The following is a 108,570-nucleotide window of genomic DNA, read 5'->3' as shown; positions in this document are numbered from 1 at the left end:
GTTCCTCAATGTTCCCTTGCTGTTGTTGTGAATCTGACAAGTGGTTAGCAGTAAGGGCTCTTTTGAACTTATTTCAAGATCAAATGTTTTTACCCCCTTCTGTTTTAAATGAGAATCAGGGAACTGTTTGATGTTTGTGAGACATGGGCTTCAGATAGGGATGCCAACCTCCAGGTGGGACCTTGGGATCCCCTGGAATTACAGCTCATCTCCAGACTACAGAGATCAGTTCCCCTGGAAAAAATAGATGCTTTGGAGGGTGGACTCGGTGGCACTGTACCTAGGGTTGCCAACCTCCAGGTGGTGGCTGGAGATCTCCTGCTTTTACTACTGAACTCCAGGTGATATAAAGCAGTTCCCCTGGAGATAGGGTTGCCAACCTCCAAGCACTAGCAAGAGATCTCTGGCTATTACAGCTGACCTCCAGCCGATAGAGATAATTTCCCCTGGAGAAAATGGCCACTTTTGCAATTGAATTCTATGGCGGGTCCCTCCCCTCCTCAAACCCTGCCCTCCCCAGGCTCCGCCCCAAAATCTTCAGGTATTTCCCAACCTGGAGCTAGCAACCCTACCTGCCATCCCCTGCCGGTGGCCAGCAGGGACCTGCCGACCCTAGCTTCAGATAATGTAGCAGTAACCAACTAAAGCTGCGATCCTAAGCGCACATCTGGGTGAATATGTCCCACTGTACCTGGAGGTTGGCAACCCTACACTGGAGCAAAGAGACCTCGGGGCCCAAAGCGAAGCATAGGTGCTTGTCAGATGCATTATACATAAGCGCATTCCCCACGCACTGCTTTTCGCACATTTCTACCCTTGCACATTTCTACCCTTGCATGCAGCAGCCGATGAAGCCATCTCCACACACGAGGTTACATCCTTGCATTCTGTTTCCATAAATCCTCTAAAATGAGTTCTTCATGGTCAGGGACAGCATTTCAGAGTTCAGTGGGGCCAAGGAGGGAGATTTTCAACAAGGCCTGTTACGAAGCGGCAGTTCTGTAAAGTTGCAATTAGTAAATCCCTTTGCACTCAGTGGGGCTTACCTCTAAATTAATGTGCATAAGATCGGCCTCCCACATCGCACAAAAACAATGTATCTTTAGGAGGATTTACTCTGGTTATAATCTGACAATGATATTGTTTTGAGCAACCTCTTTTTATTAAGTGAAATGATTTGTGTCTTGACATGCCTAAATAGTACATCAGCTTGTTGAATTGTTTTATAGCAGTAGTTGCCCTGTGTGTTATTCAAGGGTCTACATGCTATGGCGAATGGGCTACCGAATCAGGGTTGCCACCCTCCAGGCGGTGGCTGGAGATCTTCAGGAATTACAACTGATCTCCAGGCTACAGAGAGAATGGTTGCTTTGGAAGGTGAACCATTATACCCTATTGAAGTCCCTCCCCTCCCCAAACCCTGCCTTCCTCAGGCTCTACCCTTAAATCCCTAGGTATTTCCCAACCTGGAGCTGGCAACCATAGCAGCCCTGCTACTCCTTCTTCACTGTAATGCTATAAAATGTGTGACGTGACATTAGCGTTGCCAAACTCCAGGTACTAGCTGGAGATCTGCTATTACAACTGATCTCCAGGTGATAGTGAGCAGTTTGCCTGGAGAAAATTGATGCTTCATGGCATTGAAGCCCCTCCCCTCCCCAAACCCCACCCTCTTCAGGCTCCGCCCCAAAAGCCTTCCGCAAAGAGGGACCTGGCAGCCTATGTGACATTACTGCTCATCAGGTGTTCCCCTAGGGTTAGGGCTGTCAGGACCAGGTTGGGAAATACCTGGAGATTTTTGGGGCAGAGCCTGAGGAGGGTGGGGCTTGGGGAGGGGAGGGGCTTCAATGCCATAGAGTCCAATTGCCAAAGCAGCCATTTTCTCCAGGTGAACTCATCTCTATCGGCTGGAGATCAGTTGTAATAACAGGAGATCTCCAGCTAGTACCTGGCGGTTGGCAGCCCTACAAATAACCCTCCTGCCAGTTGTCAGGCATTGGCTTGCCCTCCCCCCCCCCCATTTCTACCCTGGCATGCAGCAGCCGATGAAGCAAAAATATGGGGAGGAGGGGGAACACCTGAAGCAAGATGCCATCTCCTGCTTTGTAGCATCGTGAAGAGAGGGAGAAAGAGCTGCTGTTTTGGGGAGAGCCTGTGCGGTCTTTGTAATGCATGAGTCTGGCCTTAGTAAAAGAAAGTGGTGTTTTTGAAGACCATCAGTTTGCATAGTTTGAAATCTTTGTCTATGTATCTGTGTGTGTGTGTGTGTGTGTGTGTGTGTGTGTGGGCGGGGGGGCATCCTTGAATATAGCCCCTGCATGTGATTTTGGCTCCACATATGTGACAGTGGACCAAACCACAGGTATGGAAAGAATGAGGTAGGAATGAGGCTATGCTGGTTAGGCCTGCCGTGAGCCGCTTTGGGTCCGCAGACAAAGATTTCTGATCTCCCTCCCTCCCTCTCCCACACGCATTTGAGCCCCTGCCGGATTACGACAGGGATGCTGGATCTATATGATTTATAATGAATTAAGGTTGATACTACAACAAAACATCCCAAAAACACCGGAGATGATGCTATTAAGTATAATACCGGATACCATAGTGACTCAGAGATCGTTTTTGATGTATGCCACTGCAGCCGCTAGATTGGTTTACGCTAAGAAATGGGAAATGATACCAAATAAGACTGAGTGGATAGATAAAATGATGGAACTAGCTGAAATGGCAAAACTTACAGCATTAATAAATCAAAAAGAAGACATTGAATTTGTGGCAGAATGGGAGGCATGGACAAAATACTGAATGAATGAATTTAATAGTGATATTAAGGGATATATTTTGATCTAATTCAGATATGTTGAAATAATTAAGAAAAGATATGAATTCATTATATCTATAAGTAAATGATATGGGTGATTTATTACTAAGAATTAGACAATAGATACAAAGAGAGCAACAATGATAATAAAGAGAGAGGAGGGGAGAGGGGAAGTTAAAGATATACATGTTAGTTATGATAAGAAAAAGTTTGTTATATTGTATAATTTGTTAATGGATATTTGTAATCGAATATGAACAAATTTGGAAAAATAATAACAAAAATATTTTTAAAAAAGGATGCTGGATCTATGTGGCACCTTATCTGGTTGCTAGGGTTGCCAACCTCCAGGTAACAGCTGGAGATCTTCTGCTATTACAACTTATCTGCAGTCGAGAGAGAACAGCTCACCTGGAGAAAATGGTCGCTTTGGCAATTGGACTCTCTGGCATTGAAGTCGCTCCCCTCCCCAAACCATGCCCTTCTCGGGCTCTGCCCCAAAAACCTTTCGCTGGTGACGAAGACGAACCTGGCAACCCTATAGGGCTTAGAGATCTCCCAGAATTACAGCTGCATCATGTGTATCATATTCCCATCAGTCGTCCATCAGCTCTCTGCTCAGTGAATTAAGTCAGGGGAGATGGCTAGATAAGGATACAGGAAAAATTCCGGCTTCCCGTTCTCTGTAACACTGTTCTTTAATTCTCCCATCATTTTGGAAAATGGCCACTTTGGCAATTGGACTCTATGGCATTGAAGTCCCTCCCCTCCCCAAACCCCGCCCTCCTCAGGCTCTGCCCCAAAAACCTCCCGTCGGTGGCAAAGAGGGACCTGGCAACCCAAATTACACCTGATCTCCACCCGATAGAGATCAGTTCACCTGGAGGAAATGGCTGCTTGGGCAATTGGACTCTATGGCATTGAAGTCCCTCCCCAAACCCCGGAAGCTAAGCAGGGTTGGCCCTGGCTAGTATTTGGATGGGAGACCCTCAAGGAATACCAGGCTCATGACACGGAGGCAGGCAATGGCAAACCACTAGGGTTATCAGGTCCCTCTTCACCACCAGTGGGAGGTTTTGGGGGCGGAGCCCGAGGAGGACGAGGTTTAGGGAGGGGAGGAACTTCAATGCCATAGAGTCCAATGGCCAAAGCGGCCATTTTCTCCTGGTGAACTGATCTCTATCAGGTGGAGGTCAGGTGTAAAAATCCCGACGTTTACTACCTGGAGGTTGGCAACCCTCCAAACCACCTCTGAACCTCTCTTACCTTGAAAACCCTACGGGCTCGCCATAAGTTGGTCATGACCTGGATGGCAAAAAAAACAAAACAAACCGTTTTCTTGAGGGCATTTGCATGTAAAACACAGCAAGCCTATCTTCTGATCTGTGCGCCCGCGAACAGTGCGTTAGATGTGAATCTGGGTTCAAATCCCTGCTCAGCCACGAAGCCTTCGAGCTAAACGAGATGCAATAGTGGGTACATCTACACATTACGATCACCTCTGGGTCAGCTGCGGGGATTTTCAGCCAGTCGTTGTGTGAATTCCTGCTGAGAATGCAGCTCTGAGACACGTGGGGCCTAATTCAGATGGGGATCACAAAGTGCTGGGAGCAGAGGGCTTCAGCCCTATCTCCTGTTCGGATTTCCTGATCTGAAGGCCCTTGGGAGGGAGCAAATATTTGCCCTGGCCGTGCCTGCTTGAGTGCTGGTGGCATGCACATAGAGTTGCCAGCCTCCAGGTGGGGCCTGGAGATCTCCCAGTATTACAACTGATTTCCAGAGACAGCGGTCTTTAGAGGGTGGACTCTATGGCTGCTTTAGAGGGTGGACTCTATGGCGTTCTACCCTTCTGAGGTCCCTCCCCTCCCTAGATCTCACCCTCCCAATGCTCCACCCCTTAATCTACAGGAATTCTCCAGCCTGGAGCTCTAGGGACACATGCAGCCCCAAATGGGGTAAGTAGAGAGCCCCTCGGGCTGTTTCAGATTGAGACAAATGGCACAGTGGTGAATAGCTTGCTCCCCCCCTCTCCTCACATGCCATGGTCTCAGTATATACACATTCATACATATATATGTGTATATATGTGTGTGTGTGTGTGTATAAAAAGCGTAAAGGTCCCCTGTGCAAGAACCGGGTCATTCCTGAGGTGACGTCATGGGGTGACGTCACATCCCGATGTTTACTAGGCAGACTGTGTTTACGGGGCGGTTATTCATCTTCCCTTTACCCCCAGCAAGCCGGGTACTCATTTGACCAACCTCGGAAGGATGGGAGGCTGAGTCAACCTTGAGCCGGCTACCTGAAACCGACTTACGTCGTGATCGAACTCAGGTTGTGAGCAGAGCTTTTGACTGCAGTACTGCAGCTTAACACTCTGCGCAACGGCGCTCCTGTGTGTGTGTGTGTGTGTGTGTGTATACACAGTATGTATATATATATATATACTGCGTATACACATACACACACACACACACAGGAGCGCCGTTGCGCAGAGTGGTAAGCTGCATATATATATATATATATATATATATATATATATATATATATATATATATATATATATATACACACACACACACACACACACACAGTATATATTTATATATATATACACACATTATACACACACACACACATATATATATACACACACACAGACACATATACACACAGTATATATATATATATACCCACACACACAGTGTATTTATATATATATATATACACACACACAGTGTATGTGTGTGTGTGTGTGTGTATATATATATATAAAGTGGGCACTGTATTAATTGGAGAGCATCTGTTTTAATAATCTGTGAGCTTGTATTTATGGTTTTAGATGTTTTATTATATGGCTATTTGTGGTTTTAATGTTGTTACCTGCCCTGAGCCTGGCCCTGGCTGGGGAAAGCGGGTTAGAAATTTTAATAAATGATATGATATGATATGATATGATATGATATATGATATATACATAAAAGATATTGACAAACTTTCAACCCAGATTTTGAGCAGGATAGGAAATGGAAGGGAGACACCCCCCCTTAAACTCAAATGTCCCTCCTTAATTGGGTCACGGCTGTCAAAAACGCAGCACCACGAGGGCCCAATTGAGTTTGGCTCAGAACACCCCCGTGCGTGTGCCTGCGGAGGTAAAGCTCTCTGCAGGCCATCGGCGAAGGAGCCGCAGCAGAGCTTCGCCCTCGGCTTTGAACTCCTCCAGACTTGCTCGACCAGAAACGTGGCCGCCTGCTGCATTACCAGCCTCCGGGGGGTGTGGTGCTCCCAGCCTCTGAAGAGTGCCTTTTCCAGCTGAGAGGTTCTGGGCATGTGGCCAAATGCTCTCCTGGCTGCAGCCTCGGTGGCGCTTTCCCTGCTGCTCCCAAGTCTCCAGAAGTGGGAAGGTGCAGGAGCTCAGGATACACACACACGCTCGATCTCTCCTTCTCTCCTTCTCCTTGGGACTGCGTGTCTGACCAGGAAGCCAGCGGCAAGATCCTGGTGGCTCCCGCCGTGTGCCAACGGGCGTGTGTCCTTGTGCCAACACATGGGTTTGCTTAGAGAATGGGCCGGGTGTTAACGGCGATCCAAATGGAGTCGGCGGTGTCGTATGCTTTGGGGCTTCTGCCTGGGGATTCTCCTGCCTGGTTGTGATCCTGAAAGAATCCAAACGGAGGATTACGCTCTCCTGCTCTCTGCGTGGACTTCCCGATGTGGACCATACGCAGGACATGGAGGTGAGCCGGGCTACCTGTTGAGCGGTCTGATTTAGGCTTTTGTGATCCTTCTTGGATATCTGGTTCCCCAGGTGAGTGCTAACTTCTCACCACATTTGGTCTGTTGTTGCAAAAAATGACAGAGCCTTGGGGCCACTGTGGGAATCGATGTGACCATCGTGTCCTGGGTTTCCCCAGATCTGAATCCACTCTGTCAGATTTGCATAGCCTAAATGGGCTATGGAGGAAGACAAATGTTGTCTAGCAAAGGAGGAAATCCCCCAGTGACCTTAGATGGCCCTAGATGGGGAGCAAGCGTGATGTGGTGGTTAAGAGCGGTGATTTGGAGCGGTGGACTATAATCTGGTGAACTGGGTTTGATTCCCTACTCCTCCACATGAGCAGCGGACACTAATCTGGTGAACCGGGTTGGTTTCCCTACTCCTACACAAGCTGGGTGATCTTGGGCTAGTCACAGTTCTCTTAGAGTTCACTCAGCTCCACCTACCTCACAGGGTGTCTGTTGTGGGGAGGAGAAGAGAAGGTGATTGTAAGCCGGTTTGATTCTTCCTTAAGCGGTAGAGAAAGCCGGCGCAAACAAACCAACTCTTCTTCTTCTTCTTCTTCTTCTTCTTCTTCTTCTTCTCCTTCTCCTCCTCCTCCTCCTCCTCCTCCTCTCAGCCTCGCTCCCTGCAAGCTGCATTACAGAGATCACAATGCTGACCTACCTTAAAGGGTTGTCGTAAGGATTATTGGAATAGCGTAAGCAAAAGACTTTGGAGATGTCGAAACACATTCTATGCCCATCGTGGGCTTCCTCTTGCAGCATGTTATAAGGTTGACCCTGCCATGGCACCAGCCAAATGCAGAGCAAGAAATAAGAGAAGAGTTGGATTCGATTCCAGTACCACAACAACAGGAAAAGGCTCCACGCTGTTTTTGTTTGTTTCCCCAAAGGTGGCCTTGAACGGGCAGGGAAGGTGGCATGTCAAGTTTCCACTTGGTGACTTCACCCACTCACCCCAGCTCTCTGGGGGGCTCACGGGGACCGGGACTGAAGGAAAGCTGCTCGACGTGATTTGGAGAAAGATGCACTTGTTCCGCAGCTGTAGCTACCAGATCCAGCTGGAGGGGCAGGCGGGGGACGCCCCGAGGATCCAGGGTATCCGATGGGTACGTACCAATGTTCTTGCACTGGGGTTTTGGGGGGGGCGGGGGGAGGGAAGGAGTTGGGGACGGATAGTGATTGGTGTGCTATCTTCTGTCAGATAAGAACCACCAAATGTCCCGATTGGTTGCCTGGTTTTGCACCAGGGTCTGTAATCACAGAAAAATTGGGAAGGGCCTTTAACCCTGAAGAGTGGCAGAGATTTTAGCTCCTGAAATGACTTAATCTCTAGTATTTTCAAGTACTTCTTCAAGTTCTTGAAGGCCTGTCGTATAGAGGAAAGTGCCGAGTTGTTTTCTGTTGCCCCAGAAGGTCGGACCAGAACTAACGGATTGAAATTAAATCAAAAGAGTTTCAGTCTAGACATTAGGAAGAATTTTCTAACAGAGTGGTTCCTCAGTAGAACAGGCTTCCTCGGGAGGTGGTGAGCGCTCCTTCGCTGGAGGTTTTTAAGCAGAGGCTAGATGGCCATCTGTCAGCAATGCTGACTCTATGACCTTAGGCAGATCATGAGAGGGAGGGCATCTTGGCCATCTTCTGGGCATGGAGTCGGGGGTCACTGGGGGTGTGGGGGGAGGTGACGTAGTTGTGAATTTCCTGCATTGTGTAGGAGGTTGAACTAGATGGCCCCGGTGGTCCCTTCCAACCTTATGATTTTCTCCAGGAGAACGTCAAAGTGTTAAATTGCTGACAGATCCATGTAGTTTTAGCTGGTATCCGTTAGGACTATCCTGTGTTTATCAAGACCATTTGGATATAAATTTTATTCTTCTGTAATTAATGTTTCCTTTACTTACCGGTCGTGGGCTGTACTAATAAAGAACTGAACTGATTGGTGTGGTGGTGAAAACAGATCGGTTTCCCCTGAGCGCAGGCATCCTGGCCGATGTGGCCGCAAACAGAAGTTTGTTATTGTGCCCAGAGCTGGTTTGGCAGCCTGCTGTGAGTCAGCCTGATAGTCAATCACTTGAGATTGGTGTGATCTCGGTCCCAGAAAGGACATGGGGCAGGGTTGTTGTTTCCCCCCACAATTGGAATCTATGTGCATGGTCGCTTTTAGCACTCGGGGGCTACCGAAACCTCTCGGTTAGTCCTGTAGCGTGCTCCGCAGTATCTCTTTTCGATCCCAGTCCCTTCTGCTCTGCGTTATTTCCCCCTGCCTAATCCAGTTAGTGTGACTAATGGCGAGAGCAGTTGGGCTAGTATTTGTTCAAATACATTTATTTGTGTCTGTCTGTCTCCCAAGTAGCTCACGGGACTCATAGAATCATAGAGTTGGAAGGGACCATACAGGCCATCTAGTCCAACCCTCTGCTTAAGGCAGGATCAGCCTAGAGCAGGGGTGGAAAACCTTTTTCCCCGCCAAGGGCCATTTGGATATTTATAACGTCATTCGTGGGCCATACAAAATTATCAACTTAAAAATTAGTCAACCAAGCCCCAAGCAGGCAGCTGCCCCAGATGTTCTCCTCGGCGCGGACAAGCAGGCAGGCATCCAACCGGTGGTGCACTCGCCCACCTGGTGGCACAGGATGGTCTGTTGCACTAGCCGGGCGTAGCCATCCAGCCGCATGCTGGAGTTGCTCCATGGTCAGGGGCCGGATTCTACAGCCGGCTCCTGCTACCTCCGCCTGCCGGGATGAAATGAGGACACACTGGCTAAGAACTCCCCCCACCGCATTCTGGCCCTGCCCCCTTTAAATCCTCTATTGCCGCCACTTCCGCCCCCTGCCCTCTTGTAGTACAGAGGGAATACGTTTCTCCATGGCCCGGGTGGGAAAGGGTTAACACAGTTTCTTGGGCGGTCCTAGCAGCTCCATAGCTAAAGACTCTTCTGCAAGGGGGGAAAAGGTTCCTTTTCTCGACAAAACAAACTCACATCCGCCTTGAATAGAGGCTATTCCTGTCCACGGGAGGGGGTGGATCACCAGTGTTAGATCCTTCTGAGCTAGAGATCTGCCAGGACCTAGAAGGGCCAGACAAATGATTTCGCGAGCCTTAAACGGCCCCTGGGTCTGAAGTTCCCCACCCCTGGCCTAGAGCATCCCTGACAAGTGTTTGTCCAGCCTCTGCTTAAAGACTGCCAGTGAGGGGGAGCTCACCACCTCCCCAGGTAGCCGATTCCACTGTCAAACAACTCTTACTGTAAAACTTTTCCCCCTAATATCCAGCTGGTATCTCACCTCCCGCAATTTAAACCCTTTATTGTGAGTCCTATCCTCTGCTGCCAACAGGAACAGCTCCTCTAAGGGACAGCCCTTCAGATATGTACTTAAAGAGAGCAATCATGTCCCCCCAGCCTCCTCTTCTCCAGACTAAACATTCCCAACTCCCTCAGCCTTTCCTCCTAGGGCTTGGTCTCCAGGCCCCTGATCATCCTCGTTGCTCTCCTCTGCACCCTCTCCATTCTGTCCACATCCTCATAACAACCTTGTAAAGTAGGCCAACCTGAAAGCGCAGGGGTGTTGTTGACTAGTGAGCTTCATGGTTTCCCTGGGATTCATAGACAGATGTCCCTGATCCAGCTCAATCTAGTACATTTGAATCCTCACCTTCCTCCAGGAGCTCAGAGAGGCACGTTTGGTTCTTTCCTTCCCTTTTTTTTACCCTCAAAACAACCCCGCGAGGTAGGCTGAGCTGAGAGGGGTTGGCCCAAGGTTACCCAGCAAGCTTCATAGCAGAGCGGGGATTTGAACCTGGATCTCCCAGATCTTTGTCTGACACTCTTAGTTGGCTCTCAGCTTTTCTTTACACCCTACTGGCTTAATTACAAAATTCCTACCTGGGACGCCTTAAATAATACCTTGCATTCATCCAGAGCTTTTAGACCGTGCAAATGATTTCACATATTATTTCAGTAATCTTTACAACGCCTCTGCAAGGTAGGTCAGTACAATTGTCCCTATATTACACCGGTGAAGAATTCATTGTGTTATGCATATGTGTCAAGAGCCATCTGTAATATACAATTAACGCCGTATATATCTCTTAACAGTGCGTTGGGTGCATCCAGCTTGTTGCACATTTCCCTTACTATACTTTCCGCTGCACATGGTATTTGCCCATGCAGGCCCTGTGACCCCTAGGGTAGCCTTTTTGGGAGGTCAAAAGGGACCACCACCACCCCCCTCTCTTCTCCGCAGCGGAAAAGCTGTTTGGACCCAACCCAACGAGCAGATAGTAACAAGTGACAATCGTACACAGGTGTGAGTGGCTGTGTGTACACAAACCGTGAATCAACAAATGCTGCAGGCGTCGATGTGTCCTTTGGGCTATTGAACTCCAGATCCTGTAGCTGGCACATGATCAGAGCGAAATAATTGCGCGAGTCTCTTCTCCTATCTCACAGAGAAACAATTACTTTCTAGGCAAACTAAGAAAGCTCAAGATTGTTCTTCCTTCCCTTACGAGAAGATTGAGCAATAACCCTTTTTTCTCACCTGCTATTTCCCTGCTCGCCCTGACCTGGGTGGCCCAGGCTAGCCTGATCTCGTCAGATCTCAGAAGCTAAGCAGGGTCGGCCCTGGTTAGTATTTGGATGGGAGACCACCAAGGAATACCAGGGTTGCTGTGCAGAGGAAGGCACTGGCAAACCACCTCTGTTAGTCTCTTGCCATGAAAACCCCAAAAGGGGTCGCCGTAAGTCGGCTGCGACTTGACAGCACTTTACACACATTTCCCTGCTCGGGAGGGAAGGGAGCGTGGTATAGCCCGAGCTCCAGGAGTTTCCCAACTTGGATCTGGCAACCATACTCCCCCATCCCTTGCCGGTGATTGAGGGGGGGACCTGGCAACCCTAACTGCAGGTAGGGTTGCCAATAGGGTTGCCAGGTCCCCCCTGGGCACCTGCAGGGGAAGGGGGGGGTAGAGTTGCCAGATCCAGGTTGGAAAACTCTTGGAGATTTGGGGATGGAGCCTGGGGAGGACAGGGACCTCAGTGGGGTACAATGCCATAGAGTCCTGCCTAGGGTTGCCAGGTCCCTCTTTGCCACCAGCAGGAGGTTTTTGGGGTGGCGCCTGAGGAGGGCAGGGTTTGGGGAAGGGACGGACTTCAATGCCATAGAGTCCAATGGCCAAAGCGGCCATTTTCTCCAGGGGAACTGATCTATATCAGTTGTAATAGCAGGAGATCTCCAGCTACTACCTGGAGGTTGGCAACCCTTGGAAAATGGGAACTGGGGCTTATAACAACGGTTTGTGTGAGCGTGTGCGTTTTGATGGATCCCTGTGGAAGGGTTAAATCCTTCCTTCATTACAGCCCTGATAGCTCTGCATGGCAGTTACCGACCTTTTGAAATCTGCCAAAAGACTGATTGTGGATCTCCCGTGTTCTTTCTGTTCTGGCCCTCAGCGATGAATCAGAAAATCCTTGTTTGGATTTCAGCTTTGCCATTAATTGTGAGGAACCAGTCTGGTCCGTTATGAAATGATACCTATTAGGTGCATTCTATTTCCTCTTTTTTTGATTGCATAGCTGATGAAGCCCATAGCGAAACGTGGTCACATGATCTAGACAACATGTCCTATCAATGACGCTATGGATTAATTCTTGATGTTTGTTCCCAAGCCTTCTGTCTACTTCTTCCTGCAAAAGAGAAATGCAAGATTATATAGAACTAGCATTTTCAAGCTCTGTGATCTGAATAACTTACCTTTGAACTTGTTATATTATATCAGTTTCTGACAATTGTTTGAATTGTCTAGGCTGGGAATTTTTTGTTGTATATATTTGTGCATTTTGTTCTGTTTGTATTTTTGCTTATTTCACCTTTTCACTTGTCACTTTAATATATTTGTATTTATATCATATTGTTCTTGCATGCTGTTTCTGGTTTGCTTTGCCATTCATTCATCCCGTGGCTTTCGGCACGCTTCTCTTTCTCTCTCTGGGTTGCTAATTTCCAGGTGAGGCCTGGAGATCTCCCAGAATTACAACTGATCTCCTGACTACAGAGAACAGTTCCCTTGGAGAACAAGGCTGCATGGGAAGATGGACTCTATGGCATTGCGCCCTGCTGAGGTCCCCTGCCCTCCCCAATCCTTGCTCTCCCTAGGTTCCATACCCCAAATCTCCAGGAATTTCTCAACCCAGAGTTGGCAACCCTCTCTGAGGCTCCCCACCAGCAATACTGGGATAATAATACGAATCTACTTGACAGGGTTGTTCGGAGGATTATAGCTAGGGTTGCCAGGTCCCTCTTCACCATCGGTGGGAGTTTTTTTTTGGGGGGGGGAGCCTGAGGAGGGCGGGGTTTGGGAAGGAGAGGGACTTCAATGCCGTAGAGTCCAATTGCCAAAATGGCCATTTTCTCCAGGTGAACTGATCTCTATCAGCTGGAAATAAGTTGTAATGGCAGATGATCTCCAGCTAGTACCTGGAGGTTGGCAACCCTAATTATAGCAAAGCGGCCTTATACGACACACTGGGTTTGAAAGCGCTGTACAAATGCTAAGCATTTTTTTTTAAAAAAAATTGTACAAACAAAAGAAAGGAGGGCCGCACCAAACCAAACAGAGAGAAGAAAACACACTTGGTGCAAGGGAAAAATATTTACTAAATTAATTGTCTCTACGGGTTTCACATATGCTCCTTCAGAGGGCTCTTTCTTAACTTTGTGATTGTTTCATTGCTTGCTTGGGACGTTTGACTTAAGAAAGATCCCCCTGAGGAAGCATATGTGAAATGCATAGGGGGAATATTATTATTATTGTTGTTGTTCTTGTTGTTAGAGTTGGTTTTTATATGCCAACTTTCTCTACCACTTAAGGCAGAATCAAAACTGGCTTGCAATCACCTTCCCTCCCCCTCCCCACAACAGCCACCCTGCGAGGTAGGTGGGTCTGAGAGAGCTCTAAGACAGCTGTGACTAGCCCAAGGTCACCCAGCTGGCTTCGAGTGTAGGAGTGGCGAAACCAACCCAGTTCACCAGATGAGCCTCCGCCGCTCATGTGGAGGAGTGGGGAATCGAACCCGGTTCTCCGGATCAGAGTCCACCGCTCCAAACCACCGCTCTTAACCACTGCACCAAGCTGGCTCTATTTTTCCCTTGCGCCAATCGCTGTTTTTTTGTCTCCGTTTTAAAAAAAAACTGGGCCAGGGTTCAAATTGACATCAAATGTGTGGCCGGGCAGATGCTGAGGGCCCGGAGCTCTAGAGAATTGTTCCAAGCTGACAGCCCCCTTCCATTGCCTTTGCCAGCAGTTCAATTCTCTTTACTCAACAAAACAAAACAACAACCCAAAAAAAATTCAAGAGAAAGAAGGCTCCCCGGGGGCATTCCTGGCTGTTCTCTTTGGTCTCAGGAAGGGCGATGGCCTCTGGGAACAGCGGTAGCCCGAAAGAGTCAGGAGGAAAACGGCAAGCCCCGGGTCTTGGACAGCTGCCCAGGTCAACCGGATTTCTGGCGACAGGCAGACTCTCCGGCCCCTGGGTCTGTAGGCAGGAAAACGTGGAAGTGACAACCCTGCTTCGGAAGCGGCTGGCGTTTTGACAGCTGAAACACGGAGAAGGCGACTGGAATAGCAATTCCGAAACCGAGAGGGCGCGACGTGAGGCAGATAAGGGAAGGATGGGGAATCCCAACGAGAATGCTGGGACTGGACCTATTGAACTGAACCTGTCAATATTATGAAATCAAAGTTGAATGGTTAGAGCCAAGGAGAAGAAGAGTTGGTTTTATATGCTGACTTTCTCTACCTTTCTCTACCTGACTGGGAGCCAGCGTGGTGCAGTGGTTAACAGCAGTGGTTTGGAGCAGTGGACTCTAATCTGGAGAACCGGGTTTGATTCCTCACTCCTCCACATGAGCAGCGGTCGCTAATCTGGTGAACGAGGTTGGTTTCCCCACTCCTACATATGAAGCCAGCTGGGTGACCTTGGGCTAGTCTCAGCTGTCTTAGAGCTCTGTCAGCCCCACCTACCTCACAGGGTGTCTGTTGTGGGGAAGGGAGTGGAAGGTGATTGTTAGCCGGTTTGATTCTTCCTTAAGTGGTAGAGAAAGTCGGCATATAAAAACCAACTCTAGGTGCCTCTAGGAAGCCCACAAACAAAACGACTGCAGCAGCATTGTCCTGCGTGTGCTCCAAAGCACCTAATATAACAGGCACACTCCTCTGATCTTGGAGAGAATAGGTATGCATCATGACTAGTATCCATTTTGACTAGTAGCCATGAATACCCCTCTCCTCAGTGAACATGTCCACTCCCCTCTTCAAGGCTTCCAAGTTGGCAGCCATCACCACATCCTGGGGCAGGGAGTTCCAAATTTAACTACTGTTAGGCAGTTTATGCTTGGTAATTAGCAGCACATTCCAGGCTGAAGTGCCGCTCATATTTTTTTGAATTCTTCATGCTGAACCGTCATTCCAGAAGTCACTGCGAAACTGGCTCATATCTGCTTCGCATTTCTTAAGTGCCCCTTTAACGGGGCCTTTTTAAATTTGCCCAGTCCCCGCCTCAAAGCATCCACCCAAGGAAGCACGAAGAATCACAGCCGCAAGTTAGCTATGCAAATAACGATTGCTAATGGATATGCAAATGAAGGAACGAAGGAGCAGGCAAGTGTGGGTGGAATTTGTTTGACTTTCCCCTCTTGCACCAGGACTGTGAATAGGCATTTTAAAGGTTGGTTTTTAAAAAGGAGCTTTGAGCAAGCATCAAAATCGACCCTGCATAAATGGCCGTGGAGATCCTTTTAGCTGGAGAGGCTGGGGATAGAATCGAGACCCTTCTGCTCGCGAAGCACGTGCTCCACAACCAAGGCTGTGGTTCCTCCTGCCGAAGTCAGCAGCCAGACAAATTTGGCCACAACTAACCACTTGCCTGGAAAACAAATGTCACCTCTTTGGGGACAGTCCTGAATGAATAAACTGTTGACCATCTTGCCAGCCTTTTATAACAGTCTGGTTCGGAAATGAGCTAGACTGGTCTCCTTCAGGCCAGAGTCCCCCTGCCCTTCGCCCTATCAGGGTATCTTGCGTTCCTGACTGCAGATTAAATCTTATATATCTTTCTAGAGTGCGGCAGCAAGGAGGGAACTTCTGACGCTTCCCGAAATAGCCCGGTTTTCAGTCTTTTTTTTTATGGGGCGTAGCCTGATATTTGAAACATAAGAACATCAGAAAGGCCCTGCTGGATCAGACCAAGGTCCATCAAGTCCAGCAGTCTGTTCACACAGTGGCCAACCAGGTGCCTCTAGGAAGCTCACAAACAAGACGACTGCAGCAGCATTTATCCTGTCTGTGTTCCTCATAGGGCTGTCAAAAAAAAATCAATCGGTACAGTTCGGATTCGGCCGAATTTGGCCCTTGTGAGTTCGGTACGTGCCGAAGTCCGAACTCCCCCACTTCGGATCCATTCAATTCGGCGGGAATTCAAAGTTCGGAAAAAAAATTCGGCCGAATAAAGCCATTAAAAACACAATCGCGCTTTTCCACGGCTCTGGGGGGGGCATTTTTGGGCTTAGAGGTCCCAAACTTTCAGCAGAGCTTCAAAGGACGTATATTGAAAGACTCCCCAAGTTTTGTAAAGATTGGGTCAGGGGGGGCTGAGATATGGGCCCTGAAAGGGGTCCCCCCCACCCTTAATGTGCATCTCTCAGCAGAGCTTGCCGCCCACGCACAAAGCTCCCAGCCCCGACAAACAGCTGATGAGAGCAAGGGCGGGGCAGGTGCTAAGAACTCTGCAAAGCAACACAACTGAAAAGCAACACCTTTGCAAACATGCAAAGGGCGGGGCAGGTTGAAGAATTTTGCAAAACAATACAACTGCAAAGCAACACAAGCACGCAACAGTGCAAAGCAACACCTGACACCTGGGAGTTTGCATACCATGGAAAGGGACAGAGGCAGCTAGCTATGCATAATGAGCAGGTGGGGGTGGAATTTCTCCTTTTGCATTGGACTTGGGACCAGGCAGATGCATTCTTTAAGTCACCATTTGAAAACCAGTTTTGAGCAAGCATCAAAATAACCTAACTGATCTTATGAATGAGGAAAAACCTGAAGAATAAAAATGAAGCCCCCCCTCAAACCAGGGAGAGAGAGACTGGAGAGGGAACACACACCCCAGGCAGAACCGGCAAAAGCCCCCTTTGGCTTCCCCCCCCCCACAGAAACTGCTCCCTCCCCACACACACACACACAGACTCTGCTTTCCCCCCCCACACACACACAGAAAAGAAAAATTATAGATTAAAGCCCCCAAAGGGGTCTTACTGTGGCTGTCTTCTGTTCCAGCAGGAGGGGCTGGGAGGCTGGGTAATCCAATATGATTCCATTTATATCCAATATGAGATCCATATGTATGCATCTCTCGAGGGTGATCCATTCATCCCAATAGGGAAAAGGGGAAAGCCCATATCTCGGGGGCCCCTGACCCAATGTTTACAAAACTTGGGTGGTCTCTTAAAAAGCCTTGTCTGAAGCTCCGCTGAAAGTTTGGGGTCGGCACACCCAAAAATGCGCCCCCTGCAGCCACGGAAAGAGAAAAGGGGGGGAGCCGATATTTCAGCCCCCACTGAACCCATCTTTACAAAACTTGGGTGGTCTCTTAAGAGGGATTGTCTGAAGCTATGATAAAAGTTTGGGGGCTGCACCCCCAAAAAAGCGCCCCCTGCAGCCATGAAAATGGAAAAGGGGGGAGAGGAAAAAGGGGTGGAGCCCATATCTCGGGACCCCCTGACCCAATGTTTACAAAACTTGGGGGGTATCTTAAGAAGCCTTGTCTGATGCTCCGCTGAAAGTTTGGGGTTGGCACACCCACAAATGCGCCCTCTGCAGCCATGGAAAGAAAAAGGGGGGGAGCCCATATCTCGGGACCCCCTGACCCAATGTTTACAAAACTTGGGTGGTCTCTTAAGAAATCTTGTCTGAATATCCCCTGAAAGTTTGGGGTCTGTACCCCCAAAAATGCACCCCCTGCAGCCACGGAAAGGAGCGAATGTGCACAAGCACCCCCTCACACACACATGAGGATTTCCCTCTCTCTATCTCTTTCCCCGGCCGGCCGCACATCAGCTGATTCCTCCAGTACTCAATCCTGACTGATTGGCCAGAAGAAGACCCAGCTTGGCCACCGATTGGCCGGGGGAGGAGAATGCTGCTTACTGAAGGTTATGCTGCTTACTGATGGCCCCGAATTGGCCGAATGTATTCGCGAACTCCCGAACTTGCTGAATTTGCCCCCCCCGGTTGCCCGCCAGTTTTGAGTTCGGTTCCTCCCGAACTAAAAACCGCCGAATCAAGGGAAATTCGGCTGATTTTCAGTTCGGGCCGAACCGAATTGACAGCCCTAGTTCCTCAGCACCTAATATAATGGGCATGCTTCTCTGATCCTGGAGAGAAGAGGTATGCATCATGACTAGTATTCATTTTGACTAGTAGCCATAGATAGCCCTCTCCTCCATGAACGTGTCCAGTCCACTCTTCAAGCCTTCCAAGTTGGCAGCTATCACCACATCCTGGGGCAGGGAGTTCCACAATTTAACTATGAGTTGTGTGAAGAAATACTTCCTTTTATCTGTTTTGAAACTGTCACCCTCCAGCTCCAGCAGATGATCCCACATTCTGGTATTATGAGAGAGGGAGAAAAGCTCTCTCCATACCATGCATAATTTTATAGACCTCTACCATGTCTCCCCTTAAAAAAAGATAAAGGTCCCCTGTGCAAGCACCGGGTCATTCCTGACCCATGGGGTGACGTCACATCCCTACGTTTCCTAGGCAGACGTTGTTTACGGGGTGGTTTGCCAGTGCCTTCCCCAGTCATCTTCCCTTTACCCCCAGAAAGTTGGGTACTCATTTTACCGACCTCGGAAGGATGGAAGGCTGAGTCAACCTTGAGCCGGCTACCTGAAACCGACTTCTGTCGGGATCGAACTCAGGTCGTGAGCAGAAGCTTGGACAGCAGTACTGCAGCTTACCACTCTGTGCCACGGGGCTCCTACGTCTCCCCTTAACTGCCTTTTTTCCAAGCTAAACAGCCCTGAACCACTGCCACTGCCGGAGACATACTCTTGTCTTATATTGTGGTGGTGGTAGTGGTGGAAAGTGTGGTCAAGTTGCAGTCAGCTTACAGCGACCCCGTAGGTTTTTCAAGGCAAGGGGTGAGCAAAGGTGGTTTGCCATTGCCTGCCTCTGTGTGGCGACCCTGGACTTCCTTGGTGATCCTCTCCTCCAAGTTCTAACCAGGGCTAGGGTTGCCAACCTCCAGGTACTAGCTGGAGATCTCCTGCTATTACAACTGATCTCCAGTCAATAGGGATCAGTTCACCTGGCCGCTTGGGCCATTGGACTCTATGACATTGAAGTCCCTCCCCTCCCCAAACCTCTCCCTTCTCAGGCTCCGCCCCAAAAAGCTCCCGCCGGCGGCGAAGAGGGACCTGGCAACCCTAACCAGGGCTGACCCTGCTTAGCTTCTGATATCTGATGAGATTGGGCTAGCCTGGGCCATACCAAACTTTGGAAAAAAAATGGTTTCCATCTCCATTGGAATCTCTCTTTTTCATATTGGGTCACTTTCTTGGATGGCAAGATTTCTGGATGGATTGGCCTCCTGAAGCCTGCAAGAGACAGCTGGAAAGCAGAAAACCGGAAGTACAATGATCCTAAGTAGAGTTGAACCCTTCTAAATCCGTTGAAGTCAATGGGTTAGAAGAGTGTAACTCTGTCGAGGATTTCACTCTCAGTAGATGAGTGTAGTTTACCGGTGCTTTACTGCTAGAATCTTTGAGACGTCCTCCAGCTACTGTAAGGGTCATACCTGGCCAACACCAGTTTGATATTAAAATAGTTAATTACTCTTTTCACAGTGTGTTTGTGGGTGACAATGGGGAAGGTTTTAGAACGGGACAAATCTTGGCATATAGTAGGCTGTTTTCCAAGGAGACACAACACAAAGATCGTGCACCTGTCTTGTAGCTTCCTTTTCCTCAGGGCCTCCTCCTAACCCTATATTAAGAGCCAGTGTGGTGTAGTGGTTAAGAGAGATGGACTCTAATCTGGTGAACGGGGTTGGTTTCCCCCACTCCTCCACATGCACCCTGTTGGGTGTCCTTGGGCCAGTCACAGTTCTCTCTGAACTCTCTCAGCCCCACCTACCTAACAAGGTCACTGTGTGGGGAGGGGAAGGAGATTGTAAGCGGCTTGATTCACCTTAAAAGATAAAGTCGGCATATAAAAACCAACTCTTCTTCTTTATTTTATTTATTTTACTTCATTTATACCCTGTCTTTCTCCCCAAGGGGTTTCAAAGTGCTTTATCATCATTCTCCTCCCTTTTATCCTCACAACAACCCTGTGAAGTAGGTTAGGCTTAGAGCAGGGGACTGGCTCAAAGTCACCCAGCAAGCTTCCTTGGCAGAGTGCAGATTCGAACCTGCGTCTCCCAGAGGGCAGTCCAACACTCTAACCACTACACCACAGGGGCTCTCTCTAGCTTTTACTCAGTTTTACTAATTGAAACAGGACTCCCGTCTTTGTTATTAGCAGTTTAAGGGAGGGGGAGATGTTTGTGTAAAAGAGATGTATTTTTTTTGCAACTGTAAAATACTAGTAGCAAAGGGGGGGATTTAGTTTTGATTACTGAAACCAAGCAGTGGCTGAAGGGTTAAACCTCTTTTCAATCCCACATGGACCTGAGGTGAATTGAGGCTTACAGACCCACAATTTGCATTCAGTGGAGGGACAGACACACAGCACCTTTCAGGCGCCCTTATTCAATGCTAAATATTATGGAAGAGAGGCTGATTTTTCTCCCAGAATGTCTGACTTGACTGTCATGGTCCTTTTTCAAACTGTGTTTTTATTGTGTCCCTGGGTTGTTTTTGAACTAGCTTTAGGTTGTTTTAAAAAATTGTTACGAGCTGCCTTGGGTGGGGATGTGGGGGGGAATCTTGGCTGGAAGGCAGTGTGTAAAGCAATTAAATGAGTCACAATAAATCGGCAATTTTGACTCTGCCGAAGTGGTAGCAAACAATAACAGAAGTGAAATGCTTGCTAATGCGGACTTACGCTACTGCTATTTGGAAAAGGTGGGACTGATCCCAAGAATATGAGCTTGTAAGATCGTTGTCAACAAGGAAAGAAGAGCGGCACGCTTGCAGGTTGGTTCAGGCCAGGGGATGTTATGTATGTACACACGGACTTAACAGGGGGAATAATATCCTTCCTGGGACTGGACTTTCCCTGGTCTCCCTAAACCAGTGACCTAAATCTTCTACAAGTATAAAGGTCTCCACACCATTGCTCTGGTAATGCCCCCCACCTCCCGATTCGATTCCCCACTCCTCCACATGAGCGGCGGACCCTAATCTGGAGAACCGGGTTCGATTCCCCACTCCTCCACATGAGCGGCGGACTCTAATCTGGAGAACCGGGTTCGATTCCCCACTCCTCCACATGAACGACAGACTCTAATCTGGTGAACTGGGTTGGTTTCCCCACTCCTACACATGAGGTCAGCTGGGTGACCTTGGGCCAGTCACAGTTCTCTCCGAACTCTCTCAGCCCCACCTACCTCACAAGGTGTCTGTTGTGGGGAGTGGAAGGGAAGGCAATTGTAAGCCCGTTTGAGACCCCTTTCGGTAGAGAAAATTGGGGAATAAAAACCAATTCTTCTTCTTCAAATACCCGGCAGCAACTGTGTTGTAACTAATGCAACTCGTCTCCGTCTCAAACAGGAGCAGGCTCATCCGCAGTGCAAATATCAGTCCCTAAATTATGTGCTCCGATTACAATGTGAATGGCTTAGTCTAACTATACTCGATCTTAGCCAAAAGGCCGAGAAGCTTAGTCTAACGTAGGTGGGGGATACTTTTTCTACAAGATATTTGTTTTTGAAAATAGGTTTGCAATGGGGGTGCAAGTTGTTTGCCTTGCCAAGGGCGCAAAAAAGCCTGGCATCAGCCCTGGGCACAGGGCAGCATCAAAGTGCTCAAATGCTTTGGAAAGGGCTGGTCGGAGGGTGCCTCGGTTTAGAGAGTTTGACTCACCTATGCTCCTGGGCTAATCCGCTTACCTTTTCAGCATTATCTCGGCAAAGCAGGAGGTGGCAGAAGGTCCCTGGCACGAAGGCCTGGCACTCCTGCCCAGCTGACGTAATACCTTCTGATAGTGCAGATTAGGCAGCTTTTAGTTCTTTTCCAGGACTCTGTTGCATGGTTTGGGGCAGTGGACTGAAAAGGTTGCAGCGGCCTGATTATTATCTGGTTTTAGCTTTGACCGTATATTTTGTTCCTTTCCGTTGCATGGCCTCTGACAGTGAGCCACAACACAAGGTATTCCCACTGCATCAGCGGCCTTTTTATGCATGGTCTGTTTCCACTGGATCTGCTGTTCTCTAACTGCACAGTATTTGCAGACAAATTCTCAAACAGTATAATACAGGGGCTTTTTGCCCCGAAGAAATTCCAGGAGTACCTTGAGATCAATTAAGCGTCTCCAGCGAAAATGCGGAGCTTCTGAACCCCGTGTGAGCCCCCGAAAACTCTGAAAACTCTGCTTTGTAATTGGCTGGGGTGTATTTTTTTGAAATGTGTCACCAGCCCCCGCCAGCCCTGCAGCGAGATTCTTTCGTTTGATCTGAACCGAGTGGCCATTTTACAGCCAAAATAGAGAATGGTCTGGACAACCCCATTATGCCAGCTGACAACTCTTTTCTCCCGTCTGTTCCCATTGCTTAAATGTGAAGGTGGAGGGCAGATAGGGGAGAACCCTGAATGGCTCAAAGGCTTTGGGGGAGGGGAGGGGAGGAAGGAACCTAGGAACTACTTGACGCATTTGGAGTCACCGGACATTCGCAGAGCTTTCATGCTCACTAGACTTAACATTCTTCCCTCAGCTATCCTACAAGGAAGATACAAAGGAATCCCTTTTATTGATAGGTATTGTCCATGTAAGACTGGGGATCCTGAACACTTAACTCATGTGCTGTTGTACTGCCAGCTTTACATGAGGCCGAGGAATACTTATATTAAACCCCTACTGCCTAGTGAACAGAATCTTTCAGATCAGCAGTCAGTGATGTACATTTTATCTGATAGAAACCCTACCGTTACCCAACAAGTAGCTAGTTTTCTCCTGTCTGCACAAAGGATTTGTGAGCAGTTTGTACGTACTTCTAAGTAGTGTCTTTTTAATGTAATCTGTTTTAACCGATTTTGTAATTCTGTTTATTGTATACTGATATAAATTCCTAATACAGGTAATGATGATGATGATGACCATAGGAACGGAGGGGCTCAATTCCTTGTATTTTGCTTTGGTTTGCAATTCTCTGCATCTAGCCACCACGGATTTGTTTTATAACTTGGGTTGCCAGTTCTGGGTTGGGAAATACAGGGAGATTTGTGGGGAGGAGCCTAAAGAGGGTGGGGTTTGGGGCGGGGAGGGACTTCAGTGGGATATAATGCCATAGAGTCCACCTTTCATTCAGCTGCATAGGGCATTTGTGATTATTTCAGCGTTCTCTCAATTGTTCTACCTGAAACTGACCCACACGCCCTATGAAACTGACCAAATGAGTAGCCTGGTGGTATTCCAGCATTATTATCTTGCTAGTGCACTGGCAAATAGCTTCAAGGGGAGGGGTGAACTGATCTCTGAGATCAATTCTAATAGCGGGAGATCTCCGGCCACCACCTTAGTGTTGCCAGTTCCAGGTTGGGAAATACCTGGAGATTTGGGGGGTGGAGCCTGGGGAGGGTGAGGTTTGGGGAGGAGAGGGACTTCAATGGGGTATCATATCATAGACCCCACCTTCCAAGGCAGCCCTTTTCTCCAGGTGAACTGATCTCTATTGCCTGGAGATGAGATGTAATAGCGGGAGATCTCCAGCCACTACCTGGAGGTGAACAAAGACAAAAATCATGCTGACCTTGGCTATGCAAAAACAAAAACAGCACTGGGGCCAACCAGAATACAATGCAAGCAATGTCTAAATCCTCTGTAGTACTGTCATAAAAAACACTCATAAGGACTCAGATATAGCTATAATGAAAATTATACACATATACAAAGATACAACCCCTCATTCAATATATCCAATAAATCCAATAGTCTCAAAAGACATGTGCAATTACTTCACACTCCTAAGGAATAACCAGTTCTCAAAGGCATAAAATAAATATCAGCATAATACAAAGAATACCACAAACATAGAGTAGATAATGCACTCATTCAAACATCAAATAAGCCAATAGTGAAGATGTTGGGACTTTAGTTAGAAGTAGATAAAGAAATAAGATGTTAATATAATGGTTAAGTTTTTACTGATTATGATATAGAATACTGATTAAAGAAGATCTAGAATGGTAGATATTAGATTGTGGGAGACAATGAAGTATGATTATAATGATTATAATGAAATGATGAAAATGGTGTGGACCCGTTCCTAATATTAACCTTGTATAACATTACAATTGTCCCTGAACCCTCTTTTCTTTCCCACTTTGTATATAAAAAAACTAATAATTTTTTTTTTTAAAAGCCAATAGTGATCAATTTCAGCAACTTTAACGTGGTGAGACTATTGGATTTATTGAATATGTTGTATGAGGGATTGTGTCTTTGTATATGTATATAATTTTCATTATACCTACATTTGTAGGGTTGCCAACCACAAGGTACTAACTGGAGATCTCCTGCTATTACAACTGATCTCCAGCCAATAGAGATCAGTTCACCTGGAGAAAAATGGTCGTTTTGGCAATTGGTCTTTATGACATTGAAGTCCTTCCCCAAACCCCGCCCTCCTCAGGCTCCGCCCTGAAAACCTCTAGCTGGTGGCGAAAAGGGACCTGGCAACCCTATATATTTGTCCTTATGAGTGTCTTTTATGACAGTAATACAGAGGGTTTAGACATTGCTTGCATTGCATTTGGATTGGCCACAGTGCTGTTTTTGCACTACCTGGAGGTTGGCAACCCAACTTATGGATCCTGTGGACCGGGGGGGGGGGGTGTTAATTTGCAGGATTGGAGGCTGAGCCATTTAGCTTCTGCAATCCAAGAACGTTGCCATGGGGAAGGGCTGGGGTGCTCTATGCCCCACCTAGGCTTAGCATGTGCTAATCTGATCTCTGGACGGCAAGCCAGTCGACATGACCAGGCCTGTGTCAAATCTGGGGCACACCTGTCTAGTCCCCGGCTAACCCTGAGGCCCTTTCACTTATGAACCGAGCCCGGGCCCGAGGCGGTTTTGATTGCTTCTGGCAGCAGGCCGCGTTAGTGATGTTTGCCGTGCAAACACACCACAGGGGCAGGGAAGCTGTTTGCGCTCCTCGGCTGGGGAAGAGAGACGCCTCCTCGGCAAGCTGGCAAGGGACCTTGGGAGGGAGAGGAGAGCGTCCGGAGAGGACATTTCTGGGAAGAACACAGCCTGTGGCCTGCCGCTTCCTGTCCTTTCCGGCCTATAAAGGCTGGCTTCGGCTTTCAGCTCTGGCCAGCTAAGGGTTGATTATTCCTGAAAACCTATTTTCAGCGTCTGGACTCGAGCCTAGAATAACTGCAGTAAACATTGAGATGGGCATCTGAAAAGATGTTGCCGACACAGGCGTGAGAAGTTCCTGGCAAGTTGAAAGTAGGGTTGCCAACCTCCAGGTACTAACTGGTGAAGAGGGACCTGGCAACCCAAGTTGGAAGGCAGCTCCTGGTTGGGAAATACTTGGGGCGTTTCTTTTTTTTTTTGGCGGGGGGAAGCTCGAGGAGGGTGGGGTTTGGAGAGGGGGGGAACTCTCTGCCATAGAGAAGGGGTCGGCAAACTCATTAGTCAAAAGAGCCAAATATCAACAGTACAACGATTGAGATTTCTTTTGAGAGCCAAATTTCTTAAACTTAAACTATATAGGTAGGTACACTGTTTATTAACTTAATAAACTTTAATTAAAGTTTTAAGTCTTAATTAAACTATAGGTACACTGAATAAAACTTGATATCATACTTAATAGTGATCTTATTTATTGATAAAAATTAAATTGTAAGTCCCTGCCATTTCCCCCTCCCCATCTGGAGTCCTCGTCTGGAGGTCTGGTCTACCGCCATAAAAGCCTATTGGTAGACCTGGCCTCCGGCTGAGTCCCATTGGGAGGCCAGGTCTACCCACTGGCTTTCTTGGCAGTAGACCTGGCCTCCGGAGACCCATAGAAGCCAATTGGTAGACCTGGCCTCTGAAGGGGGACTTTTCCCCCCTCCTTGGAGTCCAGGTCTACCGCCAAGAAAGCCAGTGGGTAGACATGGCCTCCCAATGGGACTCAGCCGGAGGCCAGGTCTACCAAAGGAAGCCCGCCCCGCCCAACAGCTGATAGGCGGGCGATGGGGGCAGGAACCGCCGAGCCGTCCGCCCAGCAATCGCGCAGCTAGAGGGGAGGGGGAGAGACAGCGCGTTCGCTTGCCTGCTCTCTCTCTCTCTCTCTCTCTCTCTTTCTCTCAGGCGCGCCAGCTCCACAGCCCGGCTGCCGGCGCGAGCGGGCGCGAGAGCAGGGGCTCCGAGAGCAGAGCCGCACTCAACGGGCCAAAGAGCCGCATGCGGCTCGGGAGCCACAGTTTGCAGACCCCTGCCATAGAATCCTGTTGCCAAAGCTGCCATTTTCTCCAGGTGAACTGAACCGTGTCAGCTGGAGATCAGTTGTAATAGCAGGAGATCTCTAGCTCGTACCTGGAGGCTGGCAACCCTACCAGTAAAACCAGCAGAAGGCTGGGGAGGCTTGATTCCTCAGCCGCCACAAAGCTCCCCAGAGCTACATGCAGCTGGAGCCCTTTAATCTGAGGGGAATTGAAAACAATGAACCATTAAGACGGGCCTGGAAAAGTTCCCCTTCGACAATTGGCAGGCAGACTGGGCACTAGGGTAATTTGGATTTCGGTTTAAATTATAGTAATTACGGGTCCTGCAAAACATTTCCACCGACAGATGGTAATTCCGTCAGCAGAGGGGACCTTCCTTGCTTTCCCCCTCATGCTGCTGTCTCAAATCCCTCCCCAAATGCTACTTCTGTGAAAATGGAGATCTCTTTACTGGAATAGTATGAGGGGTGAATGGGGGCATGCACCATCCCCCCCCCCCCGGTATCTGTTGGGTTTATCAAACCCGGAAATTTTTTGGAAATCCAGAAAGCTCAGATTTTCCAAAAAGTTACGAATTCATAAACCCGAACCTGAAAAATACTGATAAAACTAGAATCTTTCAGATCCATCCCACCAGCCTTCTCTGGGGTTCAGAGAAGGCTGGGGGAGCAAATCTGAAAGCAATCCACCCACTACCATGGATCGACTCTATGAAGGAAGCCACACACACCCCCAATTTGCAAGACCTAATCAAGTCTGTTAAGGATAGGACTTTCTGGAAGTCATTAATTCATAAAGATAAAGATCCCCTGTGCAAGTACCGGGTCATTCCTGACCCATAGGGTGACGTCACCTCCTGACATTTACTAGGCAGACTTTGTTTACGGGGTGGTTTGCCAGTGCCTTCCCCAGTCATCTTCCCTTTACCCCCAGCAAGCTGGGTCCTCGTTTTACCGACCTTGGAAGGACGGAAGGCTGAGTCCACCTTGAGCCGGCTTCCTGAAACTGACTTCCGTCGGGATCGAACTCAGGTCATGAGCAGAGCTTTTGACTGCAGTACTGCAGCTTACCACTCTGAGCCACAGGGCTAATATAATTCATTATGGCTGATCTCTCTCTCTCTCTCTCTCTCTCTCTCTCTCTTTCTCTTTCTGTTTTTACTAAACCACTCAAAGGTGAAAAAACTTCCATGGGACCTCTTGTGATAGCCCTTGAAATACCATAACAGTCCACTCAAGGACATGCTTAGCAGTGCTGAACTGGGATGTGAGTTGGGTGGGGTGGGGCAGAGAGACTGGCAGTTTCCTAGAAGGTTATTTGTAGTAAATCTGGTTCCACTCTAGGAAAGGGCTTCTGGCCTCAGGCGATACTGGTATCTGCCTGTCCAGTATGTTTTATTCCACCCGTCCTCCAAAGAGTTCAGAGTTCTCCATTCTCAGATTTCCTCACAACAGCCCTGTGAGGCAGGTTAGGTTGAGAGAAAGTGACTAGCTCAAAGGAGGAAGAGGAAGAAGAAGAAGAGTTGGTTTTGAATGCCGACTTTCTGTACCACTTAAGGGAGAATCAAACTGTCTTACAATCACCTTCCCTCCCTCTCCCCACAACAGACACCCTGTGAGGTAGGTGGGGCTGAGAGTGTGACTAGCCCAAGGTCACCCAGCTGACTTTATTGTAGGAGTGGGGAAACAAATCGGGTTCACCAGATTAGCCTCCGCCACTCATGTGGAGGAGTGGGGAATCGAACCCGGTTCTCCAGATTAGAGTCCACCGCTCCAAACCATTGTTCTTAAGCATTGCACCACGCTGGTTCTCTACCCAACAAATTTCAGGGTAATTTCGTGCAGGAAATCCAAGTAGCCCTCCCCCCTTGCCATCCATCATCCAGGATGGCTGCCTCACTTTACCTCATGGTAGGGCTGGTTCTGTGTTTATAAACTGCCCTGTTTTCTTCTCAAGAAGTATGATCATCATTGGCCAAATCTGAGGATGCTTAAATCCAGTGACTGGAACTGTGAACGAGCAAGACAGATTTTTATACAAACCTGCAAATCACCCCAGGTTTGCAGAAAAATCTGAAATCTAAAAAAAAAAAAAAAAAATTAGGGGTTTAAAAAAACCCCAAAATGATAAAAGGAGCACCTGTAGCTTTAAGAAGCAGTGTTACTCAGTGGCTGCTGCTAGGAGCACCTGTAGCTTTAAGAAACAGTGTTCCTCATTAGCAGCTGCTAGGCAACCACAGCATTTGAGGCTTAATTTTTGTCAGTAAAGGCAAAAGAAGGGGGCAGGGCCATTTCTAGGGTTGTTCTCTCAGAGGACTCATTGGGGCCAGGCCTGGTAGGAACAACTGGGTGACTTGATACCACTCGACTGCATAACTCACCTAGGCAATGCAAGAGGTATGGCATAGCTGTCACAGTATTGTCAGGACTCAAAAGAGCTGTGTTCAAATCTGTGGTCATGACGCTCACTGGGTGACCTTGAGCTAGTCATTCTCTCTCTCAACTAACCTGTCTCGCAGGGGTGTTGTGAAGATAAAATGACAAAGGGGGGGGGACCCTGTATGGTACCTTGAGCTCCTTGGAGGAAGGGTGGAATAAAAATAGATGTCTGATCAGACAGTGTTGGCGTTTGGTCTCACTTATACCATCCGGTCAGTCTGATGCCTCTAGATCCCCAAACTTAACTGCAGATCCTTTCTTCACAGAGCCGTTTCCTTTGCCTGACGGATGCTGTTGTGGTGCTGTATTGCGCTGGGTGAATGCAAAAGACAGTTCCTTCCTCATTTTGTAAACCAACTAAAGGGGTTTTCTTGTTCTTTTCTCTTCCAGACCCCTCTTCCGGACAGCGAATCAGCCTTGGTGTCCAGCCATGACCTGAAGCAGGTAAACATACCTCGGGGTTCTTCTTTGTACTCCCAGTGGGGTTCAAATTGAATAAATAAATAAATAAATAAATAAATAAATAGATAAATAAATGAAATATAAAGCCATCGATGCAATGCCTCCAAATCTGCATAATTTACGTAGTTAACCACAGTCGGGTTACTCTGCTGCCAAATGCATAGTTATTTATCTAGCACGACAGAGTAGGGGCGAAAACGCATGGTCGCTTTATCCTCTTTTAATCCCTGTTTCAGCCAGGATTCAACCAGGATTGAACGCATGCGTTTCGCCTAATGTGCGTTCGAACCCGGCTAAAACCGGGATTAAAGGAGAATAAAGCGACCGTGCGTTTTCGCCCTAGGTTCCACAAAGGGAGTCGCCGCACTGCTTTGCCACAATTCTAAGAAAGCTTACCTGGGAGTAAGCCCCCTTTGCTAAAATGGAGGTTACTTCTGTGTAGTGCTGCTTAGGATTGCTCCCTTTGTCTTTCTGGTGCTACGGACTAAGTTAGACTGATCTGCAAATTGGGAAATGCCCAGTTCCTTTCTTCTCATTACTAGAGTGAATTTACCAGGAGGGCTTATGCAAGACATCAGCCATTTATGCTGGGCTGTTTCCCCATGGTCTCCCCCACCAACTGCACCAGCGCTTCGTTTTGATTATGCATCCCTTTCCCGAGCGTCAGAGGTCGCCTCACTCTCTCCACATGTTTCTCGCTAAAACAGCATCTGGAAAACACGGCAAAACACACGAAAATGTGCAGGGAAAGCGAGGCGACATAGAATCATAGAGTTGGAAGGGACCACCAGGGTCATCTAGTCCAACCCCCTGTACAATGCAGGAAATTCACAAGTACCTCCCCCCCACACCCCTAGCGACCCCTGCTCCATGCCCAGAAGATGGCCAAGATGCCCTCCCTCTCACAAACTGCCTAAGGTCATAGAATCAGTATTGCTGACAGATGGCCATCTAACCGCTTCTTCTCCAGGGAAGGAGCACTTACCACAACTTGAGGAAGCCTGTTCCACTGAGGAACCGCTCTGTTAGAAAAATCTTCCTAATGTCTAGATGGAAACTCTTTTGATTTAATTTCAATCCGTTAATTAACTCTATCGGGCAAGGCATGCATAATCAAAATGAAGCGCCGGAGCAGTCGTTGGGGTCACCGCGTGGGAAACAACCCCGCATAAATAGTTCTAGTCTTGCTGCCTTCTGCAGTATGATCACAGTGACCCACCCGTGGTTGTGAGGATAACAAGGTATCTATCGAGTGTAACAGTAAAGCTGTTCTTTCATTCCTGTTTCCCAGGTGTCATCGAACAAAATTCAGAAGGCGGGGAGGCTCCTTGGTGCACACTTAGTCATCACGTTCCCAGACCTGGTCCGTGATCATAAGCACCACCTCAGGCTTTACAGGTGCGTATCGGCCTCGCCTGGCCTCTGTAGTGAGAGATTAGTGTCGGCGAGCTACAAGCAATCTGTGTGGGCCCATTTTCTTTTCTTTGCTGTTTGGCTGGCGATGCAGCTGAAGTTGCCGCGGAAATTTTGCCCCACTCAAAATAACATGTTCCTCCACAAATGGACCGTCTAAAGCGGCGGTTCCCAAACTGTGCTCCAACATTCCCTAGTGCTCTGTGAAGAGATTGGAAAGACAAATACTACTGTTATTCGGTTAGTATATAGGTGCTAGGTGAAAATTAGTGCTCCGTGACGAATTTCTCTCTTGAAAAGTGCTCCGTGACTCAAAAGGTTTGGGAACCGCCGGTCTAAAGGATTTCAAGGGAAGCCAAAAATTTCTAGAAAGCTGGTAAGGTTTCTCCATCTTCAGGCTTTCCCTAAATTGAAATTCAAAGGGAGAAAAGCAGTTCTTCCTCAGAAAAATGATGGAGGGATTTCAAGAGGTTCCATTTCTATGCAGCTTGTGAACTTTGTGGGGTCAATGTAGGTCTCTGTCTTATAGAGTTGCATCTTTAATCCATCCACTGAGGATGGCTTTTCAGGGTCTCGGGCAGAGAAGAGCCATTCTTAACACCCGAGATCCTGGAACTGACAGAGAAGCTAGCAAGAGTACCTTCTGTATGCACAGCAGGTGTTCAATTACTCCCCCCTTTGCACATTGCTAGAAATAACTCTTTTTGGAAGAATATTATGCTTTTCCTGGGCTTTAGTAAAAAAAAAATCTGTCTCTAACTTGACTATGGCCATACCACCCTAAACACACCTGATATTGTCTGATCTCAGAAGCTAAGTAGGGTAAGGTCTGGTTAGTACTTGGATGGGAGACCATATGGGAATACAGGGTTCTGTAGGCATTTGCATTGGGATGGGGCTGTGACTCAGTGGCAGAGCATCTGCTTGGCATGCAGTCCTAGGTTCAATCCCCGGCATCTCCAGTTAAAGGCCTTTTATGCACGGCTGTTTCCCTTGCCATCACCCCTCTGATGACTTTGAGCCTTTGTGGTGATTATGCATGTCGTTTCCGATTGTCAGGGGTCGCCTCGCTCTCCCCTTGCATTTCCCCGCGTTTTGCCCGCATTATCAAATTCAGGATAAAACAGGCCCCTGAAAAGGCAGGCAAAATGCGGGGAAATGCAGGGGGACAGCGAGGCGACCCCTGATGGTTGGAAACGGTATGCATAATCAAAACAAAGACATGAAGTCGTGGGAGGGGTGACCCCGAGGGAAACAGTAGGCACAAAAGACCAAAAAATCTAGCAGCAGGTGACATGAAAGACTTCTGCCGGAGAACCTGGCGAGCTTTTGGCAGTCTTAGTAGACAACCCAAACTGTGATGAACTGATGGCCTAATTAAGTATAAGAAAGCTTCATATGTATTCATGTGTATGTGTTCACTTGGCCTCATTCGTTCTGGTGCCACAGGTAGGGGACACTTTTATTAGTCCAGGAGTCAACAGAATCATCAGGTTTGCACCTTGTGAAACAGCCTCTTGGATGCACCAAGAGAGGTATACATTAACCTGCATTCTTCATCTTGCACATAGTTAGACATCGATCACGATGGGTAGCCGTGTTAGTCTGCCACTAGCAGTAGAAAAGAGAAAGAGTCCAGTAGCACCGTAAAGACTTACATTTCTGGCAGGGTATGAGCTTTCGTGAGCCACAGCTCACTTCTTCAGACACTTCTTCTGATAGTTAGACATGTGCATATCAAATTCACTCCCAGATGAATACCGCCCTTTCTGCACAAGCAGACACACACAAGAGGCACATATGCGAAGAGGGTCATTGCGCATGTCTTTTCTCAGCAGCTAGCAATAGAACACAGAGTGTCTTTCTTTGTCCTTTGAAAAACCTCCTGAACTTCTCAGTTAAATGGGCAGGCAAGCCTGCAATCTGGCCTGCCGGATCAGGTGTCTTAAGAAGAGCAAATCCCACACCGTTACTGTGCTCTAAGTGGTTTAAAGGTTCATCTAAAAAGCCGGGGAAATAGTCTTTTGAAAGACGAGGGCTTTTTAGTTCCTCTCTATTGTATTTTCTGGTAGTCACTCGCCTTTGAAATTCGGAATTGACTCACCCAGGTCTCAACCCTTCCTCTTCTCTCTCGTTTCTCCCAGGCAGTGCTGTTCTGGGAAGGAGCTGGTGGACGCGCTGCTCAGCGCGGGACTCTCGGTGCAGACGCGCAGCCAGGCCCTTGGCCTCTGCCAGGTGCTGATGGACGAAGGAGTCCTGGCTCATGGTGAGATTACATGTCTGGTGGTGTGGGACGGGGTCTTTTCTGCACAGGGCCCTCAAACGGGGTCTCATAATTCTCCAGCCAAGGCTCCCTTATGCTGAGTGGATCTAGTGAAGCCTGGCTTCAGGCTGAATGGATAGCTTGCCTTGTGCATAGCTTGCCCCGCCTCCCAGCTGTGAGGTCACAAGAGACTGCTGACATGTGCTTGATGATGTCATAAATAATCTTTCCCTTGCTGAGGCTAAGCTTCAGAGTGATCCTGGCAGTCAACCCTGAAGGCAGCTTGAACTGCTCTGTGTAAAGTAGGGTTGCCCATCCTCCAGATAGGGGGAGGGGCTCCAGATAGGGGAGGGGCTGTGGCACAATGGTAGAGCATCTGCTTGGCATGCAGAAGGTCCCAGGTACAATCCCCGGCATCTCCAGTTAAAAGGACTAGGCAAGCAGGTGATGTGAAAGACCTCCGCCTGAGACCCTGGAGAGCCGCTGCCGGTCTGAGTAGACAAGGCTGACTTTGATGGACCGAGGGTCTGATTCAGTATAAGGTAGCTTCATGTGTTCATGTGTTCATAGTAGCTGGAGATCTATTACTACTGCTATTACTGCCACTATTACTACTGATATCCAGCTGATAGAGATCAGTTCCCTGGAGAAAATGGCTGCTTGGGCAATTGGACTCAATGGCAACCCTGGAGCTGGCAACCGTAATCTCTTCCCCTATTACTCCAGAATCATGCTTTCTCCTACTTCATTCCTTCCTTTACTATCAAAACAGCTGTCTAGTTCAGGAGTAAAGCTAGCCTTTAACAGATGACAGGGTTGTTGGAATATCTATCATGCTGATATTCCAGTATTTAGCGGAGTGCATTAAGCTTAGCAAACAGCAGAAGCTTACTCATGCGTGCATGTGTGAAAATAAAGAGAGCATCAGTCGTTTGCTCTAATTAAACTAAAGTACATTTATTGTAGAAATACACTTTGGATAGGAAAGGACAAACAGGGTCCCCTATCCTAATCTACCTTGCTAATTCTCTAGATATAAAAAGGTATCTGCCTTCCACTCCATCTTGGGGTGAGAAGGCCTGAGCGCGGAGCGCTCGGCTCTAGGGCTTGCTTGGATAGAGGATAAAGGGAAGAGAGAGAGAAGGGAAGTTTCCTGACAATATATCTCTAAACATCAAAGGGGACAGGAAATGAGGGTGAGGTGTAACAGGAGACAACCCCTTTCAATCTATTTGACTCTCTGGTCAATTCCCCCTCTCTGAATGTGGAGGCAAGTGACACCGTTAGGAAGGGCAGATTTTCCAACAAGGATTGCCAGCTCTGGGTTGCCAGACCCCCATTTTGCTAGCTTCTTCCTTTCGTTCTGCATTCCCCTGTGTCCCCTTTGCAGTACGGCAGGAGAGCTATTTCCAAGACCGCGAAGCCCAGTTTTTCCGTTTTGTCGCTCTGGAGCCGAGTGCCAGGGACCATGATGGAGAGGAGCTACTGGAGGCGCTGGCGTTGCTCTCCCAACTGGGCCCTACTGCCTTGCTTACTACCATCCTGCGCAAACCGTGAGTGTTAGGGTTCGACCAGGGGGCGGGCAGGGAAGAAGCGGCGAGTCGCAAGGCCCGGCTGGCAGGGGCAGAGTCTCGTGTCCGCTGAAATCATCGTTTTCCTTCTGTTTCTAAAAATTGTCTTTCTAGTCCTGGTGAATCCGGATAGGGTTGCCAGGTCCCCCCTCTCCTTTGGTGGGAGATTTTTGGGGCGAAGATGGCACACACGAGTGATGCCATCCCGTCACTTCCTGTTTACTTCCGGAAGTGCCGCAGCACAATGGGATGATTTACTACTCAAGCCCCCATTTGAGTAGTAAATCATCCCGTTGCACTGCGGGGCTTCTGGAAGTAAACCAGAAACAACAAAATCGGGGTATAAAAACTAACCACCACCACCACCACCTCCTCCTCCTCCTCCTCCTCCTCCTCCTCCTCCTCCTCCTCCTCCTCTTCTTCTTCTTCTTCTTCTTCTTCTTCTTCTTCTTCCTCTCCCATAGCAGGGAGAATTTGTAATTTGTACAATTTATTGAAATAACAGTCTGGATATCAGTGGGCTCGCACCGCATAAGTCTTGGGGATGAAGATGGAGAATGGAACCAGCAAAGTGGCGGGAGAGATAGGGGGAGAGGGGTATGTGTGCATACTTTAACCCCGGTCTTTCTCCTCCAGCCCTGGCCACCGCACCGACGAGGAGCTTGCACTGATTTTCGAGGAGCTCCTGCACATCAAAGCTGTCGCCCATCTCTCCAATTCGGTAAGTGATGAACGGCTCCTTTGGCCTTTCAGTGCCTCTTGCCCCGTCCGTTGGGCAGCACTGCACATGTCCGATTTGCTCCTACAAGTTCCCCCATTCTGCCAGTTGCTCCGAGCCTGCCGGTGGGTGTAAAGTGCTGTCATATGGAGTCGTGACCCACAGTTTAAGAAGCTTTGGACTACATGACCCTGATGGTCCCTTCCAACTCTATGGCCATTTATCTATGGTCAATTTTGATGCTCACTCAAAGCTCTTTTTTTAAATGCGACTTTAAAAATGCCTATTCATGGTCCCGACGCAAAAGGAGAAATTTCACCCCCCCACTTGCCTGTTTCTTCATTCTTGTTTGCACAGCATGTGCATAGCTAACGCACCACTGTTATTTTTCATGGTTCGTTGAGGGGATTCTTCCGGCGGCGGAGCAAACACAAAGGGTCGCGTTAAAGGGGCTCTTAAGTAATGCGAAGCAGGTATGCACCAGCTTCGCAGTCACTTCCGGAATGACGTTTCTGCGTGAAATTTTTTTTAAAAAAATATGCGGGGCAATTCAGCCTGGAACGCGCTGCTAATTACCAAGCATAAATGGCCTATGAGGTTTTTAAGTGGAGGCTAGATGGCCATCTGTCAGCAATGCTGATTCTATGAACTCAGGCAGTTCATGAGAGGGAGGGCATCTTGGCCATCTTCTGGGCACTGGGGTGTGTGTGTGTGGGTGGGAAGGTAGTTGTGAATTTCCTGCATTGTGCAGGGGGTTGGACTAGATGACCTTGGTGGTCCCTTCCAACTCTATGATTCTATTATTCTCCTCTATGATTCTGTGATTCTATGAGTGGTCCAGCTACATAAGCAATGTTCCATGCTCCTTCTCTCTCTCTCGTGGCAGGTGAAGAGGGAGCTGGCTGCTGTGCTACTGTTTGAGTCCCACGCGAAGGCTGGAACTGTGTGTAAGTAATCAGCTAGCGATGCTTTGGCCATTGGGGGCCTATACCCCCCTTGGCTTTCAACAGTGGCACCCAGAGAGGGGCTTTATGGTCCTCCCACATTCCATGCTGAACTGCTAATCGGTGCATCCGTATCGATACTGGAGTGGCGTAGGGATACTGTGACGTGTGTGTGTGTGTTAAGTGTCGTCAAGTCGCTTCTGACTCATGGCGACCCTATGAATCAAAGTCCTCCAAAATGTCCTATCTTTGACAGCCTTGCTCAGATCTTGCAAACTGAAGGCTGTGGCTTCCTTTATTGAGTCCATCCATCTTTTGTTGGGTCTTCCTCTTTTCCTGCTGCCCTCAACTTTTCTTAGCATGACTGTCTTTTCCAGTGATTCTTGTTGTCTCATGACGTGACCAAAATACGATAGCCTCAGTTTAGTCATTTTAGCTTCTAGGGTCAGTTCAGGCTTGATTTGATTTATAATCCACTGATTTGGTTTTATTTTTATTTTTTTTGGCAGTCCACGGAATCCGTCACACTCTCCTCCAACACCACATTTCAAAGGAATCTATTTTCTTCCTATCAGCTTTCTTCATTGTCCAGCTTTCACACCCATACATAGTAATAGGGAATACGATGGCTTGAATTAATCTAGTCTTGGTGGCCAGTGACACATCCTTACACTTCAAAATATTTTCTAGCTTCTTCATGGCTGCCCTTCCCAGTCGCAATCTCCTTCTGATTTCTTGGCTGCAGTCTCCCTTTTGGTTGATGGTGGAGCCAAGGAATAGAAAGTCTCGAACAATTTCAATTTCCTCACTGTGACTTGGCTCCTTTTGAATGTGGCTGGTTTTGTGTTGCATTGTTGTGTCATCACACTCTGGCGTGAACTTCGTTGATTACACACAAGGCAAGCTCCTGATGATATCGCCTTGATGTACTTTGGTAAAATGTATCTCAGGCAAGGTTGCCAACCTCCAGGTACTAACGGGAGATCTCCTGCTATTGCAAGTGATCTCCAGCCGATAGAGATCAGTCCGCCTGGAGAACATGGCTGCTTTGGCAATTGGCCTCTATGACATCGAAGTCACTCCCCTCTCCAAACCCCACCTTCCTCAGGCTCCACCCCAAATATCTCCAGGTATTTCCCAACCTGGTGCTGGCAACCCTAGGCTCAGGTGTACCACCATGTCAAGCCACACAAAAGCAGCTTGTGCTACAGGGCTGGTTGTTGTATTCTGTGGCTATTTTGGTTCAGCCCATGAACTAAATCATCGACAGAGAAGAGGTACGTATCTCTGAGACTGTGACTGTATCATTCTCGGCAAAATCCTAAGAAGCCTTCCAGCGTTCCAAGTCCATTAGAAGGGCCAGCATGGTGTAGTAGTTAAGAGCGGTGGACTCTAATCCAAAGAACCAGGTTTGATTCCCCATTCGTCCACATGAGCGGTGGACTCTAATCTGGTGAACCGGGTTCGTTTCCCCACTCCTACACATGAAGCCTGCTGGGTGACCTTGGGCTAGTCACAGTTCTCTCAGAACTCTCTCAGCCCCACCTACCTCACAAGGTGTCTGTGGTGGGAAGGGGAGGCGATTGTAAGCCACTTTGAGACTCCTTAAAGGTAGAGAAAACTCTTCGGCCATTTATGCATGGCTGCTTCCTCACGGTCACCCCGCCAACTACTTTGGGGCTTGGCTTTAATTATGCTTGCATTTTCCACCGTCAAAGGTAGCCACGTTTCCCCCACGTTTTCTGTATGCTGGCGAAACATAGTTCCAGAAAACACAAGCAAAACTTGCGGAAATGTGGGGAGAGCGAGGTGACCTCTGGCGGTTGGAAAATTCAAGCAAAATGAAAGCAAAGTAGTTGGTGGGGTGACAGTGAGGAAACAACGAAGCATAAATGGCCTTCTTCTTCATTAGAGTCGGTAGGCTTAGAAGGGAGGCTACTACCATGGAGGAGAGGGCTATCCACGGCTTCTACTCAAAATGAATACTAGTCATGATTCATACCTACTCTCTACGGGATCAGATGAACATGCCTATTATATTAGGTGCTGTGGAACACAGGCTGGATAATGCTGCTGCAGTCGTCTTGTTTGTGGGCTTCCTAAAGTAGGGTTGCCAGGTCCTTCTTCACCACCGGTGGGAGGTTTTGGAACGCAGGCAGGACAATGCTGCTGCAGTCGTCTTGCTTGTGGGCTTCCTAGAGGCACCTGGTTGGCCACTGTGTGAACAGACTGCTGGACTTGATGGGCCTTGGTCTGATCCAGCAGGGCTTATGTCCTGATGTTCTTAATGGTGTAACTCTGCTTGAGATGGCACTGTAAATTGGTGGCTGAAAGGGCCATCAAGTAATAACAGACTTATTTATGAATTAAAAATATTTATTAGCCCCCTTTCTTCTTAGGGACCTCAAGGCATATATATAAACACTAAAAACAACATAAAACCAAAATTTAAAATTTAAGCAGAATTTGAAATTGCAATTTAGGACTGCTTTAATTAAATGTAGTCCTAAATAAAACAGTCTTCAGCTGCCTCCTAAAGACTGAGAGGGGGACCTATGGCAACTCTGTAGGGCTTTCAAGGCAAGAGACTAAAAGAGGTGGTTGGCCAGTGCCTTCCTCTGTACAGCAACCCTGAACTTCCTTGCTGGTCTCCCATCCAAGAACCAACCAGGGCTGACCCTGCTTAGCTTCTGAGATCTGACCAACTTGTAAAACACAGAATTGTTTGCTGTTTATTTCCTCTTCAGCCTGCGCAGTTGAACACATCCTTTAAAAGACAGATTGCGCTGCCTGCTTGTTGTGTTTGACAGTCAGGGGATATCTAGTTGACTGAAGTCGGTAACTGATTCATGACTAGCAGGGAATGTGGGCAGACAGGCGCCCAGGGACACAATTGAGTGCCTCAATTGAAAAATATTAAACGGATCTATGTTCTTCTACTGTGTCTTTCAAAAATGGGAGGTGACTGTGGAAGATGGATGGGTGGGGTGGAGGAGATGACTGCCAGAAGGCAGTATAATGGTGCAAATTGGATTAATCCAAATAGCTCACTGAACAATTAGCTCCTTGCTCATGAAAAACAGGATATGAGCTGAACCTGGGGGTGGTCAGGTGTGTCCTCTTACAAGTCTTGTCTTTGCATGGTCCACTTTCCTTCCCCTTTCTTTTCTGGGTCAATTGGCCCTGGATTTGCATATGTAAGAAATGTCCATTCCAATACAATGATGGCATATATTTCTTTCACAGTGTTCAGCCAAGGGGACAAAGCCACTTCTTGGTATATCATCTGGAAGGGATCTGTCAATGTTGTCACACATGACAAGGTGCGTGTTATCTGTTCGTGTTTTCTAAGGTTGTGCATATTGATGTACCCAAACGAAAAATAAACCTGAAATTAGCAGTTTCGGCAGTATTTGGGTTTTGGTTTTACCAAATGCCAAAACCTGGGAATCTTCCAGAAGCCAAATAGGAGATTGCCAATACAGCCGAACATTCGGCTTTTTTCGGCTTCAGCTTTCCCCAGGCTATTCCCTATGACATTTTTTTTAATGAGTTCTGGGGAAGGTATTTTTGGAGGTAGAGTTCCCATATTTTCAGGATAGCTTCGAGGGACTCTCCTTGCATGAACCCTGAAGGCTGGAGAAGATAGGGTCAGGGAGTTCAATTTTATGGGGTCCCAAAGGGGTCACCCCCTTCTCCATAGAGAAACATTGTAAACTTTGGAACCCCATACAATTGGACCCCCCTGACCTAATCTTCACCAAACTTTGGGGTTCATGCAAAGAGAGTCCCTTGAAACTACCCAGAAAATATGGGAACTCTACCTCCAAAACTGCCCCCACAGGAGCTTTGAAAAAAAAATTCTATAGACTATAATGGACCCCAATTTTGGGGGAAAACCTGGAAATAAAGCCAGGAGTACCTTGTGATTAATTATGCATCCCCAGTGAATCATGGAGCTTCTGAATCCCTCCCCTTGAAAACACAGCCTTGTTGCAGCTTATTTGGAAGGGGGCAGTTCAGCTCTTAAAGGGACGGCTCCCTGTCTCTGCGTGGACACTCTAACCACTACACCATACTGGTTCTCTTTAATGGGATGGTGTGTTCAATCTGCAGGGCTTAGTGTCCACCCTGCACGAGGGTGATGACTTTGGGCAGCTGGCGTTGGTGAACGATGCCCCCCGTGCTGCCACCATCATCCTCCGCGAAGACAACTGCCATTTCCTGCGCGTGGACAAACGGGACTTCAATCGTATCCTTAAGGTGGGCCTAAGAACAGGTCAGAAGCAGGTGGGAGAGCCCTTTTGTTCTGAGATGATGTGCAGCTCCCAGTCAGCTTTTGTCTTGGCGAGTAGAAAGAATCTGTGGGCATGTGGAGCCAAATATCTTCATCCGTACATAATTCAGAAATATATATGTGGCCTTTCTGGCCATTTTGTGTGGACACTCCCTTTGGGAAAGCAGAGGAAGCTATAGTAGGGTTGCCAGCTCCAGGTTGGGAAATACCTGGATATTTTTGGGGTGGAACCTGAGGAAGATGGGGTTTGAGAACACACACATGAACACATGAAGCTGCCTTATACTGAATCAGACCCTTGGTCCATCAAAGTCACTATGGTCTACTCAGACTGGCAGTGGCTCTCCAGGGTCTCAGGCAGAGGTCTTTCCCATCACCTACCACCTGGTCCCTTTAACTGGAGATGCCGGGGATCGAACCTGGGACCTTCTGCATGCAGAGGCTCTTCCACTGAGCCACAGCCCCTCCCCTAAAAGTCAGAGGAGGGGAGGAACATCAATGCCATAACTGCCAAAGCGGCCTTTATCTCCAGGAGAACTGGGCTCTGTCAGCTGGAGATCAGTTGTAATAGCGGGAGATCTCCAGCCAGTACCTGGAGTTCTGCAACCCTAAGCTATAAAGAGAATAATCTCCATGTGGAAGCAGCTATGGGGCCAGTGTTCACGCACTGCAGGGGCTCATGTGCATGCGATTCCTTCACTGGAGGAAGCCCATGAGGAACAAGTTTGAGAAGCTCTGCCTTGTGCTAACAGCTGTTGGGCAGCTATAGTAGGCCGGGCTGATCCATGACAGCGTACCCAATTCACTACAGTTTTGCTTTCCTTCCTAGGATGTTGAAGCTAACACCCTACGGCTGAAGGAGCATGGCAAGGTGGTGCTTGTTCTGGAGAAGAATTCACAAGGCGGTAGCTCCAGTCACCTTCCTGGGACTCCAGGGAGCAGTAGGTACAGCGGTTTGTCGCCATCAGCTTCCTGCTCCCTCCTGGAGGCCGATATAGCTTCTCTCACTGATGCATGCATGGATTTTCCTGTTTCCATCTTCCCCATGAGATAGAGTAAGGGAACAATCTGCAGCAGGCCTCCTCCAAAGTAATCCCTATGTTTTTCAATGGGACTGATGCTTCGGAAAGCATCCTTACGATTGCATTGTGAGACTTCTGAACCAGCGTGGTGTAGTGGTTAATAGCAGTGGTTTGGAGCAGTGGTCTCTGATCTGGAGAACCAGGTTTGATTCCTCACTCCTCCATATGAGCGGCGGAGGTTAATTTGGTGAACTGGATTGGTTTCCCCACTCCGATGCACAAATCCAGCCGGGTGACCTTGGGCTAGTCACACTTTCTCAGCCCCACCTCCCTCACAGGGTGTCTGCTGTGGGGAGGGGAAGGGAAGGTGATTGTAAGCTGGTTTGAGTCTCCTTTAAATGGTAGAGGAAGTCAGCATCTAAAAACCAACTCTTCTCCTTCTTCCTGGGTACGTTGAGCAGTTTCCGCGTTTCGCTCCTGCTCCTGCTCTCCTCCTCCTCCTCCTCCTCCTCCTCCTCCTCCTCCTCCTCTTCTTCTTCTTCTTCTTGTCTTTGAATGCTGGCTGAAATGGTATTTGTGGCAAAATCTCTGGTTCTGCTGATGCAAAGTGGCCCTCTGGAGTTACAGGAATACTTCTCTCTTCCTTCAGAGAGCTCCTCTGTGCAAACAGCTCCAGTGTCAATAATGAGTGTTGTTCTTCAACATGTGTATTTTGCCCACAGATACACTGCATCATGTGCTTTGCAGTCTTAAGGCCTCATGAGCTTACTGACCAAGTGTGTGAATGCATTGCTGCAATACACTCCTGTGAACAAAACAGACATTCATGCGAACGACACTAACTGCCTGGGTGGCAGACTACAAAACCCATGATGCAGTAAGACTGTGAGAGGATAAAAAGACAGGGAAACAGTTGAGACCTGCAATTCCGAATTAAGCAACCATAAACATAGGAAATATAGCAATGCAAATGAGACATCTGAAATTTTACAGGGCATATACATGTTTATGGTAATCTAACTTGGGGAAAGGGTCTTTTACATCAGTTGTCTTCAGAGAGCTTCCCATATACGGAATGGTATATATCAAAATCCGTCAATGATAGAGGACTCCAAAGCTTTCCTGAGAGGTACAGCTCAGATGCACGTCTTTGGTAGTCATGTGATTTGAGACGTCTGTGTCTTGCTCTCCACCTCAGATACACAGTTATGGCTGGGACCCCTGAAAAGATTCTTGATTATCTGCTGGAAACCATGCGTTCAGACTCAACACTCTCTGACCCCGTAGGTAAGTATAGGGCTACTTGAAAGGAGGGGCCAGCAGAGGGGAGCCTTTGGTCTGTTTCAAGCCCATCTGTAGCTAAGAATGTGGGAAGCAGGTTTTAGTGTAGGGCCTAGAGGTTATAGCAGTCCTAATAGACCAGACTATCTCAAACTCATCAGAGCTTGGAAGCTAAGCAGGGGGGAAACGGCTCTCCCTTTTCCCAAAGACTCACATGCCTTTCAGGTCATTTATGCATGGGAGTTTTACCTGAGATTCGTTGCTCGCTGGACCAACACTTTCTTCTTGAGAAGCTATGCACCAACCAGCAGTCTCCAAGGTCAAAACAAGAAGCCCGCCCCTTGAAATGTCGCTTTGTGATTGGCTGTAGTTCTTTCTGTGAGAGAGAAGTCCCCCACCCCGGCGGAAATCCAAGTGCTCAGCCAAAATGCATTTTAAAAGACAAAAACAAAATGGAGCACCCTAAAAGGAATGGAGTGGGGGGACCCCAAGCCTCATATTAAAAGTCCATTCTTCTGCCTAGAAGGAACTCCCAGGAAGCAGGAAGCATTTGAATCCCCGCCTCTTTACACACTGCTTTGTTATTGGCTGTGAGAGAAACCCAGCTTGCGTGTCCTGCGCTTTGCCTTATGCACGGGGATTTCACCCCAGCTGAGCTCAGGGGAGAGGGAAGAATCGGGTTAACAGAGGAACGGGAAGACCCAGGGGGTGTTGTGGGGGCTGGCAGCAAGGTCATCTCTAATGGAGGGGAAACTCATGCCTAACTCCAAGGAACAACCGAGACAGACCGGGGGCAAACGTGAGATAAAGTACCCATGCATAAATGACCTCGTTCTTTCAAACGTGCTCAATTATTGTTTCCCAACAACTTCTTGCCTTGCTTTGCAGACACCTTCCTTGGAGATTTTCTCTTGATGCACAACGTGTTCATGCCTACACCCCAGCTGTGCAGAATTCTGCTTGAACAATATCCTTCACTGCTAAGGTTCTGGAGTGAGATCATTCGAGTTGACAGAAATTTTGATTGGAGTCACTCGTTATGGTGGGCTGCTTGCAAATGCCATTAAAAGTCCCTCCACAAACCTGTTCCATCTGTGAATGGGTACATGGCAGTGGGGGAAGTGGTATTCTTCAGGGGGCAGATTTTGCCAGAGGATTAGGGTTACCAGCCTCCAGGTGGGGCCTGGGGTTCTTCGGGAATTACAACTGATCTCCAGACCAGAGAGATCTGTTCCCCTGAAGGAAATGGCAGCTTTGGTGGGGATACGCGATGCCGTCACATTCCTGCTGAACTCCCTCCCCTCCCCCAACTTTGCCCTTCCAGGCACCGTCCCCAAATCTCCAGGAATTTCCCACTCTGGAGTCGGCAACTCTATGGAGGATGCTGTTGCTGATTCTTATGCTATAGAAATCTAAAGTGATGTACGCATACATTCTCTGGGCATCCCTGATTTGAAGAACAAATAGTACTGTCGCAATAGCGAGGATGTAAATTGTAATTTGCTCATTTCCTAGGAACTTCTCAACAAGTACGACTTTCTCTTTAGGAGCTCGATTTGAGTCCAGTAGCACCTTAGAGATCAACAAGATTTTCGGGGTATCAGCTTTTGGGAGTCAAAGCGTCATTTGCCAGACTCTCGGAAGCTTATACCCCGAAAATCAGCGTTGACTCTCAAAAGCTTATACCCAAAAAATCTTGTTGGTCTCTTAAGCGGACTCAAATCTAGCTCTTCTATTACAGAGCAAAACAGCTACCCTCCTGAAACTTTCTTTTTTAATTTTCCAAAGAGCCCCACCCTCCAATTTCCCCATACCCTACAAATTATTAGCGCTGTTGGAGATCTATGGCCATTTATGCGTGGCAGTTTCCTCGCGGTCACCCTGCCGACTACTTCCGGGCTTTGCTTTGATTATGCTTGTATTTTCCAACCATCAGAGTCCGCCTCACTCTCCCCGCACATTTTCTAGATGCTGGCTAAAGACAAATCTAGAAAATGTGAAACCAGTGGAAACTCGCAGGGGGAGCGAGGTGACCTCTGACGGTCGGAAAATGCAAACATAATCAAAGCAAAGCCCCAAAATAGTCGGTGGAATGACCGTGAGAAACAGCCATGCATATAAATGGCCTATGTAATTTGAATTTGCTTCCAGTATTTTGAAAAATGAGCGTAAGGAACCTAATTGCTTGGTAAATACCATGCAGTATCGGTCTCTGTCTGCCTGATTTCTGTAAGGTTTTCTTGCAACTCTCTATGCTTCCTTGACTGATATTCACCTTCCATGCTGAGCCTTCTGATGGTACCGAGCACGATAAGACTGCTTATGCCCTGAGCAAAAAGCAGAAGATCCTTTGGCTGGTGAACCAGTGGGTGATGCTTTACGGACGCTTGCTGCAGGCAGAATCCAGCGCCTTGGCTTTCTTGCAGGTATTAGGGTGGGGGTGGGGTCAGAGAATAAATGTAAGGATCAGCATGATGCCCATAGGGCAAAACTTGATTGGGAGCTCCCTTCATGCAACCCATCTCCCAATACTATCAGTAAATGACTTAGCAATATATAAGTTCATGGAACATCAACACAACAAACGTGTTGTATGGATTAGAATGTCCCTCCCCTCACCACACCCATCCCTCCACAGGCTCCACCCCCAAAATATCCAGGTATTTCCCAACTCAAAGCTGGCAACCCTATATCTACACTATTTGCACCAGTCACATACTCTATCAGAGGAAGGTATCTTAAGGTACTTCCTATTATGTAGCATGGGCGATACATGAGGCAGGAAGCAGAGATAATACAACATTACTTTATTGTGATTACAGCTAGCTAACTCAGTGTGCATCGCGCTTATATGCTCATTCAACCTTGCAGGCCACACCACCCCCAGTATCCTATTGGGCGGCTACAGCCGTTGTAGCCAATGAGAACACACAAGCCCTCGAATTACAGTCTTCCAGCCAATACGAACATGCAGCTCAGGAGCCTGGCGAAACCCCAAGCTCTGCATAGATGCTGCTTTCCACTGCATACATAACACTTCCCTTGCAAGATTCCCTTGCAAGACTCTTTTTTTTAAAAATGTATCCCTCTTCTCCCATATGCTTGGACCTACTCTGTGGACGTCTCAGTATATGTGGTTCCCCCTTCCACAGCAGCTTCCACAGCTGCCATTTTGTGGTTGTCTTTCCTTCTAGTGGCAAGCATTTGTGGTTGTCTTTGCCTCCTGTGGCGGCCCTTTTTGATTGCCTTCGCCTTCCACCCATCACCCCATGTCAGGATTCCAAATGTGCCCATAGGCTTAAGAAGGTTGGGGACCCCTGCCTTGGATGGATACCACAATAAAGTGATCGTGTTGGGCCGTTCTCTTTCAGAGCCTGACAGAATGTGCAGCCCAGGATGCTCGTTTGGGCCCCATCCTGAGGGAGCAGCTTCAGGATCACAGAAAGAACCGAGTGTGAGTCCTCGGCCCAATCGCAGAGTGTTTGTGAATGGAGGGGGAAGGTTGTGGCCATGAGTGGGAAGGTTAGGCAGAGATGGTGGCTTTTGTAGAGCAGATCTTAATGCCTTCCCGTCACACAGTGATGTACGCATATGAAGGACTCTCCTGGCCTTGAGCCTGAAACTTTTAGTAAGAAATTGGAAATGCGGGATTAGCCATAAGGTGTTTTCTTGTCCTCTTACTCCGAATGTAAAAATACCATCTGCCTGTCTTTCAAGAAATTACTTTTTATATGGATACTCACTGCATTCTTGAAATCTTTAGCATACAAATACTGAAGGGATGTTCAATCTGGATTTTCTTCCACGCAAGGGACTTCTGTGCAGGAAACCGTTTTTAAAAGTGATGTGGCAACTACGTGATGCAGGGGTGCCAAGGATTCCACTAAACTGCAGCGGGTGGCCATGACTCTTTTGAAATGAGTCATCTAGCCAATGTATCTGTGGACGTCATGTGTGCCATATGCTCTCAGCTTGGGAGCATAATGCGATTTATAACCACAGTGGTTATCTTCTCAAGCCTGAGGAGGACAAGTTGGTTAGAAGTCTGGAGACCCCTCCCCTTCTATATGCTGTCATGCCCTTTGTCGAAGTAGCTTGGCCCAGGATAGTCCAGCTTTACAGGCTGAAGAACCTGGTAGGCATTTCTTAATGGGGAGATGATGAGGTTGCCCAGAGCCTTATCTCCTGATAGAAGGGACATCTGCCAAGTCATAAGCAATTAAGGAGGGGGAGGAGGAGAAGGAGAAGCAGCAGCAGCAGCTCTTTCTTGAGCTGGTTTTGGATGCTGCCTCCCAGCTGAAGGTGCTCAGTGTTTCAAATCGAAAAGGGGACACAAGAACCCTTCTTGTTGTCTTCCGAGGCTGCATAGGGAAGGCAATTAAACCAACACTGAGGCAAACCAGGATTTATCTCACAGACAATCAATCAAATCCTGGTTTGCCTCAGTAAGTGTTGGTTTCATTGCCTTCCTTATGCAGCCTAGGAAGACAACAAGAAGCCAGGATGAAACCAGGATTTCTGCATTCAACCATCACACAAAACCATAGATAAGACCACCTGCAGTTAACAAACCAGCTTCAGATCCTGGCTTGATGAACTTTAACCATAGTTAACAGTGATTTGGCCTGTATACAGACAATCATATAACCATAGTTAGTTTATTTAAACCATGGTTTTCCAGGATGTCTAGACAGATTTTTTCATTTCATTTCATTAACCTTTATTGGCATACCAAAGACAGAGATAGAAAAAACAACAACAAAATACCTCCAAAGGGCAATACATATAAGTTACAGTCGGGTTAATAAAACTTTTCTTGTTCTTTAAGAACTCCTGTAAGAAATTCAGCCACGGTAGCAGTAATTTTGGGATCATGGTCACTCAAAAGAAATTTGCATTTCACTTCATTACTCCTGTATGTCTTGTACTGGAGCAAAGTAGATAGCAGTTTATCCCGCAGAGTCACATAGAAGGGGCAATCTAAAAGGATGTGGTCAATTGTATCTAACAAGTTTAAACCGCATGTGCATAGGCGTTCATGTCTAGGGATCTGGAGGTATCGGCCTAAGAGCATCCTAGATGGGAATGCATTAACCCTAGCTAATAGAAAAGCGCGGCGTTGAGAAGGTATCTCTAGGTTATCTAGATACCTAGCCATTTTACCCGATCCATTATTAAGGCCTAGGGCCGCCGGAGAGCAGATGGGGGGAAGAGCTGGGTTAAAATTCTGCAATTCTACATCAAGGAGACGTTGCTTGATTCTTTTAAAGATGTAAGATTCATTGGCCAGAGCAAGATTATCTAAATCAATTCCAATTTGACAGAGTCTAGATCTAATCAATATGTCCCATGAGAAATAATGAAGTTCACTTTTCAAGAAATATAAAAGGGAACTTGGCTCAGTTTGAAAATATAATTTGAGCCAATATCTTATTGTTTGAATCCAGGCTTTGGTGGCAATCAAGTTTTGCCCAGTTTCATAACAAATTGTGAAATATGAGACACATTTAGGTATCCCCAATATTTGTCTAAGAAATATGGCTTGGATGTTCTCCACTTCTTGATTAAGAGTTCCAAGCCATAAGGGAACTCCAAACAGAAGTTGGGGGAATATTTTCAAATTCAGGATTTTTATCACTGCAGGAACACACTGATTCCCCTTCGCGTAGAAAAACTGCTTGAGTTGATTTAAGGAAATCCTGGTGGCTTTAATAGTATTTTGTCGATGTATAGACCAATTGAGATTATAGTTATAAGTAATTCCCAAATACTTATAGCTTTTAACTTGTTCAATTGAATCCTTCCCAATGTGCCATTTGTATGAGGACCATTTTTTGGAAAATACCACTTCTTTTGATTTGGAGGAGTTAATAGAAAGTAAATTAAAATGGCAATAAATATTAAAAGCATCTAAATATCGTTGGAGGCCTACTTTAGTGAAAGAAAGAATGACTGTGTCGTCCGCATAAAGAAGTAGAGGTAAAGACTGGGACCCTAATTTAGGTGGATGACCATTAACTGAACCCAATGACTGATGTCTAGACAGATGTTATAGTAGGATTTGATTGATTGTGAGATAAACCCTGGTTTCACAATCTATCCATGGTTAACATAACCCTTGGTTTTGCATGATGTCTGCCCTGAGTCTGTATGACCGCTAACAGTCTGAAAAGTTGTTAAAGATCTGAAACAGGCTGCTGACAACTGTTTTCCCTCCTTGAATAGGTTGGAAAACGGCAGCAGCAATACCATGTCCCCAAAGCTTCAGGTAAATCACCAGTTTTTAACTGAGGGTTGGGAAATACCAGAATATTTTGGGGTGGAGCCTGAGGAGGGCGGGGTTTAGTGATGGGAGCGACTTCAATGCCATAGAGTCCAATTGCCAAAGTGGCCATTTTCTCCAGGGGAACTGATCTCTATCGGCTGGAGATCAGTTGTAATAGCAGGAGATCTCCAGCTAGTACCTGGAGGTTGGCAACCCTACTCCCACCCCATTTTTTCCAGTGGAAAGGGGGAAGGGGTGTTCACCCATTTTCTCTGGCTCCACATGTCCTTCCTTTGGTACATGGACCCAGAGAAAAGGAAGAAAGCCCCCCTGCTGCCGCCATTTTTTCTGGCAAAAGGGGGCTGGGAGGGAAACCGGAAGCCCTTTCTCCTCCTGTGAAGCACCAAGTGAACAAGTGCTGTTTAAGATGAGCTACCCTGATGTATGTCTGGTTGCATCCCCATGACCCAGCACATGTCAGGTGTATCGGGGAAGGGCCGTGGCTCAGTGGTAGAGCATCTGCTTGGCATGCAGAAGATCCCAGGTTGAATCCCTGGCATCTCCAGTTAAAGGGACTAGGCGAGTAGGTGATGTGAAGGACCTCTGCTTGGGACTCTGAAGAGCCGCTGCTGGTCTGAGTAGACAATACTGACGTTGCTGGACCAAGGGTCTAATTCAGTATAAGGCAGCTTCATGTGTTCATGTGTATTTAACTGAAACGACATCAGAAACATAATATATTGCATTTGTGCATCTCTTCCTGTCTCTCATTCCTAGGTGCGAAATGCAGTGGACTGGTTTGCCAGCCAGGAGGAACCATTTCTAAACAGCAGCTACACCATCCGGGCCCAGGACAAAAGTAAGTGCCGTTGTCACCACTCCTGCGGATTGAGCCTCCTGCCGCTTGCTTTATGGTCTGTGCTCAGGATGAATCTCTGAAATATTTGCAAACCATGGGCTACACCAAGCGTTTGGCTGACCGGCTACTGCTACTACCACTGTTCTTTCATGTGTGTGTGTAAAGTGCCATCAAGTCACAGCCGACTTATGACAACCCAGTAGGGTTTTCAAGGCAGGAGAATCACAGAGGTGGTTTGCCATTTCCTTCCTCTGCATAGCAACCTTGGTATTCCTTGGAGGTCTCCCGTCTGGGGTTGTGCATATTGACTTTACCGAGCTGAAAATAAACCTGAAATAAGCCAGATTTTTTTAAAAAAGGGTTAATAAATCCAAACCCAAAAAATGCCGAAAAAAATTCGGCACAGATAGGAAGGCGGGTGAGATTTTGGCGAAAGGGACACTCCTCTGGCTTCCTATCTGTGCTGATTTTTTCTAGCATTTTTTGGGTTCGGGTTTATTAACCCAAACATTTTTGAAAAATCTGGGTTTTCTGGATTTTTTTTTTAAAAAATCAGGTTTAATAACCTCAAAAAATACTGCAAAAATTGATGTACACCCCTACTCCCATCCAAATACTAGTCAGAACTAGGCTTGTGCATTTTGATAAACCCGAACCGAAACCCCCCGGAAAAAAGCCATTTCGGTAAATTTCAGGTATACCAAATGCCAAAACCTGGAGGGAAAGCCAAAGCCGAATTGGTCGTGCCCAAAAAAAACTGGGTGTTTATTCAGCTTTTCTGGGTTCGGCTTTCCCCAGGCTTTGCGAAGCTCCTGAGGGGCATTTTTTGAGGTAGAGCCCCCAAATTTGCAGCGTATCTGCAAGGGACTTTCCTTGCCTGAACCTCCAAGTTTGGTGAAGATTGCGTCTGGGGGTCTGGAAGGGGTCACCCCCCCATCCTCCTCCATAGAGAAGAAATAGTGAAGTGGCCACTGTCAGATTCTCTATTGCAAACTTCGCTATGTTTCTATATGCAGGAGCCCAGCAAACTTTCCCACCATTAAAAGCAATGGGCCATTGAAAGCCCTACTGGAAAAAGCTGAACTTTGGTAGATGCGTCCCAATGCACGTTTTCATGCGGGGTTCTGCTTTTGACAGAGCCGTGTGTCCAGAGGGAAGGGAAATCCAGGGTCAAAACACAAGTCTTTCTCCATACAATGTCTGTTTCTGCACAAAATTTTTAATCCTCTCAGTGAATGGAAAAATGCACCTGTGTCTTGCTCATTCTGAATTCCTAAGTATGTGCCTAAATGATGTATTTGTTTTGATTTTTGTTTGCAAAGCTCATTCCTCGGGGGGTGGGGGGTGAGGGTAGGAATACACCATGTTCAGAGAGAAGATGTCGTGATGCCTGCTGAGATGCAGCTGGACCCTTTTCTTGCGCAAAAGTGCATCCTCTCTGTTGGTCTTGCAGACACCCCTGCAGTGCGGGAAACTGGGGTGTGCCAAAGTTCATGGCCCTTGGGTTGGCTGGGATTGCATGTAAACAAATAAACAAAAGTCCCTGAAACGAGTGCTGCCTTAGGTCTAATCTTACAGCCCAATCCTATGTATGGTTATTCAAAATGTGTACCTTATGCCAAAGCACATTTATAGGGTTCAGTCCCATGGAACACTTCTGCTAAGGTTGCTAATTCCGAGTTGGGCAATTCCTGGAGATTCGGAGGTAGAGCCTAGGGAGTAGAGTCGCCAGGTCCCTCTTCGTCACCGGCAGGAGGTTTTTTAGGGCGTAGCATGCGCAGCTCCCCAACCCTGCCCCCAAAAACCTCCTGCTGGTATAGCCTGATCTCATCAGAAGCCAAGCAGGGTCTTTGGATTGAGATACACCAGGAGCAACAAAAAATATTAAAGAGGAACTTTTTGCTGGACCCAAAAACTCTGCTCCTAGGATTTTTACCACCAGAGATTGAGAAAAATGAATCAGAAATGCTCAGATATATGATTACTGCAGCAAGAATGGTCCTCGCTCAAAGCTGGAAACAAGAAAACATCCCAACACTGAGTAAATGGCTAGATAATCTTGCAGAGTATGTAGTGCTGGCCAAGCTGACGAACATTGTTAATAAAAAACTTGAGAGAAGGTATTACAAAGAACTTGAAACTATATTATGAATACATTGCTAAATAATTCAACTAAGTAGAAAGCTATAATCTGAGATAACTATATATGGTTATGATATATGCAAGCATCTCATCATTTTTAAATCTGCTTTTCGAATTCCATATAAGCTAACTTTTGATATCAGCAAATATATAGATAAATATATAGCAGGTCAATGCAGTCTTAATCAATCAATATTATGTTGTGTAAGCATCTAATGGTTTTATAACAGTTTAGGTTAGAAAGATTATAAACCCATTCCGGTTATTCAGAAACAGTAACTTGTCCTAGAGATGTATTGACAGGCAGAATTGTTACGTCACGTGGTTTGTATGTCTTTTGTTGTGTGTTGTTGTATGTTTTATAATATGTTGAAAATGTACAATTTTTTTAAAAAAAGAAGCCAAGCAGGGTCAGTACTTGGAAGGGAGACCACCAAGGAAGGCTCTGCCGAGGAAGGCAAGGGCAAAACCCCCTCTGCTTCTCACTCGCCTTGAAAACCCCTTGCTGGGGTCCACGTAAGCCGACTTAGCAACTGGACGGCACTTTACACACACACACACACACACACACAGGTGCCCCCTAGTGAATTTCAATTAATTAATTGCATCAATGGATAATTATTTTAAATATTATCTGAGAAAATTCAAGAAAAAAAATCTGTGGCTTTCTAGGTACTTTTGCTGCAGCTCGTTGGTTCATGTTCTTTCTTTTGTTTTCCTGCTTCTTCTCCTCCTGTAGTTGCATATGACATATACAGGCCAGACCACTCCTGCCTCATGACAGTGCTGCCGGTGAACGCCCCTGTGCACGAAGTCCTTGCCTCGCTGGGAGACAGTCACGGCTGGAGCAAAGAATGGATCCTCGTCAAGGTCAATTCAGCAGGGGGTGAGTGAGACGCTCTGTCCCCCGCTTCAGTTGCCCCCACTGTTTGAAGCTAGATGGGTGGCAACCCGAGAGAGGGTATAAATCCAACACTGTGGGGACAGCTGGGGAGGGGCTGTGGCTCAGTGGTGGAGCCTCTGCTTGGCATGCAGAAGGTCCCCGGTTCAATCCTCGGCATCTCCAGTTAAAGGGAATAGGCAGGTAGGTGATGGGAAAGACGTCTGCCTGAAACCCTGGAGAACCACTGCTGGTCTGAGAAGACAATCCTGACTTGGATGGTTTGATTCAGTATGAGGCAGCTTCATGTCTTCCTGTGTTCAAGAACAGTTTTGGGGAGGGGCTGTGGCTCAGTGGTAGAGCATCTGCTTGGCATGCAGAAGGTCCCAGGTTCAATCCCCAGCATCTCCAGTTAAAGGCACTAGGCAGGTAGGTGTTGTGAAAGACCTCAGCCTGAGACCCTGGAGAGCCACTGCCAGTCTGAATAGGCAATACTGACTCTGATGGACCGAGGGTCTGATTCTGACAAGAAGAAGAAGAAGAATTGGTTTTTATATGCTGACTTTGTCCACCACTTAAGGGAGAATCAAACCGGCTTACAATCACCTTCCCTTCCCCACAACAGACACCCTGAGAGGTAGGTGGGGCTGAAAGAGTGTGACTAGCCCCAGGTCACCCAGCTGGCTTTGTGTGGAGGAGTGGGGAAACAAATCCAGTTCACCAGATTAGCCTCAGCCGCTCATGTGGAGGAGTGGGGAATCGAACCTGGTTCTCCAGATCAGAGTCCACCGCTCCAAACCACCACTCTTAACCACTACACCATGCTGGCTCTCAAACTTGGATGGGCCCTCCCAGCATGAATTCCAAACTGCTTTGGGTCCCGTTGGCGAGGAAAGCAGGGAATAAAGCCTGTCAGGTTTTTCAAAGCTTTGCCCTAAAGTAAAAACAAACAAACAAAAACAAAGCGTCATTTATATGGTGTAAACTGAAGGTTGTTTTCAAACAGGTCCTGCTGCTCTAAGAGTCTTGTTTTCTTAAATCACAACGTCCCTGTTTGGGAGACGGAAGCGGCAAAGTCACCCTAGGCTTGGCGAGAACCTGAGAGAGCAATACTACCCCCTTGTGGCCTCTGCAGGCATTGCCGTGCCTTACCCATTTCTGTCTCTCTCTCTGGCAGATAAAGAGTTGCTGCCCATGGAGTCCATAGGTGTCTTTACGTCCCTGAGGTTGAACGAGAGACTCTTTGCCGTCACCCTCCAGGAGCTTCACACCTTGGTGAGTGACCGATTTTTACGATTTTTGGTTTATTTGACTCTTCCGGTCCTGACTGGCGGTCTTGTGAAATTTTAACCAATTTTCATGATTTTTTTTTTTAAAAAACGTTTCTCCTCCTGACCACGATCCTGCGCAAACCTCCTATTCCTACTCCTCTCATGTTAATTTCCTGCCTTGTTCCACCACTCCAGTTTCTAGGCTGTGTGTGTGTGTGTGTGTGTGTACGTGCGTGTGTGCAGTCAATAGGGTTGCCAGCCTCCAGATACTTAGCAAACAAAGAAACAGCTTCAAACTGCAAAACAATACAAGTCTGTATTAAACAACAAATAATCATGCACCATACATATGGTACAACAAACATGTATAAGCAGTGTGAATACAGCTAGCGTTGAGCCCCTGAGGAAGGCTGACATAAGCCGAAACAGAAAGTGAACCGGACTTTGTAGCATTGACTTATTACCTTACCTCTTGAAGAGAAAAGATGCTCTCAAGCCCATGACTGTAAATATTCCCTGCGGTGGCTTCAATTGTATATAGAATTTACTTGGCTGGACATTGTCCATGTTTGTTGTACCATATGTATGGTGCATGATTATTTGTTGTTTAATACAAACTTGTATTGTTTTGCAGTTTGAAGCTGTTTCTTTGTTTGCTAACTAACTTACAGCTTGCTAATTTGTGTGCGCCCAACCTCCAGATACTAGCTGGAGATCTCCTGCTATTGCAACTGATCTCCTGGCGATAGAGATCAGTTTCCGGAAAATGGCTGCTTTGGCAATTGGGCTCTATGGCACTGAAGTCCCTCCCCTCCCCAAACCCTGCCCCCTCAGGCTCTGCCCCCAAACCTCCTGCCAATGGCGAAGAGGGACCTGGCAACCCTACCTCCTACCCAGCCCTTTTACATGGAGATGCTGGGGATTGAACCTGGGGCCTTCTGCCTGCCAAGCAAATGCTCTGCCACTGAGCCATGGCCCCTAGACTTGCAAGAGTGATGCCTGTCCGTAGACACATTAGCACTTTTCTCGTTCATATAGGCCCCACACCCTGAGCAGCTAGGCCCTACTGTGGGCTCTTGGGACACCCTGGAATTCATCAGTTCTAAGGATCTCTCCAATCAGCTCACAGAGCATGACTGGAACCTCTTCAAGAGCATCCATCAGGTAAGACGGCACTCGCACCTGGCCTCCGTAGCCACGCTAGGGTTGCCAGATGCCTGTTAATTGGCGGGCAATCGCCCGCCAATTAACAAGCCTGCCCGCTGCCCTTCAGCTAGCTAGCAGGTGGAAACAGGACAGTTAAAGGGAGGGGGACAATTGGTATGAATGCACAGCAGTGCGCAGCACAATAATGCCCCTTCCAGGGGTAAAACCGGAAGCGATGGGGATGCTCTAGCACGTCCCTCAAAAAACTCTGTGGAAACCATAGAGTTTTTGGAGGAATGTGCTAGAGCGTCCCCGTCACATTTGGGTTTGACAGGGATGCTCTAGCACATGCCTCCCAAAACTCTATGGTTTCCACAGAGTTTTTTGAGGGATGGGCTGGAACGTCCTCATCGCTTCTGGGTTAACCTCGGAAGGGACGTTATTGCAGTGCATGCAAATCGTCCCCCCATCACCACCAAAGCTCCCGCCGGTGGCAAGAGAGGGCCCGGCAACCCTAAGCAACATGGCTCGGCAACTACCCGGGTGGGTTTGGAACTGAACAGAGGTTGTTTATGCATGGGAGTTTTACCTGAGGTTTGTTGCTTGCTGGATCCTCACTTTCCTTTTGGGAATCTCCAAGCAGTCTCCAAGCTCAAATCAAGTCCCCGCACCTTTAAACGCTGCTTTGTAATTGGCTTACTTTGTAGACCTTACTGTGTGATAAAATTCCCCCCCCCAAAACCCAATTGCTGTTTAAAAAAGCATTTTAAGAAGAAAAAACAAAAAACTGATAAATCTGAAGTGGGGGGGGGGAGAAATCCAAGCCTCCGTTTTAGAAAGCCTTTCTTCTGCTCAGAAAGAGCTCTGAGGAAGCAGCAAGCATTTGAGTCCCCACCTCTGGACATGCTGCTTTGTAATTGGCTGTGAGCGAAACCAAGCTTGTGTGTCCCGCACTTTGCATTACTCACGGGGATTTCACCAGGGCTAAGCTCAGGGGAGAGGGAAGAATCGGGTTAACAGAGGAACAGGAAGTCCCAGGATTTGGGAGGGCTGGCAGCGAGGTCATCTCTAAGGGACGGGAAATTCACGCATAACTCCAAGGAACAACCGAGACAGACCGGGGGCGAACGGGAGTGAAAGTGCCCATGCATAAACGACCAGAGATTTCTGCCTCTTGCCCTGCGTGTAAAGCGGAGGAGAGTGGAGCTGTCCCTCTGCTAGGCGTGTGGGTTTTAAGGTGGAGCTGAGTGGAGACCTTGTGGTTTGAAGGGTGGAGTTTAGCTGAGACTCTCCCGGCTGTTGCGTTTTCGTTTTGTTTTTTTGTCAGGTGGAGCTGATTTACAGCATTTTGGGGCAGCAGAAGTTCCCCAGCACAACCACGGCCAACCTGGAGCGCTTCCTGCGTCGTTTCAACGAGCTGCAGTTCTGGGTCACCGCCGAGCTCTGCCTTTGCCCTGACGTCCTCAAGAGGGCCCAGCTGCTCCGCAAATTCATCAAGCTGGCTGCACAGTAAGACTCTTCTAGGAATGCCTACTTGAGGGGAGGGGCCGCAGCTCAGTGGTAGAGCATCTGCTTGGCATGTGGAAGGTCCCAGGTTCAGTCCCCGGCATCTCCAGGTAAAAAGACTAGGCAAGTAGGTGATGTGAAAGACCTCCGCCTGAGACCCTGGACAGCCATGGGGAGGGGCTGTGGCTCAGTGGTAGAGCCTCTGCATGGCATGCAGAAGGTCCCAGGTTCAATCCCCAGCATATCCAGTTAAAGGGACCAGGCAAGTAGGTGATGTGAAAGACCTCTGCCTGAGATAGGGTTGCCAACCTTCAGTTTCTAGCTGGAGATCTCCTGCTATTACAACTGATCTCCAGCCGATAGAGATCAGTTCACCTGGAGAAAATGGCCACTTTGGCAATTGGACTCTATGGCATTGAAGTCCCTCCCCTCAGGCTCCACCCCAAAAACCTCCCGCTGATGGCAAAGAGGGACCTGGCAACCCTAGTCTGAGAACCTGGAGAGCTGCTGCCTGTCTGCGTTTGATGGACCAAATACTGACTTTGATGGCCTGAGGGTCTGATTCAGTATAAGGCAGCTTCATGTGTACTCCAGATTGGGAAATTCCTGGAGATTTGGGGGCTGGAGGCTGGGGAGGGCGAGGGTGTGGGGAGGGAGGAAGCTCATCAGATTATAAATAGGGTTGAAAACTCCGGGTTGAGAAATGCCTGGAGATTTTGGGGGTGGAACCTGAGGAGAGAAGGGTTTGGGGAGGGGAGGGACTTCAGTGGGTTACAATGCCATGTAGTCCACCTTCCAAAGGAGTCATTTTCTCCAAGTGAACTAATCTCTGTTGCTGGAAGATCATTGGTAATAGCGGGAGATCTCCAGCCAACACCTGGAGGTTGGCAACCTGAGGTTTACTGACAGAGTCCAGCCTCCAAAGCAGCCATTTTCTCCAGGGGGACTTGTCTCTGTCGTCTGGAGGTCAGTTGTAGTTCAGAGCTTCAGGTTCCACCTGGAGGTTGGCACCCCTAGGGGATAAGGAGATGCCTAGGGGTGTGATCCAGTTCACCTGTCCTCCCAGGAGAGATGGTGGTTCTGGTTGCTGAAGGATCTAAGCCTGTTCTTAGCTTCACTTTGGAAGTGTCTGGCATGAAAACCCAACTTGGTTCTCAGCTCCTACTTGGGCTCAGTGTCAGCTGTGTCGTTTGTTTCAGCCTGAAGGACCAGAAGAACCTGAACTCCTTCTTCGCAGTGATGTTTGGCTTGGGCCACTCCAGCATCAGCCGCCTCGCTAGGACCTGGGAGGTACGTTTCTGCTGTAGCGTGGAGGGGGAGCCATGCAGTGACCAGTGACATGAGCCGTAGACTCTTATCTGGAGAACCAGCTTTGATTTCCCACTCCACCACATGGGGGACTCTAATCTGGTGAACCGGGTTGGTTTCCCCACTCCTCCACATGAAGCCTGTTGGGTGACTTCTGGCTTGTCACAGTTCTCTTAGAGCTCTCTCAGCCCTACCTACCTCACAAGGGAAAGGAAGGAGATTGTAAGCTGCTTTGGGACACCTTAAAGGCAGTGAAAAGTGGGGTATAAAAACCTCCTCCTCCTCCTTCTTCTTCTCCCTCCTCCTCCTCCTCCTCCTCCCACCAGAATGTTTCCATTGGTGGAAGGACTTCCATCCACTCAGTGCTACTTTTTAGCCTCCCCTCACCTGCTGCAGCTCAAAATGTCCCCTGAAATGCTGCCCAAGCACACCACTGGGGGCCATTTGGGGCTCCAACATGAGGCGAGAAAATCTTGCTCTGCAGGTGGAAATCCTTCCATCCATGGAAATGCTCTGGTGGATCCAAGCCAGTAATAGTGGTAGAAAGTGCCATCAAGTCTCAGCCAACTTTTGGCAACACCTTATGGGGTTTGCAAGGCAAGAGATGTTCAGAGGTGGTTTTCCGTTACCTGCCTCTATGTAGCAACCCTGGCTTTCTTTGGTGGTCTCCCATGCAAGTACTAATGAGGGCTGACCCTTAGCTTCTGAGATCTGACGAGATGAGGCTAGCTTGGGCCATCCAGGTCAGGGCAAACCTGTAATAGGGAAATGTAATTCACTACCAGCTAGACCTACCTGTAAGGGAAAAGAGGAAGACCCAATGTGAAAAGGATTGATTCTATAAAGGAAGCCATGGCCCTTTGTTTGCAGGGCCAGAGCAAGGCTGTTAACTATAGGACGTTTTGGAGGACATTGATTCTTAGGGTCAGTCGGAAACGACTTGACGGCGCTTAATGCACACACAATGGAAGTTTAGGTTTAGCTTCTGAGCATTCACGGAATGCAAATTCAGCATTTATCTTGCAGCACTGTGAATTTTTTCTGGGATCTTTAAAAGGTCTTTTTAAATATCGATAATCCTAAATTGTCTGTGGGTAGGATTGCAGAGTTCATGTTGGGTGCATGTTGGCTAGATACATCCCAGTTTCGACATGCTCTCAAACCCCGGCTCCCCACATCCTGGAAAACATCCCCCACCTGGGCCAAGTGAAGGATGTGATCACCAGCGCTTCGCAGATGTGTTGAAACCTCCGGATGATTCAGCAGTCGCAGTGACGGAAGCTCAGCTTGATCTTGCTGGGCCCAGAATAAGCCTCCAAACTCCCATTGGATATATTTGAGGGTTTGTTTTTGGAAGGGGGGGGGGAATAAACCTTTCCATTCTCTAAAATCCCCAAGGCAGTAGGCAGCAATCAAAGAAAATCAACAATGCTAAGTAAAAATCTAAACAAACAAACAAACAAAAAAGGATGGAACATCTGGACGCCTACGGACAAAGAAACCACAGCGGAAACAGCAACAAAATCAGAATGTTTGTTGATGTAGATGGTTCTTGAGAAATGGTCCAGCCTGACTCATAGCGAGGACTGAAAGCAGGGGTGTCAAACATAAGGCCCGTGGGCTGGATCCGGCCCCTTGACAGCTCTTATCCGGCCCGTGAGCCAGCTGAGGCAGCCACCCACCCCTACCCTCGATCTGGGCTGGTGAGGCATGGCCTGGCCCGACCAAGTGACATTTATGTCATATCTGGCCCTTGTAACAATTGAGTTCAACACTCCTGACCTAGAGCCCTTTCCTCCTTGTTAGCACTGAAGAAATGTGGACTGTGTCCCAAGAGATATTTTCCGACCAGCTTTCTTGCTCAGTCTTGCCCAGCTGCCAAACCGGGCTGCCCGCCGACCCTCAGCTGGTCGGTGGGTGGAAGAGGACCAGCTGAAGAAGGGGAAGCGATCGTCACTTCCGAGCAAACCTGAAAGTGACGTCGATGCTCTAGCACTCTCCCCCAAAACTCTATGGTTTCCACAGAGTTTTCAGAGGAGATTGCTAGATCGTCCCATCACTCTAACATGCTCTCCCCAAAACTCTATGGAAACAATAGAGTTTTTGGAGGCGATTGCTAGAGTGTCCACGTCACTTCTGAGTCGCATCGCCCCAGCCCAGAAAGCTCTTGCCGGTTGCCAAGGGGGACCTGGCAACCTATTTCTTGATGATCAAGTAACAAAAATGCATGTGTGAGCTTTACCCTCTGACACTTTGCTAACTTTTCTTCCATGTCACAGAAGCTTCCGCACAAGACTAGAAAGCTGTACAGCTCCCTAGAACGCATGCTGGTGAGTGGAGGTCTCCAGTGTCTTTTGCAAGGTGCTGGGAACTTGCCTTATTTTCTCTCTTGGACTGTACCTGAAACTGTGGGCTTTTCTGCATTCTCATTTTCCTTGCTTCTACGTGCCTGTTTCTTCAGGGTGGTGGTGGTGGTGGTATATTTTCAGTTCTGCATATGTTTTGCTCCCTCTAGTGGTCAATTCGATATCACACAGGTTTAAGTCCCACATATTTCCCTGCAGATTTAAACTGCAGGTTTAAATGCCAATCTTGTGTTATATCAAACCGACAACTAGAGGGAGCAAAACATGTGCAGAACTGAACACCCCCCCCCAAAAAAACAGGAATTTAGAAGCAATGAAAATGAGAATGTGGGAAAGCCCTGTTTCCCCCCTCATGCAGAGTTAATTACAGCTGTGAATGAGCATTTAAAAGAGTTGTGGGAGGAAAGGGCTCTCTGGTGGCTTGTATAATTTCTTTGCAAAATGGGGAGGGGACCCAACCTAAAGACAAAGCTGGGTACTAGGGTTGCCAGGTCCCTCTTTGCTACCAGCGGGAGGTTTTGGGGGCAGAGCCTGAGGAGGGCGGGGTTTGGGGAGGGACTTCAGTGCCATAAAGTCCAATTGCCAAAGCGGCCATTTTCTCCAGGTGAACTGATCTCTTTTGGCTGGAGATCAGTCGTAATAGCAGGAGATCTCCAGCTAGTACCTGGAGGTTGGCAACCCTACAGGGTACCCAAAGGTTGCATGGAAAGGAACTCAATTATACTATGAAATATATTTATTATAAAGCGCTCATGCAGATGTTAAAAACAAGCCTATATGGTAACAAATATAAGGTTGAGCGCTTTATAATAAATATATTTCATAGTATAATTGCTTTCCTTTCCACCCAACCTTTGGGTACCTGGGATAATTTCTTGCCCAGTTTTTATGTCTAGCAGCAACAGAATAAAAATTACGCAAAGCAACCAAGTGTATGCTAAAAGGATGTATGCAGGTTACCAAATTTGCATGATGTATACAGGTTACAAAATTCAGCTCTAAGCCAGAAACCTGCCCGAAACTGAAAAAAAACAGGTACAGCTCGAGGTCTTGAGCATACTGAATGAAACCTAGGTTTTGTGGACAAAATGGTAAACCTGTTAAAGGGCTGTACCATGTCGCACTGCAGGTGAATGAATACCCCACTGTAAAAAAAAATTCCTTCAGGTAGAAAGTTAGCTGTCAAAGAAGGGCTCTTTCTGACAGCTTAGCTTTCTGTTTGCAGGGATCTCCTACCACAGGGAAGTATTCCATCATGGAGGTGTTCACTTGCAAGTCTGAAATGGTACAGTCAAGACAAAGGTTTACCACCTGACCTGCTCTTTGTGAGAATTGTTACTGTCTTGGAAAAGCCAGGGGTGGTTTGGAGGAGGAACTGTTTGATTTGAGTCCAGTGGCATCTTAGAGACCAACAAGATTTTTGGGACATACGCTTTCGAGGGTCAAAGCTCTCTTCATCAGATACAAATCTGAACCTGATACACACTCTATTGCAATCAGAGCCAGCATGGTGAAGTGGTTAAGAGTGGTGGTTTGGAGCAGTGGACTCTGATCTGGAGAACCAGGTTCGATTCCCCACTCCTCCACATGAAGCCAGCTGGGTAACCTTGAGCTAGTCACAGCTCTCTTAGAGCTCTCTCTGCCCCATCTACCTCACAGGGTGTCTGTTGTGGGGAGGGGAAGGGAAGGTGATTGTATGCCGGTTTGATTCTTCCTTAAGTGGTAGAGAAATCGGCATATAAAAACCAACTCTTCTTCTTCCGGTATCAAGGTTCATTAATTTTTCCCCCCAGGACCCATCTTGGAATCACCGAGTTTATAGACTGGCTATGGCCAAACTGACCCCGCCCATCATCCCTTTCATGCCCCTCCTTCTTAAAGGTACAGTAACATGATTCATATTGAACCGCTGAAATTGTACCAGAATTTTGCTGTGAGCGTCTTTGTTATCGGGAGAGTTCTAATTTTTTTTTTTTTTAAATGAACACGAAAATGGATGAGAAAAAGAACCTAAGAATAGTCATAATTGCTTAGTCAGGCTCAAGAGGGATCACAGCTTCACTATACAAATGATTGCAAGCTTGTCTGGGGTGTGTTGGATCAACTTCTCTGCAAACATAAAATAGCTTTAAATGCTTTAATGGTCAGGCTTTCTTTAAAGGACTCTGGGAAATGTTGTTTTCTGAGCTGCCAAGAACTATGGCAAAAACCCATGGCAGTTAAAAGTAGCTGAAGTTTGTAAGTTAGTTGGCATTACAAGGGAACATCCATCAGAACATCTGAATTAAGTATCTGGATAGTTAGTTTAGCATTCAAACGTCGCCTGTCTGTGCCGCATCCAGATGTTCAGAACCCATTTTATCTCTGCTTCTCTGGTGAAAACATCTATATCTGTATTACAAACTTAATTTATTTCATTTATGACGTGCTTTTCTCCCCAATGGGGACCCAAGAGCAGCGTCCATCATTCCTCTCCTCCATTTTATCCTCACGACAACCCTACGAGGTAGGTTAGGCTGGGTGTGGTATAACTGGCATCATGTGTTTTACTACTCAGCACGGAGACCACTGAGATCCTTGGTAGGAAAGGTTGGATGGACTGTGTAAATACAGTGCTACGGCGTCTTCCCTAAATGAGAATGTTGGACGGCCTTAGGGATAACCCTAGCTAAATTTCCCCATCGTAGCCTGCAGTTTTAGGCACCTGCAATTTACCTGGGAGCAAGTTGGATTGAACTTGTTGGAAGTTACTTCCGAGTAGGGTTGCCAGCTCTGGGTTTGGGGGTGGAGCCTGAAGAGGGTGGGGTTTGGGGCAGGGAGGGACTTCCGTGGGGTATCATGCCATAGAGTCCGCCTTCTAAAGAGGCCATTTTCTCCAGGGGAACTGTTCTCTGTCACCTGGAGATCACTGGTAACAGCGGGAGATCTCCAGATGCCACCAGGAGGTTAGCAACCCTACTTCAGGGTAATGGTGCATAAGACTGACCATAGGTGGTAGAACGTGGTATCAAGTTGCAGCCAACGTATGGTGACCCCTGTAGGGTTTTCAAGGCAAGAGACGACAGAGGCATTGCCTTGCCTTGGATTTCCTTGGTGGTCTCCCATCCAAGTACTAACCAGGGCTGGCCCTGCTAAGCTTCTGAGATCTGATGCAATCAGGCTAGCCTGGCAAGTAAGACTGAATGTTACTCATGCTTACTGCATGGCTTGCCTATGGCAAAGGTAGAGTCCAGACTTCCACTGGCTCTTTATCCACTGGATGGTGCTGGTGAATAATCATAAGCGACAGGAAGGCTCAGAGCTCCCCTTTACTTTGCAGACATGACCTTCATCCACGAGGGGAATCGGACGTTAGTGGAGAATCTTGTCAACTTTGAGAAGCTGGTGAGTGATGAGGGACGTCGTGGGAAGGAGGGTGGCCCTGGTGTGCCAAACTTGCCCATATCCATTCGAGGTATTGCCTCACTTCTAAAAGGATGTGGGCAGAATCGAGCGGGTGCAGAGGAGAGCAACGAGGATGGTCAGGGGCTAGAAACCCTAAGGATTCCCTCCCCCCCACACACTTGTGCATGAATCCATTATCAAAACTATCTACAGAGAGTAACAGCAATTTCTTGATCTTAGACAGAAAACCCTTTTTCTTAAAAATCCCAATTTAATTGCAAGTCCCCAATAAAAACACATTCTTGTAACGTAACAGTTCAGCTGAAAATATTGGAAGCTATGAAATGTGTTAGTTCCTAATTTGCACAGTGGGGCTCCCTGAATGGGAATACCCTGTTGGCCTTTTAATGTACAAATGGATTAGGAAAAGCACGAGAGAAGGGCCTTTTCGGTGGCAGCCCCACGATTATAGAACAACCTCCCCAAGGAGATAGTTGAAGACCGTTTTATTTAGTACTGCATATGACTAATTTAGAGGAAGGCACTGGCAAACCACCTCTGTTAGTCTCTTGCCATGAAAACCCCAAAAAAGGGGTCGCCATAAGTCGGCTGCGACTTGACGGCACTTTACACACACAAGACTAATTTAGTTTTTATTTATTGGCAGTCCTAATTAGAGATTTTTAATTGTGGTCTTCTATATGTTTTTTAAAATCACTATTTTATTTATATTGATTTATTTATATTATTTATGTTTTTATTGTGTTTTCATTATAGTTGTTGTATTTCCATTGTCAGTCGCCTTGAGTTCTGCAAGGTGGAAAGACATCCAAAAGATATTTTAAATAAATAATACATCAAATAAACTAAATGGAACTGTAAATATAACCCAGTATCTTCTCCATAACAGCGCATGATGGCCAAGGCTGTTCGTCTCGTGCATCACTGCCGGAGTCACCCCAACCGTGAGTGAAAGGAAGTTGGTGGAGAAGAGGCATTGGTAGAGATAGAATAGTAGCTACACATATCAGTCACAGATAGTGGCCACAGCAAAGTCTTCAGGTAGAACAGCCTCCTCTTCCATGAGGCACCAATATGCCCTTCTGCTTCTCTTGCATGTGTTGACTCTTTTTCAGAATGCCTAGCCAGTGTGTTGTAGGGTTTAGAATGTTGGACTAAGACCAAGGAGACCCAAGTTCAAATCCTCACACCCCACGATGCTCATTGGGTGACCCCTGGTCCAGCTGTACCCTCTCAGCTTGTTGGGAAGAGGCAAGAACCGCCCATGCTTTCCTAAGCTCCTTGGAGGAGAAGTGGGATGAAAATGTGATAGACCGCTCACTTCATTCTTAAGGCTCGAGCAGTTTCTTAGGAATATATTACGTTGGGCTCACTGTAACCATTTGTTTTAAGGTTCTTGAATGTAGGGAGGAAAGGAGAGACAACAAGAATGAAGAAATGCACAGTATTTCTACTGTGGGTTGGGAGAGGAGGCTAAGTCATCGGTAAGAGGAATGGAAAACTCATAGATGGTTAGGGTTGCCAGGTCCTCCATCTACTCTGGCGGGAGGTATTTGGGCGGAGCTGGGACGGGAATTGCACGTGCATGGCTACGCCAACTCCATTACATCACTTCTGGTTTACACCTGGAAGCGCCACGTCGCAATGGGCTGCTAAAAGCGATGCAGCGCCTCCGGGTGTAAAACAGAAGTGATGTCATTATGTTGGCATGGCCGAACGCGCAATTCCTGCTCGGCGCAGCCATGCGCACAATCCCTGCTCCTGAGCTGGCCAATGGATTGGCGGGCAATTGTGCGCCAATCCAAGCAACCTGGCAACCCTATAGATGGTGCAGAGAGGAACTGAAAGAATTACTGTGAGGATAGCAATAAAGAGGGTTGTTGTTTTTTTGGAGTTGTGAGTTAGGAAATACCTCCCTCCTTAACTACAAGCCTCTGCATTTTTCTTCCCACTCTCACAGTTCCACTGTCCCCATTGCGGAGTCGTCCTCAGCACCTTCTGGAAGAAGCTCGGGCAATGCGTGCCTCTACTTGTAAGCACACAGAAGACCTCTTACTCTACCAAACATGTGGGGGAACAGGATGCGGCAGCCTAGCGGGGTGTGGAGGGAAGGAACAGGCGATGTGAGACACTATGACCCCAGGAGACTGATTGGGATTTGTTTCAGGACAGATATGGAAGACTTTGCGATATTTCTTTATGGGGGGATGACCCCTTCCAGACCCCATAAAATTGGATCCCCTTACCCAATCTTTACCAAACTCCAAGGGCTGTGCAATGATAGTGCCTTCAAGCTACGCTGTGAATTTGGGGGCTCTACCTCCAAAAATGCCCCCAGGAGTTTAAAAAAAACATAAATGGGCCCGAATTCTTCTGGTAAACCTGGAAATAAGCCGAATTCCCATATTTACCGGTATGGGTATTTGGCTTATTTTGGGTTTACCGGAAAAAATCAGGCCCAAGAAACCTGAACCTGAAATTTTTTTTTTTTTTGCACAGCCCTAGTTAATTCATAATTAACTTAGGGAATTTCCAGCCACAAAAACAATAGCCGCTACCTAAGGCATAGTCTAGATGACATGGTCCTCACTGGAAGATTTCTATTTTCATGTGCAGACAACACTTTTGTTTGGGGAGGGGTTTAAAAAAAACACCAATGTAATTGGTTAAGATATTCAGATTTTTCTGCAAATGTGGAGGGTCTCCTAAATTTGGAATAAAATCTCCTTTCTGTCATCGTGGGCCCGGTCCGCAGATTTAAATATCCGCAGATTGGCCCACACTTGACTATCAGATGTATAGATTTCACGTGACCTTTTTGGCTCATGGTATTCTGAACATTTACAATATTCTCCTGGGGAATGTGGCTTTCAGTAGTTGCTGACCATGGAGTTGCTAGTCCAAATGTCTCAAAGAATAGAGACTATCTAGCCAACTGCGGTTTCCCTTCAAAGTCCTGACAACTACAACTTCATTTAGAAACTCATGCTTAGACATCTTGTCACTCACTTAGAACACAGTAAACTGTATTGTGTGAACCAGGCCTATATCGTTTTATAAGAATTTGAGGCAAATGTGTAGATCATTTGGTCTACCGGTACCTACTAACCCCAACAGCTATATGGAAAAGACAGGTTCAGAGGTGATATACTGTGTAAGACAGTAAATCCCACAGCCATCTTTTATTTGTATGGGTCTGACAGCCCATTCCTGGGTGAAAAGAACCACAGTGGCCAGGATGGCACTGATGAGAAGTCCCTTCAGAGCCTTCTTGGCTGCCATGCAGGGGGGAAAAGCCCTTTGTCAGATATAAAAATTGGAAAAATGGCTTTTCCCCCCATAGGGGAAAGCAGGCCTGCGCCACCAAAAAAGGTGGTGTAGGACCACTGGCATCCCGGGAGGTATTCCCAGGGCGAAAGGGTTGGGAAACTGCCTAAAGGCAGCTAAAGACAGCTTCTCCCCTTGGAAAGCCCCAGGACACCGACACAGGGACTTGCGCCAAGAGAATGCCGGCAGGGGGGCTGTGCCGGTGTCCACCAGGGCCAGTAAAAGTGGTCCCACGCCAGCGTCCAGGCTCATTTGCACGGCGCAGGTGACACGGATGCCGGCGTAGGGGTCACACTACCTCCTAAGGCGATTCGGCCCCCAGCCTCAGGAATGGGTTGTGATTGCGGAACTTAAAGTTGTCTTCCATGATATCAGGCTCTTTCCATTTCAGGTTCAGAGCAGTCCCTCAGCACTCGGAGCCTTGCTACCACCTGGGCCTACATCCAGCACCTGAGGGTGATCGACAACCAGAAGAAGCTTCTCCAGCTCTCGCGAGACCTCGAGTCCTGATGTTGCAAGAGCCCCGAACTAGGACACGACGTGTACATAGTGCCTGACCTAGGGCGAGAACTGCTGTGAAGGGCACCTTCTCGTGGGAGTTAGCCCTGCTTTCAAGACTAGGCAATGAGCGAGGCTGAGCAGATGGGAAGAGTGTTTCCTGTATTCCCTCGGTGGCACCTATGAACTCTACCCTGATGCCAGGACAGTCGGTATTGGCTGTGGTCAGGGCAAGAGGGAGGATATGCCTGCTGTATGATTCTTTTTTTGTTGTTGTTGTAAACTACATTGTGACTTTTAAAGGAGTGCTTCGTGGAACTCGTTTGGCTGCCTTATGGTGAGACGAGCAAAAGCTCCCGTTATCGCTGATCAGTGTTCAAGAGAAATGTGGATTTCTAAAAAGTGTGTGACCAGACTGGCCCGCGTGGTGTAGTGGTTAAGAGCAGTGGTTTGGAGTGGTGGAGTCTGGTCTGGAGAACCAGGTTTCTTTCCCCACTTCACCTCATGAGCGGCGGAGGCTAATCTGGAGAACCGGATTTGTTCCCCCACTCCTACACACGAAGTCAGCTGGGTGACCATGGGCTAGTCACAGCTCTTTCAGCCTCACCTACCTCACAGGGTGTCTGTTGTGGGGAGGGGAAGGAAAGGTGATCTAAAGCTGGTTTGATTCTCCCTTACGTGTAGAGAAAGTCGGCATATAAAAACGAACTCTTGTTGTTCTTCTTCTTCTTGTTATTGTTCTTCTTCTTCTTCCTCTTGGAATGCTGCTTCACGAGAGACATCTCTGTCTCTCATCTCTGCTCTTGCCAGAGCTGGAATTTTGCCTAAACTAAATGAACTATAGTTTAGGGTCTTGGATTATGGGTAGGGTTGTCAGTTCCCGGTTGGGAAATACCTGGAGATTTTGGGGGGTGGAGCCTGAGGAGGGTTGGGATGGGGAGGGGAGGAACTTCAGTGGGGTATAATGCCATACAGTCCGCCTTCCCAAGTAGCCATTTTCTCCAAGTGAACTGATCTCCATTGCGTGCAGATCAGTTGTAATAGTGGGAGATCTCCAGCCACTACCTGGAGGTTGGGAACCCTAATTATGGGGGCCTCTTAATTAAGAACATTACTTAAATTTCAGTGGTAGGAAAATAGCCATTTTGGGTGTAATTTTATGGTGTCTTCTTGATGTAGTTTATGGCCTCGGCGTATACTAATCTGGCTGTGCCTATTGATATCTAATGGCACAGATAGAGTAAGAAACCCCAGTTGTAGTGTACATTGGGAAGCAGACAAGTGCCAGAAAAATCCCCCCCTCTCAATTCCAGTGCTGTCTTTAGTACAAATGTATAGAAATGTAGCAACGATCCATTCCCTCCAAGGGAACTGAATTCTCCAGGCTAAAATCTATTTAGGGCATCTGTAATAGATAAAGTGGTACCCAGTAACTGTAATTAATTTTCATAAATTTTGTCCAGATTTTGTCCGGATCGAGTAGGCATCATTGTTTTAGCATGTCCACAAAATAGTACTGCATGAAATCAATATATCACTCCCTGGATAAAACAGCTAAAAGACACTTTCTCAGAATCGGATACTGCGTTACCTGCTGTCAAGTAGATCAGTCAATTGTGTGAGAGATGTGGCAACTTTTTTTCTTTATAGCGTCAAGGGAAAATTAAATTTCATTCCCCCTTTCTTAAAGTGTGAAATGTTCAATGAATAGCCAATGGCTGTTACATGTCGGGAAAGGTAAATTTCATAAATGATAACAGAACCAGACAGAGCCACCCAATACTCTTTGCAGGACTGAAGAAGTTTCTGGGATTTACTAGTCATGCATCTGCTGCCATTGCCGGAAGCAGCATGCATACACAAAGGTGTTAGCTTGGGTTGCATGCTGCTTCTGACATCAATGTGGGTAGGCGAGCAACTGGGACATGGTCTAAATACTGTTGTGGCAGCTCCTCCTCCTGCCTGTGTCTCCCTCCAGCTATGGGGATAGGAAGCTGAAAGAGGCAAGCTTAGGGAGGAGGAGCTGTAGTTTGAAGTAGTTGATGACATGACCCATACTCATGGAGACACACTAAGGTTGCCAAGCCTCCTGTGGGAGAGAACAATTTAAAATAACAATTGTTAAATGTGCTGTGATGTCATTTCCGGGGAGAATCCAGAAGTGACATCTGGTAGTTCTAGGAATCGCCAGGACTCTATGGTAAAACATCACTTCCGGGTTGAACACATGAGCACATGAAGCTGCCTTCTACTGAATCAGACCTTTGGTCCATCCAAATCAGTATTGTCTACTCAGACCGGCAGCGGCTCTCCAGGGTCTCAGGCTGAGGTCTTTCACATCACCTACTTGCCCAGTCCCTTTAACTGGAGATGCCAGGGATTGAACCTGGGACCTTCTGCTTGCCAAGTAGAGGCTCTACCATTGAGCCACGGCCCCTCCCTATGGCTCTCCAGGTTCTCAGGCAGAGGTCTTTCACATCACCTACCTGCCCATTCCCTTTAACTGGAGATGCCTGGGATTGAACTTGGGACCATCTGCATGCCAAGCAGATGCTCTGCCACTGAGCCACAGCCCCTCCCCTGGAAGTGATGTCATGGCACAAACGATGTGGTGTGGCCCCCTTGTCCCCACCCGCCAAGCTCTGGCCAATTGTCAAGCACTCTCTGGCAACCCTAACACAGATACATGCATGCACTGGCTCAGTTCAGACATAACATTTTAATTTATTTATCTCACTTGTAACTCCACCTTTACACCTTTACAATGCTTTCCTGTGGAGAAGGGGGCAACCTTTTAGGGAGTTCATAAAATTGGATCCCCAGTCCCAAAGTTTACCAAACTTACGGGTTCATGTAAGAAGAGTCCCTTGCAGCTACCCTGAAAATTGGGTTACCTCGAAAAATTACCCCCCCCCCCCGAGCTCCTCAAAAAACAATTCCCATAGAGAAAAGACTTGGGGAAGCCGAAGCCTGAAAAGGCCAAATACCTATTCAGCTTTTTCAGTGATCGGCTATTCGGCTTAGGCTTTATTCTCTAACAGTTGGCCCCAAATAAACCCGAAAAAGCCGAAATGCCTTTTTGGTTTATTTTTGGGCTGGTCAACCCAATATGCGCAGCTCTATTGTACAGGTGAGTTCCTGGACCCTTTGTCTCTCCCAAGTGTAACCTATGCCAGAGAGAGAAGCAGGTATGTCCGTGTCACAACGTCCTCGTAAGACCTTGCACTGCAGGAAGCTATTTTGCTCGGCTGACTCCACACAACGTTCACAACTGCTGATTAGCTGCATTGTTGTTGCTTTTTAACTTTTCACAGCTGTTCTCAGAAGCTGAAAGATGACATACCACATGAAGGTGTAGCTACATGATACACAGCTAAGGGTAAATGACTGAATTGGCAGTCAGACGTACATTGAAGGAACTCACCTTAAAAAGCACTCATTAGCCATTTATGCAGGGTCGATTTTGATGCTCGCTCAAAGCTCCTTTTTTAAACCCGGCCTTTAAAATGACTATTCAGGGTCCCATGCAAGAGGAGAAAGTCAAACAAATTCCACCCCCCACTCGCCTACTCCTTCCTTTGTTTGCATAGCCATTAGCAATCGTCGTTTGCATAGCTAAGCCGCGGCTGTGTGATTCTGCATGCTTCCTTCAGTGAATGCTTTGATGTGGGGGGGGGGCGGAGCAAATTCAAAAAGGTCTGGTTAAAGGGGCTCTTAAGAAATGCGAAGCAGGTATGTGCTGGCTTCGCAGTGACTTCTGGAATGATGGTTCAGCGTGAAAAACTAAAAAAAAAACGTGGGGCACTTCAGACTGGAACGCGCTGCTAATTACCAAGCATAAACGGCAATTCATTCAGCACTGTGCAGTTTCCCTCCCACCCCACTTTCGCCAGTGGAAACAGAGAGAGGAGTTCACCCCTTTTCTTTGGCTCCACGCGTCCTTTCCGGGGGTGAAGGAAAGTGCTATCAAGTCACAGTCAACTTACAGTGACCCCATAGCGTTTTCAAGGCAAGAGACATTCAGAGGTGATTTGCTATCACCTGCCTCTGCGTAACAACTCTAGACTTCCTTGGTGGTCTCCCAACCATGTACTAACCAGTACTGACCCTGATTAGCTTCCAAGATCGGATGAAATCAGGCTAGCCTGGACCATCCAAGTCAGGAGGTGTCCCTTCTAGTAAAAGTTTTGCATCAAGAGATGTAAATTAGGTAAAGTGGCGCCATCTGCTGGCAAAGGAAAATGCAAGCCATTGTGAATTATACGTTCTTCCTCCAGATTGGATGTAAAGAGAGAGAGATTGCTGTTGAATGCAAAGTTAACTACCGTAGCCTAAACTTTCCATACAGTTTAGTGAAGAGCAGGGGTAAAAGTAAACTCACCAGTACTGGGAGGCATACCTTTGCCCGCTGTCTCACTGGTACTCTGTACTGGCTTGTAGCAATATACTTTCATCCCTGCTTGGAGAGAGATCTAAGAAAAATAAAGGGTTCCTTGCTCCAATACCAATAAGAACCTGTAAAGCTGCTATCATGATGAGCATTTACACATCGTTTGGCGCTCTTAAATAGTGGAACTCCCTGCCCCGGGATGTGGTGATGGCTGCCAACTTGGAAGGCTTGAAGAGGGGAGTGGCCACCCTGTACGCCATAGGGTTATTGTGAGGATAAAATGGAGGAGAGGAGCTATGGAAGCTGCTCTTGAGTCTCCACTGGGGAGAAAGGCAGGCCATAAATTAAATAAATTACGTTTGTATTACAGATATAGATGTTTTCACAAGAGAAGCATAGATCAAAGGTTTACCCTAAGGAAACCTCTGAGTACCAGTGCCAGGAGGCAACACCAGGGAAAAGCCTCGGCCTCTCTGCCCTGTTGTTGGACGTCCAGAGGAACTGGCTGGCCACTGTGTGAGACAGGATGTTGGACTAGATGGACCGCTGGTCTGATCCAGCAGGGCTCTTCTTGTTGAACACATGAAGCTGCCTTCTACTGAATCAGACCCTTGGTCCATCGAAGTCAGTATTGTTGACAGACCGGCAGCGGCTCTCCAGGGTCTCAGGGAGAGGTCTTTCCCATCACCTACCTGCCGAGCCCCTTTAACTGGAGATGCCGGGGATTGCACCTGGGACCTCCTGCATGCTAAACAGATGCTCTACCATGGAGCCACAGCCCCTCCCCAAATCTCCAGCTACTACCAGGAGGTTGACACCCTACCTACACTTAATAACAGTGTAGGCAGTGCATCACAAGCATGCTCAAAAACCAGGCTTCGGTTGTCGTGCTCCACAGAAAGCCGTTTGCCTTGTTTGCGAGATCCGTGACCCCTTCTGTTGGCTCAGTTCCCAGTTTATTCTCTCCACCCTTCTGAGGCTGTTTCCTCCCTAGAGAAGCATGCTTCCGTGTGTTCCTCAGAATGGAAACCTTCAATGACAGAAGCCCTTGGAGGGCTTCCAAGAAGGAAATCACCGCAATCCAGAACCGCTTCCCCCCTCCTGTAGCCACTCCCAGCATGTTGTAATGTGCCGGCGTCGCTCGGGAAAGGAGGGCGTTGTCCGTTCTTTCAGGAGGAGCAGAGGAGTCGGTGTAGGGTTGCCAGGTCTCTCTTCACCACCGGCAGGAGGTTTTTGGGGTGGAGCCTGAGGAAGGCAGGGTTTGGAGAGGGGAGGGTCTTCAATGTCATAGAATCCAATTGCCAAAGCGGCCGTTTTCTGCAGGTGAACTGATCTCTGTCGGCTGGAGATCAGTTGTAATAGCAGGAGATCTCCAGCTAGCACCTGGAGGTTGGCAACTCTTAAGTCCGTGGCAGACATGGCCTCCTTGAGGGACGACCCCGTGGAAAGGCTTCAGGAGGAGGTGTCTTGTTCCATCTGCCTGGAGTACATGAGGGACCCGGTGACCATCAGCTGCGGCCACAACTTCTGCCAGGCCTGCATCTCCGACTACTGCGAGAGGGGACCCGGCGCGGCGGCCGGTGCGGCTCTGTGCCCGCAGTGCCGGGCCGGCTTCCTGGCGAACAGCGCACGCCCCAACAAACAGCTGGCCAACATCGTGGAGGGCATCGAGCGGCTGGCGCTGCGGTCGGGCCGAAGCCCCGGCGAGGCCTTGTGCGAGAGGCACGGCAAGAAGCTGCGCCTTTTCTGTCAGGACGACGGGGAGCCCATTTGCCTGGTGTGCGACAAATCCAGGGAGCATCGCTCGCACACTGTCCTGCCCATTGAGGAGGCCGCTCATGACTACAAGGTAAGGAGGGCTGTTTAGCTTGGAAAGAAGGCATAGAATCGTAGAGTTGGAAGGGACCGTCAGGGTCATCTAGTCCAACCCCCTGCACAATGCAGGAAATTCACAACTATTTCCCCCCACCCCGCACATCCCCAGTGACCCCTACTCCATGCCCAGAAGATGGCCAAGAGGCCCTCCCTCTCATGATCTGCCTAAGGTCAGTTAAGGGGAGACATGATAGAGGTCTATATAATTATGTATGGCATGGAGAGAGTGGACAGGGAGAAGCTTTTCTCCCTCTCTCTTAATACTAGAACGCGGGATCATCTGCTGAAGCTGGAGGGTGAGAGATTCAAAACAGATAAAAGGAAGTATTTCTTCAAACAATGCATAGTTCAATTGTGGAACTCCCTGCCCCAGGATGTGGTGATGGCTGCAAACTTGGAAGGCTTTAAGAGGGGAGTGGACATGTTCATGGAGGAGAGGGGTATCCATGGCTACTAGTCCAAATAGATACTAGTCATGATGCATACCTATTATCTCCAGGCTCAGAGGAGCATGCCTATTATCTTAGGTGCTGTGGAACACAGGCAGGATGCTGCTGCATTCGCCTTGTTTGTGGGCTTCCTAGAGTATGGTTGCCAGGTCCATCTTCACCACTTGTGGGAGGTTTTTGGGGCAGAGCCTGAGGAAGGTGGAGTTTGTGGAGGGGAAGGAGTTCAACGCCATAGAGTCCAACTGCCAAAGCAGCCATTTTGTCCAGGTGAGCTGATCTCTATAGGCTGGAGATCAGTTGTAATAGCAGGAGATCTCCAGCTACTACCTGGAGGTTGGCAACCCTATCCTAGAGGCACGTGGTTGGCCACTGTGTGAACAGACTGCTGGACTTGATGGGCCTTGGTCTGATCCAGCAGGGCTTTTCTCGTGTTCTTATGAGGCATCTGAAGGAAAAGCTAGATGCATTTGTATATGTGTCTGCCTTGCGCATATATAAACTGTGATGGGGAGTTCTGTTTAATTTTAAAGGGATGGAGAGCTGAATCCTCCCCCTTGGCAGACGTTTCTGCTAACCAAGTTAGGATGAAGGGAAAGGAGCATGTAAGTGGCATGTAGAGAGATGAACTGAGGGCAGGTCAGTTCCCTTCACTATTGCAATCCTTTTAATGTGAAAACGATACCGCCACACCCCATTACAGTGGGGACAGACACATGAACAAACATGGCTGTTGCCGTTACACGCTGATCCACTGTGATGGAGGTGTGGATCCTTCCTAATGAAATGTTATGTCTCGTAGAATCTCATTTGGTTTTCTTCAGAATTCCTCGGACACTTTTGCTTAGGAGGAACTTCCTTATATGCTTTTGGCAGAACTTGTTGACAATATTGGGATGTGTAGAATACCTCCTAATCTTTACCCCCCTCCCCCCCCAAAAAAAGATTAATTTTATTTTTTTATTTTTAAGAAAGCTCAGAGGGACTTCTGGTGGGTACTCTATGACTTTCCCTCAAGATAGCACTCAAGTCCACATAGGGTTGCCAGCTCCGGGTTGGGAGATAACTGGAGACTTTGGGGGCGGAGCCTGAGGAAGGAGGGATTTGGGGAGGGAAGGGACTTCAATGCCATAGAGTCCAATTGCCAAAGTGGCCATTTTCTCCAAGGGAACTGATCTCTGTCGGCCGGAGATCAGTTGAAATAATGGGAGATTTCCGGCCACCACCTAGAGGTTGGCAACCTCAGGTCTGCAGCTTCAACCAGGTGAAAATACCATCTGGTCCCAAATTGCTCAATCCAAACATCATTAAAATTAGTGAAATATTTTCAGCTTCCTTCAGAATTGCCTTGAGAAAGAACCCCCCAATTTTTTTAAGGTGAAATTTGGGGGGGTAACTATAGACATTGTCTTTTCTTTTAAAAAAATAATATCCCACACATGAACAGATGAAGCTGCCTTATGCTGAATCAGACCCTCGGTCCATCGAAGTCAGTATTGTTGACTCAGACCGGCAGCGGCTTTCCAGGATCTCAGGTCTTTCACATCACCTACCTGCCTAGTCCCTTTAACTGGCGATGCTGGGGATTGAACCTGGGACCTTCTGCATGCCAAGCAGATGCTCTACCACTGAGCCATGGCCCCTCCCCAGAGATTCTTTGGGACCCCGTCTGGTGAGACCATCAAGACTACCTCCCAAAAAGCCTCAGTGATTAAACATCTAAGTCAGTTTCCCAATCAGAGAAATACTTTTTAATCAGCGTCTTTATCTGTTTCTAAGCCTTATTAAGGAGGGTGATTTTTAGTGGAAAGGCTGGCTAGATATGCCTCAGCTAATAAAGGATAAAACAGATGCTCTTCTGGTAAAAGATCTTTTAAACAAAACTATTCACAGCAAGTTCTTTTATCACCACAAAGGATTGCAGCTTGTACATCTGTTGAGAAATTTCCCTCAAACCTTGTGGCCTGAAGGGTTGCCAACAAGTTTGTTTGGTTCCCCCCCCCCCCCCGTTTGGTTGTGCGGCTGTGCCTTTAAAGAGCAGCCAGCTGTGCGTACATCAAGCAGCTGTATTTTCCCAGCAAGATAAAACATTGTTGAAGGCATGCCAAAAGCTCAGCCCTGTGCTATGTAACCGACACATGACCAACTAGCCCCTGGCAGGGAGCTAGCATACGGATAAGGTTGCCAACCTCCAGGTGGAAATCAAAATGAGAAAACTTGTGCTGCCAATGGACAGCATTACAAAATTATCAGCACATATGACCAAAAACAAGGGCTTTTCAATGTAGTTCTGTAAGCATATAACACACAAACTTGCGATCTACAATTGCTCGTGCGTTCTGTGAGGCCAGCTGCTTGTGCGCAATTATCAAACGTACAATGTTTTGTCGAAGGCTTTCACGGTCAGAGTTCATTGGTTCTTGTAGGTTATCCGGAGAGACACTGTCCTTCAGGGTTACTCCTGTGAAGATGCCGGCCACAGCTGCTGGCGAAATGTCAGGAAAGAAAATACCAAGACCTCGGTCACACAGCCTGGAGAACCAATACAATGTTTTGCATACATGAAATTCAATATTCCACCCAAACAGATATCGCACCATTTAATTTTGTCAGTAGCAGTCACAACAGCAATGGAATCCAAGGTTTAAACAGAGATGGGCTTCCGGTATTGTCCCATTTTGCTCTGCTCCTTCATCAGTCTTGGATATTCATCATGCCAGTTGAATAGGTGCTCTTTCTATGAGATATATAGATATTTACAGTGATGCCATTCCCCTTGTTTAAATAAATGCATACAAATAATACATTTAATACATTCACGTTATCAACTCTAATGCTTGAAGCACTTGAGAACTAAATATTTTTTGAAAAACTGGACATTTTAAAAGAAATTACATACCCTGCTTCACGAGGAGTGTGCCTCTCTGAGAGAACCCAAATATCCAGGTATTTCCCAACCCGGAGCTGGCAACCTTACTGTCATGCTACCGAAGGCCACAGAGGTGATGTTCATTATGAACAGGCTATGTTCATCATGGAGAAAGACCACGTCCCGTGAAACTACACCAGTGCATAGGGTTGCCAGCACCAGGTTGGGAAATACTTGGAGATTTTGGGGGTGGAGTCTGAGGTGGGCGGGGTTTGGAGACGGGAGGGACTTCAATGCTATAGAGGCCAATGGCCAAAGTGGCCATTTTCTCAAGGGGAAATGATTTCTATCGCTTGGAGATCAGTTGTAACAGCGAGAGATCTCCAGCCACCACCTGGAGGCTGGCAACCCTACCAGGGCAGCATCTTATTGGGAAGCTACAGAAACCACAGCCTGGCGCTTTCTCTGCAGATTAAGCTCCAGGAGGCTGTGGATTTCCTGAGGAAAGTGCTGGAGGAAGCAACCAAGCTGGAGGCCCAAGAAGATGAGAAAACAGCCCAGTGGAAGGTATGTGCCTAATCGAATTTTTTCTTATGGAGCACCATGGACCAAGCAGCAAGCAGATTGCTGGGGTGCTGAAATGACAAAGGTGAGCCCTTTCAAAAAGAGGGTACATCTGGTAGGGTTGCCAACCTCCAGATCTCCTGCTGTTACAACTGATCTCCAGCCAATAGAGATCAGTTCCCCTGGAGAAAATGGCCGCTCTGGCAATTGGAATCTATGACATTGAAGCCCCTCCCCTCCCAAACCCCACCCTCCTCAGGCTCCGCCCCCACAAACCTCCTGCCAATGGCAAAGAGGGACCTGGCAACCCTAACATCTGGCCATCTGTAATAGAAAACCTTTTGGGGGGGGGGTCAATGATAGGATCCAAATGCGGAGAAGTAAAACTGTCCCACCCCTTGCCGTGTGACTGCGTAACCCGTGCATCCATGTGTAGGAAAGGAGTGAAGAATTGGGCATGGTCATATGCTCTGTGTGTCTGAATAAATCTGAGGGTTTTACTAAAAGGGCACTGGGGGTTCATTAGACCTCAGCTCAAGTGAATGGTGGCAACCATGCAATCAAGGGAAGGGGCCGTGGCTCAGTGGTAGAGCCTCTGCATGGCACGCGGAAGGCCCAGGTTCAATCCCTGACATCTCCAGTTAAAGGGACTAGGCAGGTAGGTGATGTGAAAGACCCCTGCCTGAGACCCTGGAGAGCTATGGAGAGGGGCAGTGGCTCAGTGGAAGGGAATCTGCTTGGCATGCAGAAGGTCCCAGGTTCAATGCCCGGCATCTCTAGTTAAACGGACTAGGCCAAGTAGGTGATGTGAAAGACCCCTGCCTGAGACCCTGGAGAGCCGCTGCCTGTCTGAGCAGACAATACTGACTTTGATGGACCGAGGGTCTGATTCGGAATAAGGCAGCTTCATATATGTTCATTATTTAACACTGATGCAGTGCGGTGCATATGGCATTAGGGGATTTTCCTGAAGATATGGTTGTGATTTCCCTGCATTGTGCAGGAGACTGGACTAGATGACCTGGAGGTTTCTTCAAACTCTATGATTCTATGATTCTAACAATGAAAGGATGCTATAGAGTCCACCCTCCAAAGCCACCATTGTCTCCAGGGGAACTGTCGTCTGGAGATCCACTGTAATAACAGGACATCTCCAGGTACCACCTGGAGGTTAGCAGCCCTAGTGTAGTCTGTGCATGCCGAAGTAGTATCCTCATTCCAAGTGATGGAAGAAGCAACCATGTCATTTTCTGCAGATGTCCTTGTACCAGTTCAAAACATGGTTGAGTCAGCAGAAAACTATTCTGGATGTTCAAAAAACAAAACAAAACAGCAGTTGCCCAATCTGTTGATTTAAGTCCTCTCAATTCTTCAAGTGGAATGCAGTGGTAGGGTTGCCAGCTCTTACAAATTTGGGGGCGGGGTGCCTGGGGAGGGTGAAGTTTGGGGAGGGGAGGGAGCTCAGTGGGGCTGTGATGATTTAGAATCCACCCTCTTCAGCAGCCGTTTTGCTCCAGGGAAACTGATCTCTGTCCCCTGGAGATCAGTTGTAATTCCAGGAGAACTCCAGGTTCCAGGTGAGGTTTGTAAGTGTACTCCACCTCCCTCCCTGCACAGGATTTCACCCCTTGTCCCTCGATACAGGAGGAGCTGGTAGCCGAGGAAAGAGAGACTGCACTTGGTTTTGTTCTAACTTGGCATGTTCCAGGGCTGAAACCTGACACTGGAAACAGGGGTCTTTTATGCATGGGCGCTTTGCCTTAATTTCTCCTCTGGTCCAACTCAGTTTTACACTGGGGTTCCATCCCTTAAGAGATGACCTCGGGCCCAGCCCACACAATGTCTGGATCTTCCCGATCCTGTTGTAACGCGATTCTTCGATCTCCCCTGAGATCAGCCCGGGTGTCAGGCCTGTATCTCAGTTGCTTTCGTTTTCTGCTGACTGTTCAGACTCAACAACTCAAGGATTGTTATTCATACCAATCTGACTTTGAAGCTGTGTGAACCACAGTACTGTTTGTGTTCTGTAATCTCTTACGTGTTTTCATGCATTTATACTACCAAGTTCAAGCCAGAAAAAGCCATTGCTGTCACAATGTAAGCCCTTGGTCCAAGTCAGAACCAAAAAACCACATCAGAGACAGTCAGGTCCAAAAGAAGCTGGCTTTTTCTGGCTTGAACTTGGTAGTATAAATGCATGAAAACACGTAAGAGATTACAGAACACAAACAGTACTGTGGTTCACACAGCTTCAAAGTCAGATTGGTATGAATAACAATCCTTGAGTTGTTGAGTCTGAACAGTCAGCAGAAAACGAAAGCAACTGAGATACAGGCCTGACACCGGGTCAAATCATCCCCATTTCCATGCATAAGCTAAAGTGCAGGAGAGGGGAGCTGGAGGGAGGGTGACATTTTTCTCACAGTAAGCCCTACAGCCAATTACAAAGGAGCATTTTCAAGGGGCGGGGACTCAGGCGCTTCCGGATTTCTGATGGTGTTTCTGCAGTACTCTGGAAACCCCAGGACTTTCTCCAGGGCACACAACAAAACACATAGCATTTTTAGGATTCCATATAGAAAAGTGTGGGTCAAGAGAGCCTAGAACCCCAAGTAAAACTCCCATGCATAAAAGACCAGGGTCTAATGTCTGGATTCAGAGAAGCCCACACCCCTGTCCCCCAGTCATTTGACTTGATTTTCCATACTTTGCAAACTGTAAACTTTTAACTGACTTGGCTATATGGGTGGGGGGCTTTTTGCCTAGATCTCGGCAGGATTCTGTGTGCCGGAGTCAAATGTTTTCAAAATTAAAAGTTTCAACACTACCTTAAGCCATTTGTGACAAAGTAGCTGAATCATTTCAAGGGCCCCTTAAATCTGCCTTGTGCTTTCAAATGCAGAGGAATGTGGGTGTAGAACCACAGGACGGGAGAGAAGAATCGACAGATTTGGCCTGTTTACAATTGCAGACATTGTTACAGAGGCGGGAAATCCCCTTGCCAAACACTGTATTTCCTTGATGTCCTGCAAGTCAAAGTTTACCAGCTTTGGGACAGGCCCCCAGTACCTGTTAGTACAGGTACATTAGCAGGTCACAACACTTATCTGCATAGCATGAAAAAGCTTCCCTTATTCATTTATGCAGCTCGACCTGATGTTCAGGGCAGAAGAGCAGGCACGCTGGCATTTCCCCAGCTCACTTGGCTGCCCTGGAAGAAACTGGTCAACAAGCAAATCTCGCTCATACACCCCAAACCTCTCCAATTAGATTGGTTTAAAAACCAGCCAAGCATCTCTGTCAAATTATATGGAATGTCTAATCCTAGTATTAAGTGAAATGAAGGACAGTGGTTCAGTGGGAAAGCATCCGTGTGACATGAAGAAGGCCTCAGGGTCAATCCCAAGCATCTCCAGTTAAAAAAAAAAGATAGCATGTAGAATTGCCAACCTCCAGGTTGCACCTGGAGATCTTCTGATATTACAATTGATCTCCAGATAATCAAGGTCAGTTGTCCTGGAGAAAATGGCTGCTTTGAGGGGTGCACTATATGGCATTAAACCCTGCTGAGGTCATTCCTCTTCCCAATCCCCATCTCCCCAGGCTCTACCCCCAAAAATCTGCAGACATTTCCCGACCTAGAGCTGGCAACCCTAGCAGCCAGCATGGTGTAGTGGTTAGGAGCAGTGGACTCTAATCTGGAGAACCGGGTTTGATTCCCCACTCCTCCAAATGAGCAGCAGACTCTCATCTGGTGAACCAGGATAGTTTCCCCACTCCTCTACATGAAGCCTGCTGAGTGACCTTGGGCTAGTCACAGTTCTCTCCGAACTCTCTCAGCCCCACCTACCTCACAATGCGTCTGTTGGCGGGAGAGAAGGGAAGGCAACCGTAAGCCACTTTGAGACTCCTTAAAAGATAAAGAAAAGCTGGGTATAAAAACCAACTCTTCTTCTTCTTCTTCTTGTTCTCCTCCTCCATATTCTTCTTCTTCTTCTTCTTCTTCTTCTTGTTCTCCTCCTCCATATTCTTCTTCTTCTTCTTGCTTTTCTCCTCCCTCTCTTTCTCTTTCTCTTTCTTCTTCTTCTTCCTTCTTGCTTTTCTCCTCCCTCTCTTTCTCTTTCTCTTTCTCCTTCTCCTCCTCCATATTTTTTCTCCTTCTCCTCCTCCTCCTCCTCCATGTTTTTCTCCTTCTCCATGTTCTTCTCCTTCTCTTTCTCCTTCTTCTTCTTCTTGTAGCAGGTGATGTGAAAGACCATATCTGACACCCTGGAGTGCGGCTGCCAGTCAGTGCAGACAATACTGACCTTGATGGACTGATTCAGAGTAAGGCAGTTTCATGTGAAGACAGAAGAAGTCATTTTAGCTGTTTAATGGATCTGACTTTTAATGAGACTTTTTGTTTATCCTTTAATGAATTGCTTGAATGGATTTGATTCGTGAGCAAATGGATTGTATCTAGGGGCAAACCAGATGAAAGAGCCAGCTGTCCAATACTTTCTCTTTCGATAGGAGAAAGTCGAGCAACGCCGAGCACTAATTGTGTCTGGGTTTGAGAGACGGCGCCGGGCAATAGATGAAGAAGAACAGCAGCTCTTGAGACAGCTAGAAGAGGAAGAACAGGCAACGCTGAAGAAGCTGCAGATGAATCGGGCATTTGTAGCACAACAGTGCGCCAGTCTGCAAGACCTGGTCTCTGAGATGGAACACAAATGCCAGCAGCCAGCGGCTTCTTTGCTCAGGGTGAGAGACCGTCTGGGGTTATCTGCTGCAAAGGATGATCGGGGTCCTGTGTAGGGTGGCCAGGTCCCTCTTCGCCACCGGCAGGAGGTTTTGGGGGTGGAGCCTGAGGAGGGCAGGGTTTGGGGAAGGGAGGGACTTCAATGCCATAGAGTCCAATTGCCAAAGCGGCTGTTTTCTCCAGGCGAACTGATCTCCGTCGCCTGGAGATCTGTTGTAACAGCGGGAGATCTTCAGCTACCACCTGGAGGTTAAGCTGAATGAAAGGATCAGCACGAAGACTCTTAAATTTCAAGGTATAATTCTTATTTTATTATATTACTCATATTCTAATTTAAACATAAACTAAACACTATGCATATATCTAGGCATTCAACTCATGCCAAACAATGGGAAGTTACAACAAGCCTGAAAAACACAATAAACTCAGGAGATACATTGTGTTTTTCAGGCTTGTAACTTCATGAATAGAAATTATACTTATGTATTATATAAATTTATGTGATTTATGGCATGTCATTTAGCTCAGTCAGGATAGGTGATTAATATTGTTCATTTTGGTTATTTCATTCCTTTGTGGGGAATTCACATTGTTTGGCATGAGCTGAATGCCTAGATATATGTATAGTGTTTAGTTCATGTTTACATTAGAATATTAGTAATCTATAAGAATTATACCTTGAAATTTAAGAGTCTTCATGCTGATCCTTTCATTTAGCTTTTCCTATTTTCAGCATAGGTTTGCATTTCTCTCTAGCTAGCCACCTGGAGGTTGGCAACCCTACTAATAGGAGGATAAAATGAAGGATAAAATGGAAGAAGAGAGAGCCATCTGCTCTGCTATAAGCTCTGTGCAGGGAGTTCAGGTTTAAACCTGCACTATGTTTATATAGTACTATATATAGTGTGTTTGTTGTGCGTGCGTGCATGTGCCATCAAGTCACAGCTGACACACGCATATATAGGCTTTATAGTTACCAATAACTTTAGATTCCCTGACTATTTACACTGTTCCTTTTCCTCTCCTCCCTCCCTCTAGGGTGTGAAAAATGCCTTGACCAGGTCAGTATAAATCTACCTTTCTGACAGGCGAGAGAAATTTTGCACAGGAATGCACTGTTGACGTCTTTTTTATCGCTAAGGGGACCGCACAAATGGTACCTTAGGCTTTTGTGGGCTAATTGGGTAATCCGCCTTGAGTCTCAGTAAGAAAGGTGGAGAGCCACCGTGGTGTAGTGGTTAAGATTGGTGGTTTGGAGCGGTGGACTCTGATCTGGAGAACCGGGTTTGATTCCCCCCTCCTCCACATGAGCAGCGGAGGCTAATCTGGTGAACTGGATTTGTTTCCCCGCTCCTCCTCACGAAGCTAGCTGGGTGACCTTGGGCTAGTCACACACTCTCAGCCCCACCTATCTCACAGGGTTTCTATTGTGGGGAGGGGAAGGGAAGGCGATTGTAAGCCGGTTTGATTCTTCCTTAAGTGGTAGAGAAAGTCGGCCTATAAAAACCAACTCTTCTTCTTCTTCTTCTTCTTCTTCTTCTTCTTCTTCTTCTTCTTCTTCTTCTTCTATAAATTGAGTGAAATATAAAAATCGATGTTTGCTCTAGGAGTGAAACAGCGTCGTTGCTGGAACCCCAGCCCATCTCTACTGATCTGCTGCATTCATATGATGTCCCTGGGTTGATGGAATCACTCCAAAGATACAGAGGTAAATTAGGGTTGCCAGATCCCTCTTCACCACCGGCGGGATGTTTTTTGGGCGGAGCCTGAGGAGGGCAGGGTTTGAGGAAGGGAGGGACTTCAATGCCATAGAGTCCAACTGCCAAAGAGTTTTCTCCTCCAGGGGAGGAAAGAGTTAAAGTTTCTCCTCTTCCCCTCCCTCCCCATGCCATTCTTCTCCTTGGGAAAGCAATCCTTTCTTCTCAATTTGCAACAGGAGGGGAAAATGTTCAAAATAAGCATGTAAGAAATTTTAACCTGCAGTTCAGAGCCATGGGAAGCTTTAAATATATGTCTTCCCAGCCCATGTTAGGGTTGCCAGGTCCCTCTTCGCCATCGGCGGGAGGTTTTTGGGGCGGAGCCTGAGGAGGGCGGAGTTTGGGGAGGGGAGGGACTTCAATGCCATAGAGTCCAATTGCCAAAGCAGCCATTTTCTCCAGGTGATCTGATCTCTACCGGCTGGAGATAGGTTGTAATAGCAGGAGATCTCCAGCTACTACCTGGAGGTTGGCAACCCTAGCTCACATATAATTTTTAGTAGGGATCATGTGCAAAAGAAACGAGGGCAAAACCGTAAACAGTGAAAGCCACAATCAATTTGCATTGATTTGAGGCTACAATATAAAAATGAAAACCACTGTTTACATTTTCTATTTCTTGGCCCCAGTGACTGTGTGTGCAGTTGGCCTGGGGGCACCCCACTTTGGAGCAGCGGGCACAAGATCTGGGGTTTGGACCAGGAAACAGCATAGGTCGCCTTGGAGGACAGAGTCCCCTGAATGTGGGAATGTGTGGTGTGTGGTGGTACAAGCCTTATTTGGGGGTTCAGAACTTTTAAACTGTCCTCAACATTTGTCATTGGATTGGCGAATAAGGAACTAGGAAGTGCGGATAAAGAACTGGGAACCAACCTCAGCCTTCTCAGAAATTTCAGTACAATCTGTACTCTGGTGTGACTACAGCAGCACAATATGGGATTTGAGTAGGGTTGCCAACCTCCAGGAAGTAGCTGGAGATCTCCCGCTATTACAACTGATCTCCAGCCTACAGAGATCAGTTCCCCTGGAGAAAATGACTGCTTTGGCAATTGGACTCTATGGCTAGGGTTGCCTGGTCCCTCTTTGCCACTGGTGGGAGGTTTTTGGGGTGGAGCTGAGGAGGATGTGGTTTGGGGAGGGACTTCAATGCCATAGAGTCCAATTGCCAAAGCTGCCATTTTCTCCAGGGGAACTAATCTCTATCGACTGGAGGTTAGTTGTAACAGCATATCTCCAGCCACCACCTGGAGGTTGTACCAAAGAATCAGCACGAAGGCTCTACTAATAAAAGAACTGAATATAGTCACAATGCGTTGTTGTCCCTTTACTTATGCAACACTATACATATACAGAAAAACATAAACAGAAATGATTACAATGTGTTGATTCACACAATTTGCACTTCCAAGTTCAGTTACTTTGTGTATGAGCACTAGAAAGAGCATTCAAATAAAGTTCAAAAGAAAAGTTCAAAGCGAAAGTCGCACCGCGACCACCTTTCGTAGCCTGAAGCCAAGGGTTCAATGCAGGCTGCGAGACGAGGTGCAAGAAGAAGAAACTGAAGAACACCCCTTCAGGGCTTCCGGGTATGGAGATCGCTGAGTCGGGGTAGAAACCGCGTCTCCTGGGGACCAGGAGGTCCCGGAAGTCTCCTGGTAGGGAACACCACAAAAACGAAGGAAGGTGAAAACCGGCAATATGAAGTCCAACTTAAACGGCACCCTAGGTTGGTGCTTGTTTCAATACTTCATCAGTATGTTGGTCTTCTTTTTATATTTATGTTTAGCTTCTATGTGGGAGACTGCCCAAGTTGTATTAATCGGGTATATAACCTCTGTAATGAAAAAGATATATTTAAACTATATTCTTAGCTATAAAGGTAGTGTTCCTTAATGACATATAATTTGTTAGCTATTTCCTATTAGAATAAGAATGACATTTCCAATGACAAATTCCTTGGGTTATAAATTCCCACTTATCAATATGTTAAATTTAGAAAAATTACTTATTACATTACATAGATACGTAGTCCCACACATACCTTAATACAATGCTTATCGACCTAACACGGTTCCGGCAGTGTGATACTCTCAAGACCTAATACAATTAAATAGCATATAACGCCTAGCAATAGTTGGTTACAGCTGCTTTCAATCATTGCATCGTCTTAAAGGAATATTCAGGCTAATACAAAGGACTCATATTACAGGTTAAGGAGAGAAAAATTCTTGAAAGCCTCATAAAAAACAGGAAAGATCAAATTCTGTGTTAAGACCTGTAGGCATTAAAGTTTTGAATAGATATATGTACATTTCTTTCCTAAGCAATATCTTTTTTAAATCTTGGGAGGTATAAGGCTTGGGATGGTATTGCCAAATAACAAAGAAAACCAGATCTGTATCGGAGTGACCCTTGCTGAGATAATGTGACACAAGTCCTTCAGTTTCATGTGGATCCTTGCCCTATGCTCACTGATGCGTAATTTAGTGGGGCAGGACATGGACCCCACGTACATCAAAGAACATGGACATAAAATTCCATAAATAACATTTTGAGACAGGCAATTGCTGAATCCTTTCAAGGTGAACTTGAAATTGGAAGCCAGAGAGCTAATCTCTTTTATGGGTAAACTGAAAGCTCATGAAGAACATGATCCACATTTAAGATGCCCACTGATATTGATGGTAGATTTCTTTGGTGGCATGAGATCTGTTTTAACCAATCTATTTTTAAGGAAGATTGTTTTTCTCATTCCAAAAATGAGAACATTTTCACACTCCGGTATGTCCTTAAGAACATGCCATTGTGTGAATCAACACATTGTAATCATTTCTGTTTATGTTTTTCTGTATATTTATAGTGTTGCATAAGTAAAGGGACACCAACACATTGTGAGTATATTCAGTTTTTTTATTAATAGAGCCTTCGTGCTGATTCTTTGGTACAACTAAGTTAACACAGCATAGGTATCGTTGTAATTATCAAGTTATCTTAACCACCTGGAGGTTGGCAACCTTGTCTATGGCACTGAAGTCCCTCCCCTCTCCAAACCCCACCCTCCTCAGGCTCCACCCCCTAAGTATCCAAGTACTGCCCAGTCCGCAGCTGGCAACCCTAGATTTGTCTGCCTGTGTTTCTGCCTGCAGCCCCGGTGACCTTTGACCCCGAGACCGCAAACCCCTACCTGCTCCTCTCAGAGGATCTGCTCAGCGTACGAGTCGGGGATTGGAAGCAAGATGTGCCCAAGAGCCTGGCGCGTTTTGAGACGTGCACCTGCTTGCTGGGCCGGGAGCCGTTCGCCTCGGGGAGACACTACTGGGAAGTCCACGTGGGAAGCAAGACCAGCTGGACGCTCGGCGTGTGCCGAGAATCGGTGAGCCGCCAGGGGATCTTCACGCCCTCGCCAGCGACGGGTTTCTGGACCATGTGGCTGCGGAACGGCGACGAGTACGCCGCTCTCACTTCCCCCCTGACGGAGCTGGTGCTCAGGGCGAGACCTAGTCTAATCGGCATCTTCTTGGACTACGAGGCAGGCGAGGTCTCTTTCTACAATGGAGATAATGGATCCCACATCTTTACCTTCACGGACTCCTTGACAGGGACCCTCCGACCATATTTCTATCCTGGGGTCCGGGCAGGGGGCCTCAATGACGATCCGCTTGTCATCCAACCAGCACTCTGCCAGACTCCAGACGTATCTTACTTTCACAGCCATGAGGCCTTTTCATGTCACTGTGGAACCACAGGTACTTTATAGAAACAAGTTTGCTGCAGGCGCCGAAGGATTAGAGACATCTGTGTGCCAAAATGAACGACAAGGCGAGGAAGATTCAGACTATGTGCAAGATCTGATCAATGGCCAGACTTGAGGTGGGCAAGGTAGTTTCTTCCAGAACACATTGGATGGTTGGGTGTTTTCCTTTCTCTGAAATATGTGCTGTGGCTCACTTTCTTGAGTCATCTGGTGTTCTTTGAATGTATGCCCTTTTGGTAGTACACCGGAGTAAATGTGCAGTAAAATTAGGGTTGCCAGGTCCCTCTTTGCCACTGGCAGGAGGTTTTTGGGGCGGAGCCTGAGGAGGCCGGGGTTTGGGGAGGAGAGGGACTTCAATGCCATAGAGTCCAGTTGCCAAAGCAGCCATTTTCTCCAGGGGAACTGATCTCTATTGGCTGGAGAACAGTTTTAATAGCAGTAAATCTCCAGCTAGAACCTGGAAGTTGGGAACCCTAAGTAAAATACTTTTCTATAATTGCCATGGCACAATTTACAACTTGTAGCTGATGGATGGAAAACCATGCCTTCTGGTAACGGGTTGGACCAGATGAGTATGTAGCGCTTTCCAACTCTGTCATCGTTTAGATCTTACTGGCAGCAGAACTTGGGATAAGAGCAACTGGACGTCTTGTTCCATCGCGAGTTTCTCCTTTTTGCAATAGGTGCTACTGGCTCAAGCAGCCTGCAGCCTGGCTTCTGCCATTCACATGGGCTTTTCTATGCAGAAGCGATTGCTCCTTAAAGTCTTGTGGAGCCAGATGTATTTATACATAAAGAATAGCATTATAGATATACTATAATTTCAATTTCTCTAAAAGTTGATCATTATTAAGGTGAACCATACGCATTTATACATGAAGAAAACATCTACTCATATAAAAAAGAAAGGAACTGAGCTAAATCTAAGTAATTAAGGACATATAGATGTACCATGGTAACCATTTCTTATTAAAATGCTCAACATTTTGCGTATCGTCTGAATTAATCAAATAAGTCATTTTAGCCATGTTTGCATATTCTAACACCTTTTCTTTCCATTCGTCAACTTCTGGTAGAGTCGTTTGTTTCCATCTCCTTGCAAGGACAACTCTCGCTGCCGTTGTGGCATATTTAAGCAAGTCTTTATATTTTGCTGGTAAATCAGATGGTACTATGCTCAATAAAAAAAGTTTTGGATCCAAACTGAGTTTTAAATTGAGCATTGTCTGTATCTCACCATGGATCTTATCCCAATATGTTTGTAGTTTCGGGCATGTCCACCAAACATGAAAGAAAGAAACATCTGTTTCTCAACATTTCCAACATGCCCCCTCCTGCTTATTCGTTTGTTGCATATGAGAGATCATATTGGGGGTAACGTACCATCTATAATACATCTTGTACCAGCTTTATTTTACTTCTTGACTTGCAGTGTATTTTAGTTCTTGCGTACACTGTTTTCCCCATGTTTCCATGGTTATCATTTTGCCAAAATTCTTCATCCATTTTATCATATTAATTTTGATCTGTTCAGTTTCTGAATCATATTTCAGTAACAACTTATAAATTTTCCCTCAAAGGTGTTGATTGTTCTTGGTTATAATTGTTTCAAACTCTGATAAGTCTCTCATAACTCCAGTTTTTAAACTGTCCTGTTTAAAACAAGATTTTAATTGAAGATATGCCAACCAGTTGCTTTTCTTATGTTCCTTGTGAAGGACTTGAAAACTTTTAATCTCCACTTCAGAATCCATCAATTCTTGGTAGGTTATATAAGGCACATTTGGAACAGCCTAGTCTAAATAAGCTTCCGTTGGGGACATAATTGATGGCGGGGAATAACTTATTCTTTTTTTTATAGTTATTCCAAACTTTCAAGAGTGCTGGTTTAATATCAACGGTCTTCTAATTGTTTTCCTGATTGAGAATGTGATTTTGAGCTCCATAACACCTTAATAATGATTAACCTTTGGAGAAACTGAAAATATGGTATATCCATAACGCTATTTAATTTTTACTCTTCCCCCCCCCATGTTAGTGGCTGTCCAATATGTTTAAGAATGTATCTGATTACTTCTTAATCAAGTAAGAACAGGATAGAAACCAATACATTGAATCAGTTGTAGCAAGCATAATTTTTACTTTATGCGTGTATATTATGACTGAGATAATATTGTCTATTGCAAACGGAGGCAAAACTCCCCTCCCTCCCCTTTCTTCCTTCTGTATCCCATAAAAGCACAATAAAAATTTATCAAAAATAAATAAATAAAGTCTTGTGGAGCTAGGAATGTCTGTAACAGATCATGTACCTGCATTTGCAAGAGATAGGGTTGCCAGCCTCCATGTGAGGGAGCGGCCGTGGCTCAGTAGGAGAGCATCTGCTTGGCATGCAGGAGGTCCCAAGTTCAATCCCCGGCATCTCCAGTTAAAGGAACCAGGCAAGTAGGTGATGTGAAAGACCTCTGTCTGAGATCCTGGAGAGCCGCTGCCGGTCTGAGTAGAGAATACTGACTTTGATGGACTTTGATGATCTGATTCAGTATAAGGCAGCTTCGTGTGTTCGTGTCGTCAAGTGGTGGCTGGAGATCTCCCGCTATTACAAATGATCAGTTGCCCTAGAGAAAATGGCCACTTTGGCAATTGGACTCTATGGCGTTGAAGTCCCCCCCAAACCCCGCCCTCCTCAGGCTCTGCCCCCAAAACCTCCCGCCATTGGCGAAGGGGACCTGGCAATCCTGCCAGTCAAAGGTCCAGAACTTGGCTGTCTTCTTGCCCTCACTCACACATGCTTTTTGCACATCAGTAAGTAACATGACTCAATCTGTAGCTCTTTGGGGTTGACCTGGACTGTGGCACAGCTGGGGTTTTCTTGGCCATCATGGATTCCAGCCTCTGGTAACAGAACTGATTCTGATGAAACTGTTTTGTGGTTTTGGAATAAAACTGCATTTATAGCAAACTTGCCATGTCTGTCAGGGTTTGTTGTTTTTTGCAGGGAAGGGCTCGTTTTCTCATTGCCTTCCTCTTGGGCCAATGGCTAGCCCCTAGGATCACCAACTTGATGAGCCTGCAACCCTTCCGGCATGTTTCAGAAAGAATAATGGGCACAATCATGAAATTGCTGCCGTGGAGATGGGCCAATCACAAAACGACTACTGCAGGAGCCGGGCCAATCTCAAAATGGTCCACAAAATGTTGGGAGATGCTAAGCCCAGCATCTTCCTATGAAGAAGAAGAGTTGGTTTTTACATGCTGACTTTCTCTAACACTTAAGTGAAACTCAGACTGGCTTACAATCACCTTCCCTTCCCCCTCCCCACAACAGACACCCTGTGAGATAGGGGGGCTGAGAGAATGTGACTAGCCCAAGGGCCGAGAGAATGTGACTAGCCCAAGGTAATGGCTTCATGTGTAGGAGTGGGGAAACAAACCCAGTTCACCAGATTAGCAACCGCTGCTCATGCGGATGATTGGGGAATCAAACCCAGTTCTCCAGATTTGAGTCCACCGCTCCAAACCACCGCTCTTAGCCACTACACCATGCTGGCTATGGCTAACGCAGCTGTTTCCAAATGGGTACACTATGGGGAATCTGTAGTTATTCCAGTACTTATGAGCACAAATTCTGTAGCAAGCTGCTAATGAAAGGACTTTACTATATACTATATCAGTATACTATTTTGCACCATTGGCCTTTGCCTTATTTTTGTTTCCGGCCCAACCAAGTGACATTTATGTCATATCTGGCCCTCGTACAATTGAGTTTGACACTCCTGCTTTACCTTTTATCCCCCAGATTCAATAAGCATGCAGCACCATGAGATTTTGCGGGCAGAGCATGAGGAGGGCAGGGTTTGGGGAGGGACTTCAATGTCATAGTGTCCAATTGCCAAAGTGGCCATTTTCTCCAGGGGAACTGATGTCTATCGGCTGGAGATCAGCTGTAATAGCAGGAGATCTCCTGCCACCATCTAGAGGTTACCAACAAAAATAAACATCTCTGTACTGTTACCAGAGATTAGGAAGTTAGGAAACTTTGAAGTTGATGCTTCTTAACGACCTGCAATTGCTGTTCGCTCATTGGCTCACCCCTAATAATAGAATGTGGCTTAGAGAAGCAAGTGCTGAATCTGAATCTGAGTCTTAGGCTGTTTTATGCTTGGTAATTAGTAGCGCGTTCCAGGCTGAAGTGCCCCACATATTGTTTTGATTTCTTCAAGCTGAACCGTCATTCCAGAAGTCACTGCGAAGCCAGCGCATACCTGCTGCGCATTTCTTAAGAGCCCCTTCAACGCGACCTTTTGTATTTGCTCCACCCCCGCATCAAAGCATTCACTGAAGGAAGCATGAAAATCACAGCCACGGCTTAGCTATGCAAACGACGATTGCTAATAGCTATGCAAATGAAGGAAAAGGCGAGTGGGGGGGGGAGTGGAATTTGTTTGACTTTCTCCTCTTGCATCGGGACTGTGAATAGTCATTTTAAAGGGCGGATTTAAAAAAGCAGCTTTGAGCGAGCATCTAAATCGACCCTGCATAAATGGCCTGACAGTTTCTTTATAGCATTACATCAAGGGTAGATGCTTCCCTCTTCTCAAGAATTGCTTTCCGTAAGGGCAAATGTCAGTTTCTGGTGTTCTGCTGCCTTTGTATATGACCCCATGCTAAAGAATGTACAGAACATTTTTCTGCTAATGGGCACACCCAAATTTGTAGAGAAGAGCAGATGTACCACAAAACAGGCTGGAATGTTGGACCAGATATTGAAGAAACAAGGCTCAAGCACATTTTTCTAATTCAATGTTGCTGTCATATTTGTATCCCCATGGCCAAGATTCTGTTAGGTTCAGACCAAATGTGCACAAGTGACAAATTACTGCCTTAACCTTAAATCTCGTTGACGAATTTTGATTCTTTTCTTTAAAATATTGAAGAAGAAGAAGAAGAAGAAGAAGAAGAAGAAGAGTCGTTTTTTATATGCCAACTTTCTCTGCCACTTAAGGGAGAATCAAACCAGCTTACAATCACTTTCCTTTCCCCTCCCCACAACAGACACCCTGTGAGGTAGGTGGGGCTGGGAGAGCTCTAAGAGAGCTGTGATTAGCCCAAGGTCACCCAGCTGGCTTCATGAGGAGGAGTGGGGAAACCAACCTGGTTCACCAGATTAGCCTCCGCCACCCATGTGGAGGAGGGGTAATCAAATCCAGTTCTCCAGATCAGAGTCCTCCACTCCAAACCATTGCTCTTAACCACTACACCATGCTGGCTAAGGTTAAGATTGATTTTGGAGGAGAAATCTGAAAAACTTTAAAATTTGGGAGAAAAAATTGTATGGGCATGACCCACCCACAACTAATTATTTTTAGGTCACATTTTTCAGCATGAATGTAAAGCACATGGTTATTTTCCCCACTGAAATCGTTGGGAAATGAAATGCTTCACTAGGGATGTATTGTGTCCATTGAATTATTTTATTTGAATTTCAAGCTTCAGAAGAGTTTTAGTGATCCACGGACAACACTCTGTCTACTTCATCTGATTTTATATCCCACATATACGAATATAGGTGTGAGGTCAAAAAGACCAGAAGAAGATCACAACTCTGCCTACATATGAAACGCAAATTGCAGGGTTGTGCCCCCTCCATTTGCCTCAGGGACATGTGGAGAAGAAAGAGAAAGTTTAACCCTTCCATCTACGCTCAGTTTTGGTTACTGAAACCAGCGCCACCATTTCAAAGGCCAAAAGAGTGTCCTCTAAAAGCACATCTTTTGTCCTTTTAAAGCAGGGGCGGGGAACCTTTTTTCCGCCAAGGGCCATTTGGATATTTATAACATCATTTGCGGGCTGTACAAAATTATCAACTTAAAAATTAGCTGACCAAGTCCCAAGCAGGCAGCTGCCCCAGATGATCCCCCTCCCCAGCGTGGGCAAGCAGGATGGGCTGTTGCACCAGCCGGGCGTAGCCATCCAGCCACATGCAGGAGTTGCTCCTGCTCCGCATGGTCAGGGCCGGATTCTACAGCGGGCTCCTGCTACCTCCGCCTGCAGGGATGAAATGAGGACCCACTGGCTAAGAACTGCCCCCCCCCCGCCGCTGTTCACATTCTGGCCCTGCCCCTTTAACCCCTCCATGGTCACCACTTCCTGTCCGAGGGAGGGGGTAGATCGCCAGTCTTAGATCCTTCTGAGCTAGAGATCTGCCAGGACCTACGAAGGGCCAGACCAAATGACTACGCGGGCCTTAAACGGCCCCCGGGCCTGACGTTCCCCACCCCTGTTTTAAAGCACTAATAACAAAGCACAAATCCTGGTTTTAGTGAGCAAAACTGAGTGGAGGTTGAAACTTTAAATGTAGGGTGGCCAATTCCCACTTGGGAAATACCTGGAGATGTTGGGGGTGGAGTCTAGGAAGGGCAGGGTTTGGGGCGTAATGCCATAGAGACCAACTTCCAAAGTAGCCATTTTCTCCAAAGCAACTGCTCTCTGTTGTAATCCCAGGAGATTACACTTGGGGGTTGGCAACCCTATTTAACCCCCTCTTCCACCATGGTGTAGGAGAGCCAGCATGGTGTAGTGGTTATGAACAGTGGTGTCTGATCTGGAGAACCGGGTTTGATTCCCCACTCCTCTCCATGAGTGGCAGAGGCTAATCTGGTGAACTGGATTTGTTTCCCCACTCCTACACTCGAAGCCAGCTGGGTAACCTTGGGCAAGTCACACTCTCTCAGCCCCACCTACCTCACAGGGTGTCTGTTGTGGGGAGGGGAAGGGAAGGGGATTGTAAGCTGGTTTGATTCTCCCTTAAGTGGCAGAGAAAGTCAGCATCTAAAAACCAACTCTTCTTCTTCTTCTTCTCTGCACAGCCCCAAGGCAAAATTGAGGCTACACAAACTTTCATTGTACCTTTTATGGACAAATGGAGACACATGCTCTTGTCTCCTCTTGCCTTGACCCCTCATGACTGGCTCAAGGTTGTGCATTAACTGGGCAGAGATTTAATGCAGGTCTAATGTCATGAAAACCCCAAAAGGGGTCGCCATAAGTTGGCTGTGACTTGACGGCACTTTACAAAAGTTTGAATTTGTGCTATTTTTCTAAACCACACTAGGGCATCTATTCAGCACTATAAATGCACTTTTTGATGGTTCACTCGAGGCAAGTCCTTGACAGTATGAAGGGTGTGGAGGGAGTGAAGGGACAAGTTTTGTTTATAGTTTCTCAAAATACAAGAACTTGAGAACATCCAGATCCCACATTAGAAGTCAAAGGAAAAACTTGCATATGTTCAACTATAGTATCTGAAACCAACAGACAAGGCTAGACAGGTTCAGTGGGGAATAAATGAATCAAGGACTCCTAATCGAATAAGAATATATGATGTCCTTTATTCTCCCAAATCTTTGACTTTAAAGATCACCCCTGTTGTTGGTCCCATCATTCTTCATCACTCAGGCCTCCTCAAGCAGAAAACTAGCAGAGCAACCAAATACAGCGAAGGTAGAAGGGTACTTCCTTCTCTGCTAGTTTTCTATTTGCAGGGAGGTTGTTTTTTTTTTAAGTGAAAGAGTATTCCAAACTGGAATCCACCACCTGCAGTCCATCAGTGCAATCCAGCGTGGAATACTGGTTAAGAGCGGTGGCTTGGAGTGGTGGAGTCTGATCTGGAGAACTGGGTTTGATTCCCCACTCCTCCACGTGAGCTGCGGAGGCTAATCTGGTGAACTGGATTTGTTTTCCCGCTCCTACACACGAAACCACTGGGTGACCGTGGGCTAGTTACAGATCTCTCTGCCCCACCCACCTCATAGGGTGTCTGTCATGGGGAGGGGAAGGGAAGGTGATGGTAAGTCAGTTTGAGTCTCCCATAAGTGGTAAGAGAAAGTCGGCATATAAAAACCATCTTCTTCTTCTTCTTCTTCTTCCCCCTCAACATTGTACTACCTCATTCACCTTCATGTGGAAACCCCACCTGAGTTCCACACCTGAACTGGGGATGCATGGGTTCAGACTGGATTACGGTTGCCAACCTCCAGGTGGTGGCTGGAGATCTCCAGCTATTACAACTGATTTCCAGGCAACAGAGGTCAGTTCACCTGGAGAAAATGGCCGCTTTGGAAGGAGGGCTGTATGGCATTATACACCATTGAAGTCCCTCCTTTCCCAACTCCCGCCTTCCCCAAACTCCCCCCCCCCACAAATCTCCAGCAATTTCCCAACCTGGAGCTGGCAACCCTAGATTGGATGCACGGCTTGTCCAAGTCAGCAATTGCACTGCATGTCAGATCCCAGGGGCTGAAGCTCAAAGAGGGACTGGGGTTGCCAACCTCCAGGTTGGAGATCTCCCAGAATTACAACTGGTCTTCAGACTACTGTGTGTGTGTGTGTGTGTGGGGGGGGGAAACCAAGTTACACAATAGACCTCAGAACAAAGCAGGAATCCAGTCAACATCTTAAAGTCTCACAACATTTACTGCATCCTAAGCTTTCATGAGTCAGAGCTCACTTGTTTAGATGCGCTGAAGAATAAATCCATCAGGCCGGCTTATGTACAGAACGGAAAGGTGGGGGCGTGTGAGGATGTTAAGCAAGGGAGGGCGGTTCGAAACAAGATTCGGGCCAAGGAGTGTTCGGTTCACTGAGTGTGACACACTACCCAAGACAAAATGTAAAACCCAATCCAGGATGAAATCAACAGATATAATTGGAAGTTTCAGAGATATAACTGAATTAACACCTGTAAGAGGTGGGATGTGCAAGGTACTGACACCTATAGTAGAAGAGGAAGAGTTGTTTTTTAAATGCCGACTTTCTCTGCCTTTTAAGGAGAATCAAACCGGTTTACAATCTCCTTCCCTTCCTCTCCCCACAACAGACACCTTGTGAGTTAAGTGAGGCTGAGAGAGTTCGGAGAGAACTGTGACTAGCCCAAGGTCACTCAGATGGCCACATGTGTAGGAGTGGGGAATCAAACCCGGTTCTCCAGATTACAGTTCACCTCTCTTCACCACTACACCACCCTTGGCATAATTGTATCATATGACTTCAGTGATTTTTCACCACAACTTCCATGAGCCAGCATGGTGTAGTGGTTAAGAGCACTGGTCAAGAGTGGTGGAGTCTTTGTAATAATTGTTATGCCATTAAAGGTCTATGATGATGATGATGATGAGTGGTGGAGGCTCATCTGGAGAACCGTGTTTGATTCCTCACTCCTCTACATGAGCTGCAGAGGCGAATCTGGTGAACTGGGTTTGTTTCCCCACTCCTACATATGAAGCCAGCTGGGTGACCTTGGGCTAATCACAATCTCTCAGCCTCACCTACCCCACCGGGTGTCTGTTTGTGGGGAGGGGAAGGGAAGGTGATTGTAAGCTGGTCTGATTCTCCCTTAAGTGGCAGAGAAAGTCGGCATATAAAAATCTGGTCTTCTTCTTCTTCCGAACCGCAAAATGCATGAACATATCAACACATGAAGCTGACCATTGTCCACCAAAGTCAGTATTGTCTACTCCAACAGGCAGCGTCTCTCCAGAGTCTCAGGCAGAGGTCTTTTACATCACCTACTTGCCTAGTCCCTTTAACGAGATGCCGGGGATTGAACCTGGGGGATCTTCTGCATGCCAAGCAGATGCTCTACCACTGAGCCACAGCCCCTCCCCAAATAAGGAAGGTGTACACGTGAAAAAATGAAGCTGCCTTCTACTGAATCAGACCCTTGGTCCATCCAAGTGAGTATTGCCTACTCAGACAAGCAGCGGCTCTCCAGGGTCTCAGGCAGAGGTCTTTTACATCACCTACCTGCCTACCTTTAACTGGAGATGCCGGGGATTGAAACTGGGAGCTTCTGCATGCCAAGCAGATGCTCCACCCCTGAGCCATAGCCCCTCCATGGAAAAGAAACCTCCCAAATACAATTTCAAGAGATCTTCATCTGGCATCCATTCCACTGGAAGGAAGTGGGAAATTACGGCAAACACCCATTTCTGCTTAACTCCATGCTGACTGAACCAGTAACAGTTTTGTCATGGTTAATTGTATTCTGATATCCTACCACTAGAGGTCGCTGTAGTACAATTGATCTCTAGGTGACAGAACTCAGTGCACCTGCAGAAAATGATGGCTTTGGAAGGTGGACTCTATAGCATTATACCACATTGAAGTCCCTCCTCTCCCCAAAGCCCGCCCATATCAGGCTCCAACCCTAAAATCTCCAGGTATTTCCTAACCCAGAGATAACAAAGCTATCACTGCATAATGCAATACACTGACAAGAAGTCTGTGCCACGCAGTGGCATGTAGGGTTGCCAGGTCCCTCTTTGCCACCGGCAGGAGATTTTTGGGGTGGGGCCTGAGGAGAGTTGGGTTTGGGGAGAGGAGGGACTTCAGTGCCTTAGAGTCCAGTTGCCAAAGCAGTCCATTTTCTCCAGGTGAACTGATCTCTATCAGCTGGAGATCAGTTGTAATAGCAGGAGATCTCCCGCCGCCACCTGGAGATTGGCAACCCTAGTGTCATGTGTGCTGCCTTTTGTGTGTGTGTGTGTGTGTGTGTGTGTAAAGTGCTGTTAAGTCGCAGCTGACTTACAGCGACTCCATAGGTTTTTCAAGGCAAGAGATGTTCAGAGGTGATTTGCCATTGTCTGCCTCTGCAAGGCTACCCTGGACTTCCTTGATGGTCTCCCGTCCGAGCTGACCCTGTTTGGCTTCTGACCACTGATGAGATCAGGCTAGCCTAGGCCCTTCAGGTCAGGGTGTGTCCTGCCTTAGGTAAAGGTAAAGGCCTCCTGTGCAAGCACCAGGTCATTCCTGACCCATGGGGTGACGTCACATCCCAACGTTTCCTAGGCAGACTTTGTTCTCGGGGTGGTTTGCCAGTGCCTTCCCCAGTCATCTTCCCTTTACCCCCAGCAAGCTGGGTACAAATTTGACCGACCTCGGAAGGATAGAAGGCTGAGTCGACCTTGAGCCGGCTACCTGAAACCAAGTTTGGTTGGGATCGAACCATAGAGTTTTTGGAAGAATGTGCTAGAGTGTCCCTGTCATTTCCGGGGTAAACCCGGAAGTGACATCATTGCACCGATCACCTCCCACCCCAGCCCCACCACAATGAAGCTCCTGCCAGTGGCGAGGGGGGGGGGGACTGGCAACCCTACTGGCGGATGTATGTGGCCTTCACCGTTAAACCCCCAGACTGGATGAAATCAACAACATGGTAAAAATCATAGGTGAGATCAAGGTGCTGAGTCAGAGGAAAAGGCGGCACCCAAGAACATGACTCCACTGGGAGTGAGAGAAGAGTGACTTTTCTATTGTATGACGAGACAGGAAAGCTTCCTTGAACATGACATGAGAAGGAGAAGTGGGAATTCAAACACACGGATAAGGTCACAGTGACACAAACATTCCAGAGCCGTCCCAAATGTCAATGGTCTTGTCACAATGTGGGCAATCATTGATGCAACGCATAATCATAATGCAACAACCTTACCAAAGAACACTGGGTGCTGAAGAGCGTTCCAGTGAACATTATAATTATTAGGTCCATAGCAACAACTGTAGGCTTAACCAGTGGAGCCTTCATGGTTCTTGGTTTGCTCGCATAGAGTTGAAGTCCGAGACTGCAGCCACCTGTAGGGGTCTTCATTTCATAAAATATTTAGAAGAAGAAGAAGAAGAAGAAGAAGAAGAAGAAGAAGAAGAAGAAGAAGAAGAAGAAGAAGAAGAAGAAGAAGAAGAGGAGGAGGAGGAGGAGGAGGAGGAGGAGGAGGAGGAGGGGTTGGTTTTTATATGCCAACTTTCTCTACCACTTAAGGAAGAATCAAACCGGCTTACAATCACCTTCCCTTCCCCACCCCACAACAAACACCCTGTGAGGTAGGTGGGGCTGAGAGAGTTCGGAGAGAACTGTGACTGGCCCAAGGTCACCCAGAAGGTTTCATGTGGAGTCGGGAAACCAACTTGGTTCACCAGATTAGCATCCGCCGTTCATGTGGAGGAGTGGGGAATCAAACCTGGTTCTCCAGGGTAGAGCCCACGGCTCCTAACCACAGCTCTTAACCACTACAGCACACTTTAAACACGGTGATATATTCACAGTGACAACAGCGACAAAACAGGCATTACCATGTAATGAAGACAAAACAGCGCAGGCTTCTCTTCATTGGAAAGGAATTGGTTGGAGGAGTCAATCAAATAGAGATGAACTAGGGAAATCAGCAAACCCTCCAAAATAGAAAAAGTCTTGACAAGATGTCAGAAGGCGTGAGGGTTCGAGGCCAGCTTCCTGTGGGAGAGAGTTCCAGAGTCCAAGAACAATTGCTGGCAGAGCTGGGCCTATTTAAGAAAGAATGACAATCTTCCCTTTATAAAATCCGCTTCTCTACAGGAGAATTACACAACTTTAAGGTTGACAATAAGGTTGACAATCAGAGCCATTTCATTTCAACATTTCAAACAGTTGTCCTTAGGGACATTGAAAGATTGGAAAGGAGGGATAAGTTTAGAATTTCTTCCAACTTTTCCAAACAAGATTGGGAGATAATTCATAATCTAAGTAATGATCCAAATATCATAATAAAGCATAATAAAGCAGGCAGATGAGGGCGGAGCCACAGTCATTATGAATAAAAAATGTATTTGGATGAAGTCCAACGATTGCTAAGTGATGCCGAATCCTATAAAAAACTAATTGGGGACCCTACATTAGAAACAATGCGTGTCATCCGAACCGTAATATATGGAGCATTGGCACAGGATCATATTACTAAACGATTGGCAGATTACCTCATTAATTCATATCCTCGTATACCGGTATTTTATTGTTTACCAAAGATCCACAAAAATGTGTTCCCTCCACAAGGGAGACCCATTGTCTCTGGCTCAGGATCTCTATTGGAGCCATTGGCGAGATCCCTTTTCCACTAAAACAGATTCATACATACAAGACACTAAGCATTTCATTTAAAAGGTAGGAGGTTTAAAAGTTCCTGAAGGCTACATTTTGGCTTCTATAGACATTAATGCATTGTATTCCATTAGAGGAGGTGCGGCATATTATCGCTCAATTATAACATCTCTTTGTGTTTTGTGCAAAACAGAAGTTTGAATACTTGGCTCAGTAATGTTACAAAGTCAGTTTGGGAGACCCATCTCCCGTTGGTAGTTACATCAGCACGATAGCTGCAGATCAGGTTCACATCAGCCACAGGTACACCAAAGGAGTAGAAACTTTGGTTCAGTGAATACCTGGAAGGGTGTGCTCTGATTCCAAGGAACAGGTATGTTGCCAATTCCTGCATCGCAGGCAGGGTTTCTGAGAGGCTTTATGACTCCAGAGCAAACAGGAGGCCCCACCCATTTTGGAAATGACTATTGTTGTTAACATCTATTTCAGGTCTATGCAGTGATGGCCAAGCTGACAAACACTGTGAATAAAACACCCAAAGAAGGCTTTTTAAAGAATTGGAAATTGTATTTTGAATGCATTCTAAAGTGAAACAGAAGTTAATACTTAATATGAATTGTTACTGTAGAGATGGCTTTAGTAAGGTAGTTATGTAATAAATACAAATAGTTATGATATAGATATAAATTGTAATATTGTATTCCTTTATTATAACATGTATAGTAATATCATTTATTGTTAGTATTGAACACGAGATCCAATACATGGTTTTTTGACTTATAATTAGAACTATAGTAGGTTATTTTATTGTTTAGAAGTGTTCAGAATTAAGTTCATATTTCTTCAAATATCTTTTAAAATATGATATTTTTAAAGAATAATAGAAATTAAGTTGATTGTAGACCAACTTCAGAAGAAGAAGAGTTGGTTTTTATATGGCGACTTTCTCCACCATTTAAGGAAGAATCAAACCGGCTTGCAATCACCTTCCCTTTCTCTCCCCATCACAGACACCCTGAGGTAAGTGGGGCTGAGAGAGCTGTGACTAGCCCAAGGTCACCCAGCTGGCTTCATGTGTAGGAATGGGGAAACAAATCCAGTTCACCAGATTAGCCTCTGCCGCTCATGTGGAGGAATGGGGAATCGAACCCAGTACTCCAGATCAGAGTCCACCACTTCACATCACCGCTCTTAACCACTACACTATGCTGATAGCCCATTGACATTCTGGGGTTTGGGGGGGCTATATTTATACTGTAAAAATGTTATCATAAGTAACAAAAGTAATTAATACAGGATGAAAACAAAAGTAATGACTACAGGAGAATTACACAGCTTTAAGGTTGACAATGAGGAAATTGAAATTGTTGAAGACTTTCTATCCCTTGGCTCCACCATCAACCAAAAGGGAGACTGCAGCCAAGAAATCAGAAGGAGATTGAGACTGGGAAAGGCAGCCATGAAGGAGCTAGAAAATATTTTGAAGTGTAAGGATGTGTCACTGGCCACCAAGACTAGATTAATTCATGCCATCGTATTCCCGATTACTATGTATGGGTGAGAAAGCTGGACAATGAAGAACGCTGATAGGAAGAAAATAGATTCCTTTGAAATGTGGTGTTGGAGGAGAGTGTTATGGATTCCGCGGACTGCCAAAAAAACAAATCAGTGGGTTCTAGATTAAATCAAGCCTGAACTGACCCTAGAAGCTAAAATTACTAAACTGCGGCTATCGTATTTTGGTCACGTCATGAGACGACAAGAGTCACTGGAAAAGACAGTCATGCTAGGAAAAGTTGAGGGCAGCAGGAAAAGAGGAAGACCCAACAAGAGATGGATGGACTCAATAAAGGAAGCCACAGCCTTCAGTTTGCAAGATCTGAGCAAGGCTGACAAAGATAGGACATTTTGGAGGACTTTCATTCATAGGGTCGCCATGAGTCGGAAGCGACTTGATGGCACTTAACACACACACACACGCACACATCATAAGTAATCATCGAGACATTGCCTGCATTTTTGACTGGGAAGGAACTAATTTACTTAACTCCCAGGTTAGATTGTTCAGGTTGCTTCGCTATTGTCATTCTGGGAAGTGTCTTCAGGCCGAGTGGAGTTTTAGACCTATTGAGGCTGCTCCCCTTTTTGTCATACTGAGAAATACCAGGCGGAATGGGATCTTCCTGGAGCCCCATCTTAATTTTACTTCAGGTTGAGTTTCTGGAGGCCTCACTTCAAAAAGGATGCGGAAGGAATGGGGCGGGTGAAGAGGAGAACGACGAGGAGGATCAGGGGCCTGGAGACCAAGCCCTACGAGGAAAGGCTGAGGGAGTTGGGAATGTTTAGCATGGAGAAGAGGAGGTTGAAAGGGGTCATACTCTCTTTCAGTATTTGAAGGGCTGTCACTTAGAGGAGGGCAGGGAACCATTCCTGCTGACAACAGAGGATAGGACTCGCAATATTGGGTTTAAATTGCGGGTGAAAAGGTACGAGGTGGATATTAGGATTTTTTTTTTTTTACAGTAACAGTTGTTCAACAGTGGAATCAGCTACCTGAGGAGGAGGTTAGGGTTGCCAGGTGCCCGCTGGTGGCGGGCAAACCCCCGGCAATGTGCCCCTCAGCCCGTCGACTAGCTGATGACAGATGGATCATTTTTAGAGCTACACGTCTGATTTGGAAGCAATGCTACTTCATTCGATTCATTCGATCCAAATATGCCTTTCTTTTTCCAAGATAAAGTTCTGGAGAAAGAGAAAAACAAAATAGATTTGCAGCTGTTTAGTAGAAGCTGGCTGTGATGTGACCATGAAATGTCCCGATCAATCCCCAGCTGTTCTTTTTTTTTATGTGCCCATGAAAAAAAAACCAGTAACTAACTGTCGAATAAATTTGTTTAAAAAGCATACAGTTTTTTTTAAAAAGCCAGAAAAGACAGGCAGCTTGCATAGGGCAAGAAAGAAAATTGACAGTAGAGTCGAACTCAGCATTTGGTCATCAGCAGTTCAAAATGCGGTACGTCCCCTTCCAGAGTGGTATGGCCCCACCACACAACCTCCTTCCACCAGTGTGGTGTAGTGGTTAAGAGCGGTGGTTTGGAGCGGTGGACTCTGATCTGGAGAACCGGGTTTGATTCCCCACTTCTCCACAGGAGCGGGGGAGGCTAATCTGGTGAACTGGATTGGTTTCCCCACTCCTCCACACAAAGCCAGCTGGGTGACCTTGGGCAAGTCGCAGCTTCTCTCAGCCCCACCTACCTCACAGGGTGTCTGTTGTGGAGAGGGGGAGGGAAGGTGATTGTGAACCGGTTTGAGTCTCCCTTAAGTGGTAGAGAAAGTGGGCATATAAAAAACCAACTCTTCTTCTTCCTCTCTCTGCCTCTCACCCTGGCTGCCTCTGCCCAGAGCATCTCCAGTTCCTTCTCTATTCATTTCCCAGGCCTCTTTAACTGCAGCGCAGCAAGCGACTTCTCTGTATCCCGCCTGAATTATTACGTAAAGGCGAGGCCTGCCATGCTCGTGACGTTCTTGAATGACTCATCCTTGCTCATCCTGACGACACTTCACCCCGGCATGTGAGCAGAACGTCCGACAGCACATTGGTTGCAAACTTGAACAACCAGGGAAATTTCCTGGCAGCCTATTAAGAAATGCCTCATTTGCTGCCTGAGTAATTTGCCCTTTGCTGAAACCGGTCTCTTCACATCATGGGATTGCTGCACAGTGAGAATGGGGTAATGCTATTTTTTTCCGATGTGCACAGCTCTAACTCACGATGAGCATTATGGCCCAAGAGTTCTTCTCTAGCTGCGCTCTCCCACCTGCATAGGGTTGCCAAACTCCAGGTGGTGGCTGGAGATCTCCTGCTATTACAACTGATCTCCAGGCGACAGAGATCAGTTCCCTGGAGGAAATGGCCGCTTTGGCAATTTGACTCTACGGCATTCGATATCTTCAGATCCCCAGGCACGAACGCTTATGCCCATGTGGTTTAAATTTGCTTGATACAATTGATCGCATCCTCTTAGATTGCCCTCTTTATATGACTCTGCGGGATAAACTGTTATATACTTTGCTCCAGTCCATGAGATACAGGAGCAATGAAGTGAAATGTAAATTTCTCTTGAGTGATCAGGATCCTAAAATTACGGCTACTGTGGCTGAATTTCTTACAGGAGTTCTTAATGAACAAGAAAAGTTTTATTAACCTGAATTGTGAATTATATGCATTGTCCTTTGGAGGTATATTGTTGTTTTATTTTTGTTCTCTGGCATGCCAATAAAGGTTAATGATGATGATGATGATGATGATGCATTGAGGTCCCTCCCCTCTTCAAACCCCGCCCTCCTTAGGCTCCACCCAAAAAACCTCCTGCTGGTGGCAAAGAGGGACCTGGCAACCCTGCACAACTCACATGTGACCGCGTTTCATCTGACACGGGCTGAGCACCCTGACTCAGCCTGTGTACTTCATATTGTGAGAAGAGCATTCAACCAACACATTGCCTCAAGGGTCTTCCCATACAGTACAGCTGCCAACCTCCAGGTGGAGGCTGGAGATCTCCTGCTATTACAACTGATCTCCAGCCGATAGAGATCAGTTCCCCTGGAGAAAATGTCAGCTTTGGCAGTTGGACTGTATGGCATTGAAGTCCCTCCCCTCTCCAAACCCTGCCCTCCGCAGTCTCTGCCCCAAAAATCTCCAGGTATTTCCCAACCCAGAGCTGGCAACCCTACACCTACCTAGTGTGGCATAGTGGTTAGAGGGCTGGGCTAGGCAGACATGGGTTCAAATCCCCACTCTTTCAGGGAGGCTCACTGGGTGACCTTAGGCCAGTCACCATCCCTCCGCCTAACCTTACTTACTTACTTACTTCATTTGTACCCCACCTTTCACCCCAATGGGGACCCAAGGCGGCGTGCATCATTCTCCTCTCCTCCATTTTATCCTCCCAACAACCCTGTGAGGTGGGTTAGGCTGAGAGAGCGTGACTGACTCACGGCCACCCAGTGAGCCTCCACAGCACAAGTTGGGATTCAAACCTGGGTCTCCCAGACACTTGTCCAACGCTCTTAACTGGCTACACCACACCGACTGTTTTCAGTGTGAAGGGGCCAAAGAAGCAGATATATTTTCTTGGGCTCCTTGGAGAAGAAGAGTTGGTTTTGATATGCTGACTTTCTCTACCACTTAAGGAAGAATCAAACCGGCTTAGAATCACCTTCCCTGCCCCTCCCCACAACAGACACCCTGTGAGGTATGTGGACCTGAGAGAGCTCTAAGAGAGCTGTGACTAGCTCAAGGTCACCCAGCTGGCTTCATGTGGAGGAGTGGGGAATCAAACCCTGTTTCCCAGATCAGAGTCCCCCACTCCAAGCCACCGCTCTTAACCACTACACAACAATGGCTCTTTATCCTGCTTTCCCTCCATCCTGCTGGAGGGAAAGCAGGATAAAAATCCAGTTAAAAAAATTAACCAGCCGCTGTGTTGGCTGCAGGGACAGAGGGTGTGAGATGAAAGTTAATTAATTACCTTTAATTGTGCTAAGAAAGCATCCCTGGCACTAGGGATCTTGGGAAATATTGCCCAGGGCACCTAGAAGGAACATGAGTATAGCATGTCTATCGGCTCTTGGCTCTCAGGACTATGCCCTCATTCTACCACAAGTTCATCTCCTACAGATGTTAACAAATGCCTTTCATGCCATGAATGGAAGACGTCTACAGTGATATGTGGCCAACCTCTGTCAGAAACCCTACAGAACTCCAAGGATCCTTATTTATTTTAGTGCGCTTATGTCCTGCCTTCCCTCCACCAAGCTCAGGTTGGCATACATGGCTCCCCCCCCCATTTGATCCTCACAAGTCACAACAACCCCGTGAGTAGGTTTGCCGGGTTCCTCTTTGTCACCGGCAGGAGGTTTTGGGGCGGAGCCTGAGGAGGGCAGGGTTTGGGGAGGGGAGGGACTTCAATGCCATAGAGTCCAATTGTCAAAGCGGCCATTTTCTCACGTGAATTGACCTCCATCGGCTGGAGATAGGGTTGCCAGCGCCGGGTTGGGAAATACCTGGAGATTTTTTGGGCAGAGACTAAGGAGGGTGGGGTTTGGGGAGGGGGAGGGACTTCAATGCCATAGAGTCCAATTGCCAACGTGGCCATTTTCTCCAGGTGAACTGATCTCTGTCAGGTGGAGATAAGTTGTAATAGCGGGGGATCTCCAGGTACTACCTGGAGGTTGGCAACCTTAGCTGGAGATCAGTTGTAATAGCAGGAGATCTCCAGGTACTGCCTGGAGGTTGGCAACCCTACCTGTGGGGTAGGTAGGTGAGGCTGCAAGAGAGAGGCTGGCCCAAAGTCCTGGAGTAAGTTGCATGGTATGCAGGGATCTGAACACAGGTCTCTCTGATCCTAGTCCAGCAACCACTACACTGCACTATGTCATAACCTAATTTTGCAAGGCATTTTCTATTAATCAATGTCCTCCAAAACACCCTGTCGCTAACAGCCTTACTCAGGTCTTGCAAACTGAGGGCTGTAGCTTCCTTTATGGAGTCAATCCATCTCATGTTGGGTCTTCCTCTTTTCCTGCTGCCCTCAGCTTTTCCTAGCATTGTTTTTTCCCCTAATGACTCTTGTCTTCTCAAAATGTGACCAAAGTATGACAGCCTCAGTTTAGTCATTTGAGCTTCTTAGGGACAATTCAGACTTGATTTGATCTAGAACCCACCTGTTTGAATGTTTGGCGGTCCACGGTCTCTGTAACACTCTCTTCCAACAAAAATGAATCTACTTTCTTCTTGTTGGCTTTCTTCATTGCCCGGCTTTCACACCCATACATAGTAATATAGAATACAATGGCATGAATTAACCTGATCTCGGTTGCCAGTGACACATCCTTACACTTAAGAATCTTTTCTAGCTCCTTCATGGCTGCCCTTCCCAGTCTCAACTTCCTTCTTATTTCTTGGTTGCACCCTCCCTTTTGGTTGAAATACATATGGTAGGTTAGTATTATTACTCCTTTATTGCAAAAAAGTTTGCTTTCTGCAAACTATGCAAAACTTATTCAAGAAGGCTACGCAGGCCACAAGAGTTGCACTATACTAAATGACTGACAAAGTTACTTGGATAAATTATTAGGGGCGGTGGTCTATATTACCGTATATAGCTTGCTAAAACTAGGATCTTACTGTGTGATTTTGCATCCTTTAATGAGTCATTTATGCTTGGCTTCAGTTCTGTTTTCTAGATTTCTGGTTGGTTCTACAGGCTTAATCCCATTGCATTGGTTTATTGAATATCGATGGTATTGACTCACACTGTGTAATCCACCTTGAGTCCAAGTGAGAAAGGCAGGCTATACGTAACTTCGAACTTTTATGCATGGCTATTTCCCTCGTGGTCACCCCTCTGACGACTTTGGGTCTTTTTAAAACTTATGCATGCTGTTTCCAACCGTCAGAAGTTGCCTCACTCTCCCCCTGCCTTTCCCATGTTTTGCCCACATTTTTAGGGACCTGTTTCATCTCGAATTTGAAAATGCAAGATTGAGGCAAACAAAGAGTAGGTTCTGCAGAGCCTCTTAGTGGGCTCATGGCAGCCGGGATGTTTGAACCCA

General features: G+C 47.1%; 2 protein-coding genes and 1 pseudogene across 2 annotated transcripts; all 3 read left to right on the top strand.

Annotated features, from left to right (window-relative positions):
- The first annotated feature begins 6,555 nt into the window (after positions 1–6,555).
- Positions 6,556–67,662, top strand: RAPGEF3 (Rap guanine nucleotide exchange factor 3). The gene is made up of 28 exons (XM_056849539.1): positions 6,556–6,561; positions 7,498–7,713; positions 29,097–29,150; positions 30,460–30,566; positions 32,726–32,847; positions 34,235–34,397; positions 35,052–35,136; positions 36,020–36,080; positions 39,324–39,400; positions 40,194–40,340; positions 41,204–41,319; positions 42,595–42,683; positions 43,566–43,644; positions 44,953–45,103; positions 46,049–46,131; positions 48,903–48,945; positions 49,720–49,801; positions 52,683–52,829; positions 54,001–54,098; positions 55,133–55,258; positions 56,568–56,749; positions 57,946–58,036; positions 60,334–60,384; positions 62,214–62,301; positions 63,740–63,804; positions 64,715–64,769; positions 65,786–65,857; positions 67,544–67,662. Exons 1-28 carry the CDS (start codon positions 6,556–6,558, stop codon positions 67,660–67,662), a joined length of 2,775 nt encoding a protein of 924 aa, XP_056705517.1.
- On the top strand, positions 31,344–31,462 carry LOC130493604 (5S ribosomal RNA; annotated as a pseudogene).
- Positions 67,663–73,457: 5,795 nt separating the features above from the next.
- On the top strand, positions 73,458–88,049 carry TRIM58 (tripartite motif containing 58). The gene is made up of 6 exons (XM_056867123.1): positions 73,458–73,889; positions 77,702–77,797; positions 82,307–82,537; positions 83,574–83,596; positions 84,143–84,243; positions 87,439–88,049. Exons 1-6 carry the CDS (start codon positions 73,458–73,460, stop codon positions 88,047–88,049), a joined length of 1,494 nt encoding a protein of 497 aa, XP_056723101.1.
- Positions 88,050–108,570: the final 20,521 nt, after the last annotated feature.

Source organism: Euleptes europaea, chromosome 1 (genome assembly GCF_029931775.1).
Source record: "Euleptes europaea isolate rEulEur1 chromosome 1, rEulEur1.hap1, whole genome shotgun sequence".
Classification (NCBI taxonomy): Eukaryota; Metazoa; Chordata; class Lepidosauria; order Squamata; family Sphaerodactylidae; genus Euleptes; species Euleptes europaea.
The sequence above is the reverse complement of the archived record's forward strand: the minus strand, read 5'-3'. Positions and strand labels throughout refer to the sequence as shown.

Bases quoted from the DNA above. Each gene is read 5' to 3' on its own strand.
- RAPGEF3 (XM_056849539.1), top strand. The intron at 54,099-55,132 runs GTGAGTGACCGA...TCGTTCATATAG, and splicing joins TCCAGGAGCTTCACACCTTG to GCCCCACACCCTGAGCAGCT. The intron at 55,259-56,567 runs GTAAGACGGCAC...TTTTTTTGTCAG, and splicing joins TCTTCAAGAGCATCCATCAG to GTGGAGCTGATTTACAGCAT.
- TRIM58 (XM_056867123.1), top strand. From the start codon at position 73,458: ATGGCCTCCTTGAGGGACGACCCCGTGGAAAGGCTTCAGGAGGAGGTG. The intron at 73,890-77,701 runs GTAAGGAGGGCT...CTTTCTCTGCAG, and splicing joins AGGCCGCTCATGACTACAAG to ATTAAGCTCCAGGAGGCTGT. The intron at 77,798-82,306 runs GTATGTGCCTAA...CTCTTTCGATAG, and splicing joins AGAAAACAGCCCAGTGGAAG to GAGAAAGTCGAGCAACGCCG.